Below are 144,179 nucleotides of genomic sequence, written 5' to 3' on the forward strand. Positions count from 1 at the left end.
GGAACTGCCAACTCACCCTCAGTGATGGAAAGGAGCGGGGGTTGGTATTCCAAGGACGCCTCGAAGGGAGACACCCCCGTGGCCGTCGAGGTGCTAGCGTTGTGGGCATACTCCACCCAGGCCAACTGCTTGCTCCAGAACTGGTTGGAGGAGGCAACGCACCGCAACATGGCTTCCAGCTTTTGGTTGGCCCTTTCTGCCAGGCCATTAGTCTGAGGGTGAAAACCAGACGACAAACTGACTCGGGCCCCCAGCTCAGAACAAAATTCCCTCCACACCTGGGAGGTGAACTGGGGACCCCGATCAGAGACAACATCTTGAGGAATGCCATGTAGCCGGAACACATGTTGTGTGAGCAGCTGAGCCGTCTCCAAGGCAGAGGGAAGTTTGGGCAAAGCCACAAAATGCGCTGCCTTGGAGAAGTGGTCAATGATGGTGAGTATGGTAGTATTACCTGCTGACGGCGGCAGTCCAGTGACGAAATCAATGTGCGACCATGGGCGTTTAGAGACGGGGAGCGGTCGCAGGTGGCCCGACGGTGGGGAGCTTGGCACCTTGTTTTGAGCACAAATAGGGCAGGTTGCCACATATTCCCGGACGTTCTTGGCGAGGGAGGGCCACCAAAACAGACGCTGGAGGAAGCTAAGGGTGCGATATACACCTGGATGGCAGGAGAACTTTGCCGTATGTGCCTAATGGATCACCTTGCCCCGAACGGCCGCAGGGACATACTGTCGGCCAGCCGGGCCTGACCCAGGGTCAGGATTCTGCTGCAGGGCGTTTCTGATCAGCCTCTCAATCTCCCAGGTGACTGCCCCGACGGTACAGGAAGCAGGAAGGATGGGTTTGTCCTTGTTCTCTACATCCTTCACCGATGAAAATTGATGTGAGAGGGCATCGGGTTACGTGTTGCGTGAGCCTGGCCTGTAAGTGATCACAAGGTTGAAACGGGTGAAAAACAAGGCCCACCTGGCTTGTCTGGCGTTGAGGCATTTAGCCACTTGAAGGTAGGCCAGGTTCTTGTGATCTGTCCAAACGAGAAGTGGGTGCTCGCTCCCCTCCAGCCAGTGACGCCACTCCTCAAGGGCCAGTTTGATAGCAAACAGCTCTCGATCCCCCACATCATAGTTTTGCTCGGCCTGAGACAGACGACGTGAGAAGAAGGCACACGGATGTAATTTACCTTCCAATCGCTGTGAGAGGACCGCCCCCACACCAGAGTCCGAGGCATCCACCTCCACCACGAATGGTTGAGTAAGGTCCGCCTGGATGAGAACAGGCGCAGAAGAAAACAGGCGTTTCAGCTGGTCGAAGGCCTGCTGCGCCGCCGGTGACCACAGGAACTGCTGTTTGGGAGAGGTGAGGTGAGTTAAAGGGGACACCACTTTACTGAAATTGCGGATAAACCGTCGGTAAAAGTTAGCAAACCCCAGGAACTTCTGGACCGCTTTGCCGTTCCGGCCACTCCACCACCGCCTTAACCTTTGCAGGATCCGCCCTCAGCTGCTCCTGTTCCACAATAAAGCCCAAAAAAGAGACAGGCTGCACATGGAACTCACATTTTTCTCCCTTCAAACAGTCAATTCTCTAGTAGCCGCTACAGCACCAGACGCACGTGTTTAATGTGTTCTGCACGGGTTTTTGAGAAAATGAGGATGTCGTCTAGATAGACAAAACCAAAGTGGTTAATGAAGTCCCGAAGGACATCATTCACCATGGCCTGGAACACAGCTGGAACGTTGATGAGGCCAAATGGCATAACGAGATACTCAAAATGCCCCAGGTGAGTGTTGAATGCTGTCTTCCACTCATCCACACGACTTTAAACATTGCTCGTGGCATTTAACACTCCATCCTGTCACGCAGCCAGTCAATCTGGGGGTTGTGCTGCTGTAGCCATGGATAACCTAATACCAGAGGAGTTTCAGGGGCTTTGAATAAAAGCAGACCGATCTTCTCAACATGGTTGCCGGAGAGTATCAATTGGATCTCCTGAGTACGGTGTGTCACTTCGGCTAGTAATTTCCCATTCAAGGCCGAAACTCTTGAAGGTTCCTGTAGTGCAATTAATGGGATCTCTAACTCCCTAGCAAGTGCAATCGCCGGTGTGCAGAAACTCCGAACTGAGCTACAACAGGACCGGCGGACCCGCCTCCGGGGAAGCGCGGCTCCATCAAAATAAAAACAAACATAAACAATCAGGTCGCCCAGCAGGGCTGGTCAGACCATGACAGGTTTTCTTTTAGAGTCAGACAGTTTTGGCAGTAGCTGCCCAGTTATGGGTTAGATCATGTCTGACATTTTCTGTTCTTATTCATTTCTTTCATATTTTTTCAAACAGGCTCACACCTGCTGAGCGTTCCATTCTGCAGACTATGTAGAGACCATTGAGCCCATTTATGAAAGCAGCTGTCCTTTAGGGAGAGGCCAGTGTGCAGGACAGGATGGCTAAAACTGTTTAAGACCAGCACCTTTGCATTTCCTCCACAGTAATGTGTGTACTTTTGTGACCTCTGGTTTTGTCTCTTGTGTTGCTCCAGCACACCTGTTTGTGGTTCTTTCTGCATTCAGTTTTGTAAAAACAGACTCTTTTGGCTTGAGATCAGTTAACTGACATGTCCGTGGAAGAATATCCTATTTCCTGAGATGCTCTTGAAGTATGCTTTGGGTCATTATCCATTTGCACTGTGAAGCACAGTGTGAGCAGTTTTGGCTGATAGACTGTAGTCCTGAACATGTCAGAATTCATCCAGTTGCTTCTATCAGCTGTCACAACAAACAGTAGTGGGCCCGCTCTACTGTGGGCTCTATGTTAGACAGATTATGTGGCATGCTTTGAATCATGAGCCATTCTTTTTGATACAACATTTCATCTATCTAAAGATGTTATTCAGTTTTATTTCAGGTATTTTATATGTTTTCTCCCTAGTCTGACTTTCCTGGTCCTGAGTGTACTCAGTGATTTGCACCTTGTAAACTATGCATTTTTAATCTATTTCTAGAATGCAGAATCAAAATACAGTGGTCCCTCACGATAACGCGGATCACCTTTTGTGGCCTTTGCATGCTTTTTCTTTCTTTTCTTTTTTTTTTTTACAGCACATTGTGTTCTGCGTTCTGATTGGCTGTAAACCATTGTCTTTTTTTTTTTTTCTTTCTTTCCCCTGTCCCATTTGGCTCTTTTGCCATCAGAATTATTGTCTTAAGGCGAAGAAAGATGCCCAATGGATTTGCTTTACCAAATGGACCATCCCAGCCTTGCCGTAACGGTCTATTTGATTCACCTTTTATTGTTTATTTTATTTTATTTTCACCTGCTAAATACGGAACAGACTTGACTGGAGAAAAGAAAAGGGAGAAAGAAAGAGGGAAAGAAAAACAGTGTGGAAGAGGGATGGGGATAAAGGGCAAAAAACAAAAACCAACAAAATAAGCAGACAAAAAATACATATATCAATCACCTGGATCACCTGTTGAGAAAGAAAAAAGAGAAAACAAGCAGAAGAAGAAAAAAAAGAGCAACATAATAAACAACATCACGATGATCTATGGGAATATAACAGTAAATACTAAATATTAAACATTATTGTGCAGCACATAAGATCGACAGCGCACAGTGTGCTTTGAGGTGTAGTTTGTGTGTGTGAGCACCCGTGTGTACACCTGTGAGCATAAGCGCGCTTCTATTTAAAAGGTTCCTTCATGTAATGATCTGCTAGAGGTGGGGAGCCACAGCCCCGTCCTCCAGGGCATGAAGCAGGTATGGAGGAGATCAAAACTCCAGACATCCAGAGGCCCTCAGAACACAAGAGACCAAGGAAGACCAACAGAGGGGCAGCCGCGCCACTGTCCCAGAAAGAGCTGAGGAGAGCCCCAGATGAGGGGTCACTCAGCAGCCGCGGAGCAGAAGCCAGGGTGGGTTGCAGTGACGTGCCCGTGAGCTCCGCCGGCAGCCAGCCGTGCCAGAGTGACCGAGCACCAGGCCAAGAGGCTGAGGGCAGCCCACCCCGAGCGAGCCCCAGGCTCCAGGCCCCGACAAGCAGCCACGAAGGAGTGAGCCGGTGTGTACCTGGACGCCCATCCCCAGACACAAAGAACCACCAACTCACCGATGTCTGAGAGCGTCTGCCACCGGCAGGGGAAGTGGTGGGGGGAGATAGGCCTCCATACCTTGGAGGGCCTGAGATGTCCCTAGAGATGTGGCGTCTGATACCCAACCTGACATATAGACACAGACATACAGGCACACACAGATACAAACATCCATTCCCACCCTCATGCTCTCATATGCAATTACTCAACACTCACCCATTGTGGAGACAGGCATAAAGAGACACTGTACACACAATCACACTCCCCAAGCGTACTCTATACCCCAGGTCTAGGTACCCTTGCCCCTGGAGGGGGAAACTGCACCCAGACCCAGGTAGTGTTACCCTTTTCCCTGGGCCAACAGGGAAAAGGGCAACTCAGTCATGAAGTGGCAGGTCTGGAATGATACGCTTCTCCTGATGGACAAGTCTGGGTTTAGCAGTTGCCAGTATGTGTCTAACTGCAAGTGTAACTGCAAGTGTACACTCTACCCAAGTGTAAAGGTTGGTGGAGGGGGGTTTATGGTGTGGAGCTGTGCTTCAGGAGTTGGCCCCTCTGTTCCAGTGACAGGAACCCTTCATTCTTCAGCATTCCAAGACATTTTAGACAGTTTCATGCTCCCAGCTTTGTGGGAACAGTTTGTGGATAGCCCTTTTCTGTTCAGACATAACTGTGGACCAGTGCACAAACCAAGGTCCGTAAAGACATGGATGTCAACTTGACTGGCCCCTTGAACCAGATAGAACAGCTTTGGGCTGAATAAGAGCAGAACTGCAACCCAGGCCTTTTCCCCATATACATCTCCTTTTTAATCAGATTTTAGGAAATGTTTGAATTTCAAAGATAAACTGACATCCGTAAAACAGTCACATGCAATGAAATTGCATTTTATGAAATTAAGAGAGAGACCTTTTCCTGTTTGTTACAGCTGTAAAGTGGGCCTGAATGCATTCATTGAGCAGTGTGTATGTTCACTCAAGCTTCAACAACCTCCTGCTCTGTCCTGTTGATTTGCCATCAACCAGAATGAAGTTGGCTTGCAATCACATCCATTACACAAATGCAGCTTGTGGATTTGGCAACACCACTAGCACATGTAAATTCTAAGTGCACAGAAAAGGTGCAGAGTTTAGTAAGTATCTTAAGTATAAGATACTTATATTTAGTTGCCAGTCCAATTAGAAAGCAAGAGGATCTAAGTATAAACACTCTATCCTCACAGGACAGCCAAGGCCAATCTAGATCTAGGGTAACATATAGATGTGTGACAAATTATATAACAAATATCAACTCTAGACCCTTCAGCATGGGAATGTGGTAGTTAGTTTTGCTTTTTTCATTCATTTTCACTGCTTTTCAATATAAAACTCATCTGGCTATGGGACTGGTCTCTTCCAAAATTAACACCCTTTGAATATTGTGGACTGATGTGCACAGCATTGTCATCATCAGAACACCAAATGAGGGAATATCTATGGCAAGTGTGAGGTTCCACTCCTCCAGCAGGATCAGTGTCAGGGAGCACCGAGACTGTCAACACGTCACACGAGACAAACTGGGTTAGGAAGGGCCTGCTGCTGCTGAGATGCAGAAAACGGTGTCTGTGTTAGCAGTTAATGTTTTTTACATGCTGTGTGACTGTAGCTCAGCAGGTAGATCTGTTATCTACTAAGGTCGGTGGTGCAATCGTTAGCTACTCCAGTCTGCATGGGCAAGATACCGACCCTAAGTTACACTCTGATAAAGCCATCAGAGTGTAATTCAACTTTGTGTTATATGAATATAATAATAAAATAATACGGGAATAAGATTAGAATACATAAATGAGAATATACATACATATGTGCATAATACTGCAAGCTAACCTGTTTATCCAGCACAAAGCTACGGAGTGTTTTCATGACTGATTAACAAAGTTAGTCTACGTCAGTTTGCAGGAGACTTCACAATGTGAAAATGTATAATTTATATAGAACATTTAAACATTATAATTTAATACAATACTTGAGATGTAATCAAAACACCTTCTATAGAGATCGACTATGTGAATGAAAATGATAACATTACATGTAATTTTTAAATTTGAAGTTTATTAAGTACTACTACCTTTAATATGAGCTCTGTTCTTCCTCTCCTCTGGTCTTGGGCACATACTCGACAGGCAGACATATATTCACGGTCCCTCAGTCCTATTCACAGACCGGGGGATCATGGCATGTACGCATTTGGAGTCCTGTGCACATTCTGGTGTGTGAATTAGCACGTGATCTGAGAGTGAGAATAATATTTTAAGGGATTAGTGAATCCATACATTTAGAATCAATGTATAACAAGTTTTTAACTTAGTGTTAACTTGGCATCTGACAGTGATTATTGAGTTTATTTAGTTACTGTTCCATCAGCTCTGTATGTAGAAGCCACTGGCTAAACTGAAAGAATGAGCCCTAAAGGCTTTGATAGTGACAGTTGGGCTTTATTTGGTAGCACTTTACAACCATTTCACACTGTTAAGCATTAGTTAAGTATTAGTAAGGTTTTGTAACTCAGTAACCCTCCAACAGATATGCATAGTTATATATGCATACACACACATATACACATACAAACATACACATACATATACACTTACAGTGTGTAAATACGGGTAAGAACATCAGACCAAAGACCCCCAGTAATATTGTATTTTAATAATATATGTCATGTTTTAACATGTAACATAATATTACACAATATCACAGAAGCTCTTCATTTGCATGTCAGAATGTTTTAATCTAATCTAAGTTGTCAGGCAAATACTAGTAAAAACTTAAGGTTATGTATATAACCCCGGTTCTCTGAGTAGCATGAGTGAGTGTCTCACTATGGGGAACGCCTCCTGCGTGACCTCATCAGAAGCTCAAATACCATTACGCCAGCCCTTACAGGCTGGCTAGGTGACGCCCATGTCAGGAGGGGCCAGTGCCTCCCTATATAATAGGCTGACATAGCGTCAGATGTCATTCAAAACAAGCCCACCTCTTCCTCGCTTCCATAGCAAGGAGGGCGGTCTGGTGAGACACTCACTCATGCTACTCAGAGAACCGGGGTTATATACATAACCTTAAGTTCTCTTTCATAGCATTCGTTTCGTGTCTCACTATGGGAGAAATACTGACTCCCGGATTGCCAGACATGCCTGTTAAGAAGACAACTGTCCCCAACAGCACTTCACAGGGGAGAGGCCCCCACCCGGGAAGAACCTGCACGGAGGACTGAACGCGCTAGGTTAGGTGCTGTCACATTTAACCTGTAAAACCTAGCAAATGTATGAGGTGAAGTCTAGCATGCAGCTGCACACACCTCCTGAATAGAAACTCCCCTAAAGAGAGCCCATGAGGTCGCCAGACCTCTAGTGGAATGTGCACGTAAGCCAGCAGGGGGCTGAAGGCCCCTGCTAGTATAGGCCAGGGCAATTGCTCCTACAATCCAATGGGAGAGGCGCTGTTTAGACACAGGCTTTTCCATATGTGGTTTAGCCCAGGACACGAACAGCTGGTCACTTTGTCTGACACTCTGGGTTCGGTCCATGTAAATGCGCAGAGCACGGACTGGACATAAGGTATGCAGCCGCTGTTGCTCCTCTGAGGAGAAAGGCGGTGGGCAAAAGGCCGGCAGTTCTATTGGTGAACATGTGCCGACAACCTTCGGGACAAAGGCAGGGTGAGCCGCATACTGACCCTCGTATTATCCGAGGAGAACTGAATGCATGACTGATGCACTGAGAGAGCGTGGATCTTTCCCACACGTTTAGCAGAAGCTAAAGCAATTAATAGAGCCGTCTTCAAGGACAGAAATTTTAACCCAACCTGTTCCAGGGGTTCAAATTGGCAACAGGAGAGCGCAGCCAACACTGTGGGAAGGTCCCACGATGGAGCCAACAGCCTAGACGTAGGCAATTTACGCCGTGCACCCTTCATGAAACGGCATATTAAGGGATGCTGGCCAACAGTCTTTCCCTCAAAACCAATATGGCAGGCTGAAATTGCTGCCAAATACACCTTGATGGTGGAGAAGGCTTTACCCCTATTAATCAGGGCCTGAAGAAGTGACAGAATCACAGCCACAGAGCACTGAAAAGGGATGGCCTGTGATTCTAAGCACCAGCTTTCAAACACACGCCACTTGTGCTCATATAGCGTCCTAGTAGACGATGCCCCAGAACACTGAATAGTGTCGATAACACTATGAGGGAGCCCCACCGTGTTCAGGTTAAACCACCCACGGGCCAAGCCCATAGAGCTAGCCTCTCTGGGTGGGGGTGGAATATTCCCCCCTGTGTCTGAGACAGGAGGTCTCTGCGTAGTGGTAACGGCCAAGCACAGCTGCTGAAAAATCACCGCCAGCCAGTGCTTCCCTGGCCAGTGCGGGGCTATCAGGATCATATAGTGACTTCTCCCCCTCACTCTGGCCAGAGTTGGAGAAATGAGGGCCACTGGGAAAAGCATAGAGGAGGGTTCTCGGCCACTCGTGAGCTAGGGCATCCACCCCGAGTGGAGCTCTCTGATCGTGCAGCGAGTAAAACAGGGGACACTGAGCATTCTCCCTGGATGCATAAACGTCCACGGTCGCCTGACCGAATCGCAGCCAGATCTGCTTCACCACCTCTGGGTGAAGCTTCCAGTCCCCATACAGTGGGTTGCCCCTGGAGAGAAGATCTGCTCCAAAGTTCAAGACCCCCGGCACGTGAGCTGCTCTCAGTGACAGCAGGTGGACACTGCTCCAGACTATCAGTCTGTGTGCCAGTGTGTGTAACTTGGGGGGACCCCAGACCCTGCTGTCTGTTGATGTAGGCCACAACAGTGGAATTGTCCAACCTCACTAAAACATGATGACCTCACAGCCAAGGGAGAAAGTGTTTTAGCGACAGGTGAACCACCAGCAGTTCCAGACAGTTTATGTGGGTGGAGCGCGTGTGAGGGCCCCATTCCCCATTCACTGTCCTGCCCTCGTGGGTGGCCCCCCCTCACCCGGAGGGAGTCTGGGCTGAGCCCTATGAAAGTAATGCATTGAGTTGGCGTCAATGTGCTCTTTTTCCATGAGTGGGGCCACTGCTGCCTCGGTGCACGTCACACACCCTCGGGCTCAGTGAGAGACCAAAAGGCAGGGCTACACACTCTTATGCTATCCCCTGGAAAGCAAATCTTAGATACTTTCGGCGTGGGGGATATATGGGGATGTGGAAATAAGCATCCCTCAGGTCGATCGATGTGAACGAGATGCCTGCTTGTACAAACCGTAGCAGCGAGGCATGCATCAACATCCTGAACTTGTATGTCCTTCAATGCCGGTTCAGGGCACGGAGATCCAGAATGGCTCTCATCCCCCTCCTCCCTTTCTTTGGCACAAGGAAATACCTTGAATAAAATCCGCTGTGCATTTCCTTGGGAGGGACAACTCCTATAGCTCTTTTGTCTCTCAAGGTGGAAATTTCCTCCAAGAGAAAACTGACGCCCAGAGCATGAGAGTAAATGATTTCTTTGAAATGTGGTGGAGCGACATTGAATTGCAGCCTGTAGCCCTATTCCAGTGTCTTCAACACCCATGCTAACTGAGCACAGGTGGCCCAGCTCTTCATGCGAAGAGACAGAGGGCTCACTGGCCACTCCACCGAAGATGGCGTTTTGGCGCCCCCTTGTGGTCGCAGCGCGAACCATACGCCATTTCGGTGTCCCGTCACCTCTGTCACAGGCGAGCGAGGTGACGGGCTCATCTGCGTCATCACAGCCGTGGAAACGCGAGTCTCCACGGGCTGCGTTATGGCAGACGTTGCTCTTGTTTTTCAACTTTTTTTATTATTTTTTTTAATGTGTTTTGCAACACTCGACAGCGCCCTCGGCAAACTGCCTGGATGCACGTGTCGGGGCTTTTTAATACAGAATGCACGAAATAAGTGCTAGTGAAACAATACTGTGAACTTTGGCTCTCTTTCCCTCTGGCGGGTCCGGTGACAGGAACGCCGGCCCGAGTTAAGCACTCTGTGTTGAACTCGCTCTGGAACGGAGCTGGGAGGCGGCAGGGCGGCCCATGAAGGGGGGAAACTGGGTTCGCTCCCGCCTAGAGGAGAGGCTGTCAGGCCGGCCGCTTCTTCCTCCTCACGATCGCGGCAGCGGGGGGAGGAGGAGGGGCCGCTTGAGGTCTGGCCTGGGGAGATTGCTTCCGAGTCCATGGATTCTTAGGGGCCCCAGCAGCCTCGGGGGCTGCCTGCGTCTTAGGCACTTTGGGAATCCTGAAAGCGGGGACCGGGCGAGACGCTGCCTGCGCAAATGACTGGCACGGCGCTGCTGGGGTGGCGTGCTGGGCCCTCCTCAGCAGGCAGAGTTTCAGAGCCTCATCATCTCTCTTTTTCTCCTCACATCTCTTCTGCATGGATGTAACAGCCGCACCGAAGAGACCTTGAGGGACGACAGGGGTGTCGAGGAGTTCCTCTTTCTCCTTGGTCGTCAGGTTGGTGAGCCCGAGCCAGCGTGCTCGCTCCTGAAGAACCATGAGGCCCATGGCTCTCCCAGTAGCCTGTATGGCTACCTTGTGGAGGCGGAGGACGTGGTCAGTTATAACGCAGATTTCTTCCCACACTGTGGTATCTGTGTTAGCTGTCATGTCCTCTTCTAGCTCAGCTTGGTAAGCCATTAGCATAGAGGAGGCGTTGTGGGCTCTTACTGACAGAGCCGCTGCCTTGTAGCACTTATCTGTAAGGCTAGACTGGAAGCGGTCTGCTTTGGAGGGGAGAGACGGGGCCGATGAGGACAGAGACGTCTTCGGGTGAAGATGGCTCGCTACCAACGGCTCCACTTGTGGCATCTGGCGGAGGCCGACAGACTCCATCCCCTCACAATCCAACAGGGAGCTCCCCGCGATGGGGTGTTTCTCGCTGTAAGGTTTTGCTTTCCACGTCACCGCTATCTCATCGAGTAGCTCGGGAAAAACAGGCAACACATGCTTCCCCGTCTTTTTCGCCTTCGGCAATTTCTTACCGTCAAAACGAGACTTTACAACCTCTATTTGTATGGCGGGCCACGGGATGTTGAGCCTAGCGGCTGCGCGCTTGCACATGTCCTGCATGTCGAGATCCAGGGGAGACGGCGGTGTCGGTTTTTCAACCTCGCCGGTAGCCGAGGGCTTTGCAGCCCAGCTGATGCTAGCCAAGGAGGTGGAATCTTCCTCCTCGCCGTCGTCAGACAGCAGGAGGTCCGAGTCCGCCGACTCATCTCCGTCCTCGTTAGCATCTCCTCCCCAGGTGACTCCAGCATCGGGGAAAAACACACGATCTCCGTCTGCCTCTGCCCAGCTCGGCCCTGGCGTTGCGGCCAAATCATCGGCCATCTCAATTTCTCCTTGCGCCGCAGCAGCCTCACACAGCAAAGGGTCGCCACCCGACAGGTTAGCCTGGCGAGCTAACCTGCGGCGGAGTAGTTTGCGTGGGAAAGCCGCGCAGTGGATACAGTCTTGTGCGGGTGTCAAGGCAGCCTGAGCGTGAGATAAACCCAGGCATGCCGCACACACGGGGTGTGTATCCCAGGCAGAAATCTTCTTGCCGCAAGGACAAAGTTTTGCAACTTCGTTGGCCGTCGTAGCCATGGTTAGCTAGAGGGCCGCGCACGTTAGCGAGACTGACACTGAGTGCGGAGAATATTGCTATTCCTCGCTAACGTGGGGTGAAAAGTGTTGCTACTTTTCTACAGGTATTGCTACCTAATGTGTAAAACCGCTAGCGTCGAAGGGTATCGCTACCCGATGGTGAAGCTAGGGTACCTTTATTAGCAAAGTGTTGCTACTTCGCTTTCGGGAAATATTGCTACTTCCCTGGGTGAAAGTATTGCTACTTGGCACCAGCACTAGCTACAGAACAGTATTGCTACTGCTTGTATGCTAGTGGACAACTGAAAAGCTGGGAACAAAGCGCCCGGCGACCGAGTTGTTCACTCGAATCTGTGGACAGTTTAGCTTTAGCACCCAATAGCACAGTTGTCTACAGGCTTCTGTGAGAAGCGAGAAGAGGTTTTTGAATGACATCTGACGCTATGTCAGCCTATTATATAGGGAGGCACTGGCCCCTCCTGACATGGGCGTCACCTACCCAGCCTGTAAGGGCTGGCGTAATGGTATTTGAGCTTCTGATGAGGTCACGCAGGAGGCGTTCCCCATAGTGAGACACGAAACGAATGCTATGAAAGAGAACCACAGCGTAGGTTCTGTCTGCTCACATGCTGGTCGGCTGTGGTTTCTTTTAAAACTGCAGGAGCACATCTGCAGATTTCAGTGTCATCACATTATACATCACTGTGTTTGGGGCTTTAACTGTGAAACACATGCATATTCTGCACACTGAACCCTCCCCTGCAATAAAAAGTAATAATGATGCTAAAGTGCACAAGGGCATTACAAACCATGCAAAGTGACGCTGGTCTTAATATGTCGTGTGCTCCTGCAGCTGTTGATGTAATATCCTGTTCCTGTTATTTATAGCTGCCAAGAGGGAGTTCAGTACTCTGTTTCACACTCTCTCTATCACACACACACACACACACACACACACACACACACACACACTTATTCTCAGAGAACAACAAACTTCAGCTACAAGCTTTCTCTTTTAAAGGTACGTCTAATCTGAACAATGTCACATTTCTCAGGCAGACTTTCATCTTGCATTGACATCTCAGTAAACTGTCATTACCTGCTTCCACCCTTATATCTTGAGCTTTCTAGAGAAATCCTCATACCAGTTGTCAGGATTTCTGTCTGCAGTGTTATCATTATTAAAAAGTGAAAAAACATCTTATCCTTATCAACATCTCTACAAGATCATCAGACAGCAAACGGTTTCAAACCAGGTGATCTGACACTGTGAAAACTGAAGGTTTAGACTGTCAGAAGAATGAGACGACCTCATTAGAAACTTTCATGTTAAATTCAATTCAGTTTGATTTATACAGCGCCAAACACAACAACAGTCGCCTCAAGGTGCAAATGAACTATTGTTAAAAATGACTTTTCCACTGGGATATGAATAATTATAACTCATCCTTCTGGGTCTGAAATTGTATGATTATCCCTATATCTCCTAACACTTACCGAGGTTTCCTCCTGGAAAAAAAGTGGAATTACACATCTTTGTCACGTCATCCAAAGTAAACAGTAGTCATTGTGGTTGTTCATGGTGGGTCAGTGGTCGTGGATATTGCCATTATTGTTGGCATTATTGTGGTTATTGGTGATGATGCTGATGTTGCTTTGACTGTTGTCCTCGTTTTTATAGTTCTCTCATGGATTGCATTGATCATGACTGAATGGAACACCCTCACACTCACACTTGTATTGTTTTTCCTACCGGCTCTGTCTCCTGTGCACATTTCCTAATAAATGTGCAGACATGAAAGTTTCTTTTTTTTAAAGAAACTTTCAAGTAGATATAGAATAAATTTATTAGGGTTCGAGCACTAAAACTCCCAGAGCCATTTTGTATCTACTCTGTTTATTTTTTCGTCACATGAATTTCCTTTTGTGTGTGTGTGTGACTGCGTAATGTGTAATGTTTGTGACAGCGTTTCAGTAATGTGTGTGAGAGCGTTTCTGTATTGTGCGTGAGAGCGTTTAAGCAGTGTGTGTGACAGCGTTTCAGTATTGTGTATGAGAGCGTTTCAATTGTGTGTGTGAGACCGTTTCAGTATTGTGTGTGTGAGAGCGTTTCAGTAATGTGTGTAAAAGCGTTTCAGTAATGTGTGTGAGAGCGTTTCCGTAATGTATGTGTGAGAGTGTTTCAGAAATATGTGTGAGAGCGTTTCAGTAATGTGTGTAACTGCATTTCAGTAATTTGTGTTAGAGCGTTTCAGTAATGTGTGTGACAGTGTTTCAGTAATGTGTGTGAGAGCGTTTCAGTAATGTGTGTAACTGCATTTCAGTAATTTGTGTTAGAGCGTTTCAGTAATGTGTGTGAGAGCATTTCAGTAATGTGTGTGAGACCGTTTCAGTAGTGTGTGTGAGAGCGTTTCACGTTTAAAATCACTGTCCATTTTAAAACCCAGGTCGGTAACAACAGGTTTAAAATAGACTTCCAAATCTACAGAGGAGAAGTCAGAGGGACCACTGGGTCCAAACACCAACACCTCTGTTTTATTTTTATTAAAATGTAAAATGTTTAGAGCCAACCAGGCTTTAATGTCATGTAGACATGTCAAGATAGGGTTTATGGAGATGTCATCCTTCTGCTTTAGTGGCAAAAAAAATTGGCAGTCATTGGCATAACAATGAAAAGAGATCCCATGTCTTCTAAGGATGGAACCCAGAGGCAATAAATACAGTAAAAACAGCAGTGGCCCTAAAACTGAGCCCTGTGGGACGCCGCATGACAGAGAAACAGAAGATGATTCGGAACCGAGAAGGCTGACAGAGACAGTTCTCTTGGCCAAATAAGACCTAAGCCAATTAAGTGCAGTGCCACCAATACCCACAGGATCATTTAATCGAGAAATTAGAATATTGTAGTCTACTGTGTCAAAGGCAGCAGCTAGGTCAAGCAAGACCAGAACAACATGGTTACCAGAATCACATGCCAGAAGGATGTCATTAAAAACCCTTAATAATCCTGATTCTGTGCTATAAAGGGTTTAAAAACCTGACTGAAAAACCTCAAGGATGCCATTATCATCTAGAAAATCTTTCAGTTGACTAAAAACAATTTTCTCTAAAACCTTGGAAAGTAAAGGCAGCTTATAATTGGCTAAAACTGTGTGATCAAGGCCAGGTTTATTAAGCAATGGCTGCACTACTGCATGTTTGAAATTTGCAGGAACCACACTAGAAGACACACTGCTGTTAATAATGTCAAGGACATACTGTCCTATACTAGGAAAAATTTCTTTAAAGAATTCTGGAGGGAAAGGATCCTGTGGGGAACCTGCGGGCCTTATACGGCAAACCACATCCTCTAAAGTGGAGAGTGTCACAAAATCAAACTGAGTAAAAACGGCAGTGCAAGGGACAGAGATAGAGGGGTCAGAGTCAGGAGCTGACACCTGCAGTTAATCCTTTTCCCACCTCCATTCTGCTCGATGATATTCCCTCTTAACAGCACCAGTGCTCTCATTAAACCAAGGCTCGGGTTTAGCCTTGGGCTGCCTGGTTTTTAAAGGAGCTACATAGACTATGATTGTTTGACAGCAAGTATAAAACCAGGAATTAGGCTCTTCTGTGTCAGAGGAGACGAAGTCAGAAGGGCCACCGAGCTGATTAAAAGCAACAGAAAATTGTGCGGCAGTGGAGGGATTAATAACCCGACAGCGCCGAGCAGAATTGCCAGATTTAACTGCAGTATGTTTAAAAACAACGTTGAATAACACAGGCATATGATCTGAAAGTGCACACTCACAAATCTCCAGGTTAGTGACAGGCAGATCATATGACAGGACAACCCATATGGAAAAGATACATATAAATCTTATAAAGTTTGTATCTGTCTTGTGTGAAACTTGTATGAAAAGCATACAAGAGTGAAAACAGATATAAGAGCCCTTGGAAATGTATATAAATGAAACTTGTATGTTTTGGATACTTACTAAAACAATATATGAAAGTGGCCACTTTCATGAGTAAATCATATAAGCCTTATATGATTCACTAGATGAAGTAAGCCAAATCTTATGCAAGTCTTTTAAGTTTTTCTATTTTTTTTCGATATGGGAAGATCCAGAGTGTGTCCGTGCTCATGTATTGTGTGTGAGAGCGTTTCAATAATAATGTCCCTTACAGTACATCATAGACAGGCACCAAGCAAATGGTGGACACCAGAGGTGAGGGGAGCCATTAGAGCAGGGCGATATGACTAAAAATATTTATCACGATATACATTTGAAAATTTGCGATAACGATATAACTGATGATATAATTGACACTAGACAAAATACTTTACAACATCACAATTTTATTAGTGCAAACAAAAAAACATCTATGTATTTTCACTTAAACAAACAGCTGTATTTTATGTGCATTAAAGTTATATAAAATTTAACAGTGCAAATGCAAATTCCTTGCTGACAGTTTACCCAAAAGGCATTTCCAGTGGAAATTGGCCGATATAGCCTCAGCATAACCATGTATAATATCCACAAAACTTAAAAAGAGGTTATACACACACACAATGGTAATATTATGTTGAAGCACAGTACGTATCACTCCGCGAGGCTCCTGCCTACGGTAGCTGTAATGCTCCGACAATCCATCTAGCGGTGCGGGTTCGTAGCTTAGCAAAGTCGTACTAAAACATTTGACAGATTTTCGAGCGCTGTGTACATAAAATCGTTTCGAGGTCAGTAAACACAACCAGAGTTCATACATAAGGCACACGGGATTATAAGGGGCACTGTCAACTTTCAGAAAAATCAAAGGATTGATTTTAAGTGTGCCGTATTTTCCAAAAAACACGGTAATAACGACAGCCCGCTAGCATGCTCTACCAAAAATAGTGCTTTGTTGTGTATCTGACGGACGAAAGCCAAACCAGTTCCACACTGAAGTTGCAGCAATTTTACAAGCCAATTCTGGTTCATCAGAATCAGAATACTTTATTCATCCCGAGGGAAATCAGGGTTACAGCGAGCAGCACGCTAATGGCGCATGCGCACTTACAAAGGAACCTTCTGACCAACTTTACACAAACATCACATTGGGCAGACATGTCAGAAAGGTAGGCTGATAGGAAAAAACAACGAAAATACACTACATGAGGTAAGAGGAGGAGAAAAAAAACTCCACTCAGACTGAGCTCCTAGTGGGAGAACAGTTTGATAACAGAAAAAACACCTCAGCACAAAAGCACATGACTATCAATACACCATAGAAACACAAGACAAGCAACAGGGGCGGGTAAAGGGTGAGAGAGAGCCGGTGTAGACAGCGCATCCGGTCCTGCAGCATCTGTGCTGGTCCAGTTGACTGCTATCTTCCCCGGTAGGGCACAAGCATCGAAGGCGTTGGAAAGGGAGGGGGGATGAGTGAGTGCTTATCAGTGTAAGTGTATGTGTGTGCGTGTCCATAGTTTAGCTGAGACAGTGTCCTTCGGCCTATCAGGCTAAGTAAACAGTCCTCCAGCCAATCCAGGTGTCCTTGCATGGGATGGGAAGAATAGCCGTAACACAGTCATTATCAGGGAGTGATTGTTCGGCTCCAGCCTTGGGCCTGCAGCTGGCGCCGTGATGGGGATCCGCAATGTTTATGTTGGTTTTGTTCATTTCCATGCGAGCAGCCCAGGAGAATTTTTCAGGCTGCTCTTTAACACTCCAACACTGGCCTCTCGATCTCCCGTTGGAGAGCCGCGAGCCTCCCCATGATGGTATCAAACTTCTGTTCCATGGTGTTATCGTTCTTTTGATTCCGAGACCTCACAACTGCAGTGATCCGTTCCGCGATGTTTTCCAACTGTCGCTCAAGGGTCTCATTTTGAGCAGGCCTCTCTCTGATGTTTCCCCTCATACGCTCAATGGTGTTGTTTTGAGCCTTCACAGCAGCTGCAAGCGTCTCCAAGGTGTTGACCATATTACGTTCGTTGTGAGAGGTTGCGCCTCGTTCCATTTCAATTCCAGCGGGCAGCCTTGGGGGGGGGTTTGAACAGCCGGTTCCGCTCTCTTATTTCTCCGATAAACCAGGGCTAAGCCAACTCCGATCAGCATGAACCCTGTTATCATGGTTCCGAATAGGTAGATATCTTCAGCGTCCTCGATCAACAGTCCCGCCAGGCACATGATCCTCCAGTTCTGCCACCCGTCCATCGTGTATCCGGCAGGGAAAGTCCCTCCAGGGCACTCAGGCTCTCCCGAGCCCAGATTCTCGTTGAGAAAAGGGTGTCAATAGCATTCAGAGACCAGTTGATCATCCGTTTCATTCAACGATCCACGTTCGCCCTTCACATTCTCCGTTGCCGTCATGCTTTTTCCGCCATGTGCGTATGAAAACAAAGGCACTGCGCATGCGCGTTTTACCCATATTCTATCGCGATATTTCATTTTCCTATCATTGCCCAACATTATACCGATATTACTGTGAACGGTAGGATATTCTGGGAAGATGGCGGAGTGAGCGGTTCAACTTGAGTGGGCTCCGAAGCTTTTCCTGAAAAGAACCTCCTTTATGTCTTGACCGCAATCAAGTAAACCGGAATTAGAAGCAGACTAGTTATACTTCATCTCTAAAACTCAAAAACGTCCTCCCTGTGTTTCTCTCCGTCATTCTCGGCCACCTTCTCCGAAGCGGCGAAATGGCTAACATTAACAAAGATCATGGCTACCACCTAGCGGCTCTTCGACAGGCGTGCGACGAAGAAGATATTGAATGGATGGATCAGCAGCACGACTTATCACAAGACAGACCGCAAGCTGATCGACACCACACACCGGTTAAAAGTCCTGTTAAGATCTCCCAATTCTTTGAATCTTTGGGCTGAAGGAAGGACAATACTCGGTGTATAAATGCTCAATCAACAATCATTTATTTCCATACAATGAGCATAAACCATCCGGATGGGGAGACATGCATGCAGAGGGTCACAGCAAATCTCAAAATGGTGACTGGTTACTCAGCTTCTTATAGCCTCTAGTGGCCCCCACCTAGTCGTAAGAGCCTAAACATTCACATTCTTTCTCTGTTATGGCGCCTAAGTTATGACCTCGGCTCCCTGTCTTTCTGCTCTCTGTAAAGGTGGGGGTATGGAATGTGGTCTGTTTCTTCTATTATCGGCACAAGGTCCTCTACACACAACATTCTCTTCATGATTTAGCAGTCTGAAATGTCAAGAAACAGTGTAACACATTCACAGTAGATCAAGGGTACAGGGTAATGTACACCTGTCTAACAAATCCAAAAATGGTCACATTCTTTTAACCCAAAAATATAATGGAAACTAAGCTACATACACAGCACACAATCTAGACGAAAGGATATTATATGACCTACAGCAGTTACCATAATTCAACTATTTTAACTACAAATATAAGATAACATATGATAACAGAATAATCTCACAGTCCAAATCCTAAGAAAATGAAGGCTAACGAATCACAGACGCAAAACGAAGTTTCAAACACAGTTCTCCTCAACGCTATCCAAAAACTGGTATGTAAATTCAACACCCAAAGTGAACATTTAAAGAATTATGAATTCCAGCTGCAAGAAAACACAGACGCTGTAAGAAAAGTAAAGGAGTCTGTGGATGCTAATACGGAAGCTATTAAATCTGTGGTGGAAGATGTGAAACGTATTAAAACGCAGATGGCGACGCTGAAAAAAGAGAACGAGGCTCTTCGGGAAATGTGTCTGGAGCATGCTAGATACAAACGGAGATGGTCTTTGCTGCTAACTGGCGTTCCTGAAAAGGAGGGGGAAAGCATGAGAGAAGAAATAATCAGAATTCTGACCAAGATCATTTCTGCGAACGCCGAGCAGCTATACAACACAGTGGATACAGTGCACCGGCTGGGTCAGAAGGGACGAGTTGGTGACAAACCCAGGCTGATTGTCATACAGTTTGCCATGAGAACTGTTCGAGACCTAGTGTGGAAGATGTCCAAGGAGGCGCAGTTCTGCAAGGAGAAGAAGATTCGGTTTAGAGAGGACTTTTGTAAGGAAGACAGACAAAGCCCGCAAACGTCTGTGGCCGAGGGTGGAGGAGGCAAGGAGCAGAGGGCTCAAAGCTTTCCTGAAGGACGGATATGCTGTCATCGATGGTCGTCAAATCAAAGAATGAAAGAACTTTATAACGACCTAGATAAGAAGGTATAACTGTTCAACTAAATTTAAGCCGGTAACTTGCTCAATGGTCCTTAACTTTCACTGGGTTTATTAGTTAATAGGAGGTAAAACGTTCCATTGCCCTACTCTAGTTATTACAGCACTTTCAAGCTATATTCAATGGTTCTTTCAATATTTTCTTTAAATGTTCGAGGTTTAAGAAGTAACATAAAGCGTAAAGCGATTTTTCTTTTTTGTAAGGAACAGCCTAACACAAATTGTTTTTTATTTCAAGAGACACACAGTAGTAAAGATGATCATATATTTTGGAGAAAGCAGTGGGGAAGCGGTGATATTTATTCATCTCATGGTACCTCTCATTCAGCAGGAGTGGCTATTTTTCTACATCGTTTTAATGGAAGAGTTATTGATCATAAAGGTGATGAGGAAGGTCATTGGTTAATGGTTAACATAGAGTTGGATGATACTAAGTACATTTTAGTAAATGTTTATGGGTTCAACAATAGAGCTAAAAACCGGAAATTAATTTCTGATTTGAAAAAAATGATAGAAAAATGGAAGATCATTTATTCAATTGAAAAAGTCGTTGTTGCAGGTGACTTTAATATGGTACCAGATGAAAAACTGGATAGATTTCCAATTAAATATAACTCTTCTCATTTTAACCAAATAATAATGGATTTCTCCTGCACCCTCAACCTAATCGATATCTGGCGTAACTTAAACCCAGAAAAACTGCATTACACCTGGAGTAATTCTGAGCGCTCTCAATGCTCAAGACTGGATTATTGCTTAATAACTGGTAGTCTCTTCCCCCTATCATCCAACTGTAAGATTCTTCACTCCCCTGTTACTGACCATTGTGCCATAACACTTTCAATCTCCCCGGATAATAGATTATCAGAACCGAAGAATTCTCACTCGAAGTTTAACAGTAACCTCTTAAGAAGCTCATCTTTTTGTATAAAAATTAAATTCTTAATAGGAGAGGTAAAAGCAATGGAGGATTTTTCTTCTACTAGTAAATGGGAATGGTTGAAGTTTAATGTCAGAAAAATTGCCAGTGAAGAAGGAAAATTAATGGCTAATAAAAGGAGACAGAAACAGGCTGAAATCACCGCAAAAATAAGTTCATTGTGCAATTTATCACATCTGACAGAGGAAAACTCTATAGAACTAAACCAGTTGCAGTACAAACTAGATGAACTTTATACAGACAAAGCAAAAGGTGCCTTCATTCGTTCAAGGGCTAAATAGATTGAGGAGGGGGAAAATAATTCTTCTTATTTCTTTAACCTGGAGAAAACTAGACAAACAAAAAAAAACTATAATGAAGTTACAAATTAATAATACCCTGACTGAAGACCAACAGACTCTAAACAACTATATTACCGAGTTCTTTTCAGCCCTCTACACTACAAATTATTCCAGTTCGGAGACTTATTCTTTTTTTAGCTCTATCCATGGAAAAATTCCTCAAATTGACACACACTTTAAAAATCTCAATGAGTCTGAAATCACTTTAACTGAATTGGATACTGCTGTTTCCCAAATGGCGAGTGGTAAATCACCAGGTCCCGACGGAATCACGATTGAATTTTACAGATATTTCTGGAGTGACATTAAAGATCTATTACTAGAGGTGTTTAATGAATGTGTAAATAATCAGATGCTATCTCCAACTGAAACGAGGAATAATTTCTTTACTTCCTAAACCAAACAAGGACTCTATTCTTTTAGATAACTGGAGACCTATCACACTTCTTTGCTGTGATTACAAATTGTTAGCTCATGTCTATGCCAACAGATTAAAAACAGGAATAACTCAAATAATAGATGAGACACAGTCAGCCTTTATAAAAGGACGTCATATCCATCATCATACCCGTTTAGTATTAGATATGTTGGATTACAATCATTTAATTCCTCATGATAGCCTTATTTTATTTCTTGATTTCTTTAAAGCTTTTGATTCTTTGGAGCATAATTTTTTATTTAAAGCTCTGGAGGCTGTGGGTTTTGGTCCCAGATTTGTTAGTGTAGTGAAAATGTTGTACAGAGATATGACAAGTAGTATTGCACTCAATCAAGGGTTTTCTAATAGTTTTAAAATTAATCGTGGCATTCGGCAGGGATGCCCTATTAGCCCGTTATTGTTTATTGTTGCAGCAGAAATGCTTGCCATTTATATCAAACTCTCTTCAGATCTGGAAGGCATAAACATTCTTGATAAAGAATTTAAAATTAGTCAATTTGCTGATGACACTGCCTTATTTCTGAGGAATGTAAATATGGTCTCTACTGCAATTAATAAAATTCTTTCATTCTCAAAAGCATCCGGCTTAACACTAAACCTTAAAAAATGTGAAATCTTAGCTGTACACAGCTGTAATCACAGTACTATTAACAATATTCCAGTAAAGAGGAGGTAAAATACCTTGGTTTAATAATCAGTAAAAATACTAATGATCGAGAGAATAATAACATAACTCCTAGATTAAATGTAGTTAAAAAAATATTTAATCATTGGTTAACACGTGATTTATCCATATTAGGTCGTATCTTACTGTCTAAAGCAAGACTCATATACCCCTGTTATTCAATTTTTACATCTCCTAAAATGGTTAAGCTGTCCAATTCTATTATATTCAGCTTTATCTGGAAGAATAAAACACATTATATACGCAAATCACAATTAGTTAAAGACTATGAAAATGGGGGCTTGAAAGCTTTAGACTTTGAATCCATTATTGCTGCATTCAGGCTCAGATGGATAAAAGACTGCATTTCCTATCCTCAATCTATGTGGTACCATATTCCAAACAAACTCTTTAATAAGGTCGGGGGGTTAGATTTTCTGCTCAGATGTGATTATGAAATATCTAAGATTCCTCTTAAGTTGTCTAGTTTCTATAAGCAAACTTTGAATTTTGGGAAACTAATTTTCACCCACAATTTTTCACCTCACAATTCTGTGTTGTGGAATAATAGGGTTATAGTCATCAATAAGAAGTCCTTATTTAAATCAGACTGGTATGATAGCGGTGTATGTTTTGTTGTTGATCTGCTTGATAAAAACGGAAACTTGCTATCTTATGAAGAATTTATTGATAAGTATAAAATAGACATTTCATTTAATAATTATAATAAGATTTGTAAAGCACTACCCACACCGTTGTTAAATCTTATCGTAAATACTTTAAAGTATTCACTAATAAGAACATGCTTACCTTCACTGACGATAGGTAATACCTCAATAAAGGACAAACAATTTAATAATAAGTTAATCTCTAATACCTTTAAGCAAATGGTATTCTGCAACTACAATGTCAATGTCAGACATGACCTTGATAGCATGTTGAAAGAAAAGTCATTTTCTTTTTACCTAAAATACCCACTTGCGCCTAAAATGAAAGAAACACACTTCAGAATCATATCCGGCATTTATCCAGTTGGAGAATTCCTGTATAAAAGGTTTAATTTTGAGGCCGACTCTTGTGCTTTCTGTTCTTCCGATCCAGAAACACTAGAGCATCTATTTTTTACTTGTCAGTATGTTAATGCTTTTTGGTTTGAAATACACTGTTGGGTTTCACTCAGAATTTCCAATATACCTTCCTTCACATCTAAGGATATTCTTTACTTTATGGACAATCTGGATTCTGAAATCTCAGATGTTGTCAATTTTGTAATAGTACTATGTAAGTTTTTTATTCATTTATGTAAGTGGAAGAATGCCTCTCCTATGTTTACTGTCTCCTTGAATTACTTTTGTCAATATTTTAAGTGACTTAAGCTTATTTCAAATATGAACAAAAAAAAACTGCTGTACTATACTGTAAAATCACAAAATACTTGCTATTCTAATTTTCCTTCCTATGTCAAAAGGTCTATGTTCCTTATTACTCGACCCTAGAAACTTTTATTTTCTCCCTGTAAAGTTATGATGACTTGCTGCACCATCTTTATAATGTAAATTGTTACAATTCTGGTCTGTTTCCTTGACTTGTTTTGTATATGAAAATTTCTTTCAATAAAAAAAAAAAAAAAAAAAGTGAACGGTAGGGTATGGCCCAGCCCTTGGAGCCATCAAGCTGAAGAAGGTTTCCTCTACAGCTTGGTTATCCTATGGATGGGCACCAGCAGGCCAAGCAACAAGTACATGAAACAGCAGCTGATGCAAAATCTTGGATGGTATTTTTTTCAGTTTTTCTGTCCCATAGTACAGGTTTAGTGCTGCTGGAGGTTTTTAGCACCACAGTCAGTGAACTCCACACCTAGTGCACAGGCTCACACACAGCAAACATATTTCTGTGAGGTGATAGTATTTAAATGACAAACTACTGATTTTCCACTCCCCCACTCTGCCCACAGGGAGCTTTCCCACTGCTTGTCATCAATCATCAGACTCAGAGGGCCACTAATGTGTCCGCTGCAATAGACAAGAGTCTGCACCCTCTCAGAGTCTCTAAAATCAGATTCTAGCACGATTAAACAACACAGTCGAAGGAGACGTTTCACCTGGTAAAATTAGTCACCTGGGTTTTGTCCTACTTTTCTCTGGACTACCTATAAAACATCAACATTACATCTAGTTGACTTATTTTTTAAGGTCTAATACCAGCACAAAGTGGTGTTTTTAGAGAGAAACACTTTAGAAAACTAAACTGAAAGCTGGAAATGTACTTTTCACTATTCATCAGAGACTTTCTGCATCTGACAGATTAGAAAATATATCCACAACTCAGAATTCCAAAGAGGAATACCATCCTTTACACTAATAATTCCATTAAAGTGATGTCAGTGTGTCAAGGTGTGATATATGAAATCAAACATCCCTTTAGTAAAATGAAAGGATTAGACTAATAAACGTTTGTAAAACTGGGACAAGAGTGTGTATTTTGTATTTTTTTTTAATAGGAAATACTCTAAACACATGCTTTAACATTTAATATTCACATTGTACACAAATGTTGTGTTATAGAGTTTATATTTCCGATATTCTAAAGTGTGCCTCAATGCGACATGCGCATACACGTGCAGGACCCGGCTGCAAAATGACATCCGGCATAATGTTGTTCTGCGATTTGACCATCTGTGGATATGAATACGACAAATTATTAAGCCGCTTTCGTCGCATCTTCTTTCTGTTTTTAAGGCTTTCATAATATTGAAAGTGAAAAAGACCGGCAAGCCCGGAAGTGGACGGTCTCTTTTTAGTCTTATTTAATAATATCCAAAAGCTGTTATGCCACAAATTGCGTCCTTCCACCATTCGGCATGTCTTTGGTATCTCAGGGATGAGTTCCCTAAGTTTCATGTTTATGCCACTCGGGCCAACGTGCGCAAACGAGTATATTATAAACCCAATTTGCTGTCTGAAAACAGTGTTTCAAAATGTCTGCCTGGCAGAATCGTCAAGGCCAAACGCCGAGGTCATGGTGAGTGATCGACCGTTATTTGTACTCCAGTTTTCTTAATCTGCTCAGACTACATACCACACTCCATCACTAATTATGTAAATTTTTATGTCTGTTGTTATTAGTAAATTACTCACTTGGCAGGATTGTATTATATGTTAATAATAATAAGACATCAGGGCAGGTTTTGAGTTCTTGGGTAACATTTTGCCATGTAGTAGTAATAATAATATTAATATGTGTATGGAATGAAGTTAACGGTGTTCAAAGAAGGGTTGGTTGTAGAAGCTCCGCCTGTATTTGTTCGTTAGGTCAGCTAACTAGGTCAGCGATCAGGCTAGGCTGTTGCCAAAGAGTGTTTTCTAACTTCAAGTCGACCCAGAGTTTTCCAATCTGGTTTTGAACTTGTTCACTTGAAAGAGGCGATGTTGAAAACATCAGACCAATTTCAAACATGGACAAATATACTGGCATATTGGAAAGATGGGACAAGATTAAACCCCCAGTACAGACTAAAAGCGCTGACAGATTTCTGTCATTTATTCCAGCAGCTTTTCTTTATCGTGTAGAAAAACTGAGACATGTATTGAGCTGAAGATATCGCACGGATTAAATATGCAGTTTACATCTTTACACTTACAGGGGAATTTTCCTGGTCCATATGTAGGACACCGTGTAAAATGAGTTTGACATCTGTTGTACTAGTTTCTTGTACTCAAATGGCTTCCAGCAAGTCTCAATCTACTAGAGGACATTTGGGATGAGAATAAGAGATTTGCATGGTTGATGTGCAGCTGACAAATTTGAAGCAATGACATGATGACAAATCTTAGATGTTTCCTGCACCTTGGTAAAACTATGCTGCAAAAAATTTAGAGTTCTGAAAGTTCTGAAGGCAATAGGGGGGTCCATCCTGGTACCAAGTTGTACCTAATAAAGTGGCTGGTCAGTGCATATCTTGTGTCATAATGACGAGGCTTGTTATCAACGTGGGCTCAGTGCAGAGAGATATTGAGCTAAGACTGTGCAAACAGTGACAATCCCATGTCTCAACAGTCTGAGACCAAACAGTGGGGTTTATCAGAGATGGAGTGGCCACCTGTTTGTTTAGCTAAATAGAACATAGGATTTCATGCTGGAAATTTTCAATTCAATTCAACTCAATTTTATTTACACAGCACCAAATCACAACAACAGTCGCCTCAAGGCGCTTTATATTGTAAGGTAGACCCTACAATAATACATACAGAGAAAACCCAACAATCATATGACCCCCTATGAGCAAGCACTTTGGCGACAGTGGGAAGGAAAAACTCCCTTTTAACAGGAAGAAACCTCTGGCAGAATCAGGCTCAGGGAGGCGGGGCCATCTGCTGTGGCCTCAGCTCATTCTGCCTTTAAATTCCTAAAATACACAAACACATTTGTACAGTCATTTCGCATGTAAATCAACTGGGTCCAGTTCTCTTGAATGGTGAATGGGAACACGTGATATCTGCATGTTACCTGATACCTGGTGCCTTTTAGAGAGCAGAGCTGTTATGGCATCACCATGTGTAGCATTTCCTGTGCTTGTGGGCATCCTTATTTTTTCATGTGGTATAAGGCGTGTGCTGCCACCATCACCTCCATAAGAGTTGCAGCTGTGGTACATGTGCTGCCTACATTACCTGTGGTACCAGAAAAAGAGGAAAAGTCAAACTGCATCATACGTTTAGTTTTTATGCAATCTGAACATAGAAATAAAAATTCCAAATATTATCAATGTAATCTTGGTTGTAGTTTCATATGGTTTTGTCATTTTTCTACATTAAGCTGTTCTGTCTTCAGTATCTGGTATCTGTTTGTCAAGCTCAGGGATTTCAATCCAAGCCTCTGACATTATTTTGACTCAGTATGCTCACACTGCTGCATCACACAGTCACGAGCCTGGAATTTGACCTGTTTTATGATGAATTTATTAATCTGGTGCAAGATAATGGTAAACTCCTCATATGTACCGATATCTGAGCCCCAGTAAGACGGCAGCTAGGTGCTTTGATTTAGCTGGGACTATGCGATATCTGCAGATGGGTGGGGGTACCTGACACCTCTCTTTCAGAAGAAATGTCCGTTGACGCGACTCATATTAAACAGACTTTTTAATTGGTTTTGGAACATTTTTATTATGACCTTGTTAAGCCTTGCTGACTTTTCTCACTCTCTTCCTGTTGGTTGTTGCATTTCAGTTCACACATTTAGCAAATCTCCTGGACTGGGATTACAGCTTGCTAGGGATTTAGGATTTCTGCCTGCCCAACACATGTTGCACAGTTACCTTTGTGAGTTGTGCTTTCATGTCTGTTCTGCTGTCCATTGCTGCATTCTCTCTGTCTTTCATGAGAAGCCAGCCGTTTTGGCTGAGTGTATCCTGGGGACTAAGGAAACAACGACACGGCACCAAAGCTGCATCTTTTTGCTCTGAAATGGAACAATATTGAGATGGTTTTGAGATGAGCAGGTTTGCTGATGCAATAACATTTGAAGATTATTGATAAACTGTTTTAAGTGTTCAGAGAGTGATTTATTTATTTATTTATTTTTTTACGTGTGCTTTTTTCTTTGCATCTGTTTTGAAGCTAAACATGAAAGCAGCCCCTGATATTACTGATAATAATCCTTTTGTTCTTGTGGTTAGTGGAGTTGGATGGTTTACCCGTAAAGAACGTTCACTTTAAAGAAGTTGTGACTTCTTTTTTTTGCAAACTTAATTGACCCAAAGATTATCCACATTGATTCAGATTAACTGTCTGTGGGAACATTTCTGCAACTTCGAGGCAGCATCAAAACCAATCTCTGTTATAAGTGAGCAAATCCGAGATGAACAGCATCTTCAGTGTCAGCCCGCTGTCTTCAGCCCTCGTGTGTACCACCGCTGCTGCAGCGACTGGGGACAAGCCTGGACTTTTGGCTAAAGGGGCTTTTATCACAGAAGAGGACAAAAACAAAGATGTTGTTCCCAATAACAGCCAGCAGCAGGTCTTTCTGACACATGTGGTGGAGGAATTCTTCTGGATAGGCAGCAGCATTGTGGCCTTTTCCAAGTGGAGACTGGGCTACATGGGTAAGCTTAATCACATGTATGTTGCACAGAGGTAGTGTTTCCACAGCTGAGTGGGTTGGGTCTGTTTTAATGAACCCAGGCTGATTCTTTTATTGTGGGAAAGTTCAGAGTCAAACTTTGGTGTGGACCAATGACCAGGCTGAAGAAGAGCTTCATCTACAGAATATGTTGTGGAAGCAAACAAGACCAATCACAGAACTGTAGGATTTGGTTAGTGGGTTTGGCAATTCAAAAGCTAAATTAACCACTCTCTCCTACAGTCGTCCTTCATATTCTCATAACCAGTGACCAGTAATGTGCTGTTTATTAACTGCTATAAAATGCATCTTAAACTTTGTACCAACAGGAAGTTTAAACTGTAGAGTGGAAATAACCCCAACTCTAACAACAGATGATGCTGCAGCAACATTCTTTATAAGAAAACTGGTTCCCAATATTTAACATGTAGGTGCTGTTCAAACGAGATCCCTTTGCTAATTATAGGTTTACTGTAGTCTCTAATTCACTGACACAGTGACTTTGTCAGTCTTCATTATGTCTGTTGCCTCAGTTGGCCCATCTACAGATGGTTCGCTCTGGGCTTAACCCAGTGACCTGACTGAGGAGAATAGCCAAGTCCATCTCCTCGGCCCACATTGTGACTGTTGCAGCAGGTCAGTGGCCACATTCAGGTCATCCTGCCACGTCACTGAGATCCAGGCCTCAACTTTACTTCCATTGCCACCTGTTGTCTGGTTACTGATTTAACTCACAAGGACCACTAATGCCTGTTCAGTTCAGTTTTATTTATATAGCAGCAAACTGCAACAACAGTGGCCTCAAGCTGCTTTATATTATAAGATAAAGACAAAACCCCCAACAAGCATATGACCCCCTATGAGCAACCACTTGGTGACAATTGGAAGGAAAAACTCCCTTTTAACAGGAAGAAACCTCCGGCAGAACCAGGCTCAGGGAGGGGCGGGGCCATCTGCTGCGACTGGTTGGGGATGAGGCAAGGATGGCAGGACAGCAAACACGCTGTGGAAGAGAGACAGAGATTAACAGCACCTCCATGGCTGTTGTGTGGTTTTACTGATGCACATATTGGAATGCCACCCGAGTTTCTTCTGTATCCCACTGTTCAGGCTGCAGGACAGCAGGGACAAGCAGGTCCCCTCTCCAGATTAAGTCCATGTTGGTCAAACTCCCGACTGGACAGCCATTTGTTTTTGCTTCTCATAAGCTAAAATTTAATTAAAGTAAAATGCCTGCAAAAAGATGCAGTTTTTAACAATTGTATGTTTAATTAACAATATATGTGAACATTACATAAAGATAAAAACTTAATAAAGATAATAAAATTAAACCAAAAATAATGGCTGATCTACACGATCTCACCGGGTGTCACCATAACGTAAAACAATATAAAATGTGGACCAAGGAAGGAAGGAAAAAAAGCTGCTGTGTTTGCTTTTTCTATTTATTCTTCATAATGGTAACATTTGTGCATTTAACGTTTTAATAATCTTCAGCTGAGATTGCTGTTTTTTTTTTTTGTTTTTTTTTTAAGGTAATCAGGTAAAACGATTATTGTGCTGCATCTCAGTGATGCTCTTTTTCTTTTCACCATTATAGCTGGATAAAGAAAAGTTCTCTTCTTAGGACTTCTGTAGTGTCATTAATCATACATTCAGAGTCTGAGCCTGTTTCTTTTTTTTTCTTTTTTTTTTTTTTTTATCCATTTGAAATTCCAGCACTTTAAGTGTGAGGTTGTAACCATGGCAACAAGCCCAGACACCCAGTGGTGTCGACTGTACAGCTTTTCTGTGTGACTCATGCTCTAGTTTTGTGTCTAAAAGCTGTTGTTCATGTTTAGGATGCGATTGTCGTGGTTCTGAGCAGGATCAGGCAGCTCTGTAAACATGTCGTTACTGTTAGAGCAGTTACATGTTGAGCTGTAGTTGAGGGCAGATCAGTAACACCACCTGGTTGGAGTGAGAAAACAACAGAGCGGAGCATAAAGGGCATTTTTAATAATGATGGTGTTTTTGATCAGCTGATAATGGGATTGATAACGTGCCAGGATCAGTGGCAGGATCATTTTCTCAAATTCTAATGGACCATTGTCCATCTGCATACAGAATGATAGACGAGTGGGGTTGAGTTTTTCAACTGCACGAAGAAAACCTCGATTTCTACTGGTGTGAAAGCACTGAGCTCTTTGTGGTATTTTGAGTTTTAATGCATAAAAACAACCAACAAGAACAGCTGTGTACCTTCATGTAGGCACAGTTTCCCTGTCATCTGATCTGTGGACTTACTGGAGCTTAGACTCCAATTGTGAACTGTTCAAACTAAGCCAACAGACTGATGCTGTGTTGATTACAGCAGCTTGTGTTACCCGGGCTCAGTCAGCCTCCCACAGGCTGTGTTACCAACAGACAGATGTATTCCTTCATCTCTGTCCTGTGAGGTCTCTGTTATTATTTTCTTACATGATTTGAGGATTTATTGGTGTCATGCTACATTTGTACATTATTTAAATGCATGATTCAAACTGGTTGATTCATGATTTTACTAGCAGGCTGTAGCCACAGGCTACAGTGTTGAAAAGTAACATTTAATTTGGAAACCTGTAACTTTCCAAGCTATGCTACTTGTCTGTGAGCACTCTTTAGCTAACTACACCAGGAAGAAATTTCAAATACTAAACTTCCCAAGGGATTTTCCAACATTGGCCAGCTACAGGATGTCAGCAAACATATTGTTCTTTTAGCTGACCTGCAGGGGAGGGTGAGCAGAGCATGCTTTCCTTTGCTGCGCCCTCATATGTGATTTAATTGTGTTTAAGCCAACCATAAAGCTGAGTGTGTTCCATCTTGAAATGGGTCTCTTTGAAAACAGTTTGATTAGATGTGTTGAAATGAAACATGCTCACAAAATGGACAGTCTGCTTGCTCTTCACCTTATAGACATCCTGACAGTTTCCCTCTAAAATCAGTGAAGAGCTGACTGTAGAACTCTCGATGTATGCAGCGATGACTGCTAGAGTGGATTTATTTCAGACTTGACAAAGGGTTGAAGATGAGGCTTTCGATGGGTTTCAAGGCATTGTTTTCAGCAGTGTGACAGTCTGCCGTGAGAGTCTGGATGCTGTGACAACAGATCATTTCATGGATAACTGCCCTCTGTTTGGCTAGAAGAGTGAAGATCCCCAGCTCTGTTACAGCTACTAGGCACTAAGAAATTTGTACTGGAGTTTGGCTGCCTTTAGTCACTTATACCCAATTTATGCTTGTTCGATGCAGCCCATGACTTGACTGTTACTGTAAAACAGACATTCAAAATTTGTATCTAAATTGTAACAAAAATCTTTCATCAGAAAAACAGAAATCAATGCTGTTTCTGGTGTACGGTGTGAAAAATGTGTGAGTGGTGCAGCTCAATAGGCATGCTGTGATGAAGCATTGGTCTGTGGACATTGTTGTGGCTTCACTATTGATTCTTCAAAAAAATAAAACTTGTGTTCGCTTAAAGCCAAGAGGCCGCTCACTTCTTCTCTGCCACACAAGATTATCCAGTGCATTAGTTTCCATGATCACAGCGGGTCGTCTGTATGTCCACAGCTCCGTTTCTGCTGTACAAACACTATCTGCATATTTTTGGTGAGAATTTATAGCACGAACACTTTTAAGGACAGATTCCCACTTTCTTAATAAAAACAGTTTGCCTGCCTCACATTACCTTCAATGCAGCATTACTAATGCAACAGGCATGTTAGGTGTCCTAACATGGTGTGGATGTGTGAATGCGGATGTGGCCTAGTTTCCTGCATGCTGCTGTGAAAACAGTGGATGCTACAGAAAAATGAAACTGATGTGGTCAGGCGGGGTGTAACCACGGCACAGGGACATGTGGTTCCCACACCATCTAGTGTGGCTCTACTGTGATTACCACACCATTCACTTGCTTTGGAGGGAGCAATTGCTTTGCTTTACAATTCTGATGGATTTTGATGAACTACACATATATATATTCATGTGCACATACATACTTCTTGAATGAAAACATGCACTGTATGTACATTTCTGTTTCATGCTTTCCTGTGAATTTCAGTGCACATTCCAGCAGTTTCCCTTTTGACAATATTCCGTGTTTTCGTCTGTCTGTTTTGTTTTGTGTTTTCTTGCCTGCAGTGGAGAAATGCATGAGCTCCATGCAGATGGGGACCCAGATGTTGAAGCTCCGCGGCAGCTCCAAGGGACTCGTGCGGTTCTTCTATTTGGACGAACACAAGTCCTGCATCCGCTGGAGGCCGTCACGCAAGAATGAAAAGGCCAAGAGTGAGTGTTGTCTTCTTAAAGGCACAGTAAGAAAGCTGTGTGTCGCTACTCTGGGACTTTAAATATACACTGATCAAGCGTAACATTATGATCACTGACAGGTAAGGTGAATAACACTGATCATCTTTTCATCACGGCACCAGCAAGAAACTGAATAAATTATCAAAGTTCATGTTAGAAGCAGGAAAAATGGGGAGGCATAAGGATTTGGATGAGTTTGGCACAAGCTAAATAGTGATGGCTAGATGACAGGGTGTGAACATCTCTGAAGCTGTTGTGGGGTATTCACATTCTGCCATTGTCAGTATCAAAAATGGTCCAATAGAGCAACCATAGTTGACAGAGTCATGGGTGGCCAAGGCTCACTGCTGGTTCTGATAGAAAGCTGTCAGAATACACAGTCCATCGTGGTTTGCACGTGGGGTTGCATAGCTGCAGACAGGAAACGCCTGCAATGGGCATGTGATTATCAGGACTTGACTTAACGTCATGTGTGTATTACCTGGGAACACATGGGACCAGGAAGTATTACAGTAAAGAGGGCGTACATCGTGATGCTTTGGGCAATGTTCTGCTGGGGAACCTTGGGTTGTGCCGTCCACGTTCTCAGAATGGTTTGAGGAGAACAACGAGAAGTTCAAGGTGCTGACTTGGCCTTCAAATCAAATTCCATCATCTCAGTCCAGCTGAGCATCTGTAGGATGTCCTGAACAATCTGTGGAGGGCCCACAAAGGTATGTTTGAGCACACCTTTAGGGGTGTAGTGACAGCAAACTATGGACCAACATAATATTGGCAGGTGGCCTTAATGTTGTGCCTGAAGCTACCGGAACCATATTTTTAGTGAGAGGTGAGGCTTTATTGAAATTTCAGAGCTATTTCTACATGTTGTCCTTGCAAAGATATCTCAGCTTGATTGTCCTGAGTGTGAGCTACATCTTCAGTGAAGGATACAACATAAGGCCGGGCAATACGGACAAAGAATTATATTCTGAAAGATCATATATTTATAGTCTGAGTGGCAGCGTACAGTCTTTTATACAATACCAGCACTTTGACCAAATGTAACTTTAAGCAAATATGTTAAAAGAATATATGAGAAGATTTATTCCTGCATGTCATTCTGAAAGCTGAACACAGACCGGCTTAGTAGTAGCAACAATACTGCTAGCACAATAGACACAAACTAAGTTGAAAGAAGAAATAAGAACTGATTTCAGGTGGATAACAAAAGAGATCTAAGGATAAGCAGATCAATGTAACTGGAGGAGGCCCAAATTAGCAGCAATACCAGAGTTTATAGAAAATACAGAAAAGTGGATGTCAACAGCACAATCAATGAGTATTAAGTATAAAAAAGTGAATAAGATTCATAATATTATTTCTTAGCTAAGTCTGAAGTAAACAAGGAGGAAGATATTACATGCTAAACAGCTGAAAGCTAAAACAGAGTAGCTTGTCATTGCAGAATCCAGTGCAAGGATAAAGTGTTTGAAGAGTATAAAGCATTCAAATGGCCTCTGAGTCAGCAGCTTGTAAAGCATTGACTACTTATGCTTGAGAAGTGCACAGTCCCCTCAGTAAAGCTTCTATATAAGTTACATGAAAAGTGGAGAATGACAGCCTTTGAGACTGAAGACTAAGGAGGAGGATGGGCAAGCTTTGCAAAGCTGGTCGAACAGCATAATGGATCGGCCCATTAAAAAAGCTTTGCCTGTTAATAAGAAGCCAGTTATGGACTATTGTTCCATATGTTTCTTTTAATTTTTGGCACAATAGTATTATCATGTGCTTCTGAGACCTTTTGGTAATTGTTTTGCTTCCTCCATGACCAGTTGGGGTCAGAAAGGTACGAGTCACAATAGTAATATATGAGGTTACCTTTTATACATGCTCAGCATCTCAGATCTGCTTCAGTTTAACTGCTCAGCTAGAAACAGCAGATCATCTCCAAAGATCTTTGACAGATTCATGGTTAAGTGCACATTGTTCCCCTGTTTACCTTTCACTGTTTCAGGCTTTAAAGGTCTTATAGGTTTAACTCTTGCTCCAATAAATTTCCCCAATGGCCTGAAACACTTCCAATCCAAAAGAAAACAACAACGACAAAAAAGATTTGAGTGTTTTAGAAAAGAATCAAAGGGGATTTTCAGCAGTAGCTCTCAGTAGAAATGAGGTCTCATAGCAGCTTAGGGACTCGGTTCCCTGTTGCTCTGCCTGCTCCATCCCTGGATTTAATGAGCTTCTTAAGTCAACTTAATTATTCATCAGCTTTAATCTGCCCGCAGTGTCCTACACACAAAATAACACACATGCTCCCTTGAAAGTTAAAAACAATTAGAGCTTTATTTATTTATTAGGTTTTTTTTTGGAGGGGGTTGTGGTGGTGGGAGAACATCCTTTCTAAAAAAAAAAAAAAAAAAAAACGTTTTCAAATTAAATTAGGCAGTTTTTCATTGATTCAGCTCGGGTGCAGAGCTCTGCTCTGTGCAGGGCTCGCAAAATCGCTAGCCCGACGTCCCGGGGCTAGCGATTTTTCCAGTGGGCTACCAAAATCTAACTCAGCCCTGCCCGTCAGGCTATCATAGGAAGGAAAATATGTCTATGCTTTTGCATTCTTTCGCCAATGTAGCTGAGTAATTATGTCATTGGCATCGATGAGCCACTGTCAATATGTGACATATTGAAATCGCGTTTGAATTTGCGCTTGTTTTTTTGCTTTCACTTTCATTTTGCAATCGCGTGAATGGTTTGTAGAGAGCAGCAGCACTGATTGGTGAGTGACGACTAATTGCGCACCATTTCCTCTGACTTCGTCTTATCACTCATTAGCTTACTGTTCAAACGCGACAAGTGAAATCTCTCGCAGCAAGCTTAAACATGTGAGAGGTTGAGTGCGCAAAGAATCGCTGACCGTTATGTGTGTGCGTGTGTAAAAGCAGCAGGATTTACGCTGGTATTTTAGTTCTGCTCAGCCAAATAAGACAGGTCAGGGTGAAGAAGTGACAGCCAAAGAAAAGCTTACCACAAAACGGAAAAGTTATGACAAATCAGACTATGAGGCAAAAAGAAAGTGCAGCTTTTTTGGTTTCATGGACAAAAGAATTTCTGTGGCTGGAATATGACAAGCTAAATAACATGATGTTCTGCCAGGTGTGTTGTGAGTTTCATTTGATTTCTGAGTCGACAAGCGCCTTTGTTACTGGGACTAGTAGTTTTAAGAAAGACCGCATCAGAACCCATGAGAAATGCAAGAAATGCATTATTGCCCAGTCTGCAGTATCTTTCCAGGAACAAACAGCAATTGCAAAAAACATACTAAAAATAAACCAAGCACAACAAGAACTCCTGAAAAAGCTGTTTAGAACAGTGTGCTATATTGCAAAAAGTGAACTACCATTGGCAAAATTTAGCAGTGTTTGCAAACTTCAAAAAGCAAATTTTTTTTACACAGTTCTTACAAGTTCATAGAAATTTCTGTTCAATTTGAACCAAGTATTTGAGTTGATGATTGTAATTTGTATACAGTTGTTGTGATTTTTATTTGAACAATTTTTTTGATGAATTTTTGTTTCCATTACAATATTATACTTTAATGTATAATATTGTAATGGAAACAAAACATTAAAAAATTGCTTTCTTTTTTATTCGGGCTCCTTAAATTTATTGTGGGCTACCAAAAACTGAAGAATGCCTGCCCGACGGGCTACCAGAGATTTTGAAATTTTGCGAGCCTTGCTGTGGTCTACAGCAGTGACTTGCCCACAGACACACCCACTGGTTCAGTGTCACATGCTGAAGCCAATCAGCAGACTGTTAGGCTAACAGGAGTAGCAGCAACATGTAAAGTACCACTAACTTTAAGCATCTTCTGTAACTGATTATGGGGATGTGTCATGCTGTATCATACCGTCCTTGTATTCATTTTTACTGAAAAATCAGTCGATTACATGGTGTCAGCGTGTCATTAGCCCAAACATGGCTCAGAGCAAGAGCCACCTGTCAGCCTGTGATGACCAGAGCTACAAGAGATCGGGCCTCCACCAAAGCACAATACTGCTTAAAATATGCCAGGAAGCTGTTCCTGCTGAGAGTAAAAACACCAGACTTGTTTCAACACTAGTGGCATAAACAATTACAAGTGCAGCCACTCAACACTCAGCTGAGGATTGCTGCACTCCATATTACAGGAAGTGCAAATGCTTCATAGAAGTTACTGATGTGGCTGCATGGCAGAAGAGATGGGTTGAAGTAAGTGGTAAAAAAAAGCCCCACCCCACGTAGAAAAGTTTTATTTATGTGAGGATACTGTGCAGGCTCCTAACAACGTACGAGGTTAACTTGCTGTTATTTATAAACTAAACATTTAAGCAGTCGTGTTGTACTTCACATTTCCAAGGTAAACACTACTAAGGCTACATTTCTGCTTACATTTCCTATACTTACTTTATACTGTGTCACTAAAGTTGCACAATAGTGGACAAAGAAGATGTCATTAGCCCCAATGGATGTTCCCAGCAAAGACGTTTCTCTTGCAAAAAGTGAACAAGCCACACAAATTCAGTGTCTGAGTGGCAAAAACATGAGAATATGCTTACAATTAAGTTAGCAGTTAACCTCAGAACAAACCAGAATTAAGAAAACAAAGAAATGCAGCAGACAAAATTACAGGAGAAGAGAAAATAAGTGGTTCCTTCCATCAGGAAACTGAAGTCATGTGATGCTCTGATGCTCCTATTTCTGCATCAGAGCATCTACTACAGATTGTTGTTGTTTTACGAAGCAGCAGTGTGACGACCTGAGGACAGAGATTCTGTCTGTGATGTGGTCAGAACTAAGCATCATTTGTTTAAAACTTGAATGTTATCAGTAATTAAGTGCCTGTTCTATCAGAGAGCGCAGGCACTTAACTGAACTTTATTTGTTTTGGAGTTTAAACCAATCCTGAGCTGTTAAAATGCTGAACTGTAGGTGAAATACAGCCTGCTGTACAAGCGTATAAATGGAAAAGTTGTGACTTGTCCGGTCCTTGGAGGAGGAGGACAACTGACGTTATCATCGCCATCATCAGCAACAGACAGTGATTCCAGACGTTCTCCTAATGCTCAACACTCTGAACACAGTTTACGCTTGTGCATAATTTATAAAATTATAGCAATAAGAAGAACTTGAATTTATTATAGTAACTCCCCCTGCGAGGTATGCAAAGAACACTAACAACCAGATGGCAGCATACACAACCCAGCAAGAGTAAGGCTCAAAATAAAGTTAGAAAAACGATACACAAGAACAAATGACTCAACAGCCAGAGTACATCAAATTATTATTATTATTATGAATATTATTATTATACCTCATGGTCTGTTTACTCCCATACTGTGTTAAAGTTACCTTATACCGCTAACTCACCGACTTGTTGTGTCCTCCAACAGTTTCCATCGACTCCATCCGGGAGGTGTGTGAGGGTAAGCAGTCTGAGATCTTCCAGCGCTATGCAGAGGGCAGCTTTGACCCAAACTGTTGCTTCAGCCTCTACTATGGAGAACACATGGAGTCCCTGGACCTGGTGTCCACGACTGGTGAGGAGGCACGCACTTGGATCACAGGCCTCAAGTACCTGGTGGCTGGGATCAGTGATGAGGACAGCCTTGCTAAGAGGCAGCGCACCCGTGACCAATATCCTTTTCATTGTACTGTTTGCTTTCAGCCTCTTCACCTGTATCGTGTAACTGCATATGTTACATACTATAGAATTTCAAAACATTAATAGAGGGCAATTTAAAGCATTGACAGGCTGAACTGACCCATTGCACTGACGTTACACTGCTCTGGTTATAAACGATAAATGTGCTGAACTGTTGTGGTGACTTTCCTTAACCAGAGTGTCACCACATGGCTAAAGCAGACCTTCACAGAGGCTGATAAGAATGGCGATGGCAGCTTAAGCATCAGCGAAGTTCTCCAGCTCCTGCACAAACTCAATGTCAACCTGCCCCGACAGAAGGTCAAACAGATGTTCAAGGTACAGAGCAAATTAACCTGAGTGACCTCCAGACTCAGGAGGACCGTACGGGACACAAAGGCATGTGTGGGCACATGGTTTAGTGAGGTGTTTAAAGACCAATAGCACTTTGATTTATCGTAGCACTGTGAATGGAAAACGTGTCTTCTGTCAGCAGCTGCTGAAATCAATCTTTCTCACAGTCAGAGCTACAGTCGTCATGTGCTAACCCTGTGGCTGGGCCTCACCTCCCTCAGTCACTGAACATGGAAAGAAATCTTTACACAAATCTTTACGCAAAATTGCAAAAGCAATTTTAAAAATGTGTACAGCCAAACAATAAATACTGATCGTGTACGTACGATTTATTAGTTCAGCTCATAAATCTGATCATTTTACCTTCTGAAAACTGTACAAATGTGTAAAACTACATGCAGCTCTCTCTCGGTCACTTACAAAACCTTAAATATGTGTGGACGAATCGCCTGATACGCACAGTGTCCACCATCTGTTTTGAGACAAATTTAATGCTGCCATCTTCTCACCGATCCACAAATGTAAGATACATTCAATTTCCAGTGTAAAACTGGGACATCTGAGCTTCCACTGCATCTTAGTTTGGGGTTCTACATCTTGGTTTACGCCTGTGGATCATATATAACTCTTTTGAGGCACTTCTCCAAATCTCTTTGTGCTGCTGGTTCCTGTTGGAGCATTTTAATGCAAGTAACTGACAAATAATATGGCTTCCTATGTGGCCCAAGATATCTGTGCTCCATTACTGCTGAGTATTAAGTAATAATGACCAGGTATGTATGGCAGGGAGTGACATCATATTGACATCTATGGACACTAATTGCGGTGACTATGACTGTTATAAACCATCTGATACTGCAATGTGTTCTTTCTTTGCATTTGCACAGTCATCAGACAGATAGTGTTTTTTGGTCAAAGATGTTGTTAACACTGCTAAGAAAGTTTGGAAACTCTACATTTCATTGTTTTAAATGGTCACCTGTTTACAATTACCCTGAACCTATCAAGCCCAGCACTGGTGTAGTGGAGTTACTACTACACCAGATCTGTCCTGTGAGTGACGGTCTGTAAAACCCATCTGAGCTTTGGCCTGTGTTTTGTCACAATTTAAAATACAGAGACTCATAGTTCTGCCTGTGGGGAAAATTCAAGTAAAAAATTCTAAATGGACTGTTTATTCCCCACCTATGCTTTCTGGCATTCACATGTCTAATGCATCGGGGAACAACCTGCATATATTTGGATATTTGGCATGCAGACTGGAGAGGCCAGGGGTCGAACCACCAACCTTGCGATTAGCAGTTGACCTGCTCTACCTCCTGAGCTACAGCCACCCCGAGGGCAGGGTCAAGGTGCAGCTAACAGCTTGAAATTGCTAACAAGCACCACCATCATCTTCTGCTGCACTCATGCCTGCTTTCGCGTCTTCTGATGCAAAAATATTCCACTTGTATCCATATCCAACCTCGATCTCCCTGCACTGGCCAGCTTTATAGGATTAGGTAAATTATTCAATGCATTGGATATGAGGCTGAGAGCTAGGGGGGAGATTATGCTTTTAAATTAAAATGTCCACATTTGATATTATTTGGTACAAATTAATTCCCATGTATAAAGTGAACGGTTGTAGTATTCCTTTAAAGAAACCTCACTCCAGAGGCTGTTGGTTAATTTACTTACAGCAATGCAACAGCATCTACAAGTGGATGTGATCCATGACTTACTAAGCTTGCTAGTGCAAAGGCTAATGCAGCTTGTAAAATGTGTAAAATATGATCCACTGTCAATCCAGGTCAAGAAAGGTGTTACTAGGTCACATGAGACAGCAGTGTGTGAGTGAGCAGGGAACAGACTGTGACTAATATAGATGTTGGCTAAAGGATTAGTGTGCTGAAGGTTGATTTGGCCCTTTTAGCCGGATTCCTGTCACTAAGTCAAACGATCTATTGACAGTCAGCCATATGGTGCTGCTGGGACACAGATGGCCTCTGGCGTATTGCAGGTGTGTTCTGACACTGATGAGGATTTGTGTGTTAATGATCTCTAAACTCATTCTTTGGTTTAATCTACTTACAATGAAGATAAATAATAGTGTCCTTACCTCTTTCTCAGTGTGTAGCGATACTACATATGATCACATTCCACACGTTAGTGAATATACTTTACCACACCAAGAATGAACAGTAAAAGGCACACAGAGAGAACAGATAAAGCAGTGCAGTCATGTAAATGAGGGTAGACCAGTGCACCACAGACTTCATCATCAAATCTAACCATAAATAACTAAACATTTCCATGGATGTATTAGTAGTATTGTATCAGACAACATTACTTTTCTCTACTTGGGAAACTAGCAAGTGAATTTTCAGTAAAACTTGTTAGAGGGAAAAAGTTGCAGTGAACCACTGTGGAACAGGGCAGGTGGGTGTGCATCCAATTAACTTTTTCCATACGAACACCATGGATGCCCGGGTTACAAATGAATAAGCTCTTGTCCTTAAAGACAGCGTTTATTTACCCAGTGGGGCAATTTTTTCACTACTTTTGATTTTACCTTTAAAAACTATTTAGCTTGCCTTATTTGATATCATTCTTTTCACCACATCCTCACATGTCTAAATTTATAGTTACATATACATACTGTAGAGAACTGATCTAAACCACATAAAAAACAAAAAACCTGAGTAGGAAATGGTTAGATTTTTCTTTTACTGTAAAAACCACAAAGATGTTTATTGAATCATCTTCATAACTTGAAATGCAACTGTAATTTGTAAATTAAAAAACTTCTGCATAAAGTAAGCCAGTACCTCAAGTCTTTTTTTTTTTTTTTTTTTTTTCTTTTTTTTTTTTTTTGGACAACCATTTAAAAATATTCCTACCGCTAAAATTACAGAACAATTAAGATGCGACGCAATTTATTTGTGCCACTCTAAAAATAGTTTCTGTCCACCACAAGACAGAGGAACACATCGCAGGGCTGAAACCTGCCGGCCTCACATCTCAAAACTCGTTATCACTTGCTCTCTCACCATTGTCACTCCTAAAACGTTCTTCTCTTCAAGCATTCAGCTTGGTCTGCTGATCTGCTGTGTCCAAAGTCCCACTAGGTAACCAAGCCCAGTAGGACTCCTCCTTCAGTTTGATGGCTCCCTTCTCCCTTCACCTTTTTGGGCTCCTTGTAGCAGCCTCAACAATAGAGGTGGAGAATGTGGTCCATTTGGACTTAATGTCCCCAGCCATTTCAGAATGCTGTTGATGTTTTGCTGGAGGTGGGAGTCGAAGATCTCACGGACCTGGTAAGACAATACCAGCACATTCTCTGTGCTGGTAATAAATGCATGAACTAGTTTTTCAGCATCACTCTGAGACAGGATATTTCTAATTTTAGAGATGTTGCACAAATGGAAGAAAGCAGTCTTACATATTTGTTTAATATGTGCATTGAAGGACATGTCCTGGTCAAAATGACTCCAAGGTTCCTCACAGTGTTACTGGAGGCCAAGGTAATGCCATCCAGAGTAAGTTGTTTTTGTTTTTTCTGGATAGCATTACCTACGATTTTTCGGGCTGGGTTTTATCTGAATTTCAAAGCAGAAAATTAGAGGTCATCCAGGCCTTTGTCTTTAAAAACATTCCCACAGTTTAACTAATTGGTTTGTTTTATCCGGTTTCATGGATCAATAACATGAAAACTAACTGTACAGCCAGATATGAGGTTGTGCTGAAAAAAATGATGCCAAAGAAGGTAAACTGTTTTTAAAACCGAAAAATAAATGTGAAGTTAAATTAGTGAAAAACTGCCAAATTCATCCTGGACCCCAAAGGATTAATGGCACCGGAAAAATCCAAAAACATCATTCTCATAAAGCCCTGATGTGTCTTTTGTCCTGTCTTCTTCTTTTCACCCCAACCAGTTGTGGCAGATAGCTGCTCCTCCTCGAGCCTGGTTCTGCTGGACGTTTCTCGCTGTTTAAAGGGGGAATCTTCTCGTTCCTGCTGTCACCAAGTGATTGCCAGAGGGTTTTCTCTGTATTGCTGTAGGGTCTTAACCTTACAATATAACGGGCAGTGAGCAGTTGTGATTTGACGTTATATAAATAAAATTGAACACACATGGTTTATGTAGCTGAGCCACAGTCAGCAAGCCTGAAAAATACAAGATTCATTGACAACCATACAAAAAGCTGCTGCAACAGGCGTCCCTCGCATGGTACCATCTGATCTAGCCTTGTTGTGTATTTGTTCCAGGAAATGGAGACCTGTATACATTTGTAGTGACAAAGCAGAGCTACATCGTTATTGACACAGGTTGGATGTAACAGCTGGAGGTGTTATTGTACTAAATAAAATGTAAAGAAGCACGGCTCTTCAGCAGGGGATTTGCTCACTGATTAATCACAGTGGAGTCTTGCACATGTGCATGTGGGGTGCAAGCTTTGTAGGAACAAGAAGCGGCTGGACTGATTGGTGAATTAGTGGATATTAGCTGTCGAGTATATTGGTTCATAAATAAGAAATGGGAGTCAGTAAGGCTAGAATGATGATGATGCCTTTAAGCTGCATTTCCCTTACGTGCTATTTTCACTGTTTACAAAGAACAACACAAATATTATTTAATTTACTGCATCACACGTGACAGACTTACTTTAAATGCTGGACCTAAATTCATTTATTAGACAGATTTTATATAATCCCATAAATTAACTTGTTACAGCAGTACAACAGACTGAAGGAAAGGTGAATTAGAATAAAACCCTACGTGGCCCTGTGTGGGAAAAGTGATTGCCCTTAGTTATAACATAAATGAACTGTGTTGTGTCACATCTTTGGAAAGCCACACCCAGGCCTGGTTACTGTCACACTTGCTCTCAGTTACCCAAATAGGGCTTGCCTGATCAAGTGGAATATTCAGGAACAAGTGAGAAACTAATTGAGGTTATAAAGCTGTGGGACTCCAGCAAACCACAGTCGTAATATTTCTTTTTAATATTTAAATGTGTGTCATGATCTGAAACATTCAAGTGTGACAAACATATAAAAAAATAGGAAATCAGGAAACATGCAAAGACTTTTTCACACCACTGTATCCTAAAAAAATTCAATTTCAACATAATTCAGTTTTGTTTTATATCATCTACAGCAGCGGTCCCCAACCTTTTTTTCGCCACGGACCGGTTTAAGCCCGACAATATTTTCATGGACCGGCCTTTAAGGTGTCGCGGATAAATACAACAAAATAAAACTAGTACCGGTACCGAAAAAAAGAAAATTTATTCATAAAACACGTGAAAAGACCAAGGAAAACCGAGTAAACGACAACAAAATAACGCTGAAAACCGATAAAAACCCTGAAAACCATACATTTCACACCTGAGCCTCAACTCTCGCGGCCCGGTACCAAACGACTCACGAACCGGTACCGGTCCGAGGCCCGGGGGTTGGGGACCGCTGATCTATAGCGCCTTTGGGTCAGGGAAGGTGTTATTTTTAAAATAATAATAATAATAATAATAATAATAATGATAGTAATATTATTATCATTATTACAGGTTTTAATAATTGTATCATCGGTGGTGAGTTGGATCATTTGGAGATTAAAGATGCAGAGCTGGCTTGGCAGAGGCCCCAGTCCATAAGATGTTTAGCTCCCACTGCCAGCACAACTTGGATGGGACTCTAACGGAGGCTCGGTACATTGAGTCTGAACATATTATTTGGATAAAAGTCTTGAATTTACATCACTTAAGATATTTGGTACAAACTGATTTGAAAAATGTGGCAGCAACAACCCAGGCCTTGAGGCCCGGTGTCCTGCAGGTTTTAGATCTCACCCTTGGTCTACACACCTGAATCAAAGTATTAGTTCATTACCAGGCCTCTGGAGAACTTCAAGACACGTTGAAGAGGTCATTTAGCCATTTAAATCAGCTGTGTTGGCTCAAGGACACATCTAAAACCTGCAGGACACTGGTCCTCGAGGCCTGGAGTTGCCCACCCCTGCCATAGAAGCATGTGTATAAGTCTCTAATGTTGTGAGCCCAGTGTGCATGAAGCTGCTCTGCAGACAAAAGACAAAATCAGCTGTAAATATCACAATAATCAATTCTGATCTTTTATTATTATCTAGTAGGCAAACAAGGAAACTCTGTAGTCCTGCTTGAAGCACTATAAAGAGTATTAAGTATTGCAGTATTACAGTATTAAGACAGTTTTCTAACACTGGAAATTTGTCTCGTGCCTGATGTGTAGGAGGCAGACACAGATGACACCCAGGGAACTCTGGGCTTTGAGGAGTTTTGTTCCTTCTACAAGATGATGTCGACCCGCAGGGATCTGTACCTCCTCATGCTTAGCTACAGCAACCACAAGGACCATCTCAACACTGATGACCTGGCCCGCTTCCTGGAGACTGAGCAAAAGGTACAAACTGGTTCTAATGGGACTCAAAGTTACTTTGCTTATTGAAGCGGCTCTTTTTTTTAAATTTGTTTTGTTTTAAATTATTTCTCGTGGTGTTCTTTACTGTGAAAACCCACAATGCTACTGATCTGCAGACTTAGAAAATAGAGTTGCACCAGTCAGTTTACTGCTGATCAGAGCCAAACTAAGATGTTGCTGATTGTGCTTTAAATCCCATATCCTGCACTACAGCAGGTGGGCACATCTCTGTGAGTCTAGCTACAAATTATCACCTCAAACGTCTACACACAATACACATTAATGACAAAGTGAGAAAAGTTTGCTTGAAATTATTGAAGATGTATTAAAATAAAAAGCAACAGTAAAGTGTGTACATAAGTATTCACAGCCTTTGCCATAACAGTCAAGACTGAGCTCAGGTTCATCCTGTTTCCACTGATCATCAGTCGGATGTTTCTAGAACGTGATTGGAGTCCAGCTGTAGTAATTTCAGTTAATCGAACACGATTTGGAAAAGGCCCACACCTCAAACCTGATGGAGCTGTTTTTCTTAGCTTTGACGTTATGGGTTGTTGTGCATAGAATTTCCGTCGATGCAGACTCCAAACGTAAAGGTCCCGGCCAGATGGTGGAGTCGAATTCAAGACTTCCTTGCTGTGAGGCAACATTGCTTACCACTGTTACACCATGTACAACAGGAGTCTTGTACTTCAGTCCTCGAGAGCCGCTGTCCTGAAACTTTTCCATGTGTCCCTGTTGCAACACACCTACAATTAGTATGTCATTAGCAAGACTCTAGAACTTGACTGCATGCTGAGGAGGCAATTCAGCCATTTGATTCATGTTACAGCAGCTCATGAGGGAATGAATGTTAGGGGTTGAACCAAGTTCTATAGTTCCAGTTCTATACTCTTGCTAATGAGCTACTAATTGTATTCAGGTGTGTGCAACAGGGACACATGGAAAGGTTTCAGGACAGCAGCCCTCGAGGACTGGAGTTTGAGACCCCTGATCTAACAACATGGAGTCAGTTATCTTTCAGTGCAGCTGCCTGATAGTCTGAGAGAGTTATTTTTTATTTTTTTATTTTATTACACATCAACTTGAGCCAGCTGTGACCTGATTTGGGGCTATATAGATAACATTTGATTGGAGTGGAATAAACTGAAATGAAAGTAAGTACATTCTGCATTTGTTCTAACTCTTTTTCTGTTGACATTTTAATTTTTATATGAAATGACATAAAAAAGCTGAACACAGCAATACCACAGCTAGTGTTTCTGAGCTGTGATTACAGGACAACATACAGAGGAAAACAGAATTATTAGTCCCTCTATGAACATATATACACACAAAAATGCTTGATGTCCTGTTTAATGTAAGATTTTTCTTTACTTGTTGTTTCCAATTTCCAATTTTTCAGTTCAACTTTGTCTTATTTTTGGACTTTTGTTTAAAGACACCTTTAACAAGCTAACAGTGTCAAGACATTGTAAAAATGTCAGGTCGAAATCTGATTGACCAATGAGGACAGGTGCCAAACAGCTGATTCCTGAAGCCAAGATGAAAATAAAAACGTGCAGCCAGATCACCAATTGGATCAAAGAGGTATTTGTGACATGAATTTTTTACATTTTATAGATGGCCAAGGTGAGTAAAGACCACTGCCTGGACATCATCCGCAAATTTGAGCCGTGCTCTGAGAACCAAAAGCACGATGTTTTGGGAATTGATGGTAAGTTCCTCTTGAATTTTTGAATACTCTTAGTTTTCTTCTAGTAAATGGCTTCCCTGTTGCATTATACTGCTTTTTGAAGTGCAGTCTTATAGTGAAGAACCAGGCTGTGGTTGATGTGTTAAAGACTTTCATCTTCAGATTCTAGCAGCTTCTTTTCATTCAGTGCTTACATCGCTTCTGGTTTTAGGCAGTGATGGGAATAATGGCGTTACAAGTAACGGCATTACTTTTTTCAGTAACGAGTAATCTAACTAATTACTATTTCTATCGTTACAATGCCTGTTACGTCCCCACGAAGGGGTCTAGGGGTGTGAGTGTGGGGACCAGTAACAAATGGGTCTAGAAATAGAATGAAAAGGAAAACAGACAGAGGTGTTCTATAATAATATCGTTTTATTACAAACAATATGGCTTTATTACAAATAACCTTAACTTAAAGAGCCGGCAACACCGGCTTTAACAAATAAGGGAGGCACTTCCCACACTTCTTCCTTAACTCCTCACCAAGGGGAGACACTTCTGGGGCCCACAAGCCCGCCTACTCACTACTCGCAAGGAGGCTGTCTGTCCAAAACCTAGCGGAAAAACGTGTAGAGCCACAGAGGGAAAAACCACCTCACTCACAGTTCATCCCCAGCTTATATAACCTCAGAGGCAGTGATGGAAATAACGCCGTTACTTGTAACGCCCCTTGTAACGCCGTTCCTTTTTTCAGTAACGAGTAATCTAACTATTACTATTTCTATCGTTACAATGCCGTTACCATTACTAACAAGAAAATGCGGTGCGGTCGCGTTACTATTTTTTAACAAGCAGACATCGAAGCTGTCTTCAGCTTACCGCATCTTATATCAGTTGCACGGAAGTAGCTGTCTATGTAAGTAATCTGGGCACTACAGCTTTAAGTAGCTGCGCGCGCTCCCGCGGGCGGTAATCACTTTCTGGCCGACGATCACTTTTTGACACAACACCTGGAGCTAAGGGGGCAAAACAATCGCATGGGTGCTGCTGTTTGACTGAGGAACAATAAAGTAGTCGTGGTAAGCCAATCACACGACCATTTCAAGATGACAAAGCAACAAGGTGATATATACCAGTTTTTAAGTTGTGTTGATAGGCTACGTAAAACCAGAGTCATGATAAACAATATACGTGTGTTTTTCCTCAATAGTTTCATCACGTTTACTGTCTAAGGACAGCGCTAGCAAGCACTCTCTGCTTATGACCAAAAAATTAAAAAAACAAACCAAAAAACAGCCCTTTCGTGTTGGTGGAAAAATGCCCCATGTTGACCAATCAAAAATGATATGGTAACATGACATTTGGTTGTTGGTAGAGAGAGAGAGAGAGAGAGAGACACCCTACAGTACTGCATTCAATATTTCAACGAAGGTCACTCATATAGTCCAGCGAGCACTGTCAGGGTAATACATGTAACGAAGCGCTGTGAGGAGTTAGTTTCTAGACGTTTGTTGACATCCAGTGTTTAGGTGCTGCTTCTTCTTCTGCCGCTAATTTAAAGGCCACCTGCTGGGCTGGAGTGGTAAATGGTAAATGGACTGATTCTTATATAGCGCTTTTCTACTCATCTGAGCACTCAAAGCGCTTTACACAACTTGTGCATTCACATTCACATTCACCCATTCGCACAAGCACATCTTTCTAAGACCCACACATTCATACTCCGATGGATGCATCGGAGAGCAATTTGGGGTTAGTACTAGGGGAAGCCAGGAATCGAAACACCAACCTTCCGATCAGTAGATGACCTGCTCTACCACCTGAGCTACAGTCCCCCATGTGGACGATGACGGTTTTAAGGCCTGGATATTTTCTTAAGAAAATCCCCGTGACATTTAAAAATCTGAACATCATTGTCTCACCCATACTCTTTTGTAAAATCTCTTCAAACATTAACTGAACACTACCTCTCTGAAAACTTTGTTTGCAAAACTTGTGCATAAGATTTAAAAAATTGACAATTTATATTTGCATTTAAAGTTATGAAATATGATTCATTAAACATGTTTGGTTGTTACAGTAAAAAATAACTTTCTACTCGGATTTTATGTTTTTTATTATTATTAATAATAATAATAATGGATTGCATTTATATAGTGCTTTTTCAGGACCCCTCAAAGGAACCCCCTTTTTTTTTTTCTTAGATCAATTGTGTTAATACAGTATGTCAAAATGAAAACATAACTGTAAATTCAGACACGTGAGGTTGTGCTGAAAAGAATGATACCAAACAAGCCAAAATAAATAGTTTTTAAGGTGAAATGTAGAGAGAAAATCAAAAGTAGTTAAAAATGGCCAATTATACCCTGGACCCCAGAGGGTTAAACTATTTTTTTTTTTAAAGTAACGCAATAGTTACTTTTCAAGTAATTAATTACTTTTAGAATCTTGTAACTTAGTTACTAACTCGGTTACTAACTCAGTTACTTTTTTGAAGAAGTAACTAGTAACTATTAGAGATGGACCGATCCGATATTACGTATCGGTATCGGTCCGATACTGACCTAAATTACTGGATCGGATATCGGAGAAAAATAAAAAAATGTAATCCGATCCATTAAATATCACGAAAGCACCTCACAAAACTTGCAACACGCCGTAACTCACCTCAGAACGTTAGCACGTCGGAGCAGTATGCATCACGTGATAGAGCGGCTGTGGCATGTAGGACCTGTCGGTGGTCTGGATAGCATTTGGAGCTTCGCTAGCAACCCGGCATTTCATCTCCAACAAAGTTATCCCGAGAGAAGTAAAGCAAGTATGTAAGTCCATCTCTGAATGTTTGTAAAGCATTCCTGCGTTAAGCTTAACAAGCGACTGCCTCTCCTGCTGCTACTTCAATCATGAAACTGCTTAACGATCAGCTGATCGGCTTTTCTGTCGCGAGTCCGTGTCTCTTGTTTGCTTTTGGCCCACTTTGCACCAGAAAGAGGAAACCAGCGGCTGAACAACAGCAGCACGTTTAAGCTTGATCAGCTGTTGTTAGAATGTATTTAATATTACTTTCTACTCCAGGATCTTTTTCTAGTAGCTGACGCTGGTAACTGTGCAGGGGCGGATCTAGGAAAGTTTAGCCAGGGGGGCCGATAGGGCATTAACAGGGAAAAGGGGGCACAAAGACATACTTTTCTTTCTTATTCTCATTTAAAATGTCTAGCTTTTAATAAATAATTATCTGACACCCAAAGTTTTAATTTGATGTAAAATGAATAGAAGTCAATTACTGTATATAGTAACTATTAAGTCTAATATATATACCCTAGTAAGCTATAGTACTTTTTCCTTTGGGAAGGTACCATCTGTGCAGTCTGCAATTTTGTTGAAGAAAGATGTTGAATCTATTTAATATTTCTTGAAAAATAATTGATTTCTGTGCATTTTTTTTCACACTTCATCAAATTAAGGTTGATTACGTCGATTAAGCATCATGAGGTGGAGCGTGAGGGGTGGTTCCCTATTTTTTATTTATTTATTTTTGTTGTTGCTGGGAGTTGGAACCCTATTAGTTAGGTTGCTTAATATTTATGCTAAGTACTCTTTAAAATACCAGAATAGGGAGGATGGTGTAGGTTTAAGTTTATTAGATTGATCAGTATTGCTGAACTATGAAATATTTTTTTTTGCATAGGGGTATAACAGAATAGCTTTAGTGTAGTTGTTGTTTTAAACTTGAGTATGAACTTATACAAAATGCAGCAAGATATTTAAAAAACAGTTTTGTTGATTAAAAAACACTATATCGGATTCATATCGGTATCGGCAGATATCCAAATTTATGATATCGGTATCGGACATAAAAAAGTGGTATCGTGCCATCTCTAGTAACTATAATTACTTTTTCAAAGTAACTTGCCCAACACTGCTCAGAGGTGATTGTTAACTGGGCCCTGGTGGCAAACGAGGCTAATCAAAAACAGCTGTGTCCTGAGGAGAGAGAAGAGTGAGAGAGACAGAGGGGGTAGGAGTGGCAAGAGAGGAGGAGGTGGAGAGAGCGGGCAAACACCCTACCCACACACTCCCAAAGCCTCACAGGATGTAACATTCCCCCCTTATATTCAAGCTCTACCAAAACAACAAAAACACTTCATTGTGAGCTGCATGAGAGTGCATCAGCTACGATATTGTCAGTGGTGTGTGGTTGCACATCCGGTTCAGAAAAACGAGGGGATTGTGATCTGTGAACACGGTCACCGGCGAAGAGCTAAAGCTTCCTTCCTAGGGGCTACAACTAGGTTGTGCCAAGCCGTTTTCTACTAGGTACTCAACTTCCTTTCTCATCACCTCATGTTTGGCGACGGGGCAGCGGTATGCATGCTGCTTGATTGGGGCTGCGTCGCCAACGTCAATGTCATGCTCACAAACATTGGTGCGGGAGGGCACATCACTAAAGAGAGACTGATAGGAGTGCAACAAGTCAAGTACATCCCTACACTGAGACGGAGGAAGATGAGACAGGTGGGTCTCGTCCTTGGCTAAAAAAAAAAAAAGAATTTGACAACCGCCCACATTGCTGTCCCTCGGAAAGGGTACCCAGATCATCAACGCCCTTGACTTCTACACTTAGCAGGGAAGCAGGGACTGAACCAGGGACAGCGATCCCAGCGGTGTCTGCCTGTTCTGTCATGCTGGTTTCTGTGGTGCGGTATGGTTTCAGCATGTTAACATGGCATAGGCGAGTCTTCCTCCTGCGTTCTGGGGTGTTGAGAAAAATAGTTGGTGTCAGACACTTTCTTCACTATTAAATAGGGGCCTGATAAATGAGCCATGAGGGCAGAATTAGGCGCGCGCAGCAACACAAGCAACAGGCTGAAATTGTCTTTCCACTGCCTTCTGATCAAACCGTCTCTTCATATTGGCCTGGGATACACAGAGAGCCTCTTTTGCTAACAAAGCAGCCCATTGCCACCTGTCCTTGCATGTTTTCACAAACTCCACCACATTAGTTTTAGGCATGCAACCGCTGAGAAAACTCTCCTTCAGCACTTTTAGTGGACCCCACACATCATGGCCAAACAACAGGGTAGCTGGGCTGAACCCCAAAGACTCCTGCTTCACATCACGTATAGCGAACAATACAAAAGTGACACCTTCATCACAGCTTTTTGGTTACACATTATGGTTAAATGGTAAATAAATGATAAATGGCCTGTATTTGTATAGTGCTTTACTAGTCCCTAAGGACCCCAAAATGCTTTACACATTCAGTCATCCACCCATTCACACACTGGTGATGGCAAGCTACATTGTAGCCACAGCCGCCCTGGGGCACACTGACAGAGGCGAGGCTGCCGGACACTGGTGCCACTGGGCCCTCTGACCACCACCAGTAAGCAACGGGTGAAGTGTCTTGCCCAAGGACACAACGTCCGAGACTGTCAGAGCCGGGCTCGAACCGACAACCTTCCGATTACAAGACAAACTGCCAACTCTTGAGCCATGATTGCCCAACAAGAACGGATTCCCTGCCCGCGTCTTTGGTAAGGGGCCAACACAGTCTACCTGGACATGCTCAAATGGTTCACCGACAGCAGGGATAAGACGTTGAGGGGCGGGGGGCACCACCTTCTTCGGTTTACCCACAAGCTGGCAAATGTGACAGGTGTTACAAAACTGCACTACATTTGCTTTCATTGCCGGCCAAAAGAAATGCTGCAGTATACGGTCATATGTTTTAGTGACACCCAAATGACCTGACCATGGTCTAACTGTAGCACATGCTGCCGCAGACTTGTTGGAACCGCTATCTGCCACACTGTACTCCAGTCTTCTCCAGGCCTTTGGGTCCATTTGCGCATCAATAAACCTTCCCAAATGAAAAATGTCTGCTTCTTGATCCCCTCACCCCCATCATCCTGAGCTGCACTTGACTAATGAAGGGTCCTCTTTACTAGCCTCCACAAGTGCTTCCCAAGTGAGCAGAAAAGGAGCTTCAGACTCAGGAGCTGGCTCAACCACACTTTGAGCCGACTCTAAGGCTCCATTATCTCTTTCATCAGTACAGGGCATCACATCCTTCTCTAGAATAGAGGCAATCACTGATCCTGACAAATCAACCCCCCCACCTTGTTGCTGGGCACGAGAACAAGTAAGAACATTCACAGGGAACACATCTGGGTGCTGCTGGCTCAGGGCATCTAAAACAGGCTCTACAACAGGATTGTTGGTCACCTCAGGGGTAGGATAAACTTTCCCACCCGCTATGTCATTTACCATTATAAAATCCAGCCCATTAATTGGAAAACAAGGCTGCACAGCCACTGAAAAAAACCCGCCAGCTCACTTTGTACCCAAATACAATGAAGGGGAGCAGGCACAAAACTCATCCCAACACCTCTTACGATGATGCTAGCATCACAGTCAGACTTCTCATCAAATTCAAGCACACTAGCTAGTATGAGGGACTGTGAGCCACCAGTATCACGCAGAATGAGCACTTCACGCTCGTCCCCGGGCTTACCAGACAGCGAAACTGTCCCCTTAAAAATGAAAGGCTTAAAACATTTATCTGGGGTGTCAGGGGAGGGGGGCCTACTGACAGGAGGCATGGTTTTAATCAGCCCCACGTGAAGTTGAGACTGATTGTTTCCGTTTATAAGCTTCACAATCTGCGATCAAGTGGCCAGACTTAAAACAGAAAAAACACTTTCGGTCTGCCTTGGGACGAGACACAAGTACCTCACTCTTCGGGTACTGCACAGCTGGCACCTCGCTAGCCTTCACTGGGGCATCGCATCGGTCATACCTACTGACACTAGTTTTATGGACAAGCACGAACTCATCAGCCAGCGTTGCATCCTCCTTTGGCGAGGAAACCTTATGTTCATTAATATATATTGCAATGCGCTCAGCAATGCAGTTCTTAAATTCCTCTATGAGCATTAGTTCACATATCGAAGCCAGGTCAGTAGCTTTGCAGGCCACACACCACCGATCGAAAAGGACACTTTTTTCCCTGGCAAAATCCAGATAGGACTGACCCTGTCCCCTTTTCAACCTCCAGAAACACTGCCTATAAGCTTCTGGGACCAGCTCATAAGCCAGCAGGATAGCCCTTTTCAGCATGTCATAGTCCAGGCTGTCCTCAGCTGACAACGAGGAACAAACTTCATGAGCCTTACCTGCCAGCCTACATTGTAGCAAAATAGCCCACGAATCCCTTGGCCAGTGCAAGGCTGTGGCTATTCGCTGAAATGACTCGAAGTAACTGTCAACCTCAGTGTCGCGGAACACCGGAACCAGACGACTGTTTTTCCCCACGTCAAACGGTGCGTCTGCCTGCCGAATGGAGGCAGTCGCAGGAAGGGAAGCCTGCTGGAGTACCAAATGTCGCAACTTGACAGTTGTCTCCGCCTCCACCTTTTTCAATTCAACCTCCCTGGCTCTGGCAAGCCCTGCCTCTAAACGCTTAAGTTCCAACTCCTTCTTCAGCTGGACCTCCCTCTCCTGATCCTTCCTTTCCAACTGGACAAATCCCCACCCAGGATTACTCCAAAAACAAAAAAGGCAAAATAAAAAATGAGTGCCTGAAGAAGGAGCTTATGCTCAGCTACACACACTCCCCTATGCTAACTGGAGAGAGCGTAGCAGATACAATACAACTAATCAAACGACTGGCAAACAACACACCAAAACTTATTAAACTTACTAATCGCTGTACCTTCCATTCTTATCCTGGACGAGCCCCCACATTGTTACGTCCCCATGAAGAGGTCTAGCCGTTACCATTACTAACAAGAAAATGCGATGCGGTCGCGTTACTATTTTTCAACAAATAGACGGTTGAAGCTGTGTTTAGTTTACCGCACCTTATATCAGTTGGACGGAAGTAGCTGTAAGTAATCTGGGCGCTACAGCTTTAAGCAGCTGCGCGCGCGCTCCCGCGGACAGCAATCACTTTCTGAGCAGAGTGAAGCTGACCCCTCACCCACTTGAAACGTAAAGGCAAATAGGCGGAGCGGTTAGTGCTACGTTTGTGCAAATTTGTGCAGGTAAAATTATCGTTTGTGCTGCTATGGTTTTTCAGATATTAAACTTTATTTTATAGGTCATTCAAAGGTCACCATCCCCCCAGACTGCTCCAAAGCAGACCAAAGTGGTCTACTTTTTTAGTGCTACGTTTGTGCAGATTTGTGCAAGTAAAATTATTGTTTGTGCTGCCACGGTTTCTGAAATATTAAGTTATATTTTTGGCTGATGACGTCACCATCCCCCCAGACTCTTCCAAATCGGACCAAAATGGTCTCCTTTTGTAGTGCTACGTTTGTGCAGATTTGTGCAAGTAAAATTAGCGTTTGTGCTGCTACGGTTCCTTGAGATATTAAACTTTATTTTATAGGTCACTCTCAAAGGTCATCATCCCTCAAGACTGCCTCGAAAAGGACCAAAATGGTCTACTTTTTTAGTGCTACGTTTGTGCTGATTTGTGCAGGTAAAATTATCATTTGTGCTGCCACGGTTTCTGAGATGTGCTGTTATGGTATGAAAATGTTTTTTTCAAATGACTTTTCGCTTTGTATGTTCATTTGTTCAATAAATTTCTGTTAAAATAAACTTTTCTTAATGTATTTAATCAGCTAAATTTGTAGAATGTAGTTTTTTTATTTTTTATTTTTTTTACTTCAATTTCTTTACTTCAATCACTTTTCATTCCTAAAACTATGATGCAAATGCTTGAGGATTTATTGTTTTTAGAGTGGATTAAAAAAACCCTATATTTGGCAGAAAAAAGTATTATTTGGCATGACTATTTCTGAAGGATTCTTACAACAGCGTGTTAAATCTGATTTCTGAACAAGGTAAGCTTACATTTAAAGGTTTTAGTTACGGAGTTAATACATGATATGGCTGGATCAAAGTGATTTTTTTTCAATGTTAAACATTTTCAAAAATACAGCAATTACAAATGTGCAAATCCAAGAAAACTTTTAAAAAAGAAATTATGTTTCTAAAGCACTTTAAAAACATCTGGTACACTGGACCTAAGTGCTGTACAGTACATGTTAATGGGTTAAACACTCAGACTCAAGTCAATAAAACTCACAAATTAAATAGCTCCATCTTAAAAACAAGAATTCGACAAAATATGAAAGTGTAGATTCGTGGAGAACTTGGGGGAGGGGTTTCTCCTTGCTTAATATATAGGTCAGAAGTCATCTTTTGCTCCATCCTAAACATAGTGTGGGTTTTTTTTGTGGTTTTTTTAAAATTTATTTAGATGGTTCGAAAGCCATCTGTAGACAAGGTTTCCATTTTTCCAATTCTTTGCAATTCAAAAGAGGCCATAGTCCAAAATGGCAAAATAGCCACTCCAGCTGCCCCAGTCTGGAAAGAGCTGAGTCAGCAGCTAGAAAACAAGATGTCAGCAAAGGCCCTGTACACTTTTGTGAAGCTAAATAGACACATCTGGTCAGCTTTGGAAATCACTGATCAGGAAAGTAATCTGGAAAGTAATAGTGAAGGAGAGTTAGATTCACGTTGCATTTCTCCTGGACAAGAAAACTGTCAAGCTTTTGAACTTGAAGTACCTTTTGAGGACTGGGTTAAATTTATTCCTGAAAAGGTTAAATACAATGACAAGTTTTCTCCTTCTCAAAAAAGGGAATACACAATTTTGAAGCCTGGCACTTGGACTCATATCATCAATGACCTTGTATGGAAGAAAATCTAAAATACATGTACACTTGTGTTCCGAAGAGCAAAGGTCCATCCAGCTGTCACCAATAATTATCTGGACATTAGAGGCAACTGTAAGGAGTGTCATGGCCAGTTAGAAATGTCATGTGACAGACAGCCAGCAATTAATAGTCCAATGGTTTCATGAGAAATACAGATCTCTCCCTGCACACTGGCCACTCCAAGCGGTTCATGTCTGGAAACCTGCGTGAACAGATCGCTAAAGAGCTGTGTGAGGGCAGAATGGAACCAGCTGTATGGAGTTCAGCGAAGGCAGCAGATTTGATGGCTGTTGGAGATCCTGAGCCAAGCCACCTTCCAAATTTGGCCACTCTGCGAAAGGTCAAACAAGAGAGAAAAGACTTGGAATTAGGAGATAAGGACCCCATTGCATCTCTGCAATTATTAAAATATAGTGTTCCTCACAGTGGTAGCATCCGAGATATTGGACTGGACAGGTTTTTCTGTAACTACTAGAGTCAAACTCAGATCCATGTGTACAAGACATTGTCAAAAAAATCTCCCCCAACTGTGTGTTTTGATGCAACCGGTTTAGTTGTGAAAAAACTGCTGAGACCAAATGGCAAATCTGGCCTTATCTTCCTTTATCAAGGTATCCTGACAGAAAACAATTGCCCCGGTGTCCCAGTGGTGCAAATGCTATCAGAGAAACATGATGTTTTTTTGGGGGTTTTTTTGGGTTTTTTTGCCTGTCCCGTTTGGCTCTTTTGCCATCAGAATTGTTGTCTAAAGGCAAAGAAAGATGCCCAACGGATTTACTTTACCAAATTGACCATCCCAGCCTTGCCGTAATGGTCCATTTGATTCACCTTTTATTGTTTGTTTTATTTTCACTTACTGAATACGGGACAGACTTGACTGGGGGAAAGAAGGGGAGAAAGAAAGAGGGAAAGAGAAACAGCTGAGAAGAGGGACGGGGGAGAAGGGCAAAAAACAAAAACCAACAGAATGAGCAGAAAAGAAAAAAGAAATAAAAAATGCATATATCAATCACCTGGATCACCTGCTGAGAAAGAAAAAAGGAAACATGAAGAGAAACATGATGTTAATGCCATCGCAAACTGGTTGACAGAATGGATTCATGTAGGTGTACCTGTACCAAAGGAAGCTGTGAGTGACTTTCGTCTGGCAATTCTGGGAGCTCTGGTCAAGGTTTTCACTCCTCATCCTGATCTGAAGTCCTACCTTAATGAATGCTTTCATGTCCTTCTTGGAACCCAGTCTGCCAAACTCCTCCCTTGTTTTATCAGGGTTGATGTTGTGCCCTGAAAGCCCAAATTGCTCAAGACTCCATCATCATTCCAGATGAACAGACCGAGGAAAGTGAGAGAGTGGATTCGGTGGATGAGATCCAGACTGACCTACGACAATGGGTAACAGAAATATGTGAGGAGAGCAGGTCACTTGCTGCAGCAAACGGAGATAGAGATAATATTCACTTTCTCCTTGAGATTATTCCTCATATAATAAGAGTGGCAAGTTACTTGCCACTCTGGACAGGAATAATGGTCCCTCTCTTCCAAAGCACCAGCATCACAGCAAGGTCAGCCACTGTTGAAGCTGAGTTCAAAAAGATAAAACATGGCCTTTTCAGACATGAAAACTTGCCTGTTCGAGTCGATCGCTTTATTGCTCGTCATCTTTCCTTCATCAAGGGAAATATGCGGATTTGTTCTGCAAAAGAAAAGACCAAAGATGAGGCAACAGTGGGATCACTGGAAGTCACAGATGCCAATTCTGGATCCATGACAACTCACAGTGCAGAAGACAAAATAAAAAATGGATGCTCACCTGTTTGTGGGATCTGATGCTGCCACAAACATTCCTCCAGCTGATGAAGATGCAGCTGAGAACTGGAGGGGCCTAGCTGTTCCACCCAAAAAAAGGAAGAGGACTTCCTACCTCTCTCCATGTACCGAATGGCTCCATGCAGATGAATCTTTTTGGGCCAAAAGAGTGAAGGTGGGATTATTAAAAAATGGAAACCTTCATCAGCCTATTAGATTAGAGGAATCAACAATCTCTGTGCTCAGTACCTGTGCATTTGATGCATTTTTTTCAGTGCTTATGTTGTGCCTTCTGTGACAGCTCCACATTTTAAAATGCTGTTCTGAAAGACAGTGAAAACCCAGTCTTGCAGCTGGTGAAAGCCATTGCCACAGATGGTGTGACCCATCAAACATACAGGAGGGCAGAGCTGCTTAGTGCAATGTTCGAAGCTGACCAGTTGAGGTCTGGTGCGATCCAAATCGATGCTCAGTGCAATATCTCCGCTGTAATTACTAAGACAGTGAGGAACATATTAAGTGTTTATTTTACAAAACGCTGCTCTTCACAGCACTGCTACCTCAGCAAAGGAATGACAAGGGAAGTGCCATTTGTTTCTCCTGCCATCTCTGTCCTCAAAGAGTCTGCTATAGTTCATCTTGGCACTGCTGTGGAAGCAGGAGCGTGGCCTACCTGAGTCTACCTGCCTCAGGCCACTCTCCAATCCATCTCTGTGTCCATCAGAATTCAAAACAGAAGACAGCACCACAGCAAATGAGCTCTGTGCAGGGACAGTTACTCACAGTTATACTGTTATACACAGTATAATGAGTGTTGCCTGCATTTTTCTGTTTTATTTGGTTCATTACAGTTGCATGTGTTCAATATGGCTAGTGTGTGTGTTATCTGTAAGTTCAGTTTTGCATATAAAGTTAAAGTTCAAAAGTAAAAATCTTTTAACGCTCTTTTCTTTGTCAGTCTGATGTATATTTGCTTTTACACACCCATTCATCTTCACCTGTAGCCTCTTGAAAGTAACCGTTCCATTTTTCTGTCAATAATTTTTCTGTATTTGTTTTGTGTTGACCTCATGGCTTAGGTCAGGGGTCAGCATTCTTTTCAGTTCAGTTTTTTCCCTGCTGCTACAAAACATGTCTAGAGCCTAAAAAAAAGAAAGCGCTTATAAATATCTAGAAAATTAGTTGTTGTATCGTGAAAGCTAGGGCTGTGCGATATGACCAAAATCTCATCGTTCCGATAACGTTTTAACCGATGCATGAAACGATAAATTTTTAGACACAAGTTGTTTTCTTTGTGAGTATTTATTACACGGCGTGCTGCAGGGAAAAGCCTGTTCTAACGTTTGAGTCTAAGGTTTATTTTTTAGCATCTGGCGGCTCTTTTTTACTTCTCATCCGTAAATAATCTGCTCTTTCACGTGATTCAGTTTATTTTGAAAAGTCTCAACAGGATCTTGAGCTTTATTGTGAAAGGTTTATGTAGAATATAAACAAGCGGACATGCGATGGTTTTACCGTCGTTGTTGCTAACAACAACGCATAAAAACAGGCGCTTGTCCGTCCGTAGTGTGGTTATATTAAATATAAGAGAAAGAGAGAACTTTAAGAAATTAATACAGTGACCATCAAAACGATGAAAAAATATTGCCGTAAAGAGTTTATTTTGCGACACCACGAAACAAACGATAGCGTAAAATGAAACGATAGACGTTTTTATATCGTCATCCGATATATATGGTTATATCGAACAGCCCTAGTGAAAGCTATGGAAATGTAAATGAAAATGTTTATCTTTAGATTTTCGAAGAAAATGAGTCATCTAACCTTTACAACGGGAAAAGTATTTGTTAAAATGAAGCCAGCTAAGTGAGTCCTTTCCATAAAAATTGAAAATTAGGAAAGATGGGAAACCAACCTGAGATTTACAGTAAATAGTTTTGAAGCTAAGAAACATTAAATCACTTTTAAAAGCCTTGTACATTCTGTGAATAGTCAATGCAGATATTTCATAAAAAACAAACTGCTAACAGAACCCTTTCTTGTTGTCTTTATAATAAAACAGAACTTACTTGGTCTTAGTGGAGGGGCCAGAGAGCCACATGTGGCTTTAGAGCCGCAGGTTGAAGATCCCTGGCCGAGGTGCTGTGGAATATTCAATTTTCTACATGTAGGTGACAACCTATGAAACCAAGCACTTCATTTTTTCTGAGACAGCTACAATAATAATAATGAACATATATAATTCAAAATGGAATCATAGAGACAAACTGGGTACGTGAAAAAATAATAATTTAGGTATACATGAATCACTTCACATGTAACTCACAGTTTTCCACAGAAAAAAATAAAAACTTTAGCCTACCATGTGTACGTTTCTGCACTGGTAACAAAAGAAATATCAACCTTTCCACTGACTAAATTGGTTTACTAAAAAAAATAATAATAAAACTTAATATGCAGCAAGCCTAAAAGAAGTGGACAGTCTTCTATAAAAGTGGTCCACTCCACAGCTGCTGAAACTCACTGCCACAGACACTGTTGTTAAACAGCATAGGCTGTAAGAATTAAAATCGTTATATCTCAGAAACCGTAGCAGCACAAACACTAATTTTACCTGCACAAATCTACACAAACGTAGCACTAACCACTCCGCCTATTTGCCTTTATGTTTCAAGTGGGTGGGGGGGGGGGGGGGGGGGGTCAGCTTCACTCTGTTCACTTTCTGGCTGATGATCACTTTTTGACACAACACCTGGAGCTAAGGGGGCAAAACAATCGCATGAGTGCTGCTGTTTGACTGAGGAACAATAAAGTAGTCGTGGTAAGCCAAGATGACACTTCATGATAAACAATATATACGCTGTGTTTTTTCCTGAATAGTTTCGTCACGTTTACTGTCTAAGGACAGCGCTAGCAAGCACTCTCTGCTTATGACCAAAAAATAAAAAAAAAACTAAACAGAAACAGCCCATTGGTGTTGGTGGAAAAATGCACCATGTCGACCAATCAAAAATGATATGGTAATATTACATTTGGTTGTTTAGGAAGAGGGGGAAGTTTAGGAGTGACCGCGAGAGAGAGAGAGAGAGTTTTGAAATGTGAGAGATTTGTGACGTTTAGCGTGTTTGGAGTGTGTAGTTAATGTGTTGTCTTGTGTAGTTAGTGTGTAGTGTTGTGGATAGTTTTGTGTTGTGTGTCAGAACAATGAGGTAACTGCTGAATGAAAACAGGATGAGTGATACACCTGCTGCTGTCAGACCTGCAGGTATCAGGCTGTGATGTTCTCCTTTATAGTGGACAGAAATATTTGGAGTGGCACAAATAATTTGTGTGGCATCTTATTGAATGCAGAACAGCTGATTGTTATGTAAATAGTTTGAAATGGTTATTTAAAAAAATCAAGGTAAAAGGTAAATGGCTGCAAATAACTTTGTTTGCAAAACCTGTGCATAGGATTTTAAAATTGACAATTTATATTTACATTTAAAGTTATGAAATATGATTCATTAAACATGTTTGTGGTTGTTACAGTAAAAAATATAACTTTTTCTTCTCGGATGTTATGTTTTTTGTCTGATTTTAGATCAATTGTGTTAATACAGTATGTCAAAATGAAAACATAACTGCAAATTCAGACACGTGAGGTTGTGCTGAAAAGAATGTTACCAAACAAGGCAAAGTAAATAGTTTTTAATGTGAAATGTAGAGGAAACATCAAAAGTAGTTAAAAATGGCCAATTAAACTAAAGTAACAAAATAGTTTCTTTTCAAGTAATTAATTACTTTTAGAATCTTGTAACTCAGTTACTTTTTTTGAAGAAGTAACTAGTAACTATAATGAATTACTTTTTAAACGTAACTTGCCCAACACTGGTTTTAGGAAATGCTTCTGAAATTTGATTTTGGTCATTTTGCCATTTTGCCCAGTCATGTGTCAGCTAAAGGTCTACATCAGCAAAAGACCAGCTGATCTCCAAGAAGCATAAAGTTAAAGATGAAACACTAAGAAGCAGCAAGCATGGGCGAACAATAGAAGTGATTTTTTGCAATAGAAATATTTAGTTTAAAACTTTAGTGTAAAACCATATTTTTTTTATCATCATAGTAATATGAAGGAAATGCCCCAATGTTTTGCTAATATATTGTAAAACTACACGCAGTATAATCCAGCTATGTCAGCATCTTTTGTCTAATACTGAAAAGTATTTTTGTTCTCTTAATGTTGTGATTTTTTTCACTTTTGTTCTCATTTTCTTTTAAATAAAGGAACGAAAGTTTTATAATATTTATCTGTATTATATGTCTTGATAAAATATTGCATTTACTAATTTCTATATTTTATGTTTTAATTAAGCATTGTGAATGACATATAGAATCTGAGTCTTTAAAGTTAACATATTTCCATGTTTCCAAACTCAGAGCTATACCTGTTCAGAACATACTACTACATTAAAGTACTAAGATTTAACAACTTCCAATATAGTTGAACCTACACTTCAGACTAGACCTGAGACCAAATGATTGGATAAATGGTTAGACGAACCCTGTAGGAAAATTCTTTGTCCAACTTCGTTCCAGGTTTTACAAATTATATGCGCAGCCCAGCAGGGGACATCTTCAACCCAGATCACTACAGCGTGAACCAGGACATGACCCAGCCCCTGTGCAACTACTTCATCGCCTCATCACACAACACTTACCTGATGGGTGATCAGTTAATGTCACAGTCCAGGGTGGATATGTATGCCTGGGTGCTGCAGTCTGGCTGTCGCTGTGTGGAAGGTTAGCATGGACTCATACATACACTCACAGTACACAGGTACAACTTAAATAGTGTCATACTCTTAAAGGCAGGCAGTGGTCCCAATTTTTGCATTGCCTTGTTTGTTTAATTCAACAGTTTACAGAATCTGACTCAGACAACACTGTAACACCAATAATGTAACAAGCTGTGTTCTTAATTTAGCCTGAGTATTGCACTGTCTTGACCTTTACGGCTGGGGCATTGTGTTGACACACCCCTCAAAGCTCCAGACCAGCAAACTACCAAAACTAATGCTTTTATTGGAGTGGTTACACTTGCTGTGTATTACGTGTCAGAGACTTTGGGTTTTTGTAGTATTTTTTTATTTTTTATTTTTTAGTTAGTCATTAGTCATCTGGGTCAGCTCTGTTAATAAAAGGTTACTGATACAGTCTTCATAGTTATATAAGATTATATTAGTGTGTAGTGTAAACTCACATTCAGGGTGCTGTGTGTGAACTTGCCTGCAGGCTTCACTTATCTTAGTTTTGTCATATAAACGAATAAATGGTAATTAGGGAACACGTTGTCTTTTAAACTCTATCCCATCATTGTCTTGCTTTTGTAAGTTTTGCACATTTCAGTGCCAGCTTTGTCTCTTCTTTGCTGTCCACAGTTGATTGTTGGGACGGTCAGGACGGTGAGCCCATTGTCCATCATGGCTACACCCTAACCTCCAAGATCCTCTTCAGAGATGTCATTGAGACAATCAACAAGTACGCCTTTGTCAAGAATGAGTATGTTTGCTCTCATTCATGCTTCCATAGTTATCCTTTTTAACTGACTTGCACTGACGACCGGGTTGTGCCAGTGAAAAAATTGCCAAATCTTCTCTGCTAATGCCAAACACCTTCTGCTGCTATTGACTCTTGTTTTGAGAGTCTGGTACCTCAGGTTCTGATTATCTGGAGACTGTTTGGTACCTTATTAGCAGCACCTGTTAGCATGGACCCTGCTAAAGCAGTCAGATGGTGCATGTCATGTTCAATTGATCTGGATAGGGCCTGTGCTATACAGCAACTTCAAACTGGTGTTCTGCAAAACCAACTTGCAACATGATGTGGAGCGACCCCTATTACCATCTCCACATTGAAGGCTAAGTTCCATACAATGATGGATTTCAAAGACAGACCATGAAGTTGGCAACGCAAGAGGACGACAGCACAAAAAGAGTTTCCTCATCAGTACTCGTGCTCTCTACCCTGACAATCTGGAACAGACTGCACAAAGCCTTTTCAGTCCGATAGAGAGGCCTGCCATGACTGCCCTTCTCCATCGGGGCCTGATTGCACTGGTGCTGGCAATGTGTACATTTGAACCTGGAGATGTGGAGGAACCTTATGCTCAGCAATGAGTCCAGATTCTGGCTATGGCAGTTGGACTGTAGAGTTAAGTAGAAGACGTGGAGACTGCTATGCTGATTGCTGCACTGATAGTGTAACAGCTTTTGCAACATAAAAACAAAGCCACACCTCTTGGCATGTAACACCCCCACCCATTAAGAACCAAACTTGGGGTTTGGTGACATATGTAAATAGCACGGCAGAGTGTGCTTCAAAGTTTTCCGAACCTTTTTTGTGACGAGAACATAGTTCTGAATAATCAGTGACCAACGCATAGGACGCTGGTTGTGATTATATATCCTAGAGAGGAAAACCAAAGGGTGGTGATCTGTGAACTCTGACTTGACTCTATATAAACTTCAAAATGTTGCAACGCCCACAACAAAGCAAGTGTCTCCTTTTAAATGGTAGAATACCTGAGCTGATGTTCATCAAACTTGCGAGAGAAGTAACTCGCAGGATGGTCAATGCCCTGGGTATCCTCCTGGAGAAGCACTTCTCCTGCCCCAACTGCGCTGGCATCTATTTCCAGTTTGAATGGTAAAGAGAAGTTAGGAGTAGACAAGACAGGAGTGCAACAAAGTAGGCCTTTAAGGCTTTCAAAAGCTTGTTGGCAACCCTCAGATCAAACAAAAGGCTCTGAGGGACTGATTAAGTCAGTGAGAGGGGCAACAACAGAGGAAAGATTTTTACAAAATCGCCAGTAATATCCTGTTATCCCAACGAAACAGCGCAGTTCCCTCCTAGTGGTTGGTTGGGGAACTCCTTAATTGCAGAGACTTTGGCATCTGCAGGGCACACATTTTGTAGACCAACCTGCTGGCCAAGGTAGAGGACACTGCCTCTAGCTAAGTTGCACTTGGCAAGGTTCAAAGCGAGGGATGCATTTTCTAGGCTAGTGAAGACTTCTTTCAACGTAGCCGTGGGGGTTGCCCAGTCACTACTATACACAACTGTATCATCTAGGTATGCTCTACAATTGGGGATGTTTCCCAAAACTTTGTTGACCAGTCTCTGAAAGGTTGCAGGAGCATTACAAAAGGCATAACTGTGTACTGCAGGAAGTGGTCAGGAGTTACAAAAGCTGGAGGAGTTTACCTTTCGAAAGTCAGTGCAGAATCTTGGAGTTCCATCTGACTTTGTGTCTAAGAGACATGGTGAACTCCAAGAGCTGGAGCTTGGCACTGCAAAGCCATTCTGAAGAATATACTCAACTTCCTGTTTTATGATTTCCCTCTTTGCTGGGCTAACCCAATAAGCGCGCTGTTTGATTGGTGTAGGTTTAGTCAGCAACGCGTTTTATAACAGTGGTTTGAGATGGGACGTCATTGAACAGAGATGGGAATCCCAACATGAGTGTTATGATATCATTGCTCTGTTCATCAGGAAGGTGGGACAGGTATTGTGATAGTGTTGACAATATCAGGGAATTGCCTAGTCGAGTACTTTGAGGCTCAGCACCCCGTAACACCAACCCTTCTTCATCTTGCGTAGCATCCACCTTGGAAACAGAAGCCATTGGGAATGTAGCCACTTGTTCTTGGGCCACCTTTTTGTGAAGGTTCACAAGAGCTGTACAGCTTCATCATGTTGACGTGACACATTCTAGTAGGACGTCTAGGTTTGGGGTCTGAATAATGTCGTTGGTCTTGCTGAGGTTTTTCTCTACAACATAAGGACCAGACAATTTAACAGAACGAGCTGAGCCAGGATAAGGCAGGAGAAGGAGCACTTTGTCACCTGGCTGGAATAAACGGTCGACTGCCCTCTGCTCAAAGTGTCTCTTCATCTTTGCTTGTGAAGCGGCTAGTGCATTCTTTGTTAGGTTAAAGAGGGCTTATTCCCTGTCATTTAGTGTTCTGACATACTCCAGAAGGCTCTTGGTGTTGTCAACCGGATTAGCCAGCCTCTCTTTAAAAACCTTTAAAGGACCCCTCATCTTACGCCCAAACCCCAGTTCACCAGGACTTTGGTGCCTAGAAAAGCGCTATGTTAATGCAATCCATTATTATTATCATTATTCAAAGTCTAATGAAACCTCTCTGGTGCCCCCTGACTCTCAGGATGGTAAGGACTAGAGGTTATGTGTTCGATGCCTAATGTTTCAAGGGCTTGGTCGAATACTCTCGACTTAAAGTTGGTGCCTTGGTCTGTTTGCACAACCATTGGTGAGATTCTTTTCAACATTTGGTCTGCCAGAGGTTTGGCAACAATCTGAGCTGTAATCCTCTGTAGTGGGATTGCCTCAGAAACCTAGTTGAAACACACATAACCGTCAACAGAAACTGGTTTCCAGTTTTAGATTTAGGTAAAGGCCCCACACAGTCAACAATCACTTTTTGAAATGGCTCCTCTACTACTGGGATAGGACAAAGGGGAGCTGGAGGAATTATTTCAGTTGGCTTGGCAGTTATTTGGCATACATGGCAGTATTGAACAACATCCGATTTCAGTCCTGGCCGGAAAAAATGTTTCAAATGGAGATATGGAGATGAGACTCTGCAAACAGTGGCCCATATTTCCACAGTCCGGGACCAAATGTTACTCTCCAAGATGACAATGTTTGGCTCCGCAGAGCGGGGTTTATTAGACACTACCTTCAGAGTTTGGAAGTGGAGAGGATGGAATGGCCTGCCTCCAGTTCTGCTAATACATAACAGAACCATACTGGCTAACTCACAACAAATGCTGGTTGAATAAAGTGATGCCATCCCATGGCAGTGGGTGACCCAGCTGGTGACCAGTATGAGGAGAAACTGCCAGGCTCTTATGGTTGTCTATGGTTCTTCCACATGCTACCAATATGTTTTGTTTCTTCAGACTTCAGTCATCCAATCCAGGAAACGACACCAAACAAGTCAATAGCAGAAGAAGCTGTCTGGCACTGATGGAGAAGATTTGGCAAGTTTTTCATGGGCGCAACCCACATACTCAACTTTGCTGCTCAACCCACCCACTGCTAAATCCACTTTCCTTGCAAATGTAGCACCAATGAAGGGGAAATAAACAGGCTTTCCAGTGGTGTAAGGTTTATTGCCAACAAGAACTGTTATAACTAAGAAACACAAATTGTGAAATCAAGAAACAATGTGAAATCACATTGTTGTCCAGAATGTTTTTTGCTTTACTCTCAGTATTGAACTATAATGTATTAGACTTCCAGTTTATCTCCTATCAATTAGCATACAGACTTCTGCTGTTAAAATTGATGAATAATTTGTTGTACATTTTTGTGGTGTGATTACTGTTCATCACTGTAGTAGCACCAGTTGTTGCTGATGTTGAAGAAATTCTTCTCTGGGCCTGTATCCTCCCATAAAGAATGTTATGGTCCATGTATAAAAATGTTCTCAGTTCCTCCACCAGGCCCAGAGTGGCTTTCTGCTGCAGTGTGACCGTAGTGATCTCCTCTGTCAACTCTGTGGCTTTTTAATACCATCACCTTACTGCGCTCTTGTAGTGTTACCCTGGAAACCTGCCAGCTAGTTTGCCAACTAGTATCCTGCTTACAAAATATTGCAAGGACTAATAATTTAAACTAAGTAGTGTTAAAATGGGGTTGGTATTAGTCCACCAGCTGTAATCCAAAATTAAACCTCAGTAACACAACAAATACTCCAAACCGGATACAGAGAGTAGTGTAAACAAAAACAAACAGGCATCGTCAAACAGTGAACAACACTGTTACACAGCCATGTATGTGCCAATGCTTTGCCATTACTGTAATTTACAGTATTCTTCCACCTGTACTGACGGTAAAATCAAGAAAACTCAAAGTGTGAAAAGTGTGAAATAATTAAGCTGTGCTGTAACAACCAGCTGACACAGCCCTCTTTCTCCAACCTGTGTGATTGTCTGCTAGCTACCCAGTGATCCTGTCTATAGAGAACCACTGCAGTGTTCCCCAGCAAAAGAAGATGGCTCAGTACCTGATTGAGATCCTGGGGGACAAGCTGGATGTCTCCAACATCAAAGCTGATGAATCTGGGCAGCTGCCATCCCCAGAAGCACTCAGGGGCAAGATCCTTGTGAAGGTAAAATCCCAATATGGATGTTTGAAAGTGACAGATTTTCTTTGGTGTGAGGAAGCAGTCCTCCGGCAATTATCTCATCTTACTGCTTTTATTATCCAGAGTCTGAAACTCACAGAGTAACTTCAAAGGTATATGATATAATGGGGTGATCAAAGTAGTGAGACAGAAGCAGAGAGTGACATATGAAGCCAATAGAAAGAAAACAAAAATCACTTTGGACTATTTGTGTGTGTGTGTGTGTGTGTGTGTGTGTGTGTGTGTGTGTGTGTGTGTGTGTGTGTGTGTGTGTGTGTGTGTGTGTGTGTGTGTGTGAACACTAGATGGTAGCTGGATTATTATCTGGGTGTTTTTGTTATTGTACAAAAATATCTTAAGTGCAGACTCTGCAGATAACTGGTTGCAGGTGCACTTCTGGGTCATGAGCTACATTCAGATCTCTGAAAGCTCTGAGGGATGAAATGTTGATAGAGATGTGTTTCCCTCATTTATTATCAGATTAAATGTAATTTATGACAGCTGAGATGGATTGCGGCGCCCTTACAACCCTTAATAGAGTAGATACACAGAAACTGCAGTAGCCTTCAGAGCCAGCTTTTTCTTCAGCAGTGGAGTCTTGTGTGATGCATACAGGCCATACTTATTGTTTTCTTTGAGACAAATGTACCTGCTGATTCCAGGTCTTTCTGTAGCTGTCCACAAGTGCTCCTCTGATTATTCACTCCTCTGTCTGAATCTTGCAGGGGGCATGTGGTCGTGGCGGGTTTATAGTGAAATTATGTTTTTTCCTCTTCTTCTGGATTATTGCCCCAACAGTTTTCACTGGAACCTGGAACAGTTTAGAAATTATTATCAGTATGTTTTGCAAAAATAAGGTTGTAAAGATCTTGAGAGAACTCACTGGTTTTACCCATCATGAGATGTTTCTTGTTAGACACCTGGTTAATGAGCCCCTTTAGAAATAGTTCAATACTTATTTCATATATACACCAAAACAAAACAGTATACAGTATATACTGCATGCTTTGATCTGGAGCATGTATCAGAGGGAGCGGCAGGAACAGGTTGTGACCATGGTGTGATGGTTTGCAGAGCTGATGTCTGTTCGTTTCTCGACTCTTGATTTGTACTGAATGAATTTGGCAGCAGTGATTTTTTTTTTCTGCTGTCCTCACTGTCCTCTATAGTCTGTCCTTGTCCTGTTTGGTGGCTGATCCAAACCATACAGTGATGGATGAGCAAAGAACTGACTGTGTTATTGCAGAGCACAAATGTTTCAACAGCTTCTAAGACTGGTTGAACTTCCTGAGCTGGCAGAGGAAGTGGATGCTCTGCCAGGCCTTTTCTGATGATTGTGTCTCTATTGGGGGACCACTTCAGATCCTGGGAGACCGTGGATCCCAGACACCTGGAGGTTTCCATAGCAGACACTGTGCTGCTGTGCATGGAGAGGGGTTCCTCCTGAAGGCCACGGTCATTCCTACAGTTCTGAGCGTATTCACCTCGAGGTTACTCTGACTGCACCACAGAGCCACACTCACTGCCGTCCTAGATGAGTCTAAATGCTGTCATGTGATCTGCAAACTGTACTGTGTACAGGGAGAAGAGCAGAGGAGAGAGGACACACCCCTGGGGCGGATTGGTAAACCTGCAGTGAAACTCACTGAGGTCGTCCCACTGTGGTGGGATGGTCATGTCCCGGAGAGCGCTCTACACTGACGCAGCTGAAAACCAATTTTTCTGCTTTTCAGACAAAAACCAAATTTTGGGGCAGTCCTTTTCAGAACACGTACTCCACCTGTCTGAAGTTCCATCCATCCATCCGCTTCCGCTTATCCTTTTCAGGGTTGCGGGGGGCGCTGGAGCCTATCCCAGCTGTCATAGGGCGAAAGGCGGGGTACACCCTGGACAGGTCGCCAGTCTGTCGCAGGGCCAACACACAGGGACAGAATATCCAATTAACCTCCAACCCAGTGCTCTACATTAAAACCACCATCGATGTGTATACTACATTGACATGCACATTGTGATCATACTATATGGTGAATATCTCTTCTGTGTTAGAATATAAGAATCTCGTGTGATTTATTTTGTCCACTCTGACAGGGAAAGAAACTTCCTCCCAACATAGACGAGAATGCAGAGGAGGGAGATGTGTCTGACGAGGACAGTGCTGATGAAATGGAGGATGACTGTAAGCTGATCAATGGGGATGTATGTACCTATCTGGTATCTATTTGTTCAGTCTAGCAAAACAATTTGCGTCCTTTTGTCCAGCTGATGAAATGTGAGGTATGCTTGTATTTCTTGTTGCTAATGCTTCATGTCCCTCTCCCATTTTGCACTGGTTCCTTAATGATATCCAGATTCTGATCTGACTATATGTATAATTCATATTATTATGCAGAGTCTTACTCCCACATCTGAAATGTGTTACATCACTAACATGAATTATGTAATGTTATGTGTCGCTGCATCTTTGCTCCTTGTTTGAAATATGGGTTTCTGCATGATGGGTTTTTTCCCCCCGTCTGCTCAGACCTGGTTATCGTTATCAAAGTATTCTTACAAATGACATAATGCCTGTCAACCTCAATGAACACTCATAATATAATCCTGTCGTTACCTCCTAAGACCTGAACTCTTTCATGGCATGCATTTTTAATTTATCTTTGATATTTGAGCTGATTGGGACCTGATGAATGGAAAAACAAAGAATTACCAGATTTTTCTTTTTTTTTTTTTACCTGATTTTTGTTTCTAAGAACAATGAGAGCCACATATGAGGATATTTGTTTAAAATTTCGATAGAACAGTAGCAGTATAATGTCCTCGAAAGTGGCTATCAGGCCCTTGTAGAGCAAAATTTAGTATTTTGGTCTAAATAACCCAAAATGTGATGTCCACATATGTGGACGCCAGGTCCTAGGAGGTTAAAGACAGTATATAAGAATGACATTTTACACCACATCTGGAATGGGTTATATCACTGACACAGTTGTGCTCTGTGTTATGTAACATGATGAAACCTGACCTTTGGACGGCCTCTGGAGGAATGCTGCTGTGCTTTCGCTTCCTGTTCTTTCTAATCAGACAAATAAGGCCATGATTCTCTGAAAACAGTATTTCTTATAAATCAGCAGTATAATGCATCATAAAACAGTGTAATGATTTCACAATCTTTAATCCAAGGCATAATGTGGTCTATATGATTAGAAGTATAAGGTGGCATAAGATAGTATAATAATCTCACAACTCTAGGATGTTGATTTAATCAGTTAAGTAGCAGCCTGGGTTGTTAACAAGTTTCAGCATGTGCTGATGGAATTAACAGCAGGTTAGTTTCATTAGAGGAGCAACAATGAGACCACCCTCTAAACAGGAATGGATGCACAGGTGGAGGCCACTCACATTCATTCTCTTCGTCTGTTCTGAACGTTTTTCACTACCTTTGCATTTGGCTAGGGTCAGTATCAATACTGGTAACATGAGGCAGTACCTGGACCGTACAGAGGTAGCACAGGTAGTCCGACTCCTCCAAGATAGAACTTCAGCATGTGCCATTCCCAGAAGTTTTCCTTTATCTGCCAGCACAGTCTCAAGACCATGGAGGAGATTCCAGGAGACAGGCAGCTACTCGAGGCACTTGGACAGGGTCCTTAACCCTCAGCAGGAACAGAATCTGCTCCTTTATGCAAGGAGTCACAGGATCAGCACTCCAAGAGCTACAAACTGACTCCAGCAAGCTGCTGGTGGGAATGTCTCTGACAACACACCGTCCTCTAGTGCGCCCTGTGCTCACTGCTCGGCACTGTGGAAAATGATTGGCATTGTCTTGTGGTGGCAGGTCCACTGCTGGTGTCCTGTGCTTTGTACATGTGACAGATATGAAAGGGTCTGGAGAAGCTGTGGAGAACATTATGCTGCCTGTGACATCATTCAGCATGATCAGTTTGATAGTGGGTCAGTGGTGGTCTGGGGAGGCATATCCAATGGAGGGGCCCACAGACCTGTATAGGCTGGGCAACGACACCCTGCTTGTCACTAAGATGAAATCCTGGGACCTGTTAGACCCTACATTGGTGCAGTGGCCCCGGGTGCATGAACATCCTCGTGTGTTGAGAGTATGCAGACAGTTCCTGGTGGACGAAGGAATTGAATGGGCGTTTAACAGCCAGCATGTTCGGCTGACCTAAATTCAGTAGAACACCAGAACTGTTTTCAAAGTGAGCAGTGTTAATGATACTGATGTGTTACTGTGTTACCAATATTACTGATACCATGATGCTTAAAGGTTGTGACAGGGAAGAAAATGATACATAAAAACAAGAGCGCAAACAGCAACAAAAAGAGTGACCTTAAAAATATCATCCCAGACCTGTGTACTTTGAGGTCCTCTGGGAAAGTGTCACAAAATAAATTAATGTCCACATTACATATCCTGTAATTCATTACAGATGATATAAATCTATCTCAATAAGACAGTTTTAGAGTTGCTGACTTTTTCACCTGTTGTGTCACAGCTGAAATGAATCTGTTTAACTCCTCCTCCAGATGTCAGCTGACAGAAACCAAATAGAGAACATGGCCAAGAAGAAGCTTGACAACTTGATGAAGGAATCCAAGATCCGAGACAGAGAGGATCCAGACAGCTTTACCATCACAGCCCTCCCTCCTGCTGGGAAGACCATGGATAAAACTGGCAGTAAGGTAAACACAGAGAGCAAATATTTTGTCTCAGTATCCATTTCAACCACCCACAGAGGGCGCCATAGGGGTCGGGTGAAGTTTGTGCTTGGTGGCGGCCAAAGGCAGAGGCCCCGGCAGACTGATTACTAGCTTCCAAGTCTAGCGACTGGGACATGGAACGTCACCTCTCTGGTGGGGAAAGAGACTGAGCCTGAACCGAGCTGTTTGTGAGGTTGAGACGTAACGCCTAGATATTGGCTTGGGTTCTGGAACCAGCATTGTGGAGAGGGGCTGGACTCTGTCCCAGTCTGGGTTTGCCCTCGATGAGAGGCAGCGACTGGGGTGGGATACCAAGATTGGAGTTTTTGCCAGTGTCCAATAAGGTTCGCTCACTGCGCTTTTGGGTCAGGGAACGGGTACTGACTGTTCTCTGTACTTATGTGCAGAATAACCGGCTTTCTTGGAGTCCCTGGGTGGGGGTGCTCGAGGGTGCTCCACATGAAGACTCTGTTGTCCTACTCAAATATTTTAGCTCTCACATGAGTGGGGCACAATTGGGGGAACGCCCTTCTTGGCAATCCAAACTGTTCATAACGAACACCATGCTCGAACATAAGAGTGTACATAAGTCCTCGTGGCACCAGGACACCTTAGGTCACAGGACCACAGGACCTCCTTAATCCCATTGACATGTCTTCTTTAGAGAAACAGACTCATCCATCACTGGGGGCGAAGTCACTGAGGCAGTTGAACAACTTCATCAGGTGGCCTCCAGTTTTCACTGGTGTGGTTCACAGCTGAGTGTGAAGCGATGGGAAGAGAATCATCACCTCCAAGTCGCAGGCCATGGTCCTAAACCAGAAAAGGGTGGTTTAAGTATCTTGGGGTCTTGTGAGTGAGGGTGAGTGGGACATTGACAGACAGATTGGGGCTGCAGTGGCAGTGATGTAGTCGTTGCACTCGTCTGTTCTGGTGAAAAGAGAGCTGAGTGTAAAAGCAAAGCTCTCGATTTACTGGTCAATCCAAAGGGTGACTGGCCCCTCCCTTAGAGAGAGGGTGAGGAGGTATGCTGTCCGGGAGGGGCTCAGACTAGAGCCGCTCCACAACGAAAGGAGCCAGTTGAGGTGGTTTGGGCATCTGACAAGGATGCGTGCTGGGCACCATCCCACCAGGAGAAGCCCGGGGCAGACCCAGGACACACTGGAAAGATTATATTCAATGCAATTTTATTTGTACAGCGCCAAATTACAACAGGAGTCACCTCAAGACTCTTTATACTGTAAGGTAAACCCCTTACAATAATACAGAGAAAACACCAACGATCATGTGACTCATATGCACTAAAAACAAGTTATTTAGTGCATATGGGACAATAATCTGTGTATGAATTGCACTCAAATTTTAAAAATCTATTGAATTTATGGACCCACAGACCAGTGAGTACAACAAAAAAGTGGATACACCAAACAACTAATAATTTCACTGTGTCTCATGTTTTCTGCTGATCTGGAAGTCCAAATGAGACGAGTAGGAAGAGTACAACGTCGAACCGTGTAACACCTTCCAATAGGGTTGAAACTTTGTGGGAAACAAATTCCGAGGCAAGAGAACAATAATTTCATGTTTGTTAAAATAAGAAGGCTAAATCAAAATGATCTCCAAGTATAAAGTCATGATTGACATTAAGTTTGATTACACATAGCTTTTATTTTTCTGTGTTTCCTGTAGTTTGCGTGTGAGGTTGGGCACCACTGTGGGAGAAATCAGTGCTCTCCGACTTCACTGGCATATATGTAATAATTCATGTTTTCTTCCTTTAGAATCTTTGAGATGCACCTAAATTATCTCTCCATATCTATCGTGAGCCACAGTTTTGATGGATTTTTTTCATCTCTTTAAAGTTGAGATTGTGTTCCACATTTAAGTATTTGCCTTCCAGTATGAGGTGGAAATGTAGCTAGTGATACCTTTATTTTCTTTATTTCTTTAAAACATACATTACTCCTCTCTTGTCAGGGTAAACGTAAGGATGCGATGGACACAGCAGATGAGGCTTTTCCAAGCAGCAACAAGCGCTCAGGCCGCTCCTTCATAGAGAGCTTCTCTAAACGCAAGGTAAACTCTCCTGTTGTCTCATTCAGTTTTCTGCTTCTGTGAGGACGACAAACACTGACACTGTAGAACTGACCTGTTGACACAGAGTTTGCATTATTATGAGTTATTGCTTGGTTCAGGTGAAGACAGCATATTTAAGCATATTTAAATATAAGCACACTAATTAAGAGAGTTGCTTTTTGTTAATTAAAGTAGGATTCAATTAATCTATTAATGTCATCTTTATGTATTTGATATTGACTAGACTGCCACTCTTACAAAAGATGGTTAACCTGCATTCATTTATTTGCATCCTTTGTTGTGATGACTAAAAGACTTCTTTAAAATTAAGTTTATGTCTGTTATTATACATTTAATCAAAAGCGTCCATGATGGTTTAAAATGTCATCTTCTTGTCTTTTCAAAATGAAAGAAAAACTTTGAACAGTCTCGTGTGCTTCCTCACTCCTCACAGAAAAAGGCATCCAAGCTGAAGAAGGTCTCAAGCTTTGAAGACACAGACACAGACCAAGAAAGCACAAGTAGTGCTTCACGTGCCCCGCTGCATCACAACAAGTATGACACACCAACGCACCAGTGTTTCATTCAGACACGCAGTCTCCATGCAGAAAGGTTAACAAAGAAGTGCTGTCAGTAAAAAGTTCAGACGGAACTTTTGAGTCTGTTATATATTCAGATCATATTTATTTTGTAACTGTGGGTATTGTGGAAAAATCTGATTATCAGACAAATCTGAAACTTACCAAATGTGGCAGCTTGCAAAGGGTCTGAACATTTTCAGAATGCTTCACTGTGCTGATCACATACAGGCATACCCACTGCAACACAGCAGTGCCGCCAGTCTCTAGTCTCATCAGGTTATTTTGACGAATGCTAAATCACCAGAAATATAAGCTTCATGTGAAACCATTGTGAGACTTTGCCTCACCCTGTCATGTGACCTATTGAGATCACCTGACGCAAGGTGTGAGTGGGCGTTAAGGCGTCTGGGAAGGATTTCAAAACTGGATTATAGATGGCAGACAGTTGGTGTCATAAGCTGTTCAAGGATGGTCATCCACAGTGGACATAGATGCTTCTTTCACTCCTCTTTCAGTCTTCTCTGTCCAAAATGTGAACATTGGATTCCTTTGACCTTTAGATGCAGATGGACAGCTGAGTTTTGTCCTGTTGAGGTGGCTCTTCTGTGTTGTGCTATGTGTTTATAGAGTAGCTGTTTGGTTTCTCCAGTGTAGAGGTCTGAGCACTCCTCGCTGCACAGCACACACTGTGTTGTTTACTTTGTGTTTGGGAGTTTTGTCTTTGGGATGAACCAGTTTGTGTCTGAGTGTGTGGCTGTTTGTCATTGTTCTGTGTGTCGTACTGTTTCTCCCTAGTTGCTTCTTTCCCACCACTGTACTAATTTGATGAAAACCCAATTAAGCCCAATGTTTTAAGAGCTTTCTTTACATGTGTGTGTTCCTTTTATTTCCCTTCTAGCTCTTTCTGACTGAGGGAACAGTTTTTCCCCTATGTTCAGGGTTCTGATGATTTTGTGTTCCAGAGGTTGGTGGGAGTCAAAGAGTTAGGTACTGGTCTCTGCGTGTTTGCTTCCAGTTAAAAAAAATAATTGAATCGTCTGATTATGTAGACGAGAGGTTATTTTGTTGAGAAGATCAAACACTTTATAAGGAAAAGTCCTGAAAATCTGTAATGCTGTACCACCATTTTCCTGCTCCTGCATATGAGCTGAAATCAGCTGATTGTAGTGTAAGTGTGCAGAAGCAAAAGCCACTCAGTCTGTGTGAGGTGTGTCTAACTGGTTCCCTTTGTCTTTCTTTTTAGTGGTCCAATATCCACAATTTTCTAGATAGAATTTTCACATTTTGTGTGATGTTAGATCAAAAACAGCTTGAGCTGATGTAATTTTGTTGAAAATCAGGTCAAGGTCATACCCAATGTAAAAAGAACTTTACGTTACTGACAATTTTTTATGGATTGTTCAAAACATATACCAGGCCTCGAGGGACACGAACACCTTGGTTGGCTAAGCGTTTGACTCTGACTGTCATGGCTGGTGCCCGTGTTCAAAGTTTAACTAAAAAAAAGAAACTATATCGAGTAAAATATCATAAGAAAGGGTGTAGAGAGGGGTGTACACCACACTTTCTACTTTTTCAATACAATGCCTAATACTAGCCTTTTGGGATATTACATCTTTGTGTGGATCTAAACAGACCGTAAGCAAGAACAGTCATTATTTACACACATGGACAGAGGTCCAAAAAATAAATGAATGAAACTACAGAAACACACTTTAGGTTTGAACCCTGTTCAGCTCTATCCTATGATGAAACATTTCTATCCTGATGGGAGTGGTCAGGGTGGCAGTGCATCGCCTGGAGGACCTGAGCGCCCACTAAAAGGTTTCAGCTCAAATGAACAACTGTGTTTTGCTGACACGTTCACCAACACTTGAATCAGCCACATCCCCTGAGACTTGGAGACTCAAAATCAACTCTGTGTGATGTTTTTTCCTTATCTTGCCAGCTGTTTCCACACATGTGTCACCTTTTGTCTTTTGTCTATTCTACAGAAAGAAGAAAACCATGAAGCTGTCCAGAGCTCTGTCAGATCTAGTCAAATACACGCGGTCTGTGGGTCTCTATGACATCGAAGCACAAGGTTAGCAAATGTATTTTCACTGCACAAAGCTTAGTTTATGGTGACAGTGCCCTATAAGTAGGGATGGGGAATTGATCATTATCAGCTATTGATTTGATTATTTATCAGTTCTCTTATCGATTCTTGTTGGCTCTGCTTTGAGAGTCAACCATTGCTAAGCAGCATGTCAAAGGGATTACATTTGTATAAATTCATTGCTTGCTGTGAGGTCAAATATCTGTGCATGTTGGAGGTAGTTCCACTCTGTTGTTGGTCCTTACTCAAAAAATGAATGCATTACACAGAACACCTTTCTTAAAAGTAATGCAGCATGTTACTTAATTGCTCCCAGAGAAAAGTAACTTATTACACTACTCAATACATTACTTTCCTGTGAAACTCTTCATTACTATTTAACAGTATAAAGCTATACGCTACAGTCCCACACACCGACACAAATCTCTATCCTAATGCTATTTTGTTGATAGCATGATGCAGAAATGAAAACCAGGGCAAAGTGATTCTACAGTAGAAACATGAACAGGTAGCAACTGAGGCTGCAGCCTAACTGCTCATCACTGCTGGTTTTACCAGTTGAAGTTGAAGGTCTGGCTGCTGGGCTGTGATCGGCAGCTTTAACATCACTCTTGGTTCTTGGCTAGCTTAGCCAAAGTTATATTAGCAGCATAATGCAGTTTCTTCTGTGCTCTATGCACTCGCATCCTTTGCGCAGTAAAAATAAAATAAATGTCCCTATGCACTCGGTGCACCATGTTGTGATTTTCCTCTTCCTGCACATGAACTGAAGTGTAAGTGGAACTGAGATCAAAAGGCAAGCAGTCTAACAATTCCAAGGAACTGAACCACTGGTTCTCTACAAAAACCAGTTCTCAGTTTCCCATCCCTAACTATAAGTGCAATGTACCTACTACTGCATTTTCTTTACTTGGAAAGTTTATGAGCCTCAGGAAGAAAACTGTGCTATCCTTGGCAGCTAACTGTGGCTGGCAGGTGTCATCTCTGAGTGAGACTAAAGCCCACCAGGTGATGCAGCAAAAAGCATCGTCCTTCATTCAGTTCAACCAGCGGCAGCTGTCCCGCATCTATCCTTCCTCGTACCGTGTGGACTCCTCCAACTTCAACCCTCAGCCCTTCTGGAATGCTGGGTGCCAGCTTGGTATGAATGTTGAAACTATATTCAGTATGGCCAAACATTTAGTGTAATAGCAGATTATGAGGGATGCTTTCAGTTTGTCATGACTAAACTAATGTAGGTGGTGCTCATGCCAATTGGTTTTCCCTCAGTGGTTGTTACCTAGCATATTAAAGGTTTCCAATCTATGAACAATGAAGTGAAATGCTTTGATTTCAGTTGCACTCAACTACCAGTCTGAAGGCCGGGTCCTCCAACTCAACAGAGCCAAATTCTATAGCAATGGCAACTGTGGCTACATCCTCAAACCGGCCTTCATGAGCGAAGGTATTTCACTAGTTTGTCATTTTTCAGTGTGTTATCAGTTTCATTGCCTTTCATTAGTTTTGATGCTTATTTTTGGTTAATGTGAGAGTGGAGGAAGATGGAGAAAGAGATATCATCCATAACTGTACAGGTCATGTAGCAAGCAGACGAATTAAAGAGGCTGTGCATCTTTCCATGTTTGTTTGTTTGTTTGTTTTTAACTGAGCAGGTCCCTAACTGCTTCTAATTTTTCAGTATTTAGTTTATTTAATGCTCTCCCTCTCCTCTACTGTTCTTTAGTTCACTTGAGTTTTCCAGTGTTTTGTGTAGAGAACCAGGTAGGCTCAGACTGGATGTGTGTGTCCTGCTTTTTATAATATCACAAAATAAAGTTTAAAAAATTCATAGTTGAAGTGGTTGACATTTGTCATTTTATTACAATAAGTGAAAAATCACAAGTAGAGTGTAATCATTTTACCCACTGCAGATGCCTTTAACCCCAACGTGGAAGACCCCATTCCTGGTCAGATGAAGAAACAGCTGGTGTTAAAGGTCATTAGTGGACAACAGCTGCCCAAACCCAAAGACTCAATGCTGGGAGACCGAGGAGAGGTAGGACCACAGACTAGATTTATAGGATTGAAGTTCCACGTTGAACTGAATGAATATGGGATAAATCTGTAATCATCCTTACAAGCAGCACCTCCTCAAAATGTCTTTTTGCAGAGAAGGTGCCTTACTTTTAGTCTGAATGATTTATGGGCAGGCCAATGTAAGCTATTTGCTGTTCTATGGGTATTTGTAGGGCTGGGTATCACCACTGATTTCTACAACTGATTCAAATTCACAAGGTTTCGATTCGATTTATAATCCTGATCATTTATCTTTTATATGTACTTCTAAATTAATGTTACGTCCCTCTGCAGCCCCTAATCTCTTCAGTGGGTTGAGCTGTTGCTAATTGACCACACCTGACCAGGTGTGGACAAAAGGATACCTGAGGCAGGCTTTCAGGAAGCCTCACTAGCCTTGCCTTGGTGGTACCAGCCATGTTAGCCAACCTGCTATGCATTTTAGGATTAAAACCTCTTCTCACCTACAATCTGGTGTTTGTCTCCTTATTTATGTTGCGGCTTTTGAGACGGGTCGTAACAATTAAAAATGTTAAATTTTAAACAATTTGACTGTTTTTTCTGCAATTACAAACTCAGTGTAAACTATCAATGTATAAAAACAAAGCTGACACTGTGAGACTTCATCAGAGGTGTGAGGATCACAGCAGATGCCTTTGTGTCAAAGTAACTGTGGATAAAAACAGAAAAGCATGAAGGAGATTTTCCTGGCCTGACATTTTATAGCAGATAACCTAAATTATTCTGCAGTAGATCAAAACTGAAGAAAACCATGAATCAGCATCTGAACATTACCTGAAGCTGCTGAAGTGAAGCAGAGCAAAGTTAGAGATGTTTGATTACAGACACAGCTGAGCAATCATTTGTAAAAGTTAAAGTTTCTTAGGTATTGAACAGCAGAAATGAGATTTCATGGTCCCAACTTTGTGGTAGCAATTTGGGGATGGCTCCCTCCTGTTCCAACATGACTGCACAAAGATATGTATGAGAGAGTTTGGGGTCGAAGAACTTCGTGGACCTGCACAGTCTTGACCTCAACCTGATAAAAACCTTTAATTAAAGCAGAGACTGCAAGTTAGGCCTGACCTCTGACTGCTGAAAGAATGGTCAAAATTGTAGATGTCTTAAAACTGTGCAATGTCTTTCTGACAGATCATTGATCCCTTTGTGGAAGTGGAGATCATTGGCCTCCCAGTGGATTGCTGCAAGGAACAGACTAGAGTGGTGGATGATAATGGTGGGTCTCCATTTAGTCATGAAATGTCAATTGTATTTAAATGGTGCATTTCAATTTCTCAAACTCAATGTGCTTGACACACAGAAGAAAACGACATAAAAACCGATGTAGGTTTACAATGAAAACAGATAAAATAAACTTTACAAAGAGATAAAATACATATAAATATATACAGCTAGAGTGATGCCGTCCATTGATTTCTGAAGTCTTGACTTCAGCACTTCTGCCAAGGGGCGGATCTGACTGAGAAACAGACTGCATGCTTATTAGCTGATGACTGATGATTGACAAGTCGTTAGCCAATGAGTGTGTGGTTTCATACTACAGGTAATCATCCATCTTAAACATGGTAAAAAAACAGTGTTTTCTCATTTAGTATGAGTCAGAACGAGTGGCTCAGCCTATAAACTCAGCCAAGAAGAAGTGTTTAAAGAGGTTAGGTCATGACTGGAAGTCTTTTTGCAACCACAGCTGTTTCCATCTGTTGGATTTTAGATAAAAACAAGTTTCCACATGACATCCCAACATGAAGCTGTTTATGGACTCCAACTGTTTTTACCTTTTAAACTCTGCAGAATTTTTTTTTTTGTTTGCCTGTCCCGTTTGGCTCTTTTGCCATCAGAATTGTTGTCTAAAGGCAAAGAAAGATGAATCCAACGGATTTACTTTACCAAATTGACCATCCCAGCCTTGCCATAATGGTCCATTTGATTCACCTTTTATTGTTTATTTTATTTTCACTCTGCAGAATTTTCTGCTTCCTGAGCCTTTGATGCCATAAATGCAGTACATAGTTAAGTGTTTGGTTTAAATCTGATAAAGGTCAGACCTGTGTCCCAGCATTGCTAAACAGAAATGTTAACATTTGGGGCCCAGCTCTTTAACAGTTACCTGTGTTTTAAAGATGGGATTGAATTCATTTTGAAAGAGTGACCTTAGCCTCAGTATTGAAAGGTTTATGTGCTTTGAAAGACATCACCGTGGGTGTAAAGGTAACTGCAGTTCAGACATATTAAACTGAATGAACTCATTCATACAGCAGTTTGAAAATACAATATCACCACCTGAAATAATTACAGGAACACATTCAGAAAGCTGAATGGGGATCTCATTAGACAGTTAATGGTGCTCAAGATTGCTTTTGTGACGCACACAGGCAAAAATTATATATATAAAAAACAACAGAGGAGCTTTGCTATCAGTGATGTAGTTTCTTGCTAATAGATGCTGGGTTTTTTTTGTTTGTTCTTTTGGAACAGCTAACTAGTTTTTGCTGACCTCTAGTGGTGTGCAAAGCCATGTCAGGGTGAACTTGTAGGAGTAATGTCAGGAAATTCAACTAAACATGTCAGCTGAAAGCACCGTGCAAATGAAGCTTACTGCAAGTTCAACCTTGCAATTCCTGTGAAGCAGACGCTTCTTGCAGCTTCTAAAAGTAGTCGAGAGTTTTCTGTGGACACTCGCAGTCACGTCAATGTCCAGGTGTTTGCATGTAGACATCTGTGGTTTGTTGTTGTGCTTTGTACATATATAATATAATATAATATAATATAATATAATATAATATAATATAATATAATATGGTGAATCTGTGTATATAGTTTGACAGCTTTCTGATATATACTTGAGGAGCCCAGCAAGACGAGACATGCACAGGCAGCACCAAAAACTCTCTCTCTCAAACACACCCTGAATAATTGATGAGTGCAAAGATAATTTGCTGCCCTGTCTCTATTACTCTTTTATATGCCCGTTTGCCAAAATGCTGTCCTCTTATCTGCCTTACTCTTATTGTGCTATCTATCATATTATTTCTCCTATCTGCTCTTCCTTTGCACTCACCTCCCACACATATCTCCCCTATCCCATCCCTTCTGCATCCCTATTTGGGATGGTTCTGTAGGTTTCAACCCGATGTGGGAGGAGACTTTGGTGTTCATGGTTCACATGCCCGAGCTGGCCCTGATTCGTTTCCTTGTGTGGGATCATGACCCAATTGGCCAGGACTTCATTGGCCAGCGTACCATTGCCTTTAACAGCATGATGCCAGGTAAGACATGGTGCTGCTTTTGGATGGCACTAACACTCGTTCAAGGTTTTCTGCTGTGTTTTAGTGATTATATACTTAAACAAGGAACTCAAACCGGAAACTCACTGTACAAACTCACTATACATCTACTATATATAACTAATTTGGTGCTCTTGATTCCGAGTCTCTGCTAACATCATGTCAATTGATAGTTTTGCTGCTGGTTGAGCTGGTATTTATTGGGTATTTGGCTACAGCTATTCCTTTGGGGCTGTTATATTTGAGTCCCTGATAAGGCAGCTGTCTCTGACATTTTTGTATGCAGGCTATCGCCATGTGTACTTGGAAGGAATGGAGGAAGCTTCCATCTTTGTTCATGTAGCTGTTAATGACGTCACTGGTAAGGTGGGTATTACTGCAGAAACCAGCTTAAAGTCTTGCTCACTTTGCTCTCAAACAGAAATGTTCATGAAAGCGTTGTGCACTGACAGCTTTTACAGATGTTCTTGTAATAAGATAAGATAACCTTTATTAGTCCCACACGTGGGAAATTTGTTTTATCACAGCAGGAAGTGGACAGTGCAAAAGTTATGAAACAAAAATTAGAATACAATAAGAATAAATACAGTACACAACTGTACAGAATAGAATAAAATGAATGAATATATATGAATAATGAATGAATAAAATGAATATACAGTAATGAATATACAATAAACTTTACCTTAGGTTATTTCACCAAAAACCAAATAATAATACCAAAATCTGTGTTTTGGTATTATTATTATTATTATTATTATTATTACTACTACTACTACTACTACTACTACTACTACTACTACTACTACTACTAATAATAATAATTTAAATTGTTATTAAACTGTTTTTCTACAAAAACTTCTTTTCATTTTCTTTTTGAAATATTGTTTGAAAATACAAAAATCCTAGAAACAAAACAAAACTTGTCAGTACTTATGATTAGGAGACTTTCTAATAGCAGAATATCCACTCCAATCTTAGCCACTCGTCCTTGCCTCCTTTTGTTTATTGCTTTGTGGTTATTTCAGCAAAAACTGAACTATGAACTATGTAACCTAGACCATATTCAGACATGTAAAATATATACATTATTATTGTTATTATTATTATTGTTATGCTTTTAAACTTCAGTGTAAATTTCAGTTTTCTGTTCATAAGAATATACTGACTGCACCTGTTTTTGCAGATCACACTAGCTTCAGTGTTATTCCTCATTCAGCCCATATTTTCGATGCCCTCAGCTATCAGTAGCTATTTAGTAAATGACCACTTTGTTGTCCACATTGTCCTTGTTTTGAAGTTGCCTTTCTTCGAGTTGCTGTGTGACTCCTGTTTGAAGCCACAGCCCACCTATTTTTTTCTCCTTTTATCATTCTCCTTTCTCATTTCCACTCTCTCCCCATGTCTGTTTGTGATTGCAGTGGACCTCTCTTTTATGAAATGCTCAACATAGAAGCAGACAATGTTTAGGAGTCCTGAAGCTGCCACTCAAAACTTGGGTGTAGTAAGATCCAGTCAGAATCTTGCATGAGCCACATACCCTGCATCATTCTCCTCAGTGCACACCCCCTCAAATTGTTCAACTGTCCATTAAATTAAAGTACTGAAAATTGTAAGGTGGTAGAATGCGATTGTTCTGGTCCCACTTTTTTTTCCCCAGCCTCTGCAGTTTTTGGTCTAGGCAGTGAAATTCTTTCAGTATAGGTGTCTATGTACTAGACGTTCCAGAAACTTAAAGAAGCCCAGTTGCTTTCTTTCCAAGTTCTCTAAGAATGAATTGCTTTGCCAAGAACTCTTTCTACAATAGTCAAGATCCCGAAAAGATGAGGTGAGTTAGCCTGCTGACATGGTCTTTGTTCCTTTGGTTATACAGTACTGTCCTAGTAATTTGACTAGTCAGCAAATCCGTGGTCTACAAATGATCTTCACAAATTATGATCTCTAGGCTGGGACTGTTTTTGAATTTACAGCCATCTTGATGGAAGTTAATTTTAGTTAGTTTAGTCAGTTAAGACCCCAAGACACTGAGTTTCACAATCATCACGGCCACAGTGTCCTTCTTTTGTTCCAGTCATTGTAACCTTTGACCTTCTGTTTTAGTGAAAACATCCATGCAGTGTTGAGAAGGTTTTTGTTCAACTTTGCCAGTTACCTTCAAGCATGTGTACATGTAACTGATATTTTGCTACAGGATCTTCAGCTGGTTGCTTAAAATGTCTAACACTTTGAATCCAAGTGGATTTCAAAGCTAGTCAGCATGGTTGCAGCTGGATGATCATGTCAGTGTGATCTATGAGAGATCAGTCACACATGTGCGTTTCTGTAGGAAATGTGGATTTAATTTACTTTCCTTATTTTAAGCATGCTCATTATACTAATCCTATGTATGTACTACTCCAGTAAATTCATTGGGTGCAATGAATTTAGTGTAATATGGCAGATTGTTTTCAATATCTTCAACTTATTTGGGAATTGTGTTTGGCAATGATGTCCTGTTGTGTTTTTGTCAGGCAAGAGCAGCCAGCGGCATAAAAGGGTTGTTTCACAGAAACCCAAAGCAGGCTTCCCTGGACAGTCACACTGCTGTACAGCACAGCCGTAAGAACCCGTTTGGGGCCCACCTCCTGCGCCGCACGGCCAGTGCACCTACCAAAGGTCAACCCAAAATCAAGAAAGGTTTACCAGACATTGCAATTGACACCAAAGACTACAGCTCAGAGGGAGCTAGTGAGGAACGAGAGTCCGGGGAGGGAGAAAAGGCTTCTGCTGCTACCTCTCAGCACCACAATGGGGATTCACTGGCACCCCAACAAACCAAGGGACCGTGGAACCATTCCGACACAAATTTTCATCCCGAGGAAGGTAAAGGTAAGCGCTCGTTCTACACTCAGCGACGACCAATGAGTGAACCTCTCAAGCGCGCCATTCGGCTCCGCATTCATGATCCGCTGGACACGAAGCCAAATGTGTTTGCACGTTTCGCTGTTAGCAGCTCGGGCAGTGTGGGGATGTCCTCCAACTGCATCACATGTGTGACTGGCTCAAGGGGGAGCCCAGAGGCTGAAAGAGAGGGTCAGGTTGAGCAAAAGTCCAAGGTGACAGATGGGGAGAGACCAAAGAAAAGTAACCACTCTTCCTCATCAAAGAGACAAGTCCAGTCAGAACCTGATGCCATGCCCCGGTCCCTAGGTGCCCAGCCCAACGTACAGCAGGTTCCTCCCACACCCAAGACTTGTATGGAGGCCCAATTTCAGTACTCGCCCATGCCATTCCCCAGATCTAAGTTCAGACAAACACTTGGTGCCCAGTATATCCACAATCGACCTGGTACGTCACAGAGGTACACCCGTTCCTGCAGCATTCCCCGCAGACGATCCTCCAATGCTGTTACACCAGCACCAAGCCTCGCACCAGACTGCAGGAGCACTCACTGTTGGCAGCAGGCGACACCACCCAACTATGGTGCTGTTTATGGCTCTGTACTCACTAAACTGACATACAGTGACATGAATTCAGGTCTCTTGCTCAGTGACAGTAGTAGCTGCCAGAGCTTTGGCAGTCTGAGCAGTTTGGAGTCTCTTCCTACGCTGCCCCCTTGTTCTATTCTTGACACCCGGAAGAGGGCTGTGGGTACCCTTCAAAGAGAGATGAATGCCCTGTTTGCTCAGAAAATGGAAGAGTTGCGCCATAAGTCTCCAATGTTCTTTGCTGGTAAGATGTATCTGAGGCAGATGTAGAACTCACCAGGTAGATGGTGTGCTGTAGCAGTATTAGTAGCACGTGCTGTCAGCTTTCCCTTTTGCCGTTAGTTAGATCTGTGTTGTGCAACATGCCTCTGATAAAATGAAGTCAAATCCAACCCTATCAATCATTTCTTAGAGTTCAGTAGCTTTCATCAAAGCCTCATGATTGAAATTGTTTCAAATTTGCTTATGTCGTTAAAATCCTCTTACTTTACCCACATGCTTGACAGATGAGAAAAATGGTAAGTTTTTTGTCTAGAAACAATAGTAATCATTCAATTTGAACAAAGTACAAAAAAACTCAAACTAGACTCTTTTAATTTGTCAAGCAGGTGCTTGTCCTAAACTGTTTTTAGAGAATAATTCAGGGGTATTAAAGCATTTAGTTCAGTTCAAAACATTTCTAAAGATAAGGCAAAATGTGGTAGTAGATCTATTAATTACATAAAATTGCTCTGTAGGATGCTTTGGTTAATGTTTGAAAGGTTAGCTTTAGCAAAGTCTTCATAAAAGTTTAAAAAGATCACTTTTCATGATTTTCAACTACTGTATTTTTTGCACTAAAAGGCGCACTTTAAAGCCTTTAATTTTCACAAAAATTGACAGTGCTCCTTATAATCCGGTGCACCTTATGTATGAATTCTTGTTGTGCTTACTGACCTAGAACCGATTTTATGTGCTACACGGTGCTCAAAACTCGACTTTGGTAAGCTACGAAGCCGCACCGCTTAACCCTCCGGTTACGTTCACCCCCACCCCTTACTTTAGTGTTCCCGGTCAGTTTTAACAGCTCTTGGGTTAACATAAGAAACATTTTTCACCACCAAATTCTGTTCAATGGGTGGGTCAATGGGTCGTTCAGCCTCGCGGAGTAATCTGGGTCCTAAACGCCGTCAGCCTCAGGTCCCAAAGTCAATCACTGATAGTTAAAAACTGTCTAAAATCTTTCATCTTTAATAAAATGATCAGCGTTGCTGCTTTACCAGGTGTAACAATTAAGTTTAACATCCAGGCATCCATGAAAACAGAATTTATTACATTTATGAAATTTAACAGAGTTAGAAGTTAGCAGGAAGTTAGCTCGCTAGCCTCCACCTAAACATGATATAGCATGTTCTGACTGAGAGATTTCTGAAACAAATTAAAACGTACAGCTCTGTTATCACTTCCAACATAAATGAAGACAGAAAACTAAACAGCAGTGACGTTTGTAGAGTTACTGAAGTTGGGCTAGGTGGTATATAATGATGTGCTACGTGATCGCTAGCGACACAGCTATGTTAGCATAACATAAAGACAGTGAAGCTGGAGGATGAACGTGAACTTTTTTCCAATCGATGAAAGTTAACGTGAGGGTTCCTGATGGTTAGGGACAAATGCAATCGCATGGCAGGATGCTGTAAATAAACCAAATAAACCAAACTTCAGTCAGGAGAACAACTGAGATAATCCATCCACAATACGAGGTTGGTGATTAATATACTGCAACAACATGGGAATAGAGCAGCTGTGATAGAATTCAACATTAATGAATCAATGATACGGAAGTGAAGGAAGCAAGAAGAATGAGATGAGTAAAGTTTGACTTAACTGACTGTTTTGTTTCATTTAATGCACCTTATAATCCAGTGCACGTTATGGTCTGAAAAATATGGTTTGTGTGGATGCGAAAGAAATTATTTTTTGATCGGGCAAGGATTGCCCACATCCATCTTAGAAAATGTTGTTCAAGGACATCTGGTGCTTCAGAGATGTGTTCTTCTATTTAAAATATAGAAATACAAAGAATTTGCCACCAGAACAACTATCCATGGAATGTTTCATGGGTATTTGTTTCGGATTCTGGATTTTGCATTGAATCTTATAAAACCCTTTACTTTACTTCACCATTGCATTTAATAGCAATCAACATATATTCAGCTTGAGTCCTGAAACCGAGAATATTTTAGGTACTTAATTGACAACCGCTGAGTCCTGCGAGTCACGAGGTACTGGTGTCTGAGTTATGTCCACACAATCCCCCTTTGAGCCACACATTACATTTTTTAGAGGAGTTGACTTCCTTATAAACACCAGCTGTTCTACCTAAACTGACTCCCCTTGAGCCCTTTGCAGTTCATCATGTGATTGCCATTGCTGTTTGATGAACCTTATGGGGGAAGCAAGTTTGTGTAGGGAGCTGAATTACAAGTTTTCTGGCCTGATTACAAGCTGACATCTGTTAAGTCATATGATGCTGGCAGATAAATCCTTTCTAGCAGCGTTATCTATTATCTTTCTTTTCAGTCTAACATGGAGAGAGATTTGTTCTGATATGGAGACCAGTTTTTGTGAGGATGTTTTTTCTTCTGTCCAAAAAGCTGTTTCCTTGCTTACAGTCTTTCTCTTCTCAGTTTGTCTAAATTACCCTTTTCCCTCTGTGTCCCTTTTTGCATGCTCTCTTTCCATCCTAGTGCAGAATTGAGAGGATGACCAAAGTCAGGTAAACTTTGTTAAATGCATGCAGCCTCTTAAATTCATCCATCACCAACTTTTCTCTTTCCCACCATAGTTGTTTGTTCTCATCCTGTTCTCAAAAATACTGTACCTCACCAATGCACCAATTCAGCTTCATCTGTGTTTAGGGGTTTAAATAGAGACTTGGTGTGGACAAGTGGAAAAGACAATTCATTAAACTAATGTCACAGGACCTGCATGATGTAGTACAAAAAACCCTTAAAAAATTTAAAATTTAAGTTGGTCTGTAATTATCATTTAAAAAAAAAAGTGGCTAAAATATTTGAAAGTCCTTATATATTTCCTGGAGCTTTTAAGGTTATAGTGAAGTTGATGAGCATTAACATCAAGCTATGGGAAAGTGCTATTGAAGCTAGGTTAAGAGGAGAGGTGATCATCATATCTCTCCTATGGATCACGTTGAACTTATATGGCTGTAAGACCTAGATACCAATGGTGGTCTGGGATTGGAATATTTAATGCAATAGAGTCACTGCATTGGGGCGTGATTTGAGCAAAGGGTCCATGAGCACCCCAGGACGTAGGAATAAAGAGAGACCACCACCCCAGAGCCAAGCGCTCTTTTTCAGGTGTGCTACAGTAAGTCTAACACTCACAGTTTTCAGCTGAAATACACCACAGGGTGATCAGCCCTTTTTCCTGCTGCGACAAAACTACCCCCAGCCCTGTGTGCAAAGTGTCAGTCCTCAGAATAAACGGGAGGGAAGAAGTTAGGTCTGGAGCAGGGTTTCACATGAAACACCACCTGGCATTGCTGCATCCACAGGACCAAATCGGGGGCAACTTTCTGGGTGAGGTCTGTTAAGGGACTGGTCTGCTCCCCAAAGTTCGGGACGAACCAGCCAGCCCCAAAACTGCCTCACCTCCGTTTTGGTTTTGTTACAGACAGGATGCAATGACTGCTGGCCTCGCCATCTGAGGGCGCACCTGTCTGCCTCTCAGGTGGTAACCCTCATACAACTGCAAACATTTTCAGGTTGGCCATGAACCCCGAACCCCCACCTCAGCAGAGACTACATGACTGCAGCCACCTGCTGCACATGCTCTGCACAGATGTTACTGTGAATGATAACATCATCCAGGTAGGCGGCAGCTTATGCAGTGTGTTGCTGCATCACCTGGGCCAAGAAGAACTGGAATGTGGCCATGGCTCCATATACAACCATATGGAGTAGAGAAGGCTGTTTTTTCCTTAGACTCTGGAGACAAGGGAATCTGCCAGTGGTGCTTGGTCAAATCAAGTATTGTGGAAAATTGAGCAGTTTGTCAACCTGGAGTATGGGATACGCATCAAACTGTGACACCACATTTACCTTGTGCTAGTCTACACAGAACTCTACAGAATCCTCTTTTCACCACAAGAACCAAGAGGTCATACCATCCACTGTATGGCTCTTATATTACTCCCATCTCCAGCATATCAGCCAATTCCTTCTGAAGTATTTGCCTTTGTTTGTAGGTAATTTGTAGGGCAGTGAACACATCGTCATGCCAGGGTGAGTTTCAGAATGAGAAACTCACCCTTTCTTAATTAGGTCCAACACTCCCCCTGGCTCCCTGCCAAATAGTTTAAAGGAATAACATCTTGTGGAGTCCTGGGATGATAGATGCTTGTCTGAATAGACTTAATGCCCAATAATTCAGCGCACCAGTGTTTGCCGCACTGGCCAATCAGTCTCCAGACACCTACATGATTCTGCTGTGGCATTGAAGATGTCCAGGAATGCAGATAATCTGTCTCCCATCTTGTCCAGCATGATAGCTTGTGCTGTGGGGAGCTGTGAGGGTGGACCCATATCAAGCCACCAGGTTGTCCAGAACCTGAGTTTCACACTTGGCCTGGACCTGCAGGTTCTCCAGCTGCTTAAGCTGCACTGCCTCCTACTGTCGGTGTATTGAAGCCAGTTCTACCACCACCTGAACCAATGTGTGCACCAGCTGCACGGGCTGTCGGTCCAACATCTTCACGTTGGGGAAAGTTGTGTGCCAATTTAGCAAATTGCTGCTACAGGAGCTGCACCATCACACACTGTGTCTTTGTTCAGTGTTTTCTCTTTTATTTTCACACAATTTATTTTGTACTGTTTGCTTTACATCACTGCCCGCCAGCTGTGGTCACTCTCCTCTTCTGCCAGTTCCATTTCTTCTACTGCATAGTAGTCCCACACATCGTCCCTACTATTGTATAAATATGAGAGACATGGTTTGGCAACTACTGACAGAAGCGTCTCCCAGCCTTCCCTGGCAATGCCCCTGAACCCACCTCACTGCCCCTCCCCTGCAGTTAAGCCATACACCAATCCTGCCACCACAGCAATAGCACTAACAACAAGACAGGAGGCAGAGCTAGAGGAAGCAGAATGATCAGGAATAAGAATGAGTACATCAAAGGGATAGCTTAGGTTGACCAAGTTGGAGAGGACAGGTTGAGATGGTTTGGACATGTGCAGCAGAAGGATAGCAGATACTTTGGCCAAATTATGTTGTATATCAGGCTGCCAGGGGGGAGGAAAAGAAGAAGACCTCAGACAAGGTTCATGGGTGTAGTGGCAAATGTCATGCAGAGAGTTTGTTTGACAGAAGATGATGCTAGTGACATAATGAGATGGAGCCACTGTGGTGAACCGTAAAGGGAGCAGGCAAAAGAACAGTGCAAAAATTCAGGTCTTACACTGGGACGCCATTATTCTTGCTAGTGTTAGCTAATACTGAGATTGTAACTTTAGCTTTCTGTCATTTTACTGGCAACATTGAGAATAAGCCATTGTGCCACACAGCTAAGATACAACTGCCTGGTTATTGTTGTTTGACAACTTTAGTGCTTTAGGGCATGCTACTCATTTCTGAGCAGAAATGAGTAGCATGCCAGATTATTTCATCAGCTTCATGGTACTGACTTATGTATGATTTCAAAAGCATTTATTTTAGCCAATATTAAATTATGCAATATACAAATCATTAGCATGTCAATATCCAAGCTGATACCAAATACATCAGATCAAAAGATCTCCAGTTTTCAAATTGATTAGGTTTTATCGCCACTAGGTCAGTATTGTGATCAAGCTTATAGAGTTCCTTCTTTTTTTCGACAGATTGTTCTACAGTACACAGACCAGATGCCCCTCTTCCATTTCTTGCACTAAACCCCAGAAGACACCGAGAGCATTCGTTCTGTTCATCCTGCCTCCACTCAGGAAGAATATTCACATCGCTCCTCATTTACATCAGTACATTCAACACAGCACACCATTCCTTCAAATGGGATGGTACACAGTCCTATTGTGGTGAATGGAGATGCTATGAAACCTTCTACAGTTTCCAAAACCACATCCCTCTTCCTGGCAAACCCTGTTGAGAAAATGTTACTATCAGGATACAGTAAAGACCCCAAAACCAACAAAAACACTTATTTTTACATGGAGCACAAATCAAACCAAACCAGGACACTACAGCAGAAACAAAAAGTGATTCAAGAGTTAAAGTCTGATGACCAAGCAGAGCTACCTCCTCATGCAACCGTGTCGGCTAGAACTCCTGCAGTCCCTCCAGCTCAGATTAGGAGAGCTTCTTTTAGCCAAGTGCCATCTCACATTCCAATAAGAAGAACAAAAAGTGAGGGCCATGCTCAAGGAGATGTAACCTCAGCTAGGTTGGCTCAGTCAGCAGTACCAGAGATCTGTGCAGATGCTACCGTGAATGATTGTTTTTGGAGGAAACTGGAGGCAGGCAACCACCACGGCAGCATATCATCCTCCTCTAGTATCTGTTCAAGTGACACTGCCATTGAAATCTCTCTAACCTGGCCAGAAAGAGTCTCAACAGTCTATCTACAGCCAGCAATACCTGTGACGCTTCCTGGGCCAGCTGCTGTCACCCAGCGTTTGTCTGCGACGATGCAAGAGCAAGTCAAACCTCAATCTTTAGCAAAATGAGTGCCCCAAAGATCAGCTTAATCTCTGTCTTCTGCAGAACCACTGGTAGAGTGAGCCAGCAGAGTGAGTCAAAGGAGCCACACCTGGAGCCAGATCTTCATAGAGGAACTGAAGCAATCTTCATCACCTCCAGCTACATCCACAACAGCTACAGCTTCTTTGTCCAAAAAGCCTTGGAGATCTGACCTCTGATGACATATGGTGCAACTTTGATAGTAAGTACCACAGCATCATCTGCAGTTTCACTGTTAGGCAAACCAAAGACCAATTCCCAAATGGCAGCCCACAGAACTCAGCCAGTCACTTTACAGAACACTTACGGAAGCTGACTGATGTGGAGCCCCTGACTGCTGGAGATTTCGCTTCACGGGTCTAAAGAATTCCCAGAAGAGCAAGGTGATAAGACCCTGGTTCGAGGGACTGCCTCCAGGAGCCAAAGCAGAGTGTGCTACATTACAAACCGGGCCAGGGAGGCCCAGGAAAGACTGAAGCTTCAAAGTGTTCCAGTACAGAGGTGCAAGCTTTAGGCTTACTCTTAGCACTGGTAGTAGCCCCATTGAGGAGCTTGGAATCCCCGAAGGTGCTTGTTTCATGTCCCAGAGTCCTTGCAGATGCCCTGCACATGCCTCCCCTATACAATCCCAAACCTCCACCGACCCTGAAAACATTACAGTTTCTTTTTTGCTCTCTAAGAACTGGCTGACTTTAAACTGATTGTAAGAGAGAAAGCCTGAAACTAGTATGGAATAAATTTGCTCCAGCAGAAAACTTTTTATTTTATTTATATTATTAATATTTTCTTTCTTGTAGAAAAAGCTGCAAATCTTGCAAAATACTGGTCTAAAGAAAGGTGTTTTACCACTTATTAGTAATCCATGAACAATCTGTTTGACATTTAAATGTTGTATATTTTGAACCAATGATGTACATTTTTTGTGCAATCAGGAAACGTCTTGAAAATGTTCAACAAATACTGAAATCTGTTTGCACAAAATGTTAGATATTTTCCAGAATGTGTTTAGTGACAAATACCAGGAATTTTTTTTTTTTATGTTGGTTTCGTTGGCTATCATTTGCTCTCATGTTCAAGGGTTTTATTCGTTGTTTCTTTTTTTTTCTTTTCTTTTTTTTTTACAAATACAGTAGCAATACACGTTTACATGTTTTTCAAAGACGTGTTGTTTTTATTTACTTGAAGTGGAATAACTTACTTTGGCTGTGGTAAAAGTTAGATACTATATGCATTTTTATAAGACCGTTAATCCACTAGCAATATTTTTTAAATTGATGGCATGGTATCATTGTGGAAGATGTGTAGTTCAATGCTAAAAGCCAAGGTTCATCTCATGTTTTTGCTGAAGAAAGGAACGATTCTTAAAGTTCTTCATTTCTCTTTGTGTAGTAGTTACAGTGTAATTTGACCAGGTTTTGCTAACATTCTCATCTGTGGCATGCTGCAGCATTTAGATGCTGTGTTTTGAAGCAGTGCTGTACTACCAAGTTTTAGCCCTTTTATGCTGACTGCATGTCTTTTATGTACTGTAACCTTTATCCGAATCTTGTGCTTTTTTTTGCAAATATATTTTATATGAAAATTAATATTCTAAACACTGTTTTTATCGTCTAATGATGATCAAAATGGCATCATGTTTGAAACCCTGCGTTTCCAGTAGTTTGTGATACTAAAATAAGATGAAAATTATGCATTTCAAAGCACGTTTATTCATCAGCATCCTGTATTGTTTGTTTGATTTAGACATTGTGAATTAATGATCTGAATAAATCTTAAGTTAATAATACTGAACATTTCACAGCTCATTTATTTAATTTGTACTTAATCTTGTCTGCAGCCGTCTTAGTTTTTTGACAAAGTCATTAGCTGGGTTAATTCAGCCTTGCACAAGGTGACATGTAAAAGCCCTTGGCCTTGGTTTTGGCAGTGTGCTGGCTTCTCTAATTATGGACTCTGCTTGGGTCTGTGTTTACCAGCCATCACCCCTTTCAACCTTTGGAGGGGAAAAAAAGAACTAGACCCCCTGCAGGAAGACAAAATGTTCCTTGAAGCTTCACAAGAGAGACAAACTTGTTAAGAGATCAGATATTAAAAAGAGACAATACTGTGCTTTTGGACTGGTTTTGGAATAGAGTTGTTGTTTAACTCGGGTTATTTTACTTGTAGCTAAAATATACATTTGCACACAATCATAAAGTTTCTGTTTGGAACACTTCCTAAATTTGGATTTGTGCCTGTTTCCTTGAGACTAGCATTTTCACACTCAAACAACTTTTTTCGTCACAAGTTCCTAGCCAGTGAGTTAGGAAAAGGTCGTGCTTTCTGTAGTAAGGTTAAGACCCTACAATATTAGAGTTAAGACCCTACAAAACACCAACTCTGCTTACCATTTTCCAGAGCTGAGAATCCATGCACTGTTTTCATGGTTTCTCAGGACACTGGCATGTCAGTCAAAGGTTTGTCCATTGTCAGGACTGTGATTTCCAAAGCTGACAGCCACCTCTGGCGAGCTGTCAGACACTGCTAGGCCTCTTTCTCAGCTCTGTAAGACTTTGTGTAGCTCGACATGCTCATTTTAGCGCTGCAGACTCTGCTCCAGCCAGCACACAAATACAAAAGACAGCTTCATTAGGATTCCAAGAGATCTACTGAGTCCCTCTTAAAGCTGTATTTATCTCGACAATTTGGCAAGTTTTGGCCTCTCAACTGAAACCTCCAGGCCCTGTCTAGCACTTAAGGCCTGAGAGAATGTTTTTTGTCTCACAGAATGAATGAAGTCTTTCCTTTCAAGATGAAATCACTGCCTGTTTTGTACAAATAAATCAGTTTGGTTTGCAGCTTATATGTAGAAATTTTTGAGACAAAGAAACGTGGTAGGGAGTGGGTGTTTGGATAGTTTTAACAAACTGCTGAAGATTAATAAAACATTTGTCCTAGCAAATTAAACAAAGGACATAGCTTCACAGTCACCTCTGTTGCTGTTTTGCAGGAGAGATTGAATTTATGATGACGAATCCCTCATGGTTGGTCAGGAGTGAGAGAAAATGTGATGTGCTCCAAAACAAAATCCCCCTTCCTCTGAGCCACTGGGACATTCCAGTCCATCCATATGTAAAGCTTACTGCACCACCACACTGTTAAGCTCCCAAAACCCTTGACCCATACCCCGCCCTCCTTTGTTGTTAAAGATCCTGTTGTGTAACCGTGCAAAAACACATGGTAACTGTTTAAAAGTCTGAAAATCTAAGACATAAAGTGATTCTGCCTCAGAAAAACACACTCAGCTCTAGGAAATTGCATACCTCTCAAGACTTTGTAGTTTTTTTGGCCCAGCAGTTGTGGGTTTATCTCCCTGTGAGCCCTTATCTCCTCCCTCTCTGTTTCCCATATAAACCCTCCACTACTTTCAGCCGCACTAAGTCTTTTCAGTGGCCTGCTCACAAGATATTTTTAATTTCTTACTCATTTTCTTGGACTCGCCCTGTGTCCACAATCTGTTTCTGCATACTGTGCCTGACAGAGCAGAGGTAAGGAAAGAGGTAAGGTTTTTTTTTCCTTCATGTGCCAAGTAAAAACAACTGCAAAAAAACCTGTTTAAAAGTGTTGTGTCTGCAGATAATTTCAATGTTAAATCAAAGACATCGCTCGTCATAAACATGGTCATGTTTTCACAGAAGTTTAAAGTAGTCTGTGTCATTTACAGGACGGAAACATGAAACTCTGCATGGCTTTATTCGTTTGTGTGGCAGTCCTGACTGCATGGTTCTTTACTGCAGGTAAGAATAATGCTACATCTGAGAGATGTGCAATCAAGGAAATTGCCATTAGTTCATGAGTTGCATTAGATTTCTAAGCAGGTTTTTAATAATGTTACCTATGATCATGAAACCATGATCTCTTCCTCACTCTTACAAAGAAGTTTTGTTACCTGAACCACACCAAACAAAGTCTCAAAAATAAAGCAAAGTCTGAAAATGACAGTTTAACATGGGACACAAACCCAGGTCTCCTGGTTAAAGGTCTAGTAACTGACTAATGTGATCTTTTACAAACCCTTGTTTGATGTGTAGGGATGTTTTCTGATGAGGCAAAATGTTCTAAGTAAGAACAAACAACACTTCAGCTATCAGGGAATTATACATGGGCACTTGTTATTGCTCAATCTCTGCTCTCTTCCTCAAGTTGTGTTTGCTAATCTTACAAAGTTATTTTCATGTGCATGGGGTTTTTTCAAGTGCTTGACCACATTCTTGTCAGATTTATACATTTTTCTTCCCAGCTTTGTAAAAAGTAGCTGGTACACAAGATGAGGTCTATTACTTACAGATATTTCCCTTAGAGTCGCGTGAAAAGAAGTTTCTTCCAGAGCTAATAATCAGTGTCAGTACATTGTCTTTGTTGTGCCAAGCTTGAAATAATGGTGAGGTACTGATGGGCTGATTAATCGGCACGAGTTTGTGTCTTAGGTCTCCAATTGTTTTTCATTCGTTTAATGTACCTGGAGGCAACTATATAAATAAAACTGAATTGAATAAAAGTTTTAAATCCATCCAACTGTCCCTTAATTATTGCAGCCCCACCCCACAAATGAATACTGGGTATAAACATTTACAATTTCAAAAAAAAAAAAATCAAGATCTGGGCCAACTTTTGATACTTTGTTAACCATGATGTTCCCCATTATCCATTTCTCCATTAGGTTTTATTTTAAACAAGCATTGAAAACACCTCCACGCCTTCAAGTAAAACATTTTCTGATTGGACTCTTAGCATTTTACTCTAACTAGCATTAAATTACAACTTTAATGTATGCTATAACTAAAATTCTGTGGCAAGATTTAGACTGCTGGAGGCCTATCAAACTTCACACAGGGGTCCAGTCCACACTGACAGACTCCTATTTCTCACCAGTGGAGGGGCTACTGCCCTACTGTGCTCCAGAAAGCACTGTGATGAATCAATTAACTGTGTGAGAGGAGGACTCAGCAGGCAGGCAGTGAAGTGACAAGCATCTCCGCAGATTGTAGGTCCTGCCATCATCACTAGAGGAGACTGGCATCGTGTCATCAGCTTTATATTACCCAAACAGAGCTGTTTTTGTTGTGGTACGCAATTATGAAAAACTTGCACCCCTAGCACCTCTGCATGCCCCACATCCCCGACCCCTACCCTCCCATCATTTTCTCTTCTCTGACAGACCTTGGCAGGGCATGTTAAGTCCTGGCATGCCACTGCTCACAGTTAGAGCAAGAAGAAAACAACTGTGAGTGTCATGAGTAATGATGGGATTGGCTGGGGGGTTTTATCCCCTGATTACATGGTGAAAAGGAGTTGGTCAGTGGTGGTGGGAGGGGATGGTTAGATTAGAACAGGAAAACACATCCTTTAAGACCTCACTTTGATCCCATCAAATGAGCCTTGTCCCCCCCACCTATTGTATCTCGCAACCTCCCCTCACCATGGAGCCAATTTCTCAGCTCTACTAAAAAACAACCGAAAACAAGACTGTCATTGTCCTTCACTGGCTGTTTGGCTGATTTATTTGCTATGGTTCAGAGAAAAAACACATGAAGGGAACTCAGCAGAACAATATGCTTCATTAGGCTTTTTGAAGCCATACTTTCCATAAGCCTGTAGACTTGAAACCAAACCACAAATCAGACTGAATCCTATTATTTTGATCTGATGCTTAATTACTTTTTTCCCAAAAGTTCAATTCTGTTTTTCTTTTTCTTTTTTCTGTTCTAGATGCCAAGGAGTTATTCATCACAACCATAAAGGTATTCTTTCTTTGTCTCTTGTTCCTGACTAGAATGCCAAAGTCCAGCTGTGATACAAAGTCAAGTCAACAATATAAGAATTTATGCCTCTTATATACAACTTCATTGTATGTTCAGAATAGCTCTTAACTCATTCACTGCCATTGACGTCTATAGCCGTCAATTGCAGTGAATGAGTCAATGGGTTTAACTCATTCACTGCCAATGGCTGGCAGTGAATGAGTTAAATCATGTAATACATTATTTTGGAAGACTGGGAATTGATCTTACCCTTGTTGAACTTGAACAAGCAAGCTAATTATCACTAGTTGCACAGTGTCTCTTTAATAGTTTAAAACATTGTGTTCTGGTTTCAAAAACAGACATAAACACTTGTCCTTTATATCGGCAAAGTTGGGTTTTCTGTCCTAGTCGCCATAATTCTTACTGACCCACTTTACACTTCACTGTCAAGTATAAAATAAACCAAATAAACACAGTCCATATGCCATCTTCACCATTTTCATATCGAAGGAAGCTTTAAAGTCTATCTTTACATTTTCAAAGTTAGCTTATATATATATATATATATATTATATATATATATATATATTATATATATATATATATATATATATATATATATTATATTATATTATATATTATATATATATATTATATTATATATTATATATATATATATATATATATATTATATATTATATATATATATATATTATATATTATATATATATATATATATATATATATTATATATATATATATTATATATATATATATATATATATATATATATTATATATATATATATACACTCTTAACATAAGGTATTGTACAGTCTATCTGATTAAAATATGAGTAAACAGATTTTTTTTTATTAAGCAAACACAAACAAACAAAAAACAACATAGCACAGTGTCTGCCACCTTTCAAAAAATTAAAACAAAATAAAAAAATTCAACAATTCCTTGCAGGCAGTCTTTATCCATCAAACAAGGGTCCTGCGCAGTAGCTTTGCTGTTCCTGGGACTGCGCTTTTCTGGACAGAGATCTTGGATGTTGTTTCTGGGATGTTCTTTAGCCAGGGCTGGACTGGTAATCTGGCATACCTGGCATTTGCCCAGTGGGCTGATGCACTTTTGGGCCGATGGCCGTGCACCAGTGCTGCATGCACTGACATAAGCCCATTCATTAATTTTCACTACTGATACTGTATTGCCCAATCAAATCTCTCTACACAACCAGGCGCTCCACTTGCCTTTGCTGTACTTCACACAACATGTAGAACAGAGTTTAGTGAGAAAGAAGTGGAGAAAAGCTGTGGAGCTGCTAAGACAGATAAAAATAAACTAAAAATAAATGCAGCAAAATGTGTCAAATTAACCGACATGTTAGCTGTTGGGGCTGCTGCTGCACCATCAGCAGTATTGCCAACAACAACTTTTACAAGCTCTCACAGCCACAGGAGGCTGCTGTTAATAGCACCAACAAGAAGTGCAGGAAGAGGGACAACGGTCCCAACAAGAGAGTGATATAATAGATGGAGGATATAATTCCCCACTCGCCCCTGCCATCTATCCTTCAAGCTCCTCTACCAGAGGCCTGGGAGCTTGGGGGTCCTGCGCAGTATCTTAGCCATTCCTAGCGCTGTGCTCTTCTGGACAGAGTTCAAGTTCAAATTTATTTATATAGCACTTCTAAAACAACAGGTGTTGACCAAAGTACTGTACAATAAAATGGACAAGGCAATAAACATAACAAAAAAACAGAATAGTGTTTTAGAAGAGAATAAAATCATAAAAAAGAGAATAAAATCATAAAAAATAGAATAAAATCATAAAAAAGAATAATAGTAACAAACTCATGATGAATCAAAAGCCAGAGAATAAAAACGGGTCTTTAGATGACTTTTAAAAGTATCCAGTGTTGGGGAGGGTCTGATATGCAAAAGCAATATATTCCAAGGTTTGGGGGCAGTCACAGCAAATGCCCGGTTTCCTCTGTGTTTTAATCTGGACCTAGGGACAACAAAAGCATTTGGTCTGCAGACCTCAAGGATCTTGGGGGAGAATACCAGGTTAGGAGAGCAGCAAGATATGTAGGGGCTAGTCCATGCAATGACTTAAAAACAAGTGTTAAGATCTTAAAGTCAATTGGAAAGCTGACTGGCAGCCAGTGTAGTGATGCAAGCATGGGAGATGTATGATCTCGCTTGCGTGTGCTAGTTAGAAACCGTGCTGCAGCGTTTTGAACTAGCTGCAGTTGGCCAATTGATGAAGAGGTGACGCCAGAGTAGAGACTATTACAGAAGTCGAGGCGAGATGAGATATAGGCATGGATCGCTTTCTCAAAATCTCTGAAACGGAGAAAGGGCTTAACTTTTGTAATTAGGCGAAGATGAAAGAAACTGGTTTTGACTACATTATTTATCTGTCAAGTGCTGCCAAAAATCACTCGTAAATTTCTTGCAAAAGGTTTTTTTTTATATAATTTTCTAAGGGGCCAAGGTCGTAATGGTCAGAAGGACCAAAGACAATGACCTCAGTTTTCTGTTCATTTAGATTTAGAAAATTTAGAGCCATCCATGCCTTGACATCTTCTAGACCACAGGTGTCGAACTCCAGGCCTCAAGGGCCGGTGTCCTGCAGGTTTTAGATGTGTCCTTGATCCAACACAGCTGATTTAAATTGCTAAATTACCTCCTCAACATGTTTTGAAGTTCTCCTGAGGCCTGGTAATGAAATAATCATTTGTTTCTGGTGTGTTGACCCAGGGTAATATCTAAAACCTGCAGGACACTGGCCCTCGAGGCCTGGAGTTTGACACCCCTGTTCTAGACAATCAAATGGTCCCTTCAGAGGATTCACAGATTTTCATTTTAGTGGAAGGTAAATCTTAGAATCATCTGCATAACAGTGAAACAAGATTCCATATTTTTTAAAAATAGATCCCAACGGGAGCATATAAATTGAAAAAAGGCCTGGACCAAGGATAGAGCCCTGGGGGACCCCGCAAAAAAGGGTCATCTTTGGAGGCTATGTGTCTCTGAATCTAACAGAGAAAATACGATTAGATAAGTAGGATTTAAACCATTCCAAAGCAAGCCCTGTAATTCCAGCACATTGTTTCAGTCAAGAGATAAGAATCCTGTGATCTACTGTGTCAAAACGGTGGTGGTTCACCAATGTCGTGTTGGTCTAAAAAGGTCTGGAGCTGCGGAGGGACAATTTTCTCCAGAACTTTTGACAAAAAGGACAATTTAGAGATTGGGCGGAAATTTGATAGTATTGATAAGTCCAGATCAGAGATGGGCAGTAACGCGTTACTTGTAACGCGTTACTGTAATCCGATTACTTTTTCCAAGTAACGAGTAAAGTAAGGGATTACTATTGCAAAAACGGTAATTAGATTACCGTTACTTTCCCGTAGGAACGCTGCGGAGAATGTCTCATGACAGTGACGTAAGCAAGTGCGACGTTCTTGACAACAGCTGTCTGCAGATCAACAGTGGATAATATATCAAGTGCGGGAGAGAGTATGAGCGTGCAGCGTTTAAAGCATGGAAGTACTGACCTTACTTTAAGTTTGATTCCATAAAAAGTGACAAAAACATTAGTGTCCGTTGTGCGTGGGAAGAAAACTTCTTTTTACAGCGAAAAAAACCCCCTAAACTTCCAAGCAAGCACCGAGTGCGCTATGATGTAATGGGAATGTAATGAGTATTTCCAGACAAGCTGAGTTGAACAGGGAAAGCAGTCGAATGAGTGGTACTGTTAGTAGGTAATGCCTGATTACCTGGTAATGCCAGAGATCTCAGATGTTGTTCCTGAGATCTGTTGAAGCCACTCGCCTAGCTTGGGAGTCATTGCACCTAGCATCTACCACTGTTACCTTCACCCTTCACATCTTCTCCAACTCTTCTCTGAGCCCTTTCTCATGTTCCTTCTTCCTGATGTCATTGGGAACCGCTACATCTATCTAGTGATGTGACGTTCTGTAACGAGGCTTCGAAGCGTGTGTCGAGTAAGGGAGGGGGCGTTTCCGCGAAGCGCGTATCGAGGCTTGCTTCATTTATGGGAGGAGCTGAAAATGATGACGTCCGAAGCCTCGCTGCCCGGCTGTACCACGTGACTGGTTCAGGAAGCGGTTCGAACTTTGCCGCAAATAATCATTTTCCATACTGCCAGCATAAATATACACAGTATACTGCCATCACTACAATATAGATGTTTTACACACTCCTTTTGTTGTTGACATTTACAGGCTGTGTGCAAAATGCCACACTCTTCAAATTCATGCCAACTAATATTTTTACGTCCAGTAGGTGTCCTGCTAGAGCAAATGAAGCTTCAAGAAGCTTCGCGTTGGGGTGAACCAATTGGATGAAAAGCTTCAGTGCTTCATGAGGCTTCATCTGCCCATCACTACATCTATCACTACAGCTGTATTCTTCTGTTTGTCTACCTTCTGTTTGTGTTTGTCTACCACAAACAGGCCATAATCGGCACAGATGTTCCTGTATCCTATGCCTGCCTGCTAGCATCTTGCACCCTGTTGTTATGTGCTGGATTGTCTCGGGGACATTTTTACATAGCCTTCACCTTGAGTCTTGCCTAGTGTGATAGACCCCAACCTCTATGGATCTTGTGCTCAAAGCTTGTTCCTGTGCTGCCATGATTAGTGCCTCTTTGCTGTCTTCAGTCTAGCTTTGTCCAGCCACTTGTAGGATTTCTGGATATCAGCCACCTCCGCTATCTTCCGGTGGTACGTACCGTGCAGGGGCCTGTCCTTCCATGATGGTTCCTCGTCTCCCTCCTCTATCTTGGGTTTCTGCTGTCTGAGGTATTCACTGAGCATGCGGTCGCATCCAGATGTATTCATGGATGTTCATTGTCTCATCCTGGACTGTGGTGCTGACACTCACCAGTCCCCGGCATCCTTCATTCCGCTTGGCGTACAGCCTCAGGGTGCTGGACTTGGAGTGAAACTCTCCATGCATGGTAAGGAGCTTCCTGGACTTTATGTCAGTGGCTTCTATCTCCTCCTTTGGCCAGGTTATTATCCCAGCAGGGTACCTGATCAAGGGCAAGGTGCAGGTGTTGATAGCCCGGATCTTGTTCTTACTGTTCAGCAGGCTCCTCATGACTTGCCCAACCTCATCATGGTTCCCATTAGCCTGTGTAATCCCCAGGTACTTGTAGCTGTCTTCTATGTCTACAATGTTACCTTCTGGTAGTTCGATCACCTCAGTTCTGACTACCTTCCCTCTCTTTGATATCATCCAGCTACATTTCTCCAGTCTAAACAGCATTCCTATGTCATTGCTGTATATCCTGGTGACATGGATCAATGTCTCGTTCACTCTTGGCATACAGCTTGATGTCATCCATGTACAGGAGGTGGCTGACAATTGCTTCGTTCCATAGTCAGTATCCGTAGCCAGTATCCGTAGCCAGTCTTGTCAATGATCTGACTGAGGGGGTTAAGGCCTATGCAGAACAGCAGTGGGGACAGGGCATCTCCTTGGTAGATCCCGCACTTGATGGTGACTTGTGCTATGGTCTTGAAGTTGGCCTCTAGAGTGGTTTGCCACATCCATATTTAGTTCCTGATAAAGGCTCTTAGGGTCCTGTTGATCTTGTCTGGGCATTCCACGATCCAGGTGTGGGGCATCAAGTCATATGCCTTCTTGTAATCAATCCAGGTACAGACCAGGTTGGTCAGTCTGGTCTTGCAGTCTCGGCTGACTGCTCGGTCTACCAGTAGCTGGTCTTTTGCTCCTCTGGTATTCTTGCCAATTCCTTTCTGTGCCCCGCTCATGTATTGAGCCATGTGCCTGTTCATCTTAGCCACCAGATGCCTGACGGGAGCTTCCAGCAGGTTATTGGCCAGTAGTTGGATGGGACTGGTCCCTTCTGGGGGTCCTTGGGGATCAGAACTTTCCGGCTTTGTGTTAGCTATTCCGGGTGTCTCCCATCGACTAGCAGCTGGTTCATTTGTGCTCCCAGACGCTTGGATGGTTGTATGGAGAACAGTTGCTTTATTCTCCTGCCTTCAATCTCCCTGGTGTACCTCTTCAAGCGGCTGGCCAAAGCTCTGAGTCATTGCTTGTCAGCTTGTCAGGATGTATCTATTGTTTGGATGGATGCTTTTTTAGTTCTGGTTCCTAAATCTAGTTATTTAAAAACTTTAAATGCACAAAGACCGGTAGGCATCACGTCAATTGTGATAAAATACTTAAAGTCAAAGAAAAGGTTAAGGGTGAAGTTAAGGGAAACTGAGGATGTGCTTGACTCCACAAAGTTCATAAAGGAGTGGAACATGTCAGATTGACCTTCTTGAACCTGACTGTTAAAAACTCAGAGTGAAAAGTTCCTCAAGTATTTCGGTGCAAAAAGTGAGACTGCCTTACACATAGCACTTTTTCCTTTAAACAGTCATTTACATACTACAATTTTAGGATTCAGAACTTAAAACTATGCGACAGACTGGCGACCTGTCCAGGGTGTACCCCGCCTCTCGCCCTATGACAGCTGGGATAGGCTCCAGCACCCCCCGCGACCCTGAAAAAGGATGAGCGGAAGTGAATGGATAGATGGAACTTTACACAAACTTCAAGTTGTAAGAGCATGTTGATTTCCTTTAAATTTAAAGTATGCCTTGCTTGCTGCCTTGTGTTTTGTCAGGATGAGCCATATGCCATGAGCAAGGGCTCTGAGCTAGAAGGCTACTGCATTGATCTGATCTCAGAGCTCTCCAAGAAGCTAGGCTTCAAGTACAACTTGCATCTGGTCAAAGACAACCGCTATGGCGCCATGGACTCCAGCGGCAACTGGAATGGCATGATTGGTGAAGTCATCAGAGGGGTGAGTCATAGAGTTATAGAGCACTGAAACAACTCTACCTCAGTGTGTTACAGTATGTGAACACTGTAGTATGTGTCTTTAGTGTAATGTGTTTCGTTGCTCTTGTTAAATTAAGTTTGATACCCTCCTGTTCAACCTCAGACCTTGCTTTGATGAATGTACACTTTAAATTTAATGCCACCAATGTCTGAGCCCTCCTAATATTATGCATTATAGATTATCCGAGCCACAATGCTCTTTGCAATTTTACATTAATTACATTAATTGGCAAGATTACTCTTAAATTGTCAAATTAATTTAATTTATCCCTCATAATGTCCTCCCGATTTCCATACACCTGTGGTCCTCAGGGGTCATAAATGTCCCCACTTCATTTGAGTGTTTTTTAAAATATAAAATATAAGTTGTCAATCAATTCAGTGTTACACCTTAGTTTTACTTAAGACCAATACATCAACACAAAATTTACCGTACATTATACATTTCAGGGCCACCAGACCTTGTTTACATAAAGTACACTCTGTTTTTGAGCGAAAATAAAACGAGACAATAAAATATTTAATTGTTTAGATAATTTTGACTATTTGTCTAACTACAGAGTCCTGTATGTTGAACTTCAGTAAGAAAGTTTTTGAAGCATTTGAAGCATTTAAAATTTTTAAATGGCAGCACATGTGACCTCCATTTTTGACCTCCTGTGGTCCACAGAGGTCAAAAATGTCCCCATCTGGTTTGAATGATACTTAATTAATATGAAGTGGATTTTCCCCCACTTTTAATTAAAACTTAATTCAAATATTTTGACACAATTTTTTTTATTCCAATTCAAATTTAAGTCTGATAAAAACCTCATAAAAATGAATTTTTTCTTTGTTTTCGGGTAAAAAAAATTAATTAAATCATCAGTTATTGTGATTGGTATATGACGTATACGTATATATTGGTATATGACGGGTATATGTCAAAGTTAATTTAGAAAGCGGTTCTTAAACTAATTCAAGTTTTTTAATGGCAGCAAATCATCACATCTGTTGTCCTCTGGGCTCAAAGATGACCCCGCTTGCTTTGACTGTTTATAAAGCAATAAGTATAAAATATCATCCATCTCTGTGTTTAAAGGTTTTATTCATCTTTATTCCAACTCATTACCTGACATTTTTCTATATTTTGGCATGGTAGGACACCAGGGCATGGATCTGAGTGAAGGTAAACTTTCATGAGGACAAAGGCGTCTCCATATTTGACACAAGTGCAGGAGGAAGCTCAGGTTTATTCCTCTGCACTGGTCCCATCATGGACAGCTTTCTTTTCTGCAGTTGCAGGCCAAGGGTCATATACAGTAAACAAGTTGTTACTGGTGATTGTTTTCTTTTGGAAACCTTCTGCAATGTTAGGGACAACTCGCGTGTCCTGACTGCAGGATAGACTGTTTGCCATCGTACACTAGCATGTTCCATGTACAGCTGGACCTGGCATCACATACTTCCCATGTTTTTATCTCATAGTTCCCCGGTTTACTTGGGATGTTCTGTTGGAATGGACAGAGTCCTCTGAAGGGGACTTGCTGCTCATACACAGTCACATCAGTACCAGGATCTTACATCAACAGCAGGAGAAACATCCACTTGTTCCATACACCTCAAATGGGAGCACGTTTGTGTCATGAACAACGATCATCTATTGTGTCTTTATCAAGAAATTATAACCTTTTTGCGCTTCTATGATTAATCTTGTGTCACCTTTAAAACTTCTCTACCAGACTCAGGATGTCATAAACTGGCCGTAGCGACTTTACTAGATGCACGGCAGTAAGAATCAATATGCCCACATATGTCTACAGCTGCATTCGATCCATTTTTCTTCCTCTCTCGTTGTCCCTCCTCTTTTGTCATTGAGTTGGCTGTAGAGCAGGTCATCTGCTAATTGGATGGTTGTTGGTTCAATCTCTGTGTGCTCTAATCTGGAATTCTTACCAAGGTGTCCTTTGGCAAGTTACTGAACCCCAACTTGGTCTCTGATGCATCCAGAGACCAAGCTACTTTTAGTACCATTGAAGTTAAGTTAGACTCTTTTTCTCCAATTGATCTTTCTGAGTTAACTTCAATAATTACTTCCTCCAAACCATCAACGTGTCTTTTAAACCCCATTCCGACAAAACTGCTCAAAGAAGTCCTGCCATTAATTAATTCTTCGATCTTAAATATGATCTACCTATCTCTAATAATCGGCCTGGTAGACCTTAGTGCAGCATTCGATACTGTTGACCATAATATCCTATTAGAGCAATTAGAACATGCTTCTAACAGACCAAAATTTTTGAACATTGATGATCATTGCCGGCCGTAACTCACATAGTGTGTCATATATTGCTGTAGGTATTACAGGTACTGCACTGCAGTGGTTTGTATCATATCTATCTAATAGACTCCAATTTGTACATGTAAATGGAGAGTCCTCTTCACACACTGAGGTTAATTATGGAGTTCCACAGGGTTCAGTGCTAGGACCAATTCTGTTTACATTATACATTGGTCATTTTTGTCCACGAGGACCACAGGTGTTATAAAATCCAATAAAAACCCCATAAATAAATCAAATTACTTAAAACTTATTCCAATCATGCATAGCATAGTAATGAATAACGTCTGTTATTTTCAGACCATTTGATGAACAAAAAACACATTTTTGATAGCATAAGCTCTTACCCTATCTGTGTAGCAGTGAGCATAGGGTTATATATATTTCAACATTTGTTATGATGTTTTGTGCTACTTACAAAACAAATGCTGACCATAAATTATTTAAAATTGTTACTCCTTTCTATCTGTACTCCTTTCTATCTGTACTCACATTGTACAGAGTTTTAACTTTTCTTTTCTTTTTTTCATTGATTGTGTCCCTGGTTTTTCATATGTGTTGCTATACCTTGCTTCAGGAGGCTGACCTGGCTGTGGCCCCGCTGACTGTCACTGCCGTCAGAGAGAGGTTTGTGGACATGACCACCCCCTTCATTCAAACTGGCCTCAGCTTCATTTTGCGCGAAGCAACAGACCCTGAAGACAGCACGTTCAGCCTGCTGGCACCCTTCTCCACTGACATGTGGATTGGCATTATCATTGCCTTCCTGCTAACAGGTTTCTGCATATTCCTGGTGGGCAGGTCAGTGCAACAAAACATCCCTAAAACACTAGGGATGTATACATATATGTGTATAAATAAAAATAGAATTAAATAAAATAAAATTAAAAAAATATATATATATGTATATGTATATATGTATAACAAAAACACCCAGCACGCCCCTGCGGGCGGTTTATCCTTCAAGCTCGGGTCCTCTACCAGAGGCCTGGGAGCTTGAGGGTCCTGCGCAGTATCTTAGCTGTTCCCAGGACTGCGCTCTTCTGGACAGAGATCTCCGATGTTGTTCCCAGGATCTGCTGGAGCCACTCGCCTAGCTTGGGAGTCACCGCACCTAGTGCTCCGATTACCACGGGGACCACCGTTACCTTCACCCTCCAAATCCTCTCGAGCTCTTCTCTAAGCCCTTGGTATTTCTCCAGCTTCTCGTGTTCCTTCTTCCTGATATTGCTGTCATTCGGAACCGCTACATCGATCACTACGGCCGTCTTCTTCTGTTTGTCTACCACCACTATGTCCGGTTGGTTAGCCACCACCATTTTGTCCGTCTGTATCTGGAAGTCCCACAGGATCTTAGCTCGGTCATTCTCCACCACCCTTGGGGCATCTCCCATTTTGACCTCGGGACTTCCAGGTTATACTCGGCACAGATGTTCCTGTACACTATGCCGGCCACTTGGTTATGGCGTTCCATGTATGCCCTGCCTGCTAGCATCTTGCACCCTGCTGTTATGTGCTGGATTGTCTCTGGGGCATCTTTACACAGCCTGCACCTTGGGTCTTGCCTGGTGTGATAGACCCCAGCCTCTATGGATCTTGTGCTCAGAGCTTGTTCTTGTGCTGCCACGATTAGTGCCTCTGTGCTGTCTTTCAGTCCAGCTTTGTCCAGCCACTGGTAGGATTTCTGGATATCAGCCACCTCCTCTATCTGCCGGTGGTACATACCGTGCAGGGGCCTGTCCTTCCATGATGGTTCCTCGTCTCCCTCCTCTTTCTTGGGTTTCTGCTGCCTGAGGTATTCACTGAGCACTCGGTCAGTTGGGGCCATCTTCCCAATGTATTCTTGGATGTTCGTTGTCTCATCCTGGACTGTGGTGCTGACACTCACCAGTCCCCGGCCCTCTTCCTTCCTCTTAGCGTACAGCCTCAGGGTGCTGGACTTGGGGTGAAACCCTCCATGCATGCATGGTAAGGAGCTTTCTTGTCTTTATGTCAGTGGCGTTTATCTCCTCCTTTGGCCAGCCTATTACCCCAGCAGGGTACCTGATCACGGGCAGGGCGTACGTGTTGATGGCCCGGATCTTGTTCTTACCATTCAGCTGACTCCTCAGGACTTGCCTGACCCTGTGCAGGTACTTGGTGGTTGCAGCTTTTCTAGCGGCCTCTTCATGCTTCCCATTCGCCTGCGGGATCCCCAGGTACTTGTAACTGTCCTCTATGTCTGCAATGTTGCCTTCTGGTAGTTCAATCCCCTCAGTTCTGACTACCTTCCCTCTCTTTGTTACCATCCGACTACACTTCTCCAGTGTAGACTCACAGCCTTGGCCAGCCGCTTGAGGAGGTACACCAGAGAGATAGAAGGCAGGAGAATAAACCAGCTGTTCTCCACAGAACCAGCAAAGGTGTACTCTCAGTGGCAAGGGAACAATAAGAGAACAGCACCACCAAGGCTGGAGACGGAGCAATACTGGAAGAGCATATGGGAGAAGGACGCAACCCATAACGGCAATGCTCAGTGGCTAGAGGATCTGAGGGCAGACCACAGCGACCTCCCTGAACAGGGTCCAGTAACCATCACAGTGGCAGATATCCAAGAAAGGGTCTCCAGTATGAAGAGTTGGACAGCACCAGGGCCCGACATGGTTCACGCCTACTGGCTGAAGAAGCTGACTGCACTCCACGAGCGTCTGGCAGCACAAATGAACCAGCTGCTAGTTAACGAGAGACACCCGGAATGGCTAACTGAAGGCCGGACGGTCCTGATCCCCAAGGACCCCAAGAAGGGACCGGTCCCCTCCAACTACCGACCAATAACCTGCCTCAGTACTACATGGAAGCTCCTGTCAGGCATCATATCAGCTAAGATGAACAGGCACATGGGTCAATACATGAGCGGGACACAGAAAGGAATTGGCAAGAATACCAGAGGCGCAAAACACCAGCTACTGGTAGACAGAACAATCAGCCGAGACTGCAAGACCAGACTGACCAACCTGTGCACTGCCTGGATTGATTACAAGAAGGCCTATGACTCAATGCCCCACAGCTGGATACTGGAATGCCTAGAATTGTACAAGATCAATGGGACCCTAAGAGCCTTCATCAGGAACTCAATGGGGATGTGGCATACAACACTAGAGGCCAACTCCAAACCCATAGCACAAGTCACCATCAAGTGTGTGATCTACCAAGGAGATGCTCTGTCCCCACTGCTGTTCTGCATAGGCCTTAACCCCCTCAGTGTGATCATTGACAAGACTGGCTACGGATACCGACTACGGAATGGAGCAGTTGTCAGCCACCTCCTGTACATGGATGACATCAAGCTGTATGCCAAGAGTGAACGAGACATCGATTCACTGATCCACACCACCAGGATATACAGCAATGACATCGGAATGTTGTTCGGACTGGAGAAATGTAGTCGGATGGTAACAAAGAGAGGGAAGGTCGTCAGAACTGAGGGGATCGAACTATCAGGAGGCAACATTGCAGACATAGAGGACAGTTACAAGTACCTGGGGTTCCCGCAGGCGAATGGGAACCACTGAAGAGGCCGCTAGGAAAGCTGCAACCACCAAGTATCTGCAGAGGGTCAGGCAAGTCCTGAGGAGTCAGCTGAATGGTAAGAACAAGATCCGGGCTATCAACACCTACGCCCTGCCCTTGATCAGGTACCCTGCTGGGGTAATAGGCTGGCCAAAGGAGGAGATAAACGCCACTGACATAAAGACAAGAAAACTCCTTACCATGCATGGAGGGTTTCACCCCAAGTCCAGCATCCTGAGGCTGTACGCTAAGTGGAAGGAAGGAGGTCGGGGACTGGTGAGTGTCAGCACCACAGTCCAGGATGAGACAACAAACATCCACGAATACATCACGAAGATGGCCCCAACTGACCGAGTGCTGAGTGAATACCTCAGGCAGCAGAAACCCAAGAAAGAGGAGCAAGGCGAGGAACCATCATGGAAGGACAAGCCCCTGCACGGTATGTACCACCGGCAGATAGAGGAGGTGGCTGATATCCAGAAATCCTACCAGTGGCTGGACAAAGCTGGACTGAAAGACAGCACAGAGGCACTAATCAAGGCAGCACAAGAACAAGCTCTGAGCACAAGATCCATAGAGGATGGGGTCTATCACACCAGGCAAGACGCCCCTGAGACAATCCAGCACATAACAGCAGGGTGCAAGATGCTAGCAGGCAAGGCATACATGGAACGCCATAATCAAGTGGCGGGCATAGTGTACAGGAACATCTGTGCCGAGTATAACCTGGAAGTCCCGATGTCAAAATGGGAGATGCCCCCAAGGGTGATGGAGAATGACCGAGCTAAGATCCTGTGGGACTTCCAGATACAGACGGACAAAATGGTGGTGGCTAACCAACCGGGCATAGTGGTGGTAGACAAACAGAAGAAGACGGCCGTAGTGATCGATGTAGCGGTTCTGAATGACAGCAACATCAGTAAGAAGGAACACGAGAAGCTGGAGAAATACCAAGGGCTCAGAGAAGAGCTCGAGAAGATGTGGAGGGTGAAGGTGATGGTGGTCCCAGTGGTAATCGGAGCACTAGGTGCAGTGACTCCCAAGCTAGGCGAGTGGCTCCAGCAGATCCCGGGAACAACAGCTGAGATCTTTGTCCAGAAGAGCGCAGTCCTAGGAACAGCTAAGATACTGCGCAGGACCCTTAAGCTCCCAGGCCTCTGGTAGAGGAGCTTGAAGGAGTGGGGACTTTTTTATTTTTTTTATATATATATATTTTTTTATCTATATAAAAAAAAAAATTCAAGCTCGGGTCCTCTATCAGAGGCCTGGGAGTTTGAGCGTCCTCTTCACCACAACAGACCGGTACAACAGAACCACATCATCCACGAAAAGCAGAGATTCTGAGACCACCCAAGTGAAAGCTTTTCTCCACTTGGCCATAAAGATTATGAACAGAATCTGTGACAGAGGCAGCCCTGGCGGAGCCCATCACCCACTAGGAACGAGTCTAACTTATTGTCGGCTGTGCGGACCAGGCTCTTGTAACGGTTGTATAAGAATCGAATGGCCCGTAGCAATGGGCCAAACACCCCATAATCTCGGAGCACCTCTCACAGGACACTCTGAGGGACACGGTTGAATGCCTTCTCCAAGTCCACAAAACACATGTAGACTGACTTATAATTAAAGGCAACATGGATCAGCCACAACATTACCTTCCTGATAATGTGTAGGTCTTGCTCATGTTGCTCTTTGGGCATAGATACCTTCTGACTCTGCATTGGCACATTAGCTTTAGATCCTGTGGTGGGTTAAAAGGGCATCCTTTGTGGATCAGGCTTCTCTTGATACATCCCACTATGATTGCGAACCCAAATTTAGAAGCTTGACAATGCCCTGGACTCTTTATCATGTTTCTTAGGCCAGCGGTCCCCAACCCCCGGACCTCAGACAAGTACCGGTCCGTGAGTCGTTTGGTACCGGGCCGCAATAGTTGAGGCTCAGGTGTGAAATGTATGATTTTCAGGGTTTTTATCGGTTTTCAGCGTTATTTTGTTATCGTTTTTATCGTTAACTCGGTTTTCCTGGGTCTTTTCACTTGTGTTATGAATAAATCTTCTTTTTTTCGGTACCGGTACTAGTTTTAATTTGTTGTATTTATCCGCGACACCTTAACCCTTTAGAGCCGATCGGAGCGGGAACGCTCTGTTATGCGTAACTATTTTTAAATCCCAGTAGCACTGCAACCACGTAAGCTAGCGCAAAAATTTTTTTTGCATATGAAACCGGAGGAGTTGTACTTACATCTGATGCCATCAGCTTGTCCTAGGTCACGGTTTCCTTCCACATAAAGCTTTGCAAAAACTGCATAAAAAGCGCTTGCAGGAACAAAAACATAATATTCCAGAAACACGCTTTACAGATCTGATCAGCTGTTCAAAACACTTCCTACGTTGGAATAGACGTCAGCGCGAACTTTTGCATTTCCGCCATTACCTGCCCGAAACCGGAAGTGACGTCATTTTCGCGGAAATGTAGTCTTTTTTGCGATCAGGGCCTCAGGGCCTATACTGCTCTTTTTAAAAGTTATCTTTGACTTTATGACTTTCTGTGTCGTTTCTGGGATGCTTAGGACTCATATTGCACTGCTGGAAATAGTTTATTTTGATGCATATGCTGCTTTTTTGCAAATTTGCAGTATAATATTTATTTTCGTTTTTCCTGCAGTGTATAAAAATTGGTGTATTTCAAAAATAAAACTATGAAGACACTCAAAATAAATTTCCTGTGGTAGGAAACTATTTTGTGCAACTTTTTTGTATTTACAGTTTTGAGGGATAAGACTCTTAAATTTCTCTAACTACAAATATATGTTAAAAAATCAAAAACTATTTTCAATTTTTTTGTAGTTTATTGCACTTTTTTGCAATTTATGTAATTACTATGCACTTAATGAATACATATTATTAAAATCTGGGGTATAATGGTTGTATTGATGTATAGCAACTTGAAATGCTCCCAAAAATGGCTCCACAGCATGTAAAAATATAATATAAGCTCTGGCGGACTTGGTTCTATGGTAGGTCTTAAAGGGTTAAAGGCCGGTCCGTGAAAATATTGTCGGGCATAAACCGGTCCATGGCGCAAAAAGGTTGGGGACTGCTGTCTTAGGCCATTCCTGGGCAGTTTTTAATATGGCAGAGTGCTTGGGGGTGCTGGGGAAGGCCACCATTGTCAGGTGTTGCTGTTATCATGATGATGGTTGGTTAAGCAAAAATATGCATGGATGATTACACTCCTATAAGAGAGCTACCACATAGCCAACTCACAAGTACCTGTTTTACAAACCTGAATTTGACAACTATTGTCCCTATGAGGAATTGAACAAAACCAAAAACATCCAGTTACCAGCAAAGCAAACTGTAAAATATGTAAAAAAAAAAAAAAAAGTGATCTACATGAATACCAGCAGAACATCCTAGCAGAACATTGCAATGTTGCATTGTAACAGGATCATCCATGTTATTTTGTTCATCTCAATGATTTTGTTGTTGAGGTTGAATGTTGTATATACAATTGAATCTTGAATTATGTTATGAAAGCTTTCATTTGTTTTATCCTGCAGGATCAGTCCCAGTGAATGGGCTGAGCCAGACACAGAAGAACACAGTTTCACTTTGCTGCACAGCTTCTGGTACATTACAGGAGCTCTCACCCTGCAAGGTATTGCAGCAGTCCACTAAATTAAAGCACAGAAATGCACTCTTCTGCTGCTTGCCACTTTCTACATGCCTTAAGACAAATATGTAGTAACATGTTTTACGGTACACGGATCATTTTGTAATACCTATAGAAAGAGATCAAATAAGGAAAATGAAAATGACAAGTTCCACATGCATAACAATTCAATGTAGTATATTGAGACTTGTATCAATGTCTGCATATAGTCAACAACTGAATGTCAAGTAAAATAAAGAAGTTACAATTCGCTAGTATTATGTGTAAACGTGTGATGGCTGTAGTGCAGGAGGTAGACCACTTCATCAGCTAATCAGAAGGTTGGTGGTTTAATTCCTGGCTACTCCAGTCAGAATGCCAAAGTGTCCTTGGGCAGGTTAGATAGAAAAATGTGCTTGTATGAATGAGTGAATGACGCAAGTTGTTTGAAGTGCTTTGGATGCATAAGTTGAGTATAAAAGTGCTCTCTAAAAATCAGTCAATTCAGCATCTACTTTTCATTTTCACAATGAGCTGGGGGTATTTTATTAATAAGAAACTGCAAATAAAGTTTGCATTGAAAAATAAAGCTGTTTTTAAATAAACTGCTTACTAATAACTAACAGGAGTAGTTAGGATTCCCTCAAGTTTTTTTCCCTCAAGTTTATTTGACATGTAAAAACTTCACAGTAGCTTTAACACTTCTTTTCTCACTCTTCATGTTGCTCTCAGTAATGATTTGATTGGCTATGTAATGAATAGTGAAGAGTGCAAATGACTAATCTGTGTATATACACTGACTACTGTAAAGACAAAAGGAAAAATCTATGCTTTTTAAAATAACCCTGCTGTAAATATGAGAGAATTGTGCAGAGTGAAACAGCATAAAAATATTAGTAGAAAATATATATTTCAAGTAGCTGAACATCAAGAGTAGGCTCTGTTTGAATAATATAAATACATTATTTTCCGTTGAAACTGCAACTCTGTTTCTTGGTTGATTGTTTGTCACCTGCTGACTGCTTGACCACTTTCTTTGTCCTCTCAGGAGCCGGTCCTCACCCCAAGGCATTGTCTGGACGTGTAGTCAGTGCCATCTGGTGGCTGTTTTCTGTATTGCTGCTTGCCTGCTACCTCTGCAACTTAAAGTCTGCGTTGAACTCCAACAGCAAACACATCTCCATTAAGAGCTTTGCAGACCTGGCTAACCAGGATGTAATCAATTACGGCACAATTGAATCTGGATCTACTATGCTCTTCTTTAAGGCATGATCAGTTACTCCTAGTTAGCATTCATAGTCATTACTGCTGCTACATAACATATGGGAAAGGTTCAATAAACATGATAAATATTTTACTTTACTTTCCTAGAATTCCAACAATCCTGTGTACCGGCGTATCTACCAGCACATGGAGCGTAAAAAAAGCTATGTGTCCAACGCAGAAGAAGGTATACGCCGCACACAGGAAGGAAACTTTGCATTTATTGGTGAAGCAGTGTCCTTGGACTTGGCAGTGGCTCGGTACTGTAAACTGACCCGTTCACCAGAGGTCATCTCTATGCGGTCCTACGCCATAGCAGCACCTCTAGGTGAGTTGCTTGGATCTGTCAGGATGCTGCTTTCTAGCTTTCTTCTTTGGTGGCCCACACATGGGCCAGCACAAGGCCAGTTGCAGACACACTGCTGGCCCTGTGCTGGCCCAGAACAGTTTCAGCTCTGGCCCCAGATGTCAGCTTAATGTGTACCTTAATCAAGCCATGTAATAACAACATGTGCCGGAACATAATAGTGCAAAACTAACATGATGAAACTCTGTTCAGACACTGAATCAACTGATTCTTATATAGCCCTTTTCTAGTCTCCCAGATTACTCAGAGTGCTCTATACAACATGCCACATTGACACACTGGCTGTATCCCAATTCAGGTTCTGCAAGCCTTAAAGTACACAGCCTTAACGGTCCACAAGGGCCGCACACTCAAAGACTGCTAAGGCCGGAAGTGTGAGTTTTGTGAAATGGGACGGTCTAGCTCCTGTCTCGCTGCCCAGGTTGCCTAGCAACTATGATACTAACAGCTGGAAACGTTTCATACAGCATCGTTTGACAGAAATGAAGGAGAAAAGTTTTTCTGTTAGTTCATTTTGTTTATCACATCACTTTGATTTGATAAGTATCTGAGGCTGAGACCACAGGACTGTAAAAACATGATTGTTGGGCTTCATTTCTGTACTGAACAGTCATTTTAAGATTAGCTAGTTAATAACAATTAGCTAATGTTGTTCATGAGACTAAAGTCATCTTACTTTGGTAATGTAAATGTAATATGGCCAATATCAAAGTTATTATTATATTAACCATTATTAGTTATTACAGCAGTGAACTTGAACTCTGTGTCAAATACTGAGCTTCAGTAAAGATTCAAGTTGCAGTTATTTATATTTCCTATCACCTTAAATCTTCACTCAAAGACAAGCATCTTTGACAGTGTGTATATAGATATATTAAATATAATAGGCAAATGCTGTTATTTTATTAAGATGGCATTACTAAATTTGGCTCAATGCTTACATATATGTGTAAAAAGAAAATGTACGAGCTGTGATAACTGTTTCTGATAGAATGAAGAGTAGACTGATATATTGAATATTCCTTTATTGGGTGAGAAAATCATACCATGTCATAGCTTCTTTAAGTCATACAGAATAGATATCAGAGCCTTAAAAAGGCTGACTTCTGCTAAATGGGTCAAACTGGGCAGAAAGTATACCGAAAGTATATATCATATCATCTTTATAGAATATGATGTAACACTATAGACCAACTTACCTCAGAGAATATATAAAGCATATAAACGATTATGATGCAACAAACACAGCAGTACTAATCCAAAATACTCAAAGCTTCATAGAACTGAAACAAACATTTATTTTAGGTCCATTCTGCTGCTGATACATACTTTAGGTTTCTGAATATTACACTTGTTGCTGCCTTTCATAGTGTGTAACTTGAAGGCCCTGAGTACTTTCTCCCACACTGAAAACACTGGAATGATATAATTATTTGAACATTACCTAATAAGACTGATTCAGGACAGACAATTAGTTATTTTCAACTTTTCTAGCAGTCCTTCACAAACAGGGAACAGTCTGTCTATTCTCTCCATCTGTCAGCTGCTGCTGGCTCTTCCTCCTCCTCTTCCTCACACACTGCTGAGTTTGTCCTGGTGGATCATCAGGGGTGCAAAGCCTCACAGATGATGTGCAGCAGTGGGTCCCTCAGTCTGTCCTCACTCTGGACACTTGCAGTTGTCACACATGGAAATCAAATGTGTGATAAGCTGCAGGATTCAAACACAAGTGTAACTTATAAACACATGTTCATACTTTTATTACACAATCAGAGAGAAAGACAAAGAGAGAGAGTGCAGGACAGATAGACAGGTGACAGTCTCAGGTGTATACACTGCTACAAAACAGCACAAGAGAAGGAGGATTTAGTGTTTGTGTTATTACGAAACAAGAAGAGTTCCCAGATGGTACAGTGGACACATGTGTGATTCCTGTGATTAAGGCATCTTTCTTTCAGCTTAACGAGTGAACCGTCAGCTCGTTCAAACAAACATTAAAGTCCATTTGGCTCGACACCACCAAACAGAGGCAGCAATATAACATAGCTAACATTAACAGTGCAGTGAATCCTGCTTGTGCCGTGATATTCAGGATTGCAAACCGAGCAGCATCACTGACTTTCAGCTTGTGTTTGTGGATATATGACTGACTTTAATTATCCATAAAATCATCACAATCTCTGTAAGATTGCATAGTGCAATATTTGGCTTGGTGATATTGTATCAATACAGGGACACCAAAAGTTCATATTTTATGAAATACATTAAAATACTCTGGGAATACTACAAACAAGAGAGTTCATATCACTACTTCCCTCCTTAGACAATCTTAGCAGAGCAGATTCACATTAAATTGACTGAACTGACAAAACATTGGACACACTTAGCGTTACAAAGCTACCTCCTAGTTCAGACGGAGCTACTGGTTCAGTCACACAAGTAAAAATAGGACAGCAACCTACTTGCATCTGTCTTATGGCAACATTTATGGCAGGTTTTATTGTCAGTGTGTATGCTTGAAAGTTTCACTTTGTTTTCACTTTGAAACAAAACCCCCAAAAGACAAAATGAGACAATTTTATCTGATTGAATAAAATCAGTATTGACAAAGAGGTGGCTGAGGTAGATCAGGTCATCTGCTAATCGGAAGGTTGGTGGTTTGATTCCTGGCTGCTCAGGTCTGCAGGCCAAATATCCTCAGGTAAGATCAATGTGAATGTGTGGATTCTTAGAAAGCACTTATACAAGCACTTTTTCTATGCTTGAGTCCATTAGCATTTACAGAGTTTAACCCTCTCGGTCATAGATATACCTTTAAAATTAATTCACCTTAAAAAACTGACTGACTTTATAGGTATTTTTTAATTTTGACATAGTGTATTACCCTAAAATCACACAAAAATGAAAGAAAAAGATAGATTTCTTACTATGAAAACCACAAACATGTTTAACAAATCAGTTTTCCCTTCAGCCATTAAATGGACAGGATTTTGTAATTCATACCATAATTGCATTGTTACCTGACACAGTGCTCTGGTAACTGTTGAGACATGTTTACTTACATACATATATATCCACATGTACAATGCAGCTCGATTTGGCACCAGTGTTTCTGCCGTGATCAGCTTTCCAGCTGCCTCCACGCTCCTCTCCCGTCCCTGGCGTCACTAAAAAAGGGAAAAAAGTTCATCCGCCTGATTACCTCGAGTCCGCTGTACCACCTATCCCCTGCAGCAGAGACAAAGACTGGGCAATGGCATTTTTTAAATAACTATTTACAAAACAATCAGGTGTCACAATAAGATTCCACCCAAATTATTTGTGCCACTCCAAAAAGTAGTTCCTGTCATAAGTAGAAAAACGAAACTGTAAAGGTGGTGAGTTGTGCCACTGTGGAAAATGGTAAACACTTATGGTAATGGGGTGAGACATTCAGAAACCTCTTTCTTCACTCAAATCGCATGTTTATTTCCTGCTAGGATCCCCGCTGGTGAAGAATCTAACTGTTGCCATCCTCCAGCTCAGTGAGTCTGGTGAGCTAACATACCTGCGTGAGAAGTGGTGGGCCAGCAGCTGTGTTGGCACTGGTGGAGCCCACATCTCCGAGGCCCTGCAACCCTATGACTTACGGGGCCTGTTCCTCCTCCTGGGACTGGGTCTGGGCATCGGGCTCCTGCTAGCCCTGCTGGAGCTCTTATCAAGGGCCCACAACCAAGCTAAGGATGGCAAGGTAGGAAAGAATATCACAATGTAATCATGGCATGGAATGTTTTTATCCTGTAACATTTCTTCTGTTCTTTGGCAGAAATCCTGCTGCTTGGTGTTGACATCAGAGCTGAACCGGAGGTTTGGCAGTGGAGGGGAGAGCACAGAGCACGACACCTCAGACAAAAGCAAAGCCTAAAGAAGAAGCACCACGTTGTCATTCGATAAGATAGTGTTAGAGAAGTGAACAAGCTGAGAGCTTTCTGTATTTCCGTAGTAACAGTCGCATATTGTGTTGTATTTCAGTGGGTTTTATACTTTGGTGCCCAGTTTGAACAACTACCAGCAGCAGTATATTAAGCACCAAACCCACAGGTATATTTCAGACTTAATATTATAATCAGTCTGTCTTGTTAGCTGTTTAGCGTTGTTTTATTATCACATATTTACATCTCACTTCTAACACCTGAAGTTCTTCTGTCACAGTTGTAACCTGGTCTTACTATTTGCTTGTATATTCCAAATAAATACTCCAATATCCTGCCTGCTCTGTTTTTCAGTGTATACAACTTTATTGTTCATTGTAGAGAGGAGTTTCATTTATTAGAGCAAACATTAACACCACCTAGGGCCTGTACTAACAACCAAGTTCAACATACCCAGGACATCCAGCCTTTCCTCATCTTCATCCAGCACATGAGAGGCAATACTGAAAGAAAATGATACAAACAGATCACCATGATAAGGCTTGGGAAGCTAGAAGGGGAAAAAGTCTGAGCATTTTATTTTTTCTGTTGGCTGGCACCACAAATAAAACCCTGGGACACCATCACACCACTAGTACAAACACAAAAACATCAAGTTGCAAAAACAGAGAGAGAGGAGGAGAGAAACCCCCACAGACCCCGACACCTGACCCAGTGAAAGTGATATTTTGTCTTTCACTTTAGTTCATATAAGTACAATGGCTCATTTGTTACTGTAGCTAACTCAAAAAGTAAAATTTTAGACTTCTTTGTAACCTTGACTGCCAGAGGATGATATGTGGTCATAGTTGCTCCAAGACTGTAAGATCAGCAACTACTAAAGTAAATTAAATAATAAAATACTAATAGATTGTAGTGTGAAATAATCATCACCTGAAATGGTTTCCAACAGTCTTGAAGGAGTTCCCAGAGATGATGAGCACTTGTTGGTCCTTTTGCCTTCACTCTGCGCGCTCCATCTCATCCCAAACCATCTCCACTGGGTTTACGTCAGGTGACTGTGGAGGCCAGGCCATCTGGTGCAGCACTCCATCCCTCTCCTTCTTGGTCAGAAAGCCCTGACACAACCTGGAGGTGTGTTTGGGGTCATTGTTGGAAAATCAATCATGGGATGGCATGTCGCTGAAGGATGCTGCGGTAGCCATGCTGGTTTCATTGTGCCTTCAGTTTGGAATAAATCCCCAACAGTCTCACCAGCAACCCCCCCCCCTCCCCCCCCCACACACACACACACCATCTCCTCCGTGCTTCACAGTGGGAACCATGCATGTAGAGACCATCAGTTCACCTTTGTGGAACCAAACATCTGAGATTTGGACTCATCAGACCAAAGCACAGATTTCCACTGGTCTAATCTCCATTTCTTGTGTTTCTTGGCCGAAACAAATCTCTTCTGCTTGTTGCTTTTCCTTAGTCGTGGTTTCTTAGCAGCTATTTGACCATAAAGGCCTGATTCACACAGTCTTGTCTGAACAGCTGATGTAGAGATGTGTCTGCTACTGGAACTGTGTGGCCAAAGGTTTGCATCGCTGTCAACAAAGCAAAGGGTGGCAGTGTTAGAAATCTAACCCTAATGATGTTGTGAGCCTTGGTAAGGTAGTGCTTTATTGCAATGTCCTTAATCGGAGAGAGTGAAGTACCGATAATTTATGCTGTTGTCCTCACCCCTGCCTGCAGTGATTTCCAGTCAGAGGCACTGCGGGCTCCCGACCAGAATGAGAAGTGACACGTCAGAATAAATTCTATTTCCTAACTGAATCGTACAGCTTCTGAGAAGAGAAACTAATTCCTCAGGATCACGATGCACTACTTTGGTGAAAAAACAACGCAGCAACACTTCCCTCTCTGAGCAACACTGACTGACTGACTGAGACATTTTTTTTCTCAGAAGCAGGACAGTTACTAAGTCATAGCTGACGTGCAATAAAAAGGAAAAATGTGAACATGATACTGTTCCTGAACAAAATCCTCTAAACAAAACCTCTGTTCTTCACTATTTGGTGTTTTGTTTGAAGTATTTTTTTTAAAGCCAAAACAAATAGCTTAGTGAAAGGGAGAACATTTTTTTTTATATTTGTATTGCATTATCTGAACAGTTATTCTACCTACTGCTCTGCTTTTGTTGTTATAGTTAAACAAAAAACCTAAAGTAAGATAACAAAGTATTTTCTATTTATTTAAAACTTTGCCCAAATTCTGTCCTGGCTTTTATCTAATTAATAATCCAAGGGGGAAGCTCCCCCTTTAATATATTCTAAATACACTGGATACTACCTGCTCAGTACCAATCATTAGAAAAGTCATAGTGAGCATTAAACGGCTACAGAACCTGCTTAAAGTTAAAAAAAGAAAAAGAAGTAAATAATAAACTTATTAAACAAAATTAACAAAAATTAACAAAAATTAACTGACAAAAAAAAAGATTTCTTCAAAAAACATTCTCCCTTAATTAAGAAATGACTATACATTGACTTTAATGTACATTTTTTTAATCTTTATTTTAATTTTTTTTACTGAGTAGGGAAGTCTGTGAACCCAAATTACACTTTAATTGAACATTAAGATCCTGTTTGTTTACTGATGGAGCCGGAAAAGCAAAGAAAAAAGAAGTAAAATCTATCAACATCACATTAAACATAAATCTGTAAAAGAAAAGTCTGGACTGAGTTTGCCTGACTGTACATACGTGTGTGAAAGACTGCTGTAGAAAAAAGTTACAAAACTAACTTTCAGCACTGAAAGTTAAGTATTAATAGTATAATTAAGTACCTTTTTACTTTTTCAGATTTGCCAGTTATGTTAAATGTGAATTACTGAATTTGCAGAAGCAGACAAAAATAAAGGTTTTGTTACTTGGACACTGACAGGTTGAAACTTCGAAATGTTAAACAGAAGTGCTGTAAACATAGAGCAGCCTGTGGATCCCTGACCTTTTATGAAATGTCTGCACATACTGAGCATAGGTAAAACAATTTAAATTGGTTTCCCCACACCTCACTCTTTTGTACACAAACTGATATGGGCTGATATGACCACTTGGAGGTGCTACAAGATTGTTTTTGCTGTGAAGCTCAGCAGGATTCGACTCATGCAATCCAATGCTTTTGTGAGGTGGAGTAAAGAACTGCAACTCAGTATGTAAAGACAGTATCAAAGACAGGAAAATGGATTGGATCTTTTGCTCTAGTTGATCAGATTGAATCCTTGCATGTAACATTTTTTTCCTTCTTGTTATCCTCTTGTTAGATCAGTGGTAAAACAAGTGAACAAACAAGCTCAATAAAAAGACTGCAATGGAGTGAAAATGCCAAATAGTTGTCAGGTATTGTAGACAGGTACAAATGTCTTGAGTGACCCCTAATTTCTTTACATTTTGCAAGGTAAATAAACAAAAAAAGTGTAATATAACTCAAAATATGTTTTATATTTCAGATTCTGCCGAATACCCCTTTCCTTTGATTCCTGCTTTGCACACTCTTGGCATTCTCTCCATGAGCTTCATGAGGTCGTCTCCTGAAATGGTTTCCAACAGTCTTGAGCAGGGCTGCCCAATCCCGGTCCTCGAGAGCTACTATCCTGCAGCTTTTAGATGCATCCCTACTCCAACACAGCTGAATCAAATGGTTTGATTACCTCTTCAGCATGCCATCATGTTTGGCAAAGGCCTGATAACAAGCCATTCATTTGATTCAGGTGTGTGGGAACAAGGATACATCTAAAAGCTGCAGGACGGTAGCTCTCGAGGACCGGGATTGGGCACCCCTGGTCTTGAGGGAGTTCCCAGAGATGCTGAGCACTTGTTGGTCCTTTTGCCTTCACTCTGCGCTCCATCTCATCCAAAACCATCTCCATTGAGTTTAGGTCAGGTGATTGTGGAGGCCAGGCTATCTGGTGCAGCGCTCCATCCCTCTCCTTCTTGGTCAGATAGCCCTGACACAACCTGGAGGTGTGTTTGGGGTCATTGTGCTGTTGGAAAATAAGTGATGGTCCAAATAAACACAAACCAGATGAAGAAGAATCAAGCTTTAGTCCTCACATGCACAATCATACAGAGTACAACATGCACTGAAATGTTTTGTGTCTGAGCTGCAGACAGGATGCAGATCTGGCCACACCATTCTAGGGCTAGGTTTTTAGCATGGGTGGGTCTAGCCAGGACCCTTACTGGATAGGAATCGAACTTATGATTCCCAATCCAAAGATGTGTAGTTTTACCACTACATTATCCAGCTGCTTCAAAATTAGTGATCGATGGGGTGGCGTGAGCTGCAGGATACTGTGGTAGCCATGCTGGTTTAGTTTGCCTACAATTTTGAATAAATCCCCAACAGTGTCATCAGCAAAGCACCCCCACACCATCACACCTCCTCTCACAATCTTCACTGTGGGAACCATGCATGTAGAGACCATCAGTTCACTTTTTCTGCAACGGACAAATGCACGGCGGGTGGAACCGAAGGTCTCAAATTAGGATTCTCAGATTAGACTCATCTAATGCCCATTTTCTGTATTTCGTGGCTCAAACAAATCTATTCTGTGTCTTGCTGTCACTGTACTGGGTCTGCGAGCCAGTATTTGGGTTTCAGATTCTGATTTAATATTCCATGACTACTGTTATTCCTGGTTTTGGTTATCTTTATTTCTTATGTTCTTAGTAATTAGAGTCCTTCGTTCCTTAGTATTTATGTTAGCCTGTGTTTTTTGTCTGTTCCCATGTCTACTCTGTACTTTTCCTGTGTCCCACTTTCCACGTCTAGTCACTCTTGTCTCCATGTTCTCCCTGTCTCCCCAGTCAGTCATGTCTCTATGTCTCAGTGTCTAGTCTGTATCTTTGTGAATGTCTGTTCTACTTTGAAAGTCTTGTGTGCTATGTTAGTGTTTTCAGTTTTGCTTTCTCCCCATTTCATTATGTTTGATTCAATTAAATTCAGTTTTATTTGTACAGCGTCAAATCACAATAACACTCTATCACTTTGATGACAGTGGGAAGGAAAAACTCCCTTTTAACAGGAAGAAACCTCCGACAGAACCAGAACCAGGCTCAGGGAGGGGGCCATCTGCTGTGACCGGTTGGGGTGAGAGAAGGAAGACAGGATAAAGACATGCTGTAAATAAGGGACAATAATCATTTAACTTCACAAACTATTGCTTTCTTTTTCTTTAATAACTCCCAGTTACCCACTGATGCCATAACATTCCAGTTTTTTATTAATACACCATCTGTCTTATCATCTGTGGATGTTATGATTTTTTCTATTAAGTTTAATAATGCAGTGATGCTGGGGTACTTTAACTTGTACTGAATGTTTATAAGTAGTTTTATGTATCTCTGTGAATTTTTACAGTTGGTTATAAAACTGTTTTTAGTACCTTTAGTACCTCATTTTTTAGAATTGAGGTACTAAAGAGAGAGGTCTGCATTTTCTAAAGAGTTTTTATTGTTGATTTATGCAGAAGTGCAACAAGGGTTTTAAAATACCCTTAACAATTTTCAACCACTTTCTTATTGATATTACAGTCCAAAGATTTCTTATGACATATCTTAACAATTTGAAAAACATTCTAGTTTTTTGTCTAAAGCTGTGAGGAATATTGGTGAATATTGGTTTCTCTCTATCAAAGTGGATTTTTCCCTGTTGTCCCAGGATCAGTTTTCCATGCTAAATCTGGTTGAACAGTTACAAATAATTTATTAAATATTATATTCCTCAAGGTCACTCTCAATAAAATACAGCTGTTAAGATGAGATAGGCTCTTTTTCTAGCCCCAGCTCCTCTAACACTGTTTACCAAGCCCACATTCTTTTAATATTATTTCTATTAACGTCTAATATTTTCTTCTTTATCTTCATTTTATATCTGAGTGTTTGACTTTTGACTTTCTAGTTTGGTTTATTTGATTATATGAGGGTTGACATGTTTATATTATTTCTTGTATTAATTCTCTTGGTAGACTCGTTCTACATTCCTGCCTTAGTGCTCCCCACTCCTGTGTCAAGTATCCTATAAGTTCATTCCTGCATCTGTGTCTTCTCATTTAGTTACCACTTCCTCTTTTGCTTTGAGAGTTTCTGGTGCTTGGCTTTTAGTTTTACTTCCTTTGTTCTGTCTGCTGTCATCTGCTTCCTGTGTCATGTTCTCCCCAGCTGTCTCCACTCCCCCAATCACCCTCCTGTGTATATATAGTTGCTGTCTTCCCTTTCTTTCATAATCAGAGCATCAGTTGTGTTCCTGTTCTTGGCGTGTCACCATTGCCTTGCATTGTTGAAGTTTGAGGGCTTGTGTTTCCCTGTGTTTTTTTCCCAGTGTAAGTTTCTGTTCAGAATAAGTTTTTCAGTTCAGTTTTGTAGGACTGTAAACCATTTGGGAGTGGCTGTAGCTCAGGTGGGAGAGCAGGTCATCTACTTGGTTGGTGATCCCTGTCTGGTCAAGAGGTTGGAGAGCGAGGTATGTTATCTATGAAATTGTGTGGACTGACAGAGGCAACACAGATTTACCAACCTCAACCTCTGAAAACTGTGGAAGGAGGCAGAGGTTTTCTCTCTGGTGAGCATGGTGAAACAATCGTTCAGCCGGTCATTCCATGTTCTTTTTTGATGTCCATCTCAGGGCAGATATTGCCAAATTGCAGGGTTGCCCATAAGATGTGTTCTCTTGACTGCCAGGCTGCACTAGCCACATACAGCACCACACAGCTTGTTTGGTAACTCAACCACCTTTCAGCTCCTCACGAATCAGGTGCTGCATCCCAATGCTGCATATGCTGCTACTTGCCTGGATGATGTCATCAAACAAAAACACCTAAGTGGGGTGTAGCAGCAGGTGCTAGAGTCTTAGAGACAGGATGGTATTGCACTACTGGATAATGTTGTACTAAATGACAGAATCACTGTGGTGTGATGTTCACATTTTATTTTCTGACCATCATACTGTTTCACAAAACAACAAAGTAATGACTGAGAAAAAAAATGTGCATTTTACCTCAGTATACCTGGTACTATAAAAATGTATCCAAATATGTATCCAAGTCTAATTACCTGTTAATGACCCAGTTCTGGTATCATGCCATCTCCTGGCACTAGAGACTTATTTCGTATTATCTAGAAATACCAGTAGAAAAGATTTGTTTCGCACCTTGTTGACTTGTGTTGGCGTAAACGTGTTATCATGCACACCCTTCCATTATCAACTTCAGTAAAACTACTGAAGTCTGTATCTTTTGCTCTGTGTGTGTGTGTGTGTGTGTTCACATCTTTGACTTCTGCTCATGTTAAATAGGAATAGTCAAGTGTTCTGCAAAAAGAAGAGAAGAAAGAGAATGAGCCAGTCAGTGAGCAAATGAAGGGAGCAAGGAAGAAAGTGAAAAGAACTAGCCTGTCAAAGTCAAACAAATTCAGAGGGATCAATGCACAGACTGTGCCTGCATATCAAAGGGAGTGCCAAACTCAAACTTCTTCAAGCTTGAAGTTCAAAGAGGTGATATGTGCATTAGAATTTCTAATTTAGATTGCATCGACAGGTCTACGGCTGACAGACCAAGTTCAGTGGAATGTTGGCCACAGTAGAGAACAAGAGAGATAGATTTATGTTCTTTTTATTTCTTCAAAAGTCTACATACTATACTGTTTTAAATGAGACCCGAATTCAAGCATACTGTAGACATATTATTTAAAAGGAGTTCATAGCTAAATATCCTCTTTTTATTTGTATTAATGAGATAGACTGACAAAATCTAATAAGGTTCAATCCCTGGCTGCTCCAGTCTGCATGCAAATCAATGTCCTTCAGCAAGAGACTAAGCCCACATTGCTCTCCAATAAATCTATTGGATAGAAAAAAAAGTACTTGTGTGAATGAGACACGTATAAAGCACTCTGAGAGCTCAGGTGGAGTAGAAAAGCACTATATAAGAACATGTAGTTTCATGGCTGGGAGCACCAACAGTACAGTGGTTCTATATTGTCTCTGACTGATTCACTATCCTTCAAACTCAATCATTGGTTTACCAAATTATAAACTGTTTTTACCTAATTACAGCTGTCATATCTGATTTAATCTTTTGTAAATCTCAAAACACTTTTTCATTAAAACATATCTTGCACAGTGATTTAGTTGTGATATATAATGGTAACCACAGGCATAGCAGAATTTAAATATAACTACAACGTTTAGCTTGCAAGATGAGCTGCGATTCAAACTATAAAAAATAGTTTGGGATATTGATGAAACGTATTTGAATTATGTCACTCTTGTGATGTAATTGTTTTCCTGTTTATGCAATGCTTACTCCCTTTTTCATTTCAGATAGATACTGACATGTCTGGAGCGCAGCTTTACTGATATCTGTACCATGAACATGAATGAATAGGAAAAATAAATGTGTGCAGTAGGGACTAAATTGATGTGACTGGGTCAGAGCATCTCCAAAACTGCAGCTCTTGTGGGGTGCTTCCGGTCTGCAGGGGTCAGTATCTTTCAAAAGTTTTACAAAGTAGGAACAATGGTGAACCAACTACGGGAAGCCAAGACTCAACATTTTACATGGGGAGGCATGCCATCCATGTGAATGTTACTTTGACATGTATCACGTACCTAAGCATTGCTGCAGACCACATACACCCTTTCTTCTAATGGCTATTGCCTTTTTCAGCAGGAATAATGTACCTTGCCACGAAGCCAAAAAGTTTCAGGAATGGTTTGAGTTGTTGACTTGGCCTCCATATTTCAATCTAATCGAGCATTTGTGGGATGTCCAATCCATGAAGGCGCCACCTTGCAACACACAGGATTTGTTGATAACATTTTAGTGCCAGATTGAGGCATAGATGCAGCTGCTCAGCAAAGTAAACCCATGTCATGAAGCTCTCTGTGCACTGTTCTTGAGCTAATCTGAAGGCCACCTGAAGTTTGGAGGTGTGTAGTGACTGTCTCTGCAGAAAGTTGGCAATCTCTGTGTGTTATGCATCTCAGCATCCATTGAGTTAGATAACACACACTAATTAGTTAAACTGCAGGAACGTCTTAAAGCAGGTGTCCCCAATCCCAGTCCACAAAGGCCGGTATCCCTGCAGGTTTTAGATGTGTCCCTGATCCATCACAGCTGATTTAAATGGCTAAATGACCTCCTCAACATGTCTTGAAGTTCGCCAGAGTCCTGGTAATGAACTAATCATGTGATTCAGGTGTGTTGACCCAGGGTGAGATCTAAAACCTGCAGGGACACCGGCCCTCGTGGACTGGGATTGGGGACCCCTGTCTTAAAGACATAAAGACCTGGATGGCCTCTAACTTTCTGCTCCTTAATTCAGATCAAACTGAGGTTATTGTACTCTGTGAAATTTCAGCAGATATGCCTTCTTCTTCTTCTTCTTTTTTTTTTTTTTGCTTTTTTCTGCTCATTTTTCTTGTGTTATTTGTTATTTATCTTTAAGAAGATTTTGATTTCAACTGTATTCCTGGAGGATTGGAGCTTTCCTGGTTTGCTGCTTTCCTGTTAGACTATATCTGCACAGAACAGAGATAAATGTGCCATGGCCAAGGCATGCCCACTCCCCTCCTTTCCTCTCAAAATCAGCATTAGCATAGAGTAGGTTGATTAGATAAATCTGATTAAAGTGATTACATGGTGTGATTATTTCATTTGTTGTTTTCATTTGTTTTGGTTTTTGAAATGATTTCAGCTGAAACCAGCAATTCATACGTGTGTGTGTGTGTGTGTCACTAGTTAGGTCATCATGTTTAGGATTATTCTGTCCAAAAGGCCACATCTTTAAAACACTTTAATTGCATATACATTTTCAATTCATTTCAGTGGCACAAATGCGGAAAATGCTGAAGTAATTATTTGTAGTGTTTTATCTGATTTATTAAAAGAATGTCATGTCTGATCATTTGTCTTTGGTGCTTAACTTAAATATATCACAAGTCATAGTATGTTTTGTCTCTCCACATTCACCCCGACCCTCATACTGAATACATAAAAGTGGTGAGCACTGCATGCCTCCACTGTACATTTAATTCAGTTAGCTGTGAGGCTCAGATGAGCACAGAGCTTTTAGCGATTACATTCCTGTTGCTTCAGTACTATATTCGGCCACGGCTTCCACCTGGACAGCCTGCGTCTCTATTTTCTATAGTTCTATAGTATGTCAACGTTTTTAGTCGATTTGTTCGCAGCAGTTGTGTTCGAAGCCTTCAAACGCTCACGAGAGAAACATTCTGAAACCTTTTCAGAGTCAACGTGTACAGACTCCAACATGTATCCAAGAAAACGCCAACAAAGACAAAAAGATTACGCCACCTCTCCTTCCTGGTGTGGCCGGACAATTTCCCCAGATGGCGTCTTATCTATTCAAGTGTATTACAGGAAAGTAGCATGGAAAACTACCACCTACAGAACAAAATTATACAAAGTAAAGACAAGAAACTAGAGGAGAAGCACAGACAAATGGAAGCACAAAATAAACACCTGGAAGAAAGACAACAAAGCCAGCCTGGAATTCAAGTTATTAATGAGGGGTGGGATATAATGTTTGGTCAAGCACAAGAACAGATTATGCTCCTGTTTAAAGAGAACAAGGAAAAGAGCGCTGAATTACAAGAAATGTCCAACCAGCTTCAAGACAGGAAAGCTACTGTTGAGAAGATAGATTGTGATCTCCAATACATGGATCAAAGAAATCAGGCGCTCCAAGGAAAAAAATAAAGAAATCCTCAGAGAGGCAGGGCAAACTCAATGTCATGGAGGAAAGCCACAGAGCGCTGAAAGTAAAGCTTAATGAAACACTGCACCAAAATAAAGAGTTTCTTCAAGGAAAAAAAAGAACCGCAAGAAAGACAGAAAGAAGAGAAACTTCTTCTCCAGAACTCTGAGAGGAAAAATGTAAAACTGCAAGAATTTTGTAATGAAATGAAGGACAAAACAACTGAACTGGAAGGAGGGAAGGAAAAACTGGAAAAACGATGCTCAGAGATGCAGCGTAGGATCAATGGAATGGCGAGAAACAACTAAGAGCTCATTAATGGGATGTTGTTGAACTTCAACAACTTGAGGTGTGAACACACTGAAATGCATGTGCAAAAGCAACAACAAGAGAAAATGCATGAAGACCTGCAGCGTACGCTTCAAGAAATCCAGAGAAGAAATGAGCAGTTAAAAGAGATGCACAAGGAGGCAACATCCAAAGAACTGAAAGAAAAGCTTGCAGAAAAACAAGCAACATTAAAAGAAGTGGAGCAAATATGCCGGAAACTCAAGAAACAAAATGCAGAAACAATCGATGATTTGAGAGCCCTCATCCTGGGGTAAAAAGCACTCATGGAAAAGAGCCTGAAAAAGAAGAAAAAGCGTTTCCGTTTGTTCCAGAGGTTCCATGTCCGGTGTCCCGCCGTTCATCCCAAATGAGCTACTTGAAAAGGAACTGACCTGCTTTGGAAAGTTTGTTAGCGGGTTCAGGGTTGTTTGTCTTGGCTGCAAAGACGCCAGACTGCAGCACGTTCAGTCACTAAGAAGGCAGGCCTTCATGTACCTGAACGATCCTTCGCAGACACTGGAAGTGTCGTTTAAAGTAAGATATGAAAACGGCTTATATACTGTTTACGCCAGTGCAGATAGCATGAAGTGCTTTGTGTGTGGTGATGTTGGCCATAAACGCTCATCCTGCCCTCACAAAGAGCAGGAGGTGCGCCGTGAACAAGAGGCTCATGCTACTGGGGCAAGTGAGCAGGAGCGCGCTGTAGATGCCGGTACGGGAGAACAGCCAGCTCGTAGCAGTGCGGACGAGCAGCCGTCTACGAGCAGCCCTGTCATCGGCGAGCCGCTAGCGGCGCAGGGTGACAGAATGGAAGTCGCAGCCAGTGCTCCACAGGCTGCACTAGAAGAACAGGGGATACGGGGGACTAATGAGGTGGAGGATGGATGTGATGACATACAGGACAGCGAAAGTGTGGAGGAAAATCAGGACAGTGGACAGGTGGGTATTGCAAATATAGTTTCAGGTTCTTTGAGTGCGGAAAATGAGGAAGACGACTTGTTGGAAGATGATTCCCTGTCACAATGCTCTGATATTGTTTCACAAGAAGACCATCAGCAGTCATATTCCTTAGAAGATATAAACCGCTTTTTGGATGAGACATTTGGTATGCAGTCTGTGGAAGTCACTGAGTTTTTTCCAGATGTTGATCTTTTTATAAAATCTTTTCTGAAAATAAGAAGAGTTGTTGGTTATGAACAATTGAGCAAACAGAAAAGATTCCGTCTTAAAAAGATCCTGAATAAGTTGAGGAGGGAAAAACGAGGAAAAGCTCCTTTAAAAGCATAGTGAAATGTTTGAGGCACTAAGGGTGTCTTTCTGGAAGCATCTCACTGTCTTTTCTCTTTTTCTCCTCCTCTTTTCTCTGTCTTATATGGCAAATTTGAGAGTAGGTACACTTAACATTAGTGGTAGGGATAGGGAAAGGCGTGCAGTCTTAGTGGAGCTTAGCAAGAACAAAAACACTGATGTGTTCCTTTTGCAGGAAACACATAGCACTATAGATAATGAGACAGAATGGGGAATGAGTTGGAGTGGGCAGGTTTTTTTAAGTCATGGTACTAACAGGTGTAGCAATTTTATTTTCTAGGCACCTTCAACTGTCACATGTTTCCATCTGTGAGATAGAGCAGGGAAGGGCACAGGTAGTACAATCAACCATCAAGGGAATACCTTTTGCTTTTATGAATATATACGCCCATAACTCAGCTGCAGGTCATGTGCGGTTATTTCGTAAAATTAATGATAAATTATCACAATTACATAGTGGTTCTATAGTAGTGGTGAGAGGGGACTGGAATTGCACAACCCACCCTTCAGTTCAGAAATGCAGGAGAGCCTCACCCACTGGGTGGCTGTAGCTCAGGTGGCAGAGCAGGTCAGCCCCTAATCAGAAGGTCGGTGGTTCGATCCCAGGCTGCATCCTGGCTGCATGCCAAATATCCTTGGGCAAGATACTAACCCCGTGTTTGCCTACTGGTGGTGGTCAGAGGGCCCGGTGGCGCCTGTGTCCGGCAGCCTCGCCTCTGTCAGTGCGCCCCAGGGCAGCTGTGGCTACAATGTAGCTTGCTATCACCAGTGTGTGAATGTGTGTGTGAATGACTGAATGTAGTGTAAAGCGCTTTGGGGTCCTATGGACTAGAAAAGCGCTATACAAATGCAGGCCATTTACCTTCGGGCTCACTTTTATCTACAATCATTCTTCAGAATGATCTGACTGATGTGTGGAGAAAGCTCCATCCCACAACCAGACAGTACACATAATTTCTAAGAGCAGTGTGAAGGCAGCTGGGCTTGATAGATTATGTATCAACCAGATGTATAATAATAGAATGAATGAATGAATGAATGAATGAATGTCTTTTATTCGAGCAACCAAATAATAAAGTTATTGTAATGTACAATTACACAAAAAAAGAAAAAGAAAAAACAAGTTTAGCTCGAAAAGGAGTGGGATGAAGACAAGCTTTTTAACTCCCACCCCTACAATCTTATCTGAGTTTTAAATTTTGTAGTTGCGCAGTACATTTAAATATTTGTGACATACAATTACGGTTATAAAATTATCGCATTGTCATAATTACAACATACAGTAGTGTAAGTATTTAGCATCAATAATGCAGTCAATAATGCACCGTTGAATATCACAGTCATCACCATCATGGTCATTACATCCTCTCCGTATATTATTTATATTTTAGCTATGAAAATATCAATGAAGTATGCTTCCATTGTATAGTTGTAACTTCATCAATTTTACTTTTAAGAATTAATTCTGGTCTACTGTTTCCTAATAATGGAGATAACAGTAATAACAACAGCGTAAGACAATATCAACAGTGTCCATTTCAACTCTACAAAATAATTGTTTATATAAGTATTTGTTGTTAACATTCTATATATAAACAAAGAAAAAAGAAAGAAATAATACAAAGAATATATTATTATTTACTATCATGGATAAACAATCACACACTCGATTCCTCTTTGTACCTTGACAATATACATTTTTTGTACCTCGATTTAAACAGATGAATATTTGGACATTGCTTGAGCTCTACATCCATTCTGTTCCAAAGTTTCACTCCACACACAGACACACACAAACTTTTCCTGGTAGTTCTAACTATCTGCCTTTTAAAGTTACTACATCCCCTCAAATTGTAACCTCCTTCTTTATGTGTAAAGAGCTTTTGGATATTTTCTGGCAGTATACCCTTATTTGCCTTATATAGGAGTTGAGCAGTCGAAAATTCAACTAAATCAATCAATTTTAATAGTTTTGACTGCAAAAACAAAATATTAGTGTGACTATAATATCCTACCTTATACATTATTCTTATAGCACATTTTTGTAGTATAGCCAGGTGATGCAGAGAACTTTTGTAATTATTGCCCCACACCTCTACACAATAAGTCAAGTATGGTAGGACTAGTACACAGTATAACAAAAACATTGCATGGCAGTTTAAGAAGAACTTGGCTCTATTTATAATTGAGATACTTTTGGACACTTTATTTTATATATGTCTGATGTGTGATTTCCAGCATAATTTGCTATCAATCATTACTCCCAAGAATTTTATTTCTGATACTACATCTATGACTACACCATCTATTTTTATTACAGTATCTTCATTTACATTGTAATTCCCAAAGAACATTACCTTGGTTTTGCTCAAATTTATAGATAATTTGTTAACATCCATCCATATTTTTAATTTCCTTAACTCATTGTTAATGTTAAGTACTAGGTCACTATGGTCGTCGTTAGAATAAAAAATATTGGTGTCGTCAGCAAATATAACTAATTTTAATAACTTTGATACATTAAATATGTTGTTTATATAAAGGTTAAATAGAGTTGGTCCCAGAACTGATCCTTGTGGCACTCCACAGCTAATGCCCAAATACCCCGATTCAAACTCGCCCATCTTCACATACTGCTGACTCTCAGTCAAATAACTTTGGATCCATTTCAAAGCCACTCCCCTAATACCATATCTGTCTAATTTTTTAAATAATCTGCTATGATTAATCGTATCAAATGCTTTCTTCAAGTCAATAAATATCCCTGCTGCATGTCTTTTACTATCCAGACTGTTGGTTATCTCTTCTATTGCATCAATGATAGCCATTGAAGTTGACCTTCCTGTCCTAAATCCGTACTGACTTTCATTAATTAGTTTATGTTTGTCAATAAATTTACCTAGTCTATTATTATAAAGTTTTTCTAATATTTTAGAAAACTGCGGGAGCAGGGACACTGGTCGATAGTTAGTGAAGATGTGTTTGTTTCCACTTTTATATATGGGTATAACTTTAGCTATTTTCATTTTCTTTGGGCATTTCCCCGTTTGAAATGATAAATTACATATATAAGCTAGAGGTCTGGCAATGCTATGTATGATTCGTTTAACTAATGTCATATCTATACCAAAACAATCAGTAGAGTTCTTGTTCTTACAGTTGTTAACTACATCTAAAATATCTAATTCAGTAACTCCCGACAAGAACATAGTCTTTGAATTTATTTCTATCAGTGACATTTCGCTGTGATTACTTTTTGGAATTGTTGTAGCCAGCTCCGGTCCCACATTTACAAAAAAGCTGTTAAAGCACTCCACCATCTCGTTTAGATTGTAATTGTCACTGTTATTATTAGTGAAATAATCTGGATATGAGCACTTTTTTGTGTTACCTTTAATAATAGTGTTAAGTATTCCCCATATCTCTTTAGTGTTGTTTTTATTTTTATGTATTAAATTAGTATAGTATAATTTCTTACTAGTTCTTAATATTTCCGTTTATTTTTATATTTTTTATATCTATACTCTGCTTCTTCAGTTCTTAGCTTAGTGAATTGTCTATATAAAGAATTTATCTTCTTACTGGCCTTGTGTAATCCTTTTGTTAACCATGGGCATTTAATAGATTTATTGTTGATACTGAATTGCCCGACTGGGCAGTTTTTATCATACAGGCAGTTGAAGATATCCAAAAATATTTCAAAAGCACTATCCACATCATCTACAGCATACACTGCATTCCAATCCTGATTCATCAAGTCCTGATAAAAGAGATTAATTGCATTTTCTGTTCTTACTCGTTTGTAGATATATTTCTGAGGTACTTTCTTGCATACACTCTTAACGTCATACACTATAAATATTGGCAGGTGATCAGTTATATCACATACCATTAGTCCGTTAGCAATTATTAACTCTAAATTATTTGTAAAGATGTTATCAATAAGGGTAGCACTATGAGTTGTTATACGACTTGGTCTTAAAATTGTGGGATATAAACTCATACCAATCATCCTATTAATATGATCCTCGGTGATCTTGTGATTGTTTGGGTTTATCAAATCGATATTGAAATCTCCACAGATGAATAATATTTTATTACTTACAACTGAAAATATTTTTTCAATCCAATCAGTGAATACTTCTAGACTCGAACCAGGTGATCTATAGAAACAACTAACAATAATGTTTTTCTCTTTTTCATTGATAATTTCTATGGTTAAGCATTCAAATAAGTCATTTATTGTCAATGTCATACTTTCCAATATTCGAAATTTAAATTTCCTGTGGACATATATAGCAACACCTCCTCCTGCTTTGTTTGTTCTATTAACATAATTGAGATTATAATCCTTTAATTCAAAATCAACACCTTTTTCTTCTTTAATCCATGTTTCTGATACTGCTATAATACTAAATGGGTCGTGAAACTGTTGTAAATATTCCTCAATTGAACTGAAATTTGCATACAGACTTCTACTATTAAAGTGAATGATTGAGAATTTCTTATCAGTTTTAATTGAGGAATTATATTCTTTTTCAGAATAATATTTACAGTCATTTGGGTTGGCTAATAGGAAGTGGTTGTCAGGGTCTAATTGATCTTCTTGATCTAAAGCATTATGATCAGTATATTCGAAATGCTTCAATTCCAAATCCTCAAGGTTTAAACTCCGTTCTTGTGTTTCTAATTCATCTTTTGTCAGATTTAAGGAGTATTTAGATGTCATTGTATGAGTTTACGCTCCCTTAACTGACACAGGTTGTGCAGACCCTCAGTAGTATTCATTCATATTTCTTCAATTCCTCTATATCTCTGATAATCACCACTTTAGCTTCCTCGGGCGTTCCTTTCAGTTTGATGTATACCTTACAGTTCATGACCCAAGTATTCTGTATCTTGTCCTGCTTCCTCATGATTCTGGCTTTTTTAGCAATGTCCGCATTTCTTTTAATCAAATGATCATTCAGATAGACGTTAGTACCTTTTAGCTTTTTCCCTTGCTTCATTAGTGCAACTTTGTTTTTTCTGCTGACAAACCTCAGGAACACCGCCGCTAGCATGTTGTTCTTCGTGGGAAGAGGGTGACAGGCATCAATGGTATTTACATCCAAGTGTATATTTTTAGACGCAAAAAAGACACCACCTGTTGCTCCGTCGAGTTCTCCTCCCGTAAGCCGGGTTCTTCATTGTTACCGGAGGTCACAGCATGAGCATAAGAGCGGGGTTTGATCTTAATTCCAGTCACAATAACATCATTTATCCTTGAGTATTGCTCCAAATCCTCAACTTTCTTCTCTAGCTCTGTTATTTTTTTGTCCCGCTCAGCAAGGCGTACCCGCAACTCTGTAACTTCCTGCACTAGGTTAAGTATTTTGTCTTGCTTAATTTTGATGTCATTTACATCCTGTGATAGGAAGTCCAGTGATCTTTTGATATCCTCCGCCTCCTCCAAGGCTGAGTTTTTCTTAGGTGGCATTGTCAGGGGTAGTCCAGAGTCTTTAGCACCGAGACTACCGATGGCTTCTTGATTAGCTGATTAGCCACAGTCCAAAGTTAGCTGTTGTGCTAGTTATCTTCTCCCTCACCGAATGTGAAGACCGATCATTTAAAGATGATCAATTTCCACCACAGCACAATCAGTACTTTACCTCACACTGCACATTCACCCCTCATCTCCGGGTTTAGGAATAATAGCTTGGTGCAGTCCTCAGTTTTGACATTGATAATGATTTCGGCTCGGCAGAACTCTCCGTGTGAACTCAGTTGCCACCCGTCGAACTCAGTTGCACTGGCAGAACCAAATGTCATCCACTCCTCACTGAAGTCGTCCACCGGTCCAACCACTTTCGGTCGCTAGCTGCTCCTCCGTCGAGCCGCCATGTCCAACGAGGGCTACATTGTGACAGGTAGAGGACTGGGTTAAAGCATCTCTAAAACCCTAGTCTTGTGAGGTGTTCCAGCGTGCAGGCGCCTTGAACCTTGCAAAAGTGTCTCAGGGGGCTGAGAGTGGTGTGTAGGACGTGGGCGATGGCATCCTCTGTGGATCTGTTGGATCTGTAGGCGAACTGCAGCGGATCTGTGGTGTCTGGGATGGCGGAGGAGATGATGTTCTTCAGCAGCCTCTCAAACACCTTCATTACTACCGAGGTCAGTGCAACTGGCCGGTAATCGTTCAGGGATGAGGGTTTGCTGTTCTTGGGCACAGGGATGATGGTGGATCTTTTGAAGCATGTGGGGACCACAGACTTCGCCAGGGACTCGTTGAAGATGTAAGTGAACACACCTGCTAGCTGGTCAGCACAGCAGCGCAGCAGACGGCCGGTGATGCCGTCTGGCCCCGCCGCTTTCCTTGTGTTCACTCTCCTCAGTGCCGCTCAGACGTCATGCTCCGCGATGCTGGTCACCGGTCTCTCGCTGATGACGTCACTGTCCTCGGTAGTCAGGCGGTAGATAGCATTAGCCGCCTGGCTAACCTCGAAACGGGCGTAGAACCGATTCAGCTCGTTGGTGAATGCAGAGTCGGCGTTGATCGGCGCAGTGTCCCTGGCTTTGTAGTCCGTAATGGTGCGTAGTCCATGCCACATACTCCGTGTGTCGCCCTGGTGGAAGCGGGACTCCACACGTTCCCGGTACCTGCGTTTGGCATCTCTCACCGCGCGCCGCACGCCGTATGAGGCCGCTTTGTAGGCGCTCATATCGCCAGTGGCGAGACCCGCGTTGTAGGAGGCGGTCCTGGCGTTTACTGCAGTGCGGATCGATCTGTCCATCCACGGTTTCTGGTTTGGGAATGTGGTGACTCTCGCAGTGGGGATAATCTCCTCCGCTAGCATATTGACGAAGCATACTGCTACTTCCGTAAACTCGTTGATGTCGACTGCGCATGCTCTGAACATGTCCCAGTCTACGTCGTTAAGTGCGTCCTGTAGCGTAGCTTCTGATTGGGCAGTCCACTGTTTTACTTCCTTCGTGGTCACGTCTTCCCTCCGTATGCTTTGTTTATACTGTGGAATGAGGAAGATGGCGTTGTGGTCAGACTTCCCAAAAGCCGGGTGTGAGACAGCTTTGTAGCCCTGCTTGTATGGCGTGTAGCAGTAATCCAAAATTCGATCCCCTCTCGTTGGACACGAGACATGCTGGTAAAAGTTTGGCATGACTTGTCTGAGGTTCGCTTTGTTAAAGTCTCCTGCTACAATGAGGGCTGCGCCCGGGTCCTTGTTTTGAAGCGAGCTCAGCACATCATGTAATTCGGACAAAGCCATACCTGTGTCCGCTTGGGGTGGGATGTAGACCGCCGTGGCGATGACTGAGGTGAACTCACGGGGCAGATAGAAAGGGCGGCACTTAATGCTCAGGAACTCCAGATGTGGCGAGCAGCCGCTGGAGAGAGTAGAAATGCTCCTGGCATCACACCACTTTCTGTTTACCATGAAACACACTCCTCCACCTTTGGTTTTGTTCGACTCTGCCGTTCTGTCCGCGCGGAGCACAAAGAATGAATCCGACGGAGTTACGGCCTGGTCCGGCACGGTGGGGGACAGCCATGTCTCCGTGAAGCACAGAATGTTGCAGTTCCTCATGTCACGTTGGAAGGTGACCCTTTTGACTTTACTGCCAAAGAAAGCGGACCTGGGCCTGCTTAAAAATTGGAGACCTGTTTCTTTGCTTTGTACGGACTACAAGATTCTTGCAAAATGTCTTTCTAACAGGTTGAAGACCTATCTCGACATGATTGTTGATGTGGATCAAGAATACTGTGTCCCTGAAAGAACTATTATGGACAACTTGTTTTTAATTCGGAGATGTGGGGTTTTTATCTCTGGATCAAGAAAAAGCTTTTGATAGAGTTGATCACCGCTATTTGTTTAAAACTTTAGAAGCTTTTGGGTTTGAGAACATTTTCATTTCTTGGATCAAATTGTTGTACTCAAACGCTGCTGTCATGTTAAAGGTGGGGGTGGGTTAAGTCGACCTGTTCCAGTTCAGAGAGGCATCAGGCAGGGGTGCCCTCTTTCTGGTATGTTGTATACACTTGCCATTGAACCCCTTTTACACCATCTTAGTCAGGGACTCTCAGGTTTTACCTTTGAAGAAGCAGGACGCACAGTAAAATTGTCAGCTTATGCTGATGATGTTACGGTTTTTATAACCAGTCAAAGTGATATTAAAACACTCAGACAGACATATGAGCGAGCATCCTCCACGAAGGTTAACTGGTCAAAGTGAAGGTTTTATTTTGGGAGGGTGGGTTGATAAAGAGGAGCCGGTGTTACCGGCAGGAAGACAGTGGAACAGGGAGGGACTTAATTGTTTGGGAGTGTTTTTGGGAACTGATGCTTTTCAGGGGAAGAACTGGGAGGGTGTTGTTGAAAAAATTACTGCCTGGTTGTCTCAATGGACTTGGCTCCAGCCACAGTTGTCCTATAGGGGACGGACTCTGTTTGTTAACAACTTGACCGCTTCTGTACTCTGGCACCGTGCTACTGTTGTTGAACCTCCAGCCTCTCTTCTCAAGGAGATAGAAAAAAGACTGGTCGATTTCTTCTGGGGAGGGTTTCACTGGACCAGGTCTGCTGTGTTGTCTCTACCTGTATCAGAGGGGGGGTCAAGGTTTGATTGACCTTTGTAGTTGCATCACAGGACTCCGTCTTCAGACGGCACAGCGGTATCTTTATCAAAAACAACAATCATCCTGGTTCAAGACTGCATCTATGGTGTTTCACGGAATAAAGGACCTTGCATATGACAAGCACCTGTTTCTCATAAACCTAACTGCCATAGACCTTTTCCAGACCTCCTGTTTTGACCAGTCTGTTTTGAATGCTTGGAAGACTGTTTTCAAAGTACAGAGAGACTGTTCTCAATTGTATGGTAATATTGGTGAGGAGCCTCTATTTTACAATCTTTTCACACCAAGTAGGATGCTCAGCACTACTAGTGTGCAGAGGTTCCTTCTCTCACCCCAACCGGTCGCAGCAGATGGCTGCCCCTCCCTGAGCCTGGTTCTGCCGGAGGTTTCTTCCTGTTAAAAGGGAGTTTTTCCTTCCCACTGTCGCCAAAGTGCTTGCTCATAGGGGGTCATATGATTGTTGGGTTTTTCTCTGTATCTATGAAGCTCCCTAAGGCGACTTTTGTTGTGATTTGGCGCTATATAAATAAAATTGAATTGAATTGAATTGAATTAAATGCTGGTCTAACAAAGCCGGCGGGCCTGAGGATGGCAGGGCAGTGGAAGACAGCTGCCAAGCTGGCTCAGGAGCCTGGGATCTGATCTCTGCGCTTTCTGGAGAAGCTGGTGGAAGAAGTCATGGGTGGTCTTCCTGGAGTTGTAAGGGATGTGCTGGGGACTTGCTTGGCAGGTGATCAACCAAGTTCAGCTGACTTTCCTTCATTGTCTGTTTGTGCCGCAGTTGGGGAGCAGGATGAGGAGGGAGGCTCTCCTCTGTCCTTTCGAACACCTGTTCTGGGTGACCTGTCAAAGATTTCAAAGAAGGCTATATATGAGGTGGTAAACGTGCTGAACAGGGTATTGTTGGCTGATGTTCTGGAGTTGAGGTGGTCAGGTGTGTTGGCTTCGGGGTCATCTCCAAGGGGCAGCTGGAGGTCCCTGTACAAACCTCCCATAGAGAAACGCAGTACAGATCTCTATTGAAGAATAATGAATCTGTCCGTGGCTACAAACAGTTACGTGGCACATATAGATCCAAGAACAGGGAACCACTGTTCTTTCTGTCGGACCGAGGGAAGACACAATGCAGGAACTCCAGCAACACTTAAGGGAAGATTAACAACTTTAATAATTGACCAACGCGTTTTGGCTTGTGGCCTTCATCAGGGTCCGAGGGAACACTACAGCAACTGTGGCTTGGCTGTCCCAGGCTAGATGGCCTTTTTTCATTGCTGCGGCAGTGGCTTGCTGGTCTTGGGATCGTTTCAGAAGAGGGTCTCTTTATCCTGGGTCCGAGGTACTCTGCAGTACACGTAGGAAAGTTTGCTTAATTAATTTTTTAACAGGTCAGGCTACGATGAGTATATGGGTCACAAGGAGGAAGAAAATGAAGGGGGCAGGATCTGTTAATTCTGAAATTATGTTTAAAGGGCTAGTAGCTGCACGTTTAAAAGTAGAGTTTGTTTATTACAAAATGGTGTCTAACATTGAATAGTTTTCATTTGGGGAATCAGTGGAGTTTTCTGTGAAGTAACTGAAGATAATTTAGTTTTGCATTTGTCTTTTATTTTCTTGTTGAAACCTCATAAATTGTGAACTAAAAACCCTGGAATATGGTTTGAAACACTGAAGTTATTTCAGCTGAAACCGGAAAAGTCGTGTGTGTGCGTGTGTGTGTGTGTGTGTGTGTGCGTGTGTGTGTGTGTGTGTGTGTGTGTGTG

The 144,179-nt window shown here is 41.8% G+C and overlaps 3 protein-coding genes and 2 pseudogenes across 4 annotated transcripts; 3 read left to right on the forward strand and 2 right to left on the reverse strand.

Annotated features, from left to right (window-relative positions):
* Positions 1-8,335: 8,335 nt before the first annotated feature.
* LOC147305851 (uncharacterized) lies at positions 8,336-9,850 on the reverse strand (annotated as a pseudogene).
* A 350-nt stretch (positions 9,851-10,200) lies between these two features.
* LOC147305852 (uncharacterized) lies at positions 10,201-10,929 on the reverse strand. The gene has a single exon (XM_086278413.1). It carries the CDS (start codon positions 10,927-10,929, stop codon positions 10,201-10,203), a length of 729 nt encoding a protein of 242 aa, XP_086134539.1.
* Positions 10,930-19,158: 8,229 nt separating this feature from the next.
* LOC147305853 (uncharacterized) lies at positions 19,159-19,931 on the forward strand (annotated as a pseudogene).
* A 7,687-nt stretch (positions 19,932-27,618) lies between these two features.
* On the forward strand, positions 27,619-95,416 carry plch2a (phospholipase C, eta 2a). Its single transcript, XM_086278939.1, is given in 29 exon segments — positions 27,619-28,389; positions 32,568-32,714; positions 38,147-38,390; positions 38,607-38,736; positions 45,004-45,174; positions 46,816-46,909; positions 62,992-63,195; positions 63,834-63,954; positions 68,423-68,594; positions 70,698-70,805; positions 73,146-73,301; positions 75,297-75,395; positions 75,850-75,950; positions 77,971-78,059; positions 79,033-79,215; positions 79,411-79,518; positions 79,985-80,109; positions 81,282-81,366; positions 83,270-83,416; positions 83,721-83,800; positions 85,945-87,167; positions 90,671-90,776; positions 92,889-93,480; positions 93,483-93,587; positions 93,590-93,652; positions 93,691-93,791; positions 93,793-93,990; positions 93,992-94,122; positions 94,124-95,416. Coding segments are annotated over 29 exon segments (5,544 nt in total). The 5' UTR covers positions 27,619-28,145; the 3' UTR covers positions 94,341-95,416.
* A 1,561-nt stretch (positions 95,417-96,977) lies between these two features.
* Positions 96,978-121,727, forward strand: LOC147305855 (glutamate receptor U1). Of its 2 annotated transcripts, none has more exons than XM_086277135.1 (10): positions 96,978-97,178; positions 97,343-97,415; positions 99,388-99,419; positions 106,106-106,285; positions 109,221-109,444; positions 115,758-115,855; positions 116,898-117,115; positions 117,221-117,440; positions 120,959-121,209; positions 121,285-121,727. In XM_086277135.1, the coding sequence occupies exons 2-10, from the start codon at positions 97,352-97,354 to the stop codon at positions 121,381-121,383; spliced, it is 1,386 nt and encodes a 461-aa protein (XP_086133261.1). In that variant the 5' UTR covers positions 96,978-97,178; positions 97,343-97,351; the 3' UTR covers positions 121,384-121,727. The 2 variants fall into 2 exon arrangements, with proteins under 2 accessions (XP_086133261.1, XP_086133263.1); XM_086277137.1 differs by having other exon boundaries at positions 96,978-97,166.
* The last annotated feature ends 22,452 nt before the right edge of the window (positions 121,728-144,179 follow it).

The sequence above is a fragment of the Aulonocara sp. 'chitande type north' Nkhata Bay genome, linkage group LG20 (genome assembly GCF_057382095.1).
Source record: "Aulonocara sp. 'chitande type north' Nkhata Bay isolate Kocher_YH1m ecotype deep benthic linkage group LG20, A_spYH_male_GT1.1, whole genome shotgun sequence".
Taxonomy (NCBI): domain Eukaryota; kingdom Metazoa; phylum Chordata; class Actinopteri; order Cichliformes; family Cichlidae; genus Aulonocara; species Aulonocara sp. 'chitande type north' Nkhata Bay.

Coding starts and splice junctions, on each gene's coding strand:
- LOC147305852 (XM_086278413.1), bottom strand. CDS start 10,929: ATGCCACAAGTGGAGCCGTTGGTAGCGAGCCATCTTCACCCGAAGACG.
- LOC147305855 (XM_086277135.1), top strand. CDS start 97,352: ATGAAACTCTGCATGGCTTTATTCGTTTGTGTGGCAGTCCTGACTGCA. Junction 97,416..99,387: donor TGCATGGTTCTTTACTGCAG/GTAAGAATAATG, acceptor TTTCTGTTCTAG/ATGCCAAGGAGTTATTCATC. Junction 106,286..109,220: donor TTGGTGAAGTCATCAGAGGG/GTGAGTCATAGA, acceptor ACCTTGCTTCAG/GAGGCTGACCTGGCTGTGGC.